Below are 144,179 nucleotides of genomic sequence, written 5' to 3'. Positions count from 1 at the left end.
CACTATCTCCATTTCTTCTCTCTCTGCCTACTCACCGTGTAGGTCTGTAACATACTCAAAGTTTCCATAATAAATGACCACTTGTGGAAAGATACATGTACATGCCTAAGAAGTCCCAGTAGTTCCAGCCCTCCAGCAATTTGAGCCATTTAAAAGCAATCACCAGAGGTCCTCATGATTATAGCCCCAATCACCATAAGACTGGAACTACCTGAGAATCCGATTACAAGAGTTACCTGAATGAGCCCCACCAACACTCAGACCTATGAGAGATTAAAAAAAAAAATAAATAGTGCTGTTCTAAGGGCAGTTTTTTGCACTAATACATAACCTAAATAATAATCATGCTTTTATCATAATATCACAGTGATGATATATCTTAATAATGAGAAACTGCTAATGTTACATTTTGAAAGTAACTATAACCCAGAAAAGGGAGTCACCATACCATAGTGGTTAAGAGGTTGCACTCTGAACACAGACAGTGTGGATTTAAGTCACTGAAAAACTACTACATGAATCACAATATTCATAGCAGCACTATTTGCAATAGCCAAAATATGGAAGCCAACTAAGTGCCCAACAACAGATAATTGTCTTAAGATGTGGGATGTATATACAAAGGAATATTACTCACCCTTAGAAAGAATAAAAATTTGCCATTTGTAGCAACATGGATGAACTTAGAAAATATCATTCACAGTGAAATATGCCATCCATAAAAATACTATATCACTTATATATGAAATCTAAAAAGTAATACAAATGTATGTATATATAAAACAGAATCAGCTTCATAGACATAGACAATAAATTTATGGTTACCAAACTGGAGAAGGGGAAGAACAAATTAGGAGTATAGTGTTACAAATATAAACTATTAAACATAAAATAAGCAATAAGAATCTATTGACTAGCACAGAGAATTATACCCAATATCTTGTAATAAATGATGATGAGTATAATCTACAAACATCCTGAATGATGATGCTATGCACCTAAAACTCAGACAAAATTGTAAAACTACACTAAAAGATACATAAAGAGATGATAGATAGATAGGTTTACATTACAAACCAGGGGCTATTAAACCATGGCCTCTGAGCCAAATCCTGGTAGCACCCATTTGTGATTCTGCCAGTGAGGTTAAATTCATATAACACAAAATTCATCTTTTTAAGCATTATAAATTTATAATTCAGTTAATGAATTACACTATGTGCAACTATCACCTCTAGCTAGATCCAGAGTCTTTTCATCTCCCAAAAGCAACTATGTACCCATTAGATAGTTACTTCCCACTCACTCATCTCAGCCCTAGCAAATTGACATTTACATTCCGTTGAATATACTAAAGAAGCAGAATGTAGAGAAATTTCACAACACCTTGAACCTCGCTCTTCTTAAATGGCACCATGACATATTCCATGGACCAGCTCTTACATGAAACAAGAATAACTAATAGAAATTGTGTTTTAAACAGCTATTTAAAGTGTCTAGAAATTGTCCTGAAGACACACAGTAAAGACACATTTATTCCAGAAAAACATTACAACAGTAAAACCACCGAAATCCTGTGCCATTTAAACCTCAAATGGCTCCCTCTCTCACTATCCTTAATCAGAAAAATAGATTCCACTCTAAGTAGGTTCAGAAAGAACACAGAGCTCTCACTCCTCACAACTCCTTTTGAGTGCTATGGTATCTTCTCAGAAGGGTCAAGCCACTTGAATTACACAGACACACACACACACACACACACATACCTCAGCTGTGTGTTACAGAGGCTAAGTTCCAGGCAAGAGTGGTCAACAAGGTTCTCCCTTCTTCCACTCAGCCACACTCAAAGGACAAAGATTCAATTTAGGTACAACGTATTGAGTACAGTGAATTGCAGATAGTCATTTCCTCAGCTCATTCATAGAATGCAGCTTCCATGATGAAAAAGGCAAACTAAAAATAGACACTATTTATTACACCTAAAAGAAGGATGTAACAGAGAGAGAAGTGTGCCAATGTCCATATCCCCAGCTCTGGAAGCCAAGTTTCAGAGAGTTTGATCAGAGGGAGATTCAAAGCATAAAACACAGAGCTCCAAGCTATTCTCAAGGCATTCATATTTTTTAAATATAAATTTGTTTATTTTAATTGGAGGTTAATTACTTTACAACATTGTATTGGTTTTGCCATACATCAACTTATTTTATTTGAATCAGACTGTGGGAAGATCAGGGCTTCCCTGATAGCTCAGTTGGCAAAGAATCTACCTGCAATTCAGGAAAACCCCAATTTGACTACTGGGTCAGGAACATCTGTTGGAGAAGGGACAGGCCACTCACTCCAGTATTTTGGGGCTTCCATTGTAACTCAGCTGTTAAAGAGTCTGCCTGCAATGAGGGAGATCTTGGTTTGCTCCCTGGGTTGAGAAGATCCCCTGGATAAGGGAAAGGCTACCCACTCCAGTATTCTGGCCTGGAGAATTCCAGGGACTACAGTCCCTTGGGTCATAAAGAGTCTACATGACTGAGCAACTCGCACTTAGTGGGAAGTTCAAGCCTATGAGTGCCCACAGGCTATGAAAGAATTTGTTGCTAAGAAGCTAAGAGGAAGCTAGTTGCTTCAAGACAGATAGAAGCTAAACCACTGGGAAGTTACCAGAAACCCTAGAAAACCAATGGAAGACACAGCTGAGAAGAGCCTTTCTGAGGTCAGAACACACATCAGACACTGACTTCCAAAGTATCCCTGAAAAAATATCTGAACTTTTTGGGGTCAGATGCTGAAGCAATTTATACTTCCAAGATGTTATCCAAAACTATAGCACAACCACCCAACAACTAGTGAGGGGTAATAGTCCATTCAGTTACTGAACAAATAGAAGTAAAAATACATGGACCTGGAGAGGATCAGTATTCAAACTTGCTATACTTTTATTATCTAAATGTTACAGTTTAACAAAAATTTCACCATACATATAAATAAAAATGGAAATGTGACCTCCATGTGGGGAAAAAAATGCAATAGAAACTGACTATGAGAGAGACTAATAGTTCAAACAGGGAAAAACTTCAAATTAGCTATTGCAAATTGTATTCAATGACCCAAAGGAAACTATGAGAAAGGCAAAACACTCAAATAAAAGAAATGATAAACTAAATATACACACACACATATATGTAAACAATCACGGGCTTCCCAGGTGGCACTAGTAAAGAACCTGATGGCTAATTCAGAAGACATGAGAGATGTAGATTCAATCCCTAGGTTGGGAAGATCCCCTGGAGTAAGGGCATTCAACCCTCTCCAGTATTCTTGCCTGGAGAATCCAATGGACAGAGGAGCCTGGTGGGCTACAGTCCATTGGGTCACAAAGAGTCAGACATGACTGAAGTGACATAAGACGCACATAAGCAAATGACCATGAGACCATTGTGAATCCTTATATTACACCAAAATGGAGGACTTTGAATTCCTAAAAGCATGCAACCCACCTTCAGCAACCATTCTTAAGACATAAAGAGAAGTATAAAAATAATGTCTCATCCAATAGAATCTATAAGTCAGAGATTGTTGTTTCTCAGTCATTCAGTCACATCTGACTCTTTGTGACCCCATGGACTGCAGCATGCCAGGCTTCCTATTCTTCACTATCTCCCAGAGTTTGCTCAAACTCATGTCCATCAAGGTGGTGATGCCATTCAACCATCTCATCTTCTATCACCCACTACTCCTCCTGGCCTCAGTCTTTTTCAGCATCAGGGCCTTTCCAATGGGTCAGCTTTTCACGTCAGGTGGCCAAAGTATTGGAGCTTTAGCTTCAGCATCAGTCCTTCCAATGAATATTCGGGGTTGATTTCCCATTAGGATTAACTGGTTTGATCTCCTTGCTGTCCAAATGACTCTAAAGAGCCTTCTCACAGTTGAAAAGCATCAATTCTTGGATACTCAGCCTTCTTTATCATCCAACTCTCATATGCATACATGACTACTGGAAAAACCATAGCTTTGACTATATGGACCTTTGTCAACAAAGCAATGCCTCTGTTTCTGAATGTGCTGTCTAGGTTTGTCATAGCATTTCTTCCAAGGAGCAATCATCTTTTAATTTCATGTCTGTAGTCACTACCCACAGTGATTTTGGAGCCCAAGAAAGTAAGAGATACAAAGTAGGGGATAGAAATCATGTTTTCAAAAGTGTAAAATGAAAATTTTAGAGTTGAAAATTACAATACTGGAAAAAATTCACTAGAGGGAGTCAGTAGTCATGTTGAAGCCACAGATGAAAAAGCCAGCAAATTCAATATAAATCAATAAGATAATACAATCAAAAGAACATAGATATAAAAGAATAAAGAGAAATGAACACAAGGATAGCAAACTGTGGGATATAAACCAACACACTAACATACACAAAATTGGAGTGTTATAAGGAAAATAGGCAAAGCAAAATATTCAAAAAATAATGGCAGAAAACATTGTAAATATGATGAATGATATCAGTCTACATATCCCAGTGTTTCAATCAATTCCAAGGAGGATAAACATGGGAGAGCCATACACAGACACTAGCAAAATGTTGAAAACTAAAGATAGAAAATCTTAAAGCAGTAATAGAAGATAATACTTCCATACCAGTAAACTCCAATAAGATACTACTTATATCTCATCAGAAACTATGGATGCTCTATGGCAGTGAGATGATATATTCAAAGTGTTGAAAGACAAAACCGTCAGCCAAAAATTCTATGTCAAATAAAGTTATCTTCAAAAACTGAAGGCAAAAAATAGAAAGTCCTTTGCCCATCCCACCCTCACACACCCCCACCACCACCACCCCCTGGCTCCCCTGTGTCCAGAAGATCCTCTGGTGGAGACAATGGCAATCCACTCCAGTATTCTTGCCTGGAGAATCCTATAGGAGCCTGGCTGGCTATGTCCACAGGGTCGTAAAGAATCAGACATGACAGAAGCAACTTGCCAGGTGCGTGCATATTGTATATTATACATGCACATATATGTTTGCTTTATCAAAAAACAGACACTTCAAAACAACTTTGGCTAAAACACTCCAAGCTCTTTTCCAAAAATTACCTAATATATGCATTTGACAATATTGTCACTTCCTCTAAGATTTGTTTTTGTTCTCCTTTCAGGAAGACCCACTACAACATATGAGAAAATGATTGGAAAGCTTACATGTGGCTCATTCGAACCTACTGGGATTTAGAATTTCCTCTCCCAGTGCTACCAAATTTTGAATTTGTTGGAGGCCTCCTCTGCAAACCTGCCAAATCTCTGCCTAATGTATTCCTGTTTTGCTTTGTTTACTTTTCATTTTCAACAGAAATAATTCTGCATTCTTAATTTAGAATGTTTGATTAGAGTGAGTTGGATGTGAGAAGCTTGATAAAATTACCAGCCAATTAGAAACTCGAAGAAATTCCTATACCAACTCAAGTGTCTGAATTTAATTTATTACAGAATCAAATGGGATACCTGGGAATTTTGAGAATATATGAAAAAAAAATGAAAGTCTTCATTATTCAACACATAATAAAACATCATATAATAATTATTCAATGATTAGCATATTCCAGAAGTGCTAATATAGAGAAATGGTGTAAAGCCAGCTTGTGCCACTTGGCACTCTACCTGGAAAGCCAGAATACAAGAAAGTCATAAAAATTTCATGCTTGGTATCATAATAAGGAAATTCCTACCCTGGTAGCTCAGATAATGAAGAATCTGCTTGCAATGCAGGAGACCTGCGTTCAATTCCTGGGTCAGGAGAAATTTTAGAGAATGGAATGGCAACCCACTCCAGTATTCTTGCCTGCAGAATCCCATGGACTAAGGAGCCTAGCAGGCTGAAGTCCATGAGGTCGCAAAGAGTGGGACACGACTGATCGACTAACACTTTCACTTTCACACATACTATTGAAATATCCAGTAGGAATTATGGGAATTATCTCTGAAGCACTGATAAGTAAGGTGAAATCTGAAGGATGTTCAGGGATAGGTAAAAGGGATAGGGCTGGGGTGGAGGAAAACATGAAAGAAAAGCAGGTAGAATAGTAATGACAGTTTCCAAGAAGTTCAAGCTTAGTCTAAATGGAAAGAGGCTGAGTAAGAGGCAGATGATGTTGAAGAAATAAGTTGAAGAGAGATCATCATAAGGAATTTGAAAGATCTAGTAGAAGAATTGGGAGAAAGTTAAAAGAGTTAAGAAAAGAAGAGATAGGATCACATTTTATTAAAAAAAAAAAATCACAGGATGTAGTCACTGGGTTGGATTGCAAAGGACCAAGAGCAGAAAGGGACACCATTTAGCAGGTTTTTGTGAGATATAGGCAACAGTGATGGAAAACTAGACTACAGTGTTCATAGAGGTATAACCACTCACTCTTAAAATCATAGAACCAACCTTCCATTGTTGTTGTAGGGAAAATTTATTTAGTACATTTGAAACTTCCAAAATGTGAGTGGCACATATTCAAGGATCTAGAAGAAATACTAACTGTTGTTATTACTATTATTTTTTTTTTACTATTAGATATTGTCTATAACCTAATGTGTGCTAGCCACCTGTGCCTAATTAACTGAATCAAAATTGGTTTTCAATTACAACAAGATTGTAATTTTTCCTGGTTATAGTTAGAGATTCTCATTTCTTTTCATCTTTTTGAAAAGACAGAGAAAGACATATTCCATATGATATCACTTATATGTAGAATCTAAAATAGTCAAAAGGTAAAAGCAGAGAGCAATATGCTGGTAACCAGGAGCTGGCAAAATCTGGTCCACTGGAGAAGGAAATAGCACGTCAATATTCTACCTTGAGAACCTCAGGAATGCTATGAAAAGGCAAAAAGATAAGACACAGAAAGATGAACTCCCAAGGTCGGTAGGTGCCCAATATGCTACTGAAGATCAGTGGAGAAATAACTCCAGAAAGAATAAAGGGATGGAGCCAAAGCAAAAACAACACTCAGTTGTGGATGTGACTGGTGATGGAAGTAAAGTCCAATGCTGTTAAGAGGAATTTTGCGTAGGAACCTGGAATGTTAGGTCCATGAATCAAGGCAAATTGGAAGTGGTCAAACAGGAGATGACAAGAGTGAATGTCAACATTCTAGGAATCAGCAAACTAAAATGGACTGGAATGGGTGAATTTAACTCAGATGACCATTATATCTGCTACTTTGGGCAGGAATCCATTAGAAGAAATGGAGAAACCATCATAGTCAACAAAAGATGCTAAAATGCAGTACTTAGATGCAATCTCAAAAATGACAAAATGATCTCTGCTTGTTTCCAAGGCAAACAATTCAATATCATGGTAATCCAAGTCTATGTCCCAACCAGTAATGCTGAAGAAGCTCAAATTAAATGGTTCTATAAAGACCTACAAGACCTTTTAGAACTAACATCTAAAAAAGATGTATTTTTCATTATGAGGGACTGGAATGCAAAAGTAGGAAGTCAAGAAACACCTGGAATAACAGGCCAATTTGGCCTTGGAGTACAGAATGAAGCAGGGCAAAGGCTAATAGAGTTTTGCCAAGAGAATGCACTGGTCATAGCAAACACCCTCTTCCAACAACACAAGAGAAGACTACACATGGACGTCACCAGATGGCCAACACTGAAATCAGATTGATTATATTCTTTGCAGCCAAAGATGGAGAAGCTCTATACAGTCAGCAAATACAAACCAGGAGTGACTGTGGCTCAGATCATCACAGTGGAAGTAAGAAATAGACTCAAGGGACTAGATCTGATAGACAGAGTGCCTGATGAACTAGGGATGGAAGTTCGTGACCTTGAACAGAAGACAGTGAGCAAGACCATCCCCAAGAAAGAGAAATGCCAAAAAAGCAAAATGGCTGTCTGAGGAGGCTGTACAAAAAGCTGTGAAAAGAAGAGAAGCCAAAAGAAAAGGAGAAAAGGAAAGATATATACGTTTGAATGCAGAGTTCCAAAGAACAGCAAGGAGACATAAGAAAGCCTTCCTCAGTGATCAGTGTAGAGAAATAGAGGAAAACATTAGACTGGGAAAGACTAGATCTCTCTTCAAGAAAGTTAGAGGTACTAAGGGAACATTTCATGCAAAGATGGGCTCAATAAAGTACAGAAATGGTATGGACCTAACAGAAGCAGAAGTTATTAAGAAGGGGAGGCAAGAATACACGGAAGAACTGCACAAAAAAGATATTCATGACCCAGATAATCACGATGATGTGATAACTCACTTAGAGCCAGACATCCTGGAATGTGAAGTCAAGTGGGCTTTAGGAAGCATCACTATGAACAAAGCTAGTGGAGGTGATGGAATTCCAGTTGAGCTATTTCAAACCCTGAAAGATGATGCCGTGAAAATGCTGCACTCAATATGCCAGCAAACTTGGAAAACTTAGCAGTGGCCATGGACTGGAAAAGGTCAAGGTTCATTGCAATCCCAATGAAAGGCAATGCCAAAGAATGCTCAGACTATCGCACAGTTATACTCATCTCACACGCTAGCAAAGTAATGCTCAAAATTCTCCAAGCCAGGCTTCAGTAATACATGAACCATGAACCTCCAGATGTTCAAACTGGATTTAGAAAAGGCAGAAGAACCAGAGATCAAATTGCTAACATTCGCTGGCTTATCAAATAAACAACAGAGTTCCAGAAAATCATGTATTTCTGCTTTATTGACTAGGCCAAAGCCTTTGACTGTGTGGATCACAACAAACTGTGGAAAATCCTGAAAGATGGGAATACCAGACCACCTGGCCTGCATCTTGAGAAACCTATATGCAGGCCAGGAAGCATCAGTTAGAACTGGACATGGAACAGTAGGCTGGTTCCAAATTGGAAAAGGAGTACATCAAGGCTGTATCAGAGAAGGCAATGGCACCCCACTCCAGTACTCTTGCCTGGAAAATCCCATGGACAGGGGAGCCTGGTAGTCTGCAGTCCATGGGGTTGCAAACAGTCGGACATGACTGAGCAACTTCACTTTCACTTTTCACTTTCATGCATTGGAGAAGGAAATGGCAACCCACTCCAGTGTTCTTGCCTGGAGAATCCCAGGGATGGGGGAGCCTGGTGGGCTGCCGTCTATGGGGTCACACAGAGTCGGACACGACTGAGGTGACTTAGAAGCAACAGCAGCAGCAAGGCTGTATGTTGTCACCCTGCTTATTTAACTTATATTCAGAGTACATCATGAGAAACACTGGCCTGGAAGAAACACAAGCTGGAATCAAGATTGCTGGGAAAAATATCAATAACCTCAGATACACAGATAACACCACCCTTATGGCAGAAAGTGAAGAAAAACTAAAGATCCTCTTGATGAACATGAAAGAGGAGAGTGGAAAAGTTGGCTTAAAGCTCAACATTCAGAAAACTGAGATTATGGCATCTGGTCCCATCACTTCATGGGAGATAGATGGGCAAACAGTGGAAACAGTGTCAGACTTTATTTTGGGGGGCTCCAAAGTCACTGCAGATGATGACTGCAGCCATGAAATTAAAAGACACTTACTCCTTGGAAGGAAAGTTATGACCAACCTAGCCAGCATATTAAAAAGCAGAGATATTACTTTGTCAACAAAGGTCCGTCTAGTCAAGTTATGATTTTTCCTGTGGTCATGTATAGATGTGAGAGTTGGACTATAAAGAAAGCTGAACGCTGAAGAATTGATTCCTTTGAACTGTGGTGTTGGAGAAGACTCTTGAGAGTCCCTTGGACTGCAAGGAGATCCAACCAGTCCATCCTAAAGGAGATCAGCCCTGGGTTTTCATTGGAAGGACTGATGTTGAATCTGAAACGCCAATACTTTGGCCACCTGATGCGATGACCTGACTCATATGAAAAGACCCTGGTGCTTAGAAAGATTGATGGCACGGTGAAGGGGACGACAGAGGATGAGATGGTTGGATAGCATCACCGACTCTATGGACATGAGTTTGGGTAAACTCCCGGTGTTGGTGATGGACAGAGAGGCCTGGCTTGTTGCGTTACATGGGGTCACAAAGAGTCGGACATGACCGTGTGACTGAACTGAACTGAAGGGAAGGTAAAGTATAGAGATGAGAAAATGATAAATCATTCAAATTATAATTTTTTTAGTGTTAATAGGGAAATGAAGTACTAATGACTTATTTTTAAAAAGTATTCAGAACATCTGCCTGGAATAAATTAAAGAAATGATTTAGCAGGACTATAATAATAAACAATTAAATATGAGTTGCTATGTTGCTATGTGGTCTTCTTCCAATAATCTATGTAGTAACCAATGACAATATTGATGAAGAGTCTAAGTCTAACACCGTTTTACAGTATCTCTTCTTCACCACTGTGTGTTGCCTCTGTCTCCTTTCTTTCCTAACTCATACACACAAGTGCACAGATACACATAACACTAGAAATTCACCTTATACCAAGGACCTCAAGAATCTCAGGGATGAGGTCTGTTAAAAAACAGTCATTATTGAAAACACTATGGAGTTTCCTAAAAAGCTTAATAATTGAATTTACGTATAGTCCAGCAATTACCCTTCTGGGAATGTATTCACAAGAATTCAAATTAGGATGCCAACGAGATATTTGTACATCATGTTCATGAAAGCACTGTTCACAAGAGCCAAGAGGCTGAAGCAACCCAAATGTCCCTCAACCAATAAAGCAAGAAACGATTATTCAACCTTTAAAAGGAAATTCTGAAACACCACACAACTCGGATGCACCTTTCCCTGAGTGCCATAAGCCAGTCCAGAAAGACATGTACCATAAAATTCAAAAGTATATAGCTTAGTCAAATTTGTAGAAACACAAAGCAGAGTGATGGTTGCCAGAGCATTTCTTAATGACATAGATTTTCAGTTTTGCCAGGTGATAAAGTTCTGGTTATTGGTTACACAATATGAATACACTTAACACTACTGAACCACACATTTAGGAATGGTTAAGATGGTAATATCTTTTTAAAATCTACAACTCTAATAATTCCAGACCATATCTGATTTTTCTCTCTTTAATTGTTTGCAGCAATCATTTCAATATTGGTTGTTATGCTGTTGCTCCTTTGTGATGAAGCAAATTCTTTTCTCACAGGATATGGGAGTTTGCCCAGAGCTCTGGAGAAAAAGGTATTATGGTATTTTCTTTGGGGTCGATGGTCACTAACATAAAAGGAGAAAGAGCCAATATGATTGCATCATCTCTTGTCCAGATTCCACATAAGGTAGGCAAAGTAGCTTAATAGTGAAAAACTATTTAATGACTTGTTTCAATAATTTAAAAAGTCAGATTACAGATAATTTCTGCAAGAAAGATAAACTACTATGACAGCTCCAACTTATCTCAGATATTTATAAAGCCAAAATATTCATAGCAAGTGCTACAGTAGTACAGAATGTCTTATTAACAACACTGTGGATGAACATTATTATAAAGAAAAATATTTAAAAGTAAGTGTCAATTTTGGTATTATAATGGGATTGTGGACTGAAAGGTAAATCACCAAATTCTGCTTTGTCATTCGTTCCTCTTGAATGAAGGACTCCTGAGGACAGTACACATAGAGATGTTCTCAAGAGTTAAATTTTAACAGTATGTGTAGTAACACAATGATATTATGCAATAATGATAAAAGTCTGGAATGCATTATGCAGACTGTATTTTCCCTGGCCCCTTTCATTTCTCCTAAATTTTAGAATAGCCCTATCAGTGTGCTTCTCAGGGTCCTGTTCAGAGAAAGGATGGCCAGGGCTCCCCAAGTTGCCTCCAGATACCCAACCAGCACAAAGACTTAGAAAAAGAGAAATATTGGCCTCCCTGGTTGACTGAACCCTGCCAAAGTCTGAAGCGGGAAGATTAAAGAGAAAGTGGGAAGATAGGGCCTTGCCCTTTAGTAAACCCTGTGCATTGTAAGGTCTGGCCCTTAATGGATACTGCTTCTAACCTGTCACGTTGCCCCTCCTGATAGAGAAGGAAGAAAGGATTATAAGAAGGAGTGAGGCATGAGGAAGACCGGCATGGAAATATTTAGCAGCCTCTTTCTCCATAAAATAGAGTGATACCTTATTTTCTAATGTATAAAATACCACTGGGGTCTTTGGATATTTGTGAACTACACTTTTAGTTTGACATCTGATATTGTAGTCTTCTCCTAATAACCTATGCTATTTTTATAAATTTATTTTATATTCACATAGCAAATATAGGTTAAAAACTATAAATTATAATCCAGTGTATGAGAATTGATTGGGAATTCCAAAACTGGTACCTTACTTTGGTACTGGGCATAGAAACTTCACTTTCACTTTTCACTTTCATGCATTGGAGAAGGAAATGGCAACCCACTCCAGTGTTCTTGCCTGGAGAATTCCAGGGACGGTGGAGTCTGGTGGGCTGCTGTCTATGGGGTCACAGAAAGTCAGACACGACTGAAGCGACTTAGCAGCAACAGCAGCAGCAGCAGCATAGAAACTAAATGATTGTTACTGTCAATGATTTGTGTTTGTTGTTAAAGTATTCAAGGTCAGCTGAATAAATTTTATTATCACAAGGTTGGATATTTTCAATAACCTTATTGATATGTATAAATTACCAACAAGCTCTTCTTTTCTAAATTTAAATTATTTCCAAACCTAGTAAGTGTGGTAATACTCTGGGTTCATGACAAAACTTACTAGTTTTCATTTTTGTTGGAAGTAATGCTTACAATTTATAATCTAAGAAGGTATGCTTTCTAAGTGGCATTAACTTATTATTGCTAAATTATAAATGAACAGAAAGAGTTGTTTCTCTTAAATGGCTAATTACACATGCATTTTCCTTGTATTTCAAAAGAATAAAAGACATCTATCAAAAGATATATTAACAAGTGAATATAAGTTAACTCTCTTCTGTAGCATGTTAGTGAATATCATATTTGAAAATGACAGTTAGTGTATTAAAGTGAAGTCACTCAGTCGTGTCTGACTCTTTGTGACTCCATGGACTGTAGCCTACCAGATTCCTCCATCCATGAGATTTTCCAGGCAAGAGTACCAGAGTGGGTTGCCATTTCCTTCTCCAGAGGATCTTTCCAACCCAGGGATCGAACCCGGGTCTCCCTCATTGTAAGCAGACACTTTACCATCTGAGCCACTAAATATATATATATATATAACAAATGTCTAAGTGTTATAAAACTTATGAATTCTGAAACTTTGTCAATAATGTGTTTAAAACTATGAGAGTTGAGGGTAGAAGACATAAAATTTAAGAAATTAAGAAAACTAAGAAAATTAGATATAAAAATAAGAACGTTAGAAGAAAATAAAGCTATAAAGTATATAGATTATTAGAAATTTCCCAGTCTTTTTACATTAGAATAAAGACCGTCTAGCAGTTATTTTAAATATCTAAATTTGGCATTGAAAACTTCATTTGTCTATGCCATCATGTGTAGAAATTCATGATTATATTCCATACCTGACTGAACATAGTAATAAGTGTGTAAAATATGGATATTTCTACTAATGTCAGTGTGTTAGTAGTTGTCAAGACATAAGATCTCTTGTACTTGTTTCCTGACAAACCATGTGGAAGATATTTAACTAGTTGTCTTTTCATCTCTTCAGAAATCTAATACTATAACTTTACACTCACTGAATAAGATATTTCCTTTACCCCAACAGGTTCTACAGAGATACAATGGCAAGAAACCAGACACCTTAAGACCCAATACTTGGCTGTATAGCCAAATCACCCAGAATAACCGTCTCAGTAAAAATTGGCAGAACAAATGCTAAAAACATGAATAACAGCTGAGCAGAGTATTTTACTTCATTAGGAAACAAACTGATCAACAGTTTATTTTTGAAACACTCAAAAAGAAAACTTTAGCTCTGTATTTTTACTCCCAACCCTAGAAGGGGAAAGGAGAAAATGTGGCAGTTGGCACTGTATTATACCTGGTCATGTCCCTTATGTTCAAAATAAAAAATATCTATGCTTTGCCTGTAATTACTTCTCACAGTGAAATATTCCGTAGCTTCATGAGTTATTGTTCTATATATTAATTCTTTCCTTACATATCTATTTTCTCCTGTGTTCAGTTCAGTTGCTCAGTTGTGTCTGACGTTGTGATCCCATGGACTGCAACATGCAAGGCATCCTTGTCCATCACCAACACCTGGAGTTTATCCAAACTCATGTCCATGGAGTCGGTGATGCTATCCAACCATCTCATCCTCTCTCATCCCCTTCTCTGACTGCCCTCAACCTTTCCCAATATCAGGGTCTTTTCAAATGAGTCAGCTCTTCACATCAGGTGGCCAAAGTATTGGCATTTCAGCTTCAAAATCAGTTCTTCCAATGAACACCCAGGACTGATCTCCTTTAGGATGGACTGGTTGGATCTCCTTGTAGTCCAGGGGACCTCAAGCATCTTCTCCAACACCACAGTTCAAAAGCGTCAATTCTTCAGTGCTCAGCTTTCTTCACAGTCCAACTCTCACATCCATACATGACCACTGGAAAAACCACAGCCTTGACTAGAGACCTTTGTTGGCAAAGTAATGTCTCTGCTCTTTGATATGCTGTCTGTCTGATTTGGCCATAACTTTCCTTCCAAGGAGTGAGTGTCTTTTAATTTCATGGCTGCAATCACCATTTGCAGTGATTTTGGAGCCCAAAAAAATAAAGTCTGACACTGTTTCTACTGTTTCCCCATCTATTTCCCATGAAGTGATGGGACCAAATGCCATGATCTTCATTTTCTGAATGTTGAGTTTTAAGCCAACTGTTTCACTCTCCTCTTTCATCAAGAGGATCTTTAGTTCTTCTTCACTTTTTGCCATAAGGGTGATGTCATCTGCATATCTGAGGTTATTGATATTTCTCCCAGCAATCTTGATTCCAGCTTGTGCTTCATCCAGGCCAGCATTTCTCATGATGTACTCTGCATAGAAGTTAAATAAGCAGGGTGACAATATACAGCCTTGATGTACTCCTTTTCCTATTTGGAACCAGTCTGTTCCATGTCCAGTTCTAACTGTTGCTTCCTGATCTGCATACAGGTTTCTCAAGAGGGAGGTCAGGTGGTCTGGTATTCTCATCTCTTTCAGAATTTTCCAGTTTGTTGTGCTCCACATAGTCAAAAGCTTTGGCATAGTCAATAGTGCAGAAATAGATGTTTTTCTGGAACTCTCTTGCTTTTTTGATGATCCAGTGGATGTTGGCAATTTGATGTCTGGTTCACCTGCCTTTTCTAAAACCAGCTTGAACATCAGGAAGTTCATGGTTCATGTATTGCTGAAGCCTGGCTTGGAGAATTTTGTGCATTACTATGTAGGAGTATTTTAAAAGCTACTGAAAAATAACAGCTCCTTTTTTATTACTAGTGACTCTCATTTTTTGCAGGAAAAAAAATCCACAATCATTTTTTCAAGACAATTACACATTTCATGAGAAAATATTTTTCCTTTCTCAGGTTCTACTGCCACTACCATTACCTTTCCCATGGCCTTGGCACCATTCCTATAAGATTAAATGACTTCACTATTTCTTTGAGAGAATATATTTCTGAATGTTCCCTTTTTACGCGTATGGTTTCTTTTACCAAGAATGTTCTTTTAAGGTGTTCACCTGCCAATCATGAATTCATTTGTGAAGTTTAAGTGACAAAGCACTTCTTCTATGAAGTCTTCACTTACCTCTTCAGCAGACTTAGGGGTTCCTTGCTTTATATTCTGAAGCAATTTAAATGGGCTTTCATATGTATAATCATCTGTTATCTAAAAGACACTGCTTATTTCAGTTACTTTATAATGTTCATATCTCATTTTATTTCTCAATATTATAATTAATAATTTTACTGAAATTCATTCAATCCTAGGACACTGAAAAACCAAAGCCTTTATATAGTAGAACAAATGGCCTTAATTAGCCAATGTACCATGGGATCCCTATGGTGAGACTGCTTATGTTTGTTGATCAACCTGATAACATCCCTCAAATGAAGGTCAAGGGAGCAGCTGTTAGATTAGACTTGGAAACAGTGTCAAGATCAGATTTTCTTAATGCATAGAAGCAGGCCATTAATAATCCTTTGTGAGTATAATTTTTTCTTTACTAGATACTATTTCTAGAGAAGTTTTCATAGGAAGACCAGGAAGGCAGCAGTGAGTCTTCATATAAACACAATGAGGAGTAAGATTTGCTCAATACTTTGAAAACAGTAATCAGTAACTTATTGTTAGGGTCACAAAAGTTTTTCTGGTGCTTTTAGGGAAACAGTTTATCAGAGTTTTAAGGATAGTGGAGAAATTTTGAAAGAGCTAATCATTAGAATGAGATGAATCACTGCAATGGTAACAGGAGGATTAACAAAGGTAACAGGAAATATTGAGAACAAGATTAGAGCAGGAACAATTAATATTATGAGTACTCAGCTGCACAGTCATAGATTTCTTTTAGCAAATGAGCTCCTCAAATGTTTTCAACTCTTCTAAGATTGTTTATTCTCAGTAAGCCACCATGATTTGGTCAATTTCAAATTCCCTTTACATCTAAGACATCCCAAGTATTATGTACTATGATTTTGATTCCATCACTAATAAGTGGCAAAAAGCTAGAACTTTTTGATTTACCCAATTACAACTATGTAGATACTATTTCTAAGTGAAAATACATTCTGATTCTTTTTGTTGTGCTTGTTTTGTCTTATTTGGAAGAATGTAAAATCAAAAAGCAGTTGACTTGAAGAGATACATTGGGATATTCCTGTAGAAAAATCAGATATTTTGAAACCAGGAATATTGGGTTATCAAATCATTTAAAGATATACATTAATTTCAGCAATACTCTTATTATTAATATCATAACTGTGATGTACATATTTTCCCCCATTTGTTTCATAATGACTTTGAAAAAAATCATTTTGTGAATATATTGGTAATAATAGCACAAACAACATTTCTCTCTTAAAATCAGTGCTATTTAATTTTTACTCCAGCATAAATATTAGACTAAATGAGTACCATAAGAAACTCATTTTATTCTTTTTTTTAAGAGATACAGCTTTCATATGGTGGTTTTTATTAGAAGTACATCTCTCTAGAATCTTCTACATTTTTTAATCTTTAATACTGTAAAGATGGTGTCCAAAAATAAAAATAAATTATTACCTGATATATACTGAATGTTTATGAAACTTTACACTCTGTACTAAGTCTTTTGCATATACTAAGTAACTTCTCATTATAGTCATTCCCGGCATGCATGCAAGGAGTGTCAACTCTTTGCAACCCCATGGACTGTAACCCACCAGGCTCCTCCATCCATGGGATTCTCCAGGTCAGAATACTGGAATGAGTTGCATGGCCTCTTCCAGCAGATATTCCCAGTCCAGAGATCGAACTTGTGACCCCAGCATCTCCTGCATTGCAGGTGGATTCTTTACCGCTGAGCCACCAGGTAGCCCCAAGTCTTTTCCTAGGGTAGAACAAAAATGTTTCTGGTTTATTGTCCTCTTCCCCAAAACCCAGTGCTCTCCTGTGTTTTCTACAGAATATGGAGAGAAGTTAACTCAATAGTTTTCACTACAGTGCCATGTTGTAGCATTTTTTAATACAGAGTTCCTGAGCCATATTTCTTTTTTACCCCTTCTTCCTTGTCTGTTAGTCCATCATCATTTCAACAGTAGAAACAAATGTAACTGCAAAGCCTGAAAGTGAAATATTGAGCCTTCTCCAGATTCTAAAGTGACTGACAGTAAAAACAATAAAACTAGCAAACATTTTCTAAAAGGCTACTATATTCTAGGAATACCTCTAAGAATAAATTTATTATTCCTCCAAAGACTCAGATAAGAAACTATTCCCACGCACTCCATTTAAAAAGGAAAAAGTAAGGAACAGAAAGAATTAAAATGTAGACAGCAAGATAAGTGTCTTCAAACCAAGACAATCCACTTCCACACTTTTGACCTCTACTTCACTGAGATAGGCTAAACCCAAACTTAGCTCAAATGGTAAAGAATCTGCCTGCAATGCAGGAGACCAGGGTTCGATATCAGGTCAGGAAGTTTCCCTGGAGAAGGGAATGGCAACCCACTTCAGTATTCTTGCCTGGAGAATTCCATGGACAGAGGAGCCTGGAGGGCTATAGTCCATGGGGTCACAAAGAGTCAGTCATGGCTAAGCTGCTAAAACTACTACCGCTGCTACCTAAAATAAGGTTAGTATCAATTCCTGGTCAGCACCAACTCCTAATCAGCTCTGAGTGGATGCATCTCTGAACCTCATCATGGATTTGCCTCCTATTTCTTGATTATGATTGTATTTTAAAACTTGTCCCTTAGGTCTGTTAACAAAACCTTACTGGATAACTCAAGCTTTGAACACTCAGATCATGTATTTCTTTTCCTTTCTCATTTCTTTTCTATATTCTTCTTTCCATCTGTGAGCCTTCACTCATCCCATTCTTTGGGTTATAAATACTTCTCCTCTCTCATGTTCTCTCTTTTCTTCATAGCTTGAAATTCTTTTCATTTAACAAATTTTATCCCATAAGATAAAGTGTCTGAAGAAAATAATCTATCACTCTTCCTCTCTATGAGGCACATATTTCTCCTATCTGCATGGAAATTTCACATATTTATCTTTTCTAATTCTATCTATAAATTGATATTGCATTGTTTTCCATTCAGGTATAAAGAGAATGCTATGTGGTTATCAACCACTCAGCCCATGAAGTCCCTGGACTGAGCAGTCTTCTGGTTTGAGTTTGTCATGCACCACAAAGGAGCTAAGCACCTGCGACCAGCCACCCATGACCTCAACTTGTACCAGTACCATTCTCTGGATGTGATTGGGTTCCAGCTGGCCTGTGTGGCAACTGCTATTTTCCTTGTTATAAAATGTTGCTTGCTTTGCTATCAAAAGTTTATTAAGACAGGGAAGAAGAAAAATAAGTAGATTTTGAGACCTCAGGCTAGTAGGCATGATAGGGAAGATTATTCCATTTAATTCAACTACTATGGATCAAATTTTGCCAAGATTTTCCTCTGCATTTAACCAGAAGTGAGTTTTCCTGATTTACCCCAAGATTTTATTCTTTCTTAAACATATTGTGTTTGTTAATCCATTCAGCTCCATGGATGGAAATAATTCTGTGCAATTTTTGATAAATACTTAAATATTCCTGTTGAAATCGTCAGTTCTGTTCATGAAGACAAAGAAAAGTGGTAACTGAAGGTATGAGTGGATTATATTAAATTTACAATTCTAACTTTATAAATCTTTCAGTGATCAATTCTGCTTTTCATACCAATTTACATATTATTTCATAACTATGAAAAAATGAGACTGGCTAGGATCTCAGTCTGTTGATTTAAAAAGATTGAGCAGACTGTTTTCACTATGTATTTTCAGAAACATCTTCTGCATTAAAAATTCAAAAATATAAGATAGATATCCTTATCAAAGAAAATCAGAGCTGACACATTGAAGAACAACAAGACAAATTTTATTCAAACTGCTAAATAAGGGGAGAGAGAGAGATTCCAGTATAAACTGAGGTTCTGCTTCAAATTAGACACAGGTGACTGAGGTCTTTAAAGGGTGAACAGATAAGGAACAAAGAGACTATGGAGAAGTGAGAGAAGGGGAAAAAAAGGGATGAGGTGCTATGTAGAAATGGAAAATTACAAAAAGGGCAAGTGGTGCCTTATAAGCTATGTCGCTTCAGTCATATCCAACTTTTTGTGACCCCCATGGGCTGTAACCTGCCAGGTCTCTCTGTCTGTGGGATTTTCCAGGCAAGAATACTGGAGGGGTTGCATTTCCTTCTAAAGGGGATCTTCTTGACCCAGAAATGGAAGCTGCATCTCTTTATGTGCCCTGCATTGGCAAATGGATTCTTTACCACTAGCACTACAAGGGTAAGTGGGAAAAATACTAAAAATGGTTTGCCAAGGTACATTAGACAATGTCCGTTTTGTGGTTTGTGGGATCACATTTTCCTGAACAAAACTCAGCATAATGGTTGGGGTTATCTTTACAGACACAAGCTACAATCCAGTACAGGTTGAAGTGAGGCTGAAGTTGGTCAAGTCTCTTAACACAGTGTTTAAGTAGTTTCTTTGCTCTGTATAGGAGTTTAAAGTTCAAAAACCTCAAGAAACACAAAACATTTTTTCATGTAAATTTTGTTTCTTTCAGAAATTCTGAATGGTGCTAACTGGCTAAAATAAATAGTAAATAAAATAAATAGTAAAAATAAAAATAAATAGTAAAATATTTGGTTAAAAGAAGTAAAGACATTTTCCATACAAAGCCTTGATTATATTGAATTACTGTTCCCCCTTAATAATACCCCTGATGATTTGTTGTTACTCAGTCAATAAGTCATGTCTGAATCTTTGCAACCCCATGTGCTGCAGCACAGTAGGCTTCCCTGTCCTTCACCTATCTCCAGGGTTGCTCAAATATAAGTCCGTTGAGTCGGTGATGTTATCCAACCATCTGTCCTCAGTTATCCTCTTCTCTGCCTAGCCTCAATCTTTCCCAGCATCAGGGTCTTTTCCAATAAGTTGACTCTTTCAAATCAGGTTGTCAAAGTATTGGAGCTTCAGCTTCAGTGCCAGTCCTTCCAATGAATATTCAGGACTGATTTTCTTTTGGATTGACTGGTTGGATCTCCTTGGTCTCTAAGGAACTCTCAACAGTCTTCTCCAACACCACAGTTTGAAAGCATCAATTCTTTGTCCCTCAGCTTCTTTATGGTCCAAATCTCATATCTGTACATAACTACTGGAAAAACAATGGCTTTGACTAGATGGACCTTTGTTAGCAAAATGATGACTCTGCTTTTTAATACTCTGTCTAGGTCTGTCACAGCTTTCCTTGCAAAGAACAAGCATCTTTTAATTTCATGGCTGTAGTCACCATCTGCAGTGATTTTGGAGTCCAAGAAAATAAAATCTGGAAGCAGTCTGAAGATGGCAGAGGAATAGGACAGGGAGACCAATTTCTCCCCAACAAATTCATTGAAAGATCCTTTGAATGCTGAGCAAATTCCACAAAACAACTTGTTAACACTGGCAGAGGACACCAGACACCCAGAAAGGCAGCCCATTCTCTTTGAAAGGAGGGATGCAGAAGCCTTGAGACCACTGTAAGAATAAGACTGAAAGCCAGAGGCAGGAGGTTTAAATCCAAAACTTGAGAACTCCAGAAAACTCCTGACTCCAGGGAGGATTAATTAACAAGAGCTCATCCAAAAGCCTCCATACCTACACTGAAACCAAGCTCCACCCAAGAGCCAACAAGTTTCAGAGCAAGACATACCAAGCTAATTCTCCAACAATGCAGGAACATAACCTTAGCATTAAAATACAGGTAGTGAAAAGTCACACCAAACCCATAGACACTTCAAAACTCACTACTGGACACTTCATTGCACTTCAGAGTCAGGAGATCCAGCTCCACTCACCAGAACACTGACACAAGCTTCCCTAACCAGGAAACCTTGACAAGCCACTCATCCAACCCCACCCACAGGGAGGAACCTCAAAAATAAAGAGGAACCACAAACTTCCAGCCACCCCAAAGGCCACCCCAAACACAGCAATCTGATGACAAGGCAGAGAAATATTCAGCAGGTAAAGAAACATGATAAATGCCCACCAAACCAAACAAAAGAGGAGGAGATAGGGAGTCTACCTGAAAAAGAATTCAGAATAATGATAGGAAAAATGATCCAAAATCTTGAAAACAAAATGGACTTACAGATAAATAGTCTGGAGACAAGGATTGAGAAGATGCAAGAAATGTTTAACAAGGACCTAGAAGAAATAAATAGTGTCAATAAATAATGAATAATGCAATAAATGAGATCAAAAGCACTCTGGAGGGAACCAACAGTAGAATAACTGAGGCTCTGCCACAGTTAGGATAAGTGAGGTGGAAGATAGAGTGGTGGAAATAAATGAAGCAGAGAGGAAAAAGAAAAAAAGAATTAAAAGAAATGAGGACAACCTCAGAGACTTCTGGGACAATGTCAAATGCTCCAACATTTGAATCATAGGAGTTCCAGAAGAAGAAGACAAAAAGAAAGGCCATGAGAAAGCACTGGAGGAGATAATACTTGAAAACTTCCCTAAAATGGGGAAGGAAATAGCCACCCAAGTCCAAGAAGTCCAGGGAGTCCCAAACAGGATAAACCCAAGGTGAAACACCCCAAGACACATATTAATCAAATTAATGAAGATCAAACACAAAGAACAAATATTAAAAGCAGCAATGGCAAAAGAACAAGTAGGGGATTCCCATAAGGATGCAGCTGATCTTTCAATAGAAACTCTTCAGGTCGGAAGAGAATGGCAGGACATACTTAGAGTGATGAAAGAGGAAAACTTACAATCCAGATTACTGTACCCAGCAAGGATCTCATCCAAATATGAAAGAGAAATCAAAAGCTTTACAGACAAGTAAAATCTGAGACAATTCAGCACCACCAAATCAGCTCTTCAACAAATGCTAAAGGATCTTCTCTGTACAGGAAACAGAAAAGGTATATTAACTCTAACCCCAAACAACAAAGTAAATGGCAACAGGATCATACTTATCAATAATTACCTTAAATGTAAATAGGTTGAATGGTCCAACCAAAAGGCAAAGACTGGCTGCATGGATACAAAAACAAGATCCCTATATATGCTGTCCACAAGAGATCCACCTCAAAACAAGGGACACATACAGACTGAAAGTGAAAAGCTGGAAAAAGATATTTCACACAAATGGAGACCAAAAGAAAGCAGGAGTAGCAATACTCATATCAGATAAAATAGACTTTGAAATAAAGGCTGTGAAAAGAGACAAAGAAGGACACGACATAATGATCAAAGGATCAATCCAAGAAGAAAATATAAAAATTATAAATATATATGCACCCACCATAGGAGCACTGTAATATGTAAGGCAAACACTAACAAGTATGAAAGGGGAAATTAACAATAACACAATAATAGTGGGAGACTTTAATACTCCACTCACACCTATGGATAGATGAATTAAACAGAAAATTAGCAAGGAAACACAAATTTAAATGACACAATGGGCCAGTTAGATCTAATTAATATCTGTAAAAAGCCTCTTGATAAAAGTGAAAGTGGAGAGTGAAAAAGTTGGCTTAAAGCTCAACATTCAGAAAATGAAAATCACGGTATCTGGTCCCATCACTTCATTGGAAATAGATGGGGGAACAGTGGAAACAGTGGCAGACTTTATTTTGGGGGGCTCCAAAATCACTGCAGACGGTGATTGCAGCCATGAAATTAAAAGACGCTTACTCCTTGGAAGGAAAGTTATGAGCAACCTAGATAGCATATTCAAAAGCAGAGACATTACTTTGCCAACAAAGTTCCATCTAGTCAAGGCTATGGTTTTTCCAGTGGTCATGTATGAATGTGAGAGTTGGACTGTGAAGCAAGCTGATCACTGAAGAATTGATGCTTTTGAACTGTGGTGTTGGAGAAGACTCTTGAGAGTCCCTTGGACTGCAAGGAGATCCAACCAGTGCATTCTGAAGGAGATCAGTCCTGGGTGTTCTTTGAAAGGACTGATGCTGAAGCTGAAACTCCAATACTTTGCTCACCTCATGCAAAGAGCTGACTCATTGGAAAAGACTCTGATGCATGGAGGGATTGGGGGAAAGAGGAGAAAGGGACGACAGAGGATGAGATGGCTGGATGGCATCACCGACTCGATGGACATGAGCTTGAGTGAACTCCAGGAGTTGGTGTTGGACAAGGAGGCCCTGCGTGCTGTGATTCATGGGTTCTCAAAGAATTAGACACAATTGAGCGACTGAACTGAACTGAACTAACAGGACATTTGACCCCAAAACAATGAATTTCACCTTTTTCTCAAGTGCACACGGAACCTTCTCCAGGATAGATCACATCCTGGGTCATAAATCTAACCTTGGTAAATATGAAAAAACTGAAATCATTCCAAGCATCTTTCTGATCACAATGCAATAAGATTAAATGTCAACTAGAGGGGGAAAAAAACTATTAAAAATACAAACATATGGAGACAAAACAACATGCTTCTAAATAACCAACAAATCACAGAAAAAATCAAAAAATAAAGCAAAATATACATAGAAATGAATGATAGAAAATAATAGCAAATGAAGCAACTGACAAACAACTAATCTCAAAAATATACAAGCAACTCCTGCAGCTCAATTCCAGAAAAATAAACGACCCAATCAAAAAATGGGCCAAAGAACTAAATAGACATTTCTCCAAAGAAGACATACGGATGGCTAACAAACACATGACAAGATGCTCAACATCACTCATTATTAGAGAAATGCAAATCAAAACCACAATGAGGTACCACTTCACACCAGTCAGAATGGCTGTGATCCAAAAATCTGCAAGCAATAAATGCTGGAGAGGGTGTGGAGAGAAGGGAACCCTCCTACACTGTTGGTGGGAATGCAAACTAGTACAGCCACTATGGAGAACAGTGTGGAGATTCCTTAAAAAATTGCAAATAGAACTGCCTTATGACCCAGCAATCCCACTGCTGTGCATACACACTGAGGAAACCAGAATTGAAAGAGACACATGTACCCCAATGTTCATCGCAGCATTGTTTATAATAGCCAGGACATGGAAACAACCTAGATGTCCATCAGCAGATGAATGGATAAGAAAGCTGTGGTACATATACACAATGGAGTATTACTCAGCCATTAAAAAGAATACATTTGAATCAGTTCTGATGAGATGGATGAAACTGGAGCCGATTATACAGAGTGAAGTAAGCCAGAAAGAAAAACACCAATACAGTATACTAACACATATATATGGAATTTAGAAAGATGGCAATGATGACCCTGTATGCAGGACAGCAAAAAAGACACAGATGTGTATAGCGGACTTTTGGACTCAGTGGGAGAGGGAGAGGATGAGGTGATTTGGGAGAATGGCATTGAACATGTATAATATCATGTAAGAATCGAATTGCCAGTCTATATCCGATGCAGGATATGGCACGCTTGGGGCTGGTACATGGGGATGACCCAGAGAGATGTTGTGGAGAGGGGGGTGGGAGGGGGGTTCATGTTTGGGAATGCATGTACACCCGTGGTGGATTCATGTCAATGTATGGCAAAACCAATACAGAATTGTAAAGTAAAATAAAAAATAAATTTAAAAAAAAAAAAAAGAAATGAATGAAAGTGAAAGCACAACAACCCAAAACCTGTGGGATTCAGTAAAAGCAGTGTTAAGGGGAAGATTCATAGCAATACAAGGTTACCTCAAGAAACAAGGGAAATTTCAAATAAATACCCTAACTCTACACCTAAAGCAACCAGAAAAAGAAGAAATGAAGAATCCCAGGGTTAGTAGAAGGAAAGAAATCATAAAAATGAGGGCAGAAATAAACGAAAAACAAAGGGGACCATAGCAAAAATCAACAAAGCTAAAAGCTAGTTCTTTGAGAAGATAAATAAAATAGACAAACCATTATCCAGACTCATCAAGAAAAAAAGAGAGAAGAATCAAATCAACAAAATTAGAAAATGAAAATGGAGAACTCACAACAGACAACACAGAAATACAAAGGATAAGAGACTACTACTATCAGCAACTATATGCCAATAAAATGGACAACTTGGAAGAAATGGACAAATTCTTAGAAATGTATAACTTTTCAAAACTAAACCAGGAAGAAATAGAAAATCTTAACAGACTTACACAAGCACAGAAATCGAAACTGTAATCGGAAATTGAAACAGTAATCAGAAATCTTCCAGCAAACAAAAGCCCAGGACCAGATGGCTTCACAGCTGAAGTCTACCAAAAAATTTTGAGAAGAGCTAACACCTATCCTACTCAAACTCTTCCAGAAAATTGCAGAGGAAGGGAAACTTCCAAACTCATTCTATGAGGTCACCATCACCCTAATACCAACACCAGACAAAGATGCCACAAAAAAGGAAAACTATAGGCCAACATCATTGATGAACATAAATGCAAAAACCCTTAACAAAATTCTAGCAAACAGAATCCAACAAAACATTAAAAAGATCATACATCATGACCAAGTGGGCTTTATCCCAGGGATGCAAGGATTCTTCAATATCCGCAAATCAATCAATGTGATATACCACATTAACAAATTGAAAGATAAAAACCATATGAGTATCTCAATAGATGCAGAGAAAGCTTTTGACAAAATTCAACATCCATTTATGATAAAAACCCTCCAGAAAGCAGGCATAGAAAGAACATACCCCAACATAATAAAAGCCAAATATGATAAACCCACAGCAAACATTATCTTCAATGGTGAAAAATTGAAAACATTTCCCCTAAAGTCAGGAACAAGACAAGGGTGCCCACTCTCACCACTACTATTTAACACAGTTTCGGAAGTTTTATCCACAGCAGTCAGAGAAGAAAAAGAAATAAAAGGATTGGAAAAGAAGAAGGAAAACTCTCACTGTTTGCAGATGACATGATCCTCTACATAAAAAACCCTAAAGACTCCCCCAAAAAATTACTAGAGCTAATCAATGAATATAGTAAAGTTGCAGGATATAAAATTAACATGCAGAAATCCCTTGCATTCCTATACACTAACAATGAGAAAACAGAAAGAGAAATGAAGGAAACAATTCCATTCACCATTGCAATGAAAAGAATAAAATACTTGGGAATAAATCTATTTAAAAAACAAAAGACCTATATATCAAAAACTATAAAACACTGATGAAAGAAATCAAAGATTACACAAATAGATGGAGAAATATACCATGTACATGAATCAGTAGAATCAACATAGTGAAAGAGTATACTACCTAAAGCAATCTACAGATTCAATGCAATCCCTATGAAGCCAGCAACAGTATTTTTCAGAGAACTAGAACAAATAATTTCAAAATTAATATGGAAATACAAATAACCTAGAATAGCCAAAGTAATCTTGAGAAAGAAGAATGGAACTGGAGGAATCAACCACCCTGATTTCCGTCTATACTACAAAGCTACAATCATCAAGACAGCATGGTACTGGCACAGAGACAGAAATATAAATTGATGGAACAAAATAGAAAGCCCAGAGATAAATCCACACACCTATGGGCAACTTATCTTTGATAAAGGAGGCAAGAATATACAATAGAGAAAAGACAATCTCTTTAACAAGTGGTGCTAGGAAAACTGGTCAACCACTTGTAAAAGAATGAAACTAGAACACTTTCTAACACCATACACAAAAATACGCTCAAAATGGATTAAGAGCTAAATGTAAGACCAGAAACTATAAAACTCCCAGAGGAAAACATAGGTAAAACACTCTCTGACATAAATCGTAGCAGGATCCTCTATGACCTACCTCCCAGAGTAATGGAAATAAAAGCAAAAATAAACAAATGGGACCTAATTAAACTTAAAAGTTTTTGCAAAATGAAGGAAACTATTACCAAGGTGAGAAGACAGCCTTCAGAATGGGAGAAAATTATACAAATGAAGCAGCTGACAAAGAATTAATCTCAAAAATATACAAGCAGCTCCTGCAGTTCAATTTCAGAAAAATAAATGACCCAATCAATAAATGGGACAAAGAACTAAACAGACATTTCTCCAAAGAAGACATACAGTTGCCTAACAAACACATGAAAGATGCTCAACATCATTCATTATCAGAGAAATGTAAATCAAAACCATAGTGAGGTTCCATTTCACACCAGTCAGAATGGCTGCTGTCAAAAAGTCTACAAACAATAAATGCTGGAGAGGGGGCGAAAAAAAGGGAACCCTCTTACACTGTTGGTAGGAATGCAAACTAGTACAGCCACTATGGAGAACACTGTAGAAAGTCTTTAAAAAGCTGGAAACAGAACTGCCATATGACCCAGCAATCCCACTGCTGGACATACACAACAAGGAAACCGGAATTGAAAGAGACACGTGTACCCCAATGTTCATCGCAGCACTATTTACAATAGCCAAGACATGGAAGTAACCTAGATGTCCACCGGCAGGTGAATGGATAAGAAAGCTGTGGTACATATACACGAAGGAATTTTACTCAGCTATTAAAAAGAATGCATTTGAATCAGTTCTAATGAGGTGGATGAAACTGGAGCCTATTATACAGAGTGAAGCAAGTCAGAAAGAAAAACACCAATACAGTATACTAACGCATATATATGGAATTTAGAAAGATGGTAATTATGACCCTATATGAGAGACAGCAAAAGAGACACAGATGTAAAGAACAGACTTTTGGACTCTGTGAGAGAAGGCAAGGGTGGGATGATTTGAGAGAATAGCATTGAATCATGTATATTACCATATGTGAAATAGATAATGAGTCCAAGTTCAATGTATGAAACAGGGCACTCAAAGCTGGTGCACTGGGACAACCCTGAGGGATGGGATGGGGAGGAAGGTGGGAGGGAGTTCAGGATGGGGAACACATGTACACCCGTGGCTGATTCATGCCAATGTATGCCAAAAAACCGCTACAATATGTAAAGTAATTAGCCTCCAATTAAATAAATTTTTTTAAAAAGAAAGAAAATAAAATCTGCCACTCTTTCCATTTTTCCCCATATGTTTCCCATGAACTGATGGGACTGAATGCCATGATCTTAGTTTTCAGAATGTTGAGTTTTAAGCCAACTTTTTTACTCTCTTCACCCTCATCTAGAGGCTCTTCAGTTCCTCTTCATTTTCTATCATTAGGGTGGTAACAACTGCATATCTGAGATTGCTAATATTTCCCCTGGAAATCTTGATTCCAGCTTCTGATTCTTCCAGTCTGGCATTTCACATGATGTACTCTGCATATAAGTTAAAAAAAAAAACAAAACAGGGTGACAATGTACAGCCTTGACATACTCCTCTCCCAATTTTGAACCAGTCCATGGTTCTATGTCTGGTTCTAACTGTTGCTTCTTGATCTGCATAAAGAATTACCAGGAGGCAAGTAAGGTGGTCTGGTCTTTCACTCTCTTAAACAATTTTCCAGTTTCTTGTGATCCACAGTTAAAGGCCTTGGTATAGCCAAGGAAGTTCAAGTAGATTTTTTTTTTCTGGAATTTTCTTGCTTTTTCTATCATCCAATGAATGCTGGCAATTTTATCTCTGGTTGCATTGATTTTTCTAAATCTAACATGTACATCTGGAAGTTCTTGGTTCATGCAATGTTGAAGCCTAGCTTTAAGGATTTTTAGCCTTATCTTGCTAGCAAGTGAAATGAATCCAGTTGAGAGTTGAAACATTCTTTTGCATTGCCCTTCTTTCGGATTGGAATGAAAATTGACCTGTTCCAGTCCTGTGGCCACTGCTGGGTTTTCCAAATTCATTGACATATTGAGTACAGCACTTTGGGAGCATCCTATTTCAAGATCTGAAGTCAGTTCAGTTCAGTCACTCAGTTGTATCTGACTCTTTGCAGTCCCAGGGACAGCAACATGCCAGGCCTCCCTGTGCATCACCAACTCTTGGAGCTTGCTCAAACTCATGGCCATCAACTTGGTAATGCCAACCAACCATCTCATCCTATGTCATCCCCTTCTCCTCCTACCTTCAAACTTTCCCAGCATCAGGGTATTTTCTAATGAGTCATTTCTTCACATCAGGTGGCCAAAGTATTGGAGTTTCAACTTCAGCATCTGTCCTTCCAAAGAATATTTAGGACTGATTTCCTTCAGAATGACTGGCATGATCCCCTTGCAGTCCAAGGGACTCTCAAGAGTCTTTCCAACACCACAATTCAAAAGCATCAATTCTTCGGTGCTCAGCTTTCTTTATAGTCCAACTCTCACATCCATACATGACTACTGGAAAAACCATAGCTTTGACTAGATGGACCTTTGTTGGCAAAGTAATGTCTCTGCTTTTGAATATACTGTCTAGGTTGGTCATAGCTTTTCTTCCAAGGAGCAAGTGTCTTTTAATTTCATGGCAGCAGTCAGAATCTGCAGTGATTTTGGAGCCCCCTCAAAAAAAGTCTCTCACTGTTTCCATTGTTTCTCCATCTATTTGCCATGAAGTGATGGGACTGAATGTCATGATCTTCATTTTCTGAATGCTGAGTTTTAAGCCAACTTTTTCACTCTCCCCTTTCACTTTCATCAAGAGGCTCTTTAGTTCTTCACTTTCTGCTATAAGTGTGGTGTCATCTGCATATCTGAGGTTATTGATACTTCTCCCAGCAATCTTGATTCCAGCTTTGGTTCATCCAGCCTAGTATTTCACATAACATACTCTGCGTATAAGTTAAATAAGCAGGGTGACAATATACAGCCTTGATGTAATCCTTTCCCGATTTGAAACCAGTCTGTTGATCCATATTCGGTTCTAACTGTTGCTTCTTGACCTGCATACAGATTTCTCAGGAGGCAGGTCAGGTGGTCTGGTATTCCCTTCTCTTTCAGAATTTTCCAGTTTGTTGTGATCCACACGGACAAAAGCTTTGGTGTAGTGAATAAAGCAAAAGTAGATGTTTTTCTGGAGCTCTTGTTTTTTCGATGATCCAACCAATGTTGGCTATTTGATCTCTGGTTCCTCTGCTTTTTCTAAATGCAGCTTGAACAACTGGAAGTTCATGGATCACCTACTGTAAAAGCCTGGCTTGGAGAATTTTAAGCATTATTTTACTAGCATGTGAGAAGAGTACAATTGTGTGGTAGCTTGAACATTCTTTGGGATTGCCTTTCTTTGGGGTTGGAATGAAAACTGACCTTTTCCAGTCCTGTGGCCACTGCTGAGTTTTCCACATTTGCTGGCATATTGAGTGCAGCTCTTTCACAGCATCAGCTTTTAGGGCTTGAAATAGCTCGACCAGAATTCCATCACCTTCACTAGCTTTGTTTGTAGTGATGCTTCCTAAGGCCCACTTGACTTCCCATCCCAGGATGTCTGGCTCTAGGTTAGTGATCACACCATCATGGTTATCTGGGTCATGAAGACCTTTTTTTCTACAGTTCTTCCGTGTATTCTTGCCACCTCTTCTTAATATCTTCTGCTTCTGTTAGGTCCATACCATTTCTGTCCTTTATTGAGTCCATCTTTGCATGAAATATCCCTTGGTATCTCTAATTCTCTAGAGAGATCTCTAGTCTTTCCCATTCTATTGTTTTACTCTATTTCTTTGCACTGATCAATGAGGAAGGCTTTCTTATCTATCCTTGCTTCTCATGGGAACTCTGCATTCAAATGTGTATATCTTTCCTTTTCTCCTTTGCCTTTCACTTCTCTTCTTTTCTCAGCTATTTGTAAGCCTCCTCAGACAACCATTTTGTCTTTTTGCATTTCTTTTTATTGAGGATGGTCTTGATACCTGTCTCCTGTACAATGTCATGAACCTCCGCCCATAGTTCTTCAGGCATTCTGTCTATCAGATCTAATCACTTGAATCCATTTGTCACTTCCACTGTGTATTCGTAAGGGATTTGATTTAGGTCATACCTATATGGTCTAGTGGTCTTCCTTACTTTCTTCAATTTAAGTCTGAATTTGGAAATAAGGAGTTCATGGTCTGAGCCATAGTCAGATCCTGATCTTGTTTTTGCTGACTGTATAGAGTTTCTCTATCTTTGGCTGTAAAGAATATAATCAATCTGATTTCGGTGTTGGCCATCTGGTGACGTCCATGTGTAGTCTTCTCTTGTGTTGTTGGAAGAGGGTGTTTGCTATGACCAGTGCATTCTCTTGGCAAAAACTCTATTATCCTTTGCCCTGCTTCATTATGTACTCCAAGCCCAAATTGGACTGTTATTCCAGGTGTTTCTTGACTTCCTACTTTTGCATTCCAGTCCTCTATGATGAAAAGGACATCTTTTTTGGATGTTAGTTCTAGAAGGTCTTGCAGATCTTCATAGAACCATTCAATTTCAGCTTCTTTAGCATTACTTGTTGGGGCATAGACTTGGATTACCATGATATGGATTGGTTTGCCTTGGAAACGATCTTACTGTCGTTTTTGAGACTGCACCCAAGTACAGCATTTCAGACTCTTTTGTTGACTATGATGGCTACTCCATTTCTTCTAAGGGATTCTTGCCCACAGTAGTAGATATAATGGTTATATGAATTAAATTCATCCATTCCAGTCCATTTTAGTTCACTAATTCCTAAAATGTCAACATTTATTCTTGCCATCTCCTGTTTGACCGCTTCCAATTTGCCTTGATTCATGGACCTAACATTCCAAGTTCCTATGCAATATTGCCCTTTACAGCATTGGACTTTACTTCCATTACCAGCCACATCCACAACTGGGTGTTGTTTTTGCTTTGGATCTCTCTCTTCACTCTTTCTGGAGTTATTTCTCCACTGATCTCCAGTAGCATATTGGGCACCTACCGACCTTGGGAGTTCATCTTTCAGTGTCCTATCTTTTTGCCTTTTCATACTGTTTCTGGGGTTCTCAAGGCAAGAATACTAAAGTGGTTTGCCATTCCCTTTTCCTATGGACCATGTTTTGTCAGAACTCCCCACTATGACCCGTCCATCTTGGGTGGCCCTACATGGCACGGCTCATAGTTTCATTGAGTTAGACAAGGCTGTGATCCATGTGAGCGGTTTGGTTAGTTTTCAGTGACTGTGGTTTTCATTCTGTCTGCCCTCTGTTGGAGAAGGATAAGAGGCTTATGGAAGCTTCCTGATGGGAGAGACTGACTGAGGGGAAAACTGGGTCTTGTTCAGATGTGCAGGGCCATGTTCAGTAAATCTTTAATCCAATTTTCTGGCAGGGCTATGTTTCCTCCCTGTTGTTTGACCTGAGGCCAAACTATGGTGGAGGTAATGAAGATATGTGTGTGTTAGTCGCTCAGTTGTGTCCGACTCTTTGGGACCCCATGAACTGTAGCCCATCAGGCTCCTCTATCCATAGGATTCTCCAGGTAAGAATCCTGGAGTGGAATGCGATTCCCTTCTCCAGAGGATCTTCCTGACCCAGGGATCGAACCCAGGTCTCCTGCATTGCAGGTAGATTCTTTACCATCTGAGCTACAGGAAAGATCTGGTAATGAAGATAACCTTCCAAAGGATTTTAAATAGCCCTACCTTTGTTCATAATAATGCTTTGTCAGGCCTGCTTGACTTCACACTTTGAATGTCTGTCTCTAGGTGAAAGACCACACCATTGTGGTTATCTGGATCATTAAGATCTTTCTGTACTCTTGCCATATCTTCTTAATCTCTTCTGCTTCTGTTAGGTCCTTACTATTACTGTCCTTTATTGTGCCCATCTTTGCATGAAATGTTCCCTTGGTATCTCTAATTTTGTTGAAGAGATCTCTAGTCTTTCCCATTCTATTGTTTTCCTCTATTTATCTGCATTATTCACTTAAGAAGGCTTTCTTATCTCTCCTTGCTATTCTTTGGAACTCTGCTTTCAGATGGGTACATCTTTTCCTTTCTCCTTTGCCTTTTGCTTCTGTTTTTACTCAGCTATTTTTAAGGCCTACTCAGACAACCATTTTGCCTCCTTGCATTCCTTTTTATTTGGGATGATTTTGGTCACTGCCTCCTGTACAATGTTATGAAACTCCATCCATAGTTCTTCAGGCACTCTATCAGATCTAATCCCTTGAGTCTATTTATCACTTCCACTGTATAATCATAAATGATTTGACTTAGGTCATACCTGATGGCCTAGTGATTTTCCCTGTTTCTTCAATTTAAGTCTAAATTGTGTGATAAGGAGCTCATGATATGAGCCATAGTCAGCTCCTAATCTTGTTTTTGCTGGCTGTATAGAGCTTCTCCATCACTGGCTGCAAAGAATATAATCAATCTGATTTCAGTATTGACCATCTGATGATGTCCACGTGTAGAGTAATCTCTTGTGTTGTTGGAAGAGGGTGTTTGCTACGACCAGTGCATTCTCTAGATAAAATTCTGCAAGCCTTTGCCCTGCTCTATACCTGCTTCATGGTAGATACAAGCTAAACCATTGGAAAGCAAGTTTATTAGAGAAAACTAGAGAAAAACACAGTTAAGAAGAGCACTCCTGAGTTCAGAACATATCTTAGATACTGACTTCCAAAAGTTTCCCTGTCAAACACCCTGAACTCTTGGGGTCAGATGCTGGAGCTATTTATACTACCAAGATGTTACTTAAAAAAAAAAAAAAAAACTATAGCATAATCCCTCAAAAAATGGTGAAGACTCAGTCAGTTCAGTTGCTCAGTCATGCCCAACAGTGCAACCCCATGAACCACAGTACACCAGGTTTCCCTCTCCTTCACCAACTCCCAGAGCTTGCTCAAACTCATGTCCATCAAGTCGGTGATGCCAACCAACCATCTCATCCTCTGTCGTCCCTTTCTCCTCCTGCCTTCAAACTTTCCCAGCATCAGGGTCTTTTCCAGTGAGTCAGATGGTGAAGGCTCACAGTAAGAAAAGAGGCAGAAGGAGTGCCCTAGTAAAACCACTATTACCCCAGGGAATGTGAGTATGCCAAAGCTGCCCCCTCCATGTAGCCATATCAGAGCCTTTACACTGTTGGAAAAGCAAACTTCACTAAAATAGTCTATTCAGTCACTAAAAAATAATAGTAACAGTATCTGGAACTGGAGAGGACTAGTATTCAGAGTTCTCTATTATCTAAAAGTTACAGTTTTTTAACAAACACTTCAGAAGACATATAAAGAAATAGAAAAATATCACCTTAGTGTGGAAAAAAACAGGCAATAGTATCTGCCTGTGATGGGAACTGACAATTGGCTCTAACAGGGAAAATTTTCAAAATAGCTATTGTCAATGGATTCAGTGACTTAAGGGAAACTTTCACAAAAACAAGATTTTAAATAAATTATATAGAAACTAAAATAAAAATATAAATGACTATAAGAGACTGTCGTTATGTTTCAACAAACTTGTCAACTTAGAAGAAATGGATTAATTATTGGAAGTCCTCATCTACTTTAAGGAAACCATGCTTAAAAAGTAAAAAAGTTATAATGACCATGTTCCATCTGATAGTCTTTAAGCAAGAGATAGAATTCATATTTTACAAAAGTAAAACATGGAAATTTTGAAGTTGAAAATTAAAATATATGAAATAATTCACTAGAGGATGTAAACAATAGCTTTGAAAAAGCTGATTTTAAAAAAGCCTGCAAACTTGAATATCAATCATTAAGCTAATAAAATCCAAGGAACAATGGGAAAAATGAATGAAGAGAAAGGAGCAGAAGTATCGAAATCTGTGGGACATAATTAAGCCCAGTAACACACACACAATAGGAATGCCATTCAAAATTTCTTCAAAACTACTTTGAAGTTTTTCTGTGTTAGAGCCAATCATTAGTTCTTCTCATAGGCAGATCATATTGCCTGCTTTTTCCCTGATGCAGATCACATTTTCCCATTTTTTAAATATGTCTATCGTACAGAGTTGGACACGACTGAAGTGACACAGCAGCAGCAGCATGAAGTGTTTGTTAACATACACAAAATGGGAGTGCATGGAACAGTATTTTAAAAAATAATGCCTGAAAATATTCCAAATATGATGAAAAGCATTTATCTACCTATCCCAATTGTTCAGTCAATTCCAAGTAGGATAAACAGAGAGAGCCATACACAGACACCAGTGAAATGTTTAAAACTGAAGACAGAAAATGTTGAAGCATAAAAGAAATTCATCCATACTTGTGAACACCAATAAGACATTATTTGTATCTCATCAGAAACAATGATGCTCACACTGTTAACAATAGCCAAGACATGGAAGCAACCTAAATGTTCATTGACAGAGGAAAATTTAAGAAAATATGGTACATATATACAATGGACTATTACTCAGCCATTAAAAAGAATGAAATAATGCCATTTGCAGCTATATGGATGGATGGAACTAGAGATTGTCATTCTGAGTGAAGTATGACAAAGTGAAATCAGACAAAGAAGGAGAAATAGCATATGACATCCCTTATATGTGGAATCTAAAAAGAAATTATACAAATGAACTTATTTAGAAAACAGACTCACAGAATTAGAAAATAAACATATAGTTGCCAGAGGGAAAGAACAGGGGGAAGACATAGGGGGTTGGGGATCAACATGTATACACTCCTATACCTAAAATGGATAACCAACAAGGTGCTACTGTATAGCACAGGGAACTCTGTTCAATGTTATGTGGCAGCCTGAATGGGAGAGGAGGCCGGGGGAGAATGGATACATGCGTGTATATGGTTCTGTCCCCTGGCCATCCACCTGCAATTATCACAACATTGTTAATCAGTCACACTCCGATATAAAATAAAAAGTTAAAAAAAAAAATGATGGAGGACTTCCCTGGTGGCACAGTAGAGCCCACACATCGCAACTACTGAGCCCGAGTACTGCAACTGCTGAAGCCCATCCCCCTAGAACCTGTGTCTGCAATAAGAGAAGTCACCATAACGAGAAGCATGCACACTAAAACGCAGAGTAACCCCCACTAGCTGCAACTAGAGAAAGCCTGAAGCAAACAAAGCAAAGACGGCTCAGTGCAGGCAAACTGAATAAATATGAACAATTTTTTTTAATTTTAGAAAGATAAAGAAAATGAAAGTAAAATAGACCACAATGATATCATTATAAAAAAAAGAAACTTTGGATGTTCTCTGGCAGTGGGATGACATACTCAAAGTGCTGAGAGACAAAACTGTCAACCAAAGTTCTGTATAAAGCAAACTACCTCTCAAAAAGGAGAGCAAAAGATAGATATACCTCTCCCCTGCCTTGTCCTACCAAAAAAAATATCATTTCTGGGAAATCTGCCCTATAGGAAGAACTGAAGGGAATTCTTCAAACTGAAGAAAATAAACCTAGATTGCAATTCTAATCTCCACGTTAAAGCAAATGTGCTGATGAAGACACAAGACAGTGTAAGTACATATATCGTCTCCTTCCTTCTCTTAATAAACATAAAAAGCAAGCATGTAAAAAATGTATATAACTCTGCTGCTTCTGCTAAGTCACTTCAGTCATGTCTGACTCTATGTGACCCCATAGATGGCAGCCCACCAGGCTCCCCTGTCCCTGGGATTCTCAACGCAAGAACACTGGAGTGGGTTGCCATTTCCTTCTCCAATGCATGAAAGTGAAAAGTGAAAGTGAAGTCGATCAGTCGTGTCCGACTCTTCACAACCCCACGGACCGCAGCCCACCAGGCTCCTCCGCCTATGGGATTTTCCAGGCAAGAGTACTGGAGTGGGGTGCCATTGCCTTTTCCATTATATAACTCTAGTCCTAGACATTTGACATATAGATAATATATTGGGGGGAGTCAGTGGTATTATAGGCCCTGAGATGACAGGGTTCAACAATGGCTTAGGTCCTTGGGGTCCAGGGTTCTGTAGCAGCAAAGCCTGGGGATGATGGGCCAAGATTCCAATTCTGGCCCTAGTGAAAGTCTCAGAGGAGCAGCAACATGTTCCCTGTGATGGCCTATTAAGGCCACAGGTCAAATCCATGGTGTGGGATGCAGAGCCCCAGCAGTGTGGCCATAGTAATTGTGGATCAGAACCCTGACTAGGACCCAGGGTGAGGAACAGAGTAGTAGCACTTTGTCGTTGCTGTTCACTCACTCAGTCATGTCCAACTAACTATGCAATCCAGTGAACAGCAAGCAACACTCCAGGTTTCTCTATCCTTCACTATTTCCCAGAGTTTGCTTAAACTCAAGTCTATTAAATTGAGGATGCCATCCAACCATCTCGTCCTCTGTCACTCTCTTCTCATCCTGCCCTCAATCTTTCCCAGCATCAGGGTCTTCATTTCAGGTGGCCAAAATATTGGAGCTTCAGCTTCAGTCTCAGTTCTTCCAATAAATATTCAGGGTTGATTGCCTTTAGGATTGACTGGTTTGATCTCCTTGCTATTCAAGGGATATCAAGAGTCTTCTATAGCACCATAGTTTGAAAGCATCAGTTTGAAGGCACTCAGCCTTCTTTATGGTCCAACTCTCACATCTGCACATGACGACTGGAAAAACCATAGCTTTGACTATATAGACCTTTGTCAGCAAAGTGATATCTCTGTTTTGGAATATGCTATCTAGGTCTGTCATAACTTTTCTTCCAAGGAGCAAGTGTCTTTTAATTTCATGGCTGCAGTCACCATCCACAGTGATTTTTGAGCCCAAGAAATTAAATATCTGCCACTGTTTCTATTTTTCCCCATTTGCCATGAAATGATGGGACCAGATGCCATGATCTTAGTTTTTTGAATGTTGAGTTTTAAGCAGCACTTTACCCCAGCAATGATAGGCTAAAACCATTCTGACTTAGGACCCAGAAATAGTATGTAAAATAGCAGCAGCTCAACCTAGGTAATGGCCATTCAAAGCCACAACTAGGAATACAGTGTTAGGTCCAAAGAAATAGCAGCATTGCCCTAGTTATGGCCAGACAAAGCACTAACTTAGTACCAGGGGGCAAGGCACAGAGCAACAGTTCCAATCTCGTAGAAATCAAAGCACTATGACATCTCATCCATGGCAAGCAGGGTACAGGAGTGATGGGGCCACAAGGTCAGGTCTCACCACAGTGACATTTCCAGCCTCAGGAAAGATCCAAAAGCAAGGACTCTGAGCAGCTCTGTCAAATGGAATCAGTGCTGGTGAAGACTGTGTAATAGTAGCTAAAAGTAGCTAAGAAGTAGCTAATAGTAGCTAAGAAGACTTCAGTAGCTAAAATCTGCACACATCTATGATGGTGAGACTTACTAGGATTCTCTTGCTGTCCTTTTCCCCATGGGATGAAATCCCTTTGAAGGAATCTCTGCTGGTTCCAAGTTCCTCTGAACTAGAGGATAGGATAATGGAGGTAAAATCTTTCTAAGCTTTTCTGCACAGTCATCCTCAGGTTTTGCAATCTGCAGAGCTTCTGAAACTTCTTCATTGCAGTCCAGAAGTTTCCCAAAGTAAATTACATTAGTTTATAAGTGTTCATTTATTTGTTTTTGTTGTTTTTGTAAGGTATACAAGGGTCAGAAATTCCTAAGTTTCCATCTTGTTGCTGTCTCCTTATCTCTAATTCCATGTCAAGGAGACTGCAGATAGGAGAAACTCTCACTTGCTTTTGTTTTTACACTAGTCTTCTCTCTTACACAATATAATTGATCTGTATGTGCAAGATCTTTGCTTTTTGGATGTGTGACAGCATTGAGAAAACAATATTAAACACATTGTATAAACATGAACTATTCTACACTTTACCATTTCATTTGCTTTCCACAACTGCTGACTGCTCATATAAAGTCACTACTAGAGGCATAGGAGTTATAATTTAACATCCTGATCAATTTCTCCTTGGATATAAACATGAACAGTGGCAAAAGGATATAGTAATTTTTGAAAAGTTCTGCATATGAATATGATGACTATGAAATGGCTCTCGTTTCTGCTGCTGCTACAGCTGACTTGCTACTTCAACTCTGGAAATTGCGGAAAGGTGCTGGTGTGGCCAGTGGAATTTAGTCATTGGATGAATATAAAGACAATTCTTGATGAATTGGTCTCAAGGGGTCATGAGGTGACTGTTATGACATCTTCAGCTTCCATTTTTATTAATACCAGAAAAGAATTTGGTATCAAATATGAGAATTTCCCTGTATCTTTAACTAAAGATGATTTTGAGTATATCTTCAAGGATTTGCTTGAGAAATGGACATATATGGAAAAAGATTCATTTTTTTCATATTTCTCAGCATTACAAAGTTTATTTTGGAAATATTCTGATGTGGCCATGAAGATGTGTAAAGAAGTTGTTTCAAACAAGAAACTTATAACAAAACTACAGGAATCAAGCTTTGATATCCTTCTTGCAGATGCCATTGGACCCTGTGGCGAACTGCTAGCTGAGATACTTAAAGTACCTTTTGTGTACAGTCTCCGCTTCTCTCCTGGTTTTTCAATTGAAAAGTATAGTGGGGGCCTTTCACTCCCACCATCCTATGTACCTGTTACTATGTCAGAATTAAGTGATCAAATGACATTCGTGGAGAGGGTAAAAAATATGATATATGTACTTTATTTTGACTTTTGGTTCCAGACATTTAATGAGAAGAAATGGAATCAATTTTACAGTGAAGTACTAGGTAAGTCATGTTTTTAATTGGTAGTGTGAAGTCTTAACTTTCCTAGTGCCTTGGAAAATGAATTTGTATAAAGTCACAAAACTTTGTCTCATAAGTGGAATGACAAAATGAAAATATAAAATTATCTAATAAGTATATGAAAATATTAAATTATAGAATAAGGTATAACTCTGTTACCCATTACTTGTCCAGACACTCCAGGAAGTCATAAACCACAAATCTGAAGCACTTAGGTACTTTCCAAGCAGTTATATATCCATATAACTGAACTTCCTTTTTTAATGTAAAAAAAGTCACTAGAACCCTCATAAAATGTCTCAATAAAGGAAGACAGATAAATTGAAATACACAAATATCTGTAGCACAAGTATCTAGGTAGCATTTAGAATTTTTTTTTTCTATTTGTGTACCTCGGCTTCTGTATTATGTTATGTTGTATTATATAGTGTGATATGATATGATATGATATGATATGATATGATATGATATGATACAATATGATATTATATGCCATTGTTGTTGTTTAGTCATTAAGTTGGGTCCAACTGTTTGCAACCCCATGGACTGCAGCATGCCAGGCTCCTCCATCCATGGGACTCCCCAGGCAAGAATACTTGAGTGGGTTGCCATTTTATTCTCCAGGGTATTTTCCCAACTCAGAAGTTGAACCCATGACTCCTGCATTGACAGGTGGATTCTTTACCACTGAGCCACCAGGGAAGTAATGTACTATACACATACATGTTTATTTGCTTTACCAGATTACAGACACTTTCAAATATCTTTGACTATATCATTCCAAGCTCCTTTCAAAACATTAGCTAATGTATTCACATGACAATATTATCATTTCATCTAACTGTTGTTTTTTTTTTTTTTTGCTTTTCTTTGTAGGAAGACAGACTACATTATCAGAGACAATGGGAAAAGCTGAAATGTGGCTCATTAGAACCTACTGGGATTTTCAATTTCCTCACCCACTACTACCAAATTTTGAATTTGTTGGAGGCCTTCACTGCAAACCTGCCAAACCCCTGCCTAAGGTTACCTATTCCTGTTTATTTTCTTTTGTTTACATTGCATTTTTGATAATAATAATCCTATATTATTTATTTAGAATGCTCAGTTACAATGAGAGAGATGTGGGATGCTAGATAATGTCAGATGCTAGATAATGTGACTTGCCAGTTAGAAACTCATTTATTTATTTCTATAGCCACATAAGTATCTAAATTTCAGTATCAATACAGAATAAAGTGGGATCAGTGGGAGAATTTTAGAATATGGCAGTAAAAATATGACCTTCATTATTCAGCACATTATAAAGAATGATATTTAGAAGAATTATAAAATAAAAAGAATAATTTTTAAAATGACTAGCATATTCTAGAAGTAAGTGCTAATATGCAGAGAAATGGTGTAGATACAGTTTCTGCCACCTGCCACTCTACTGGAAACATAGAATACCAATAAGTAAAAAAAAATTGTGTGAAAATTGTTATAATAAAGGAAGACCACAATAATAAGGAAACATCCAGCATGAATTATAGAAAGTGTCTCTGAAGTACTGATATTAAGATTGAGATCTGAAGGATGTTCAGGAATAAGTAGAAGAGATAGGGCAGGTATGGAGGAAGACTCAAAAGGAAAGCTGGTAGTATAGTAATGACAGTACCAAAGAAGTCCAAGATTAGTTTAAATGTGAAGAGATTGAGTAAAGAGACAGATGATGATGACAGAGAGGTGAGTTAGAGACAAGTAACCAAGAAACAACCGACTGGTTCCAGAAAGGAAAAGGAGTACATCAAGGCTGTATATTGTCACCCTGCTTATTTAACTTATATGCAGAGTACATCATGAGAAATGCTGGGCTGGATGAAGCACAAGCTGGAATCAAGATTGCCGGGAGAAATATCAATAACCTCAGATATGCAGGTGACATCACACTTATGGAAGAAAGCGAAGAAGAACTAAAGAGCCTCTTGATGAGAGTCAAAGAGGAGAGTAAAAAGTTGGTTTAAAGCTCAACATTCGGAAAACTAAGATCATGGCATCTGGTCCCATCACTTCATGGCAAATAGACAGGGAAACAGTGGCAGCCTTTATTTTGGGGGTGGGGGGTCTTCAAAATCACTGCAGATGGTGACTGCAGCCATGAAATTAAAAGATGCTTACTTCTTGGAAGAAAAGTTATGACCGGCCTAGACAGTATATTGAAAAGCAGAGACATTACTTTGTTAACAAAGGTCTGTCTAGTCAAGGCTATAGTTTTTCCAGTAGTCATTTATAGATATGAGAGTTGGACTATAAAGAAAGCTGAGCACCGAAGAATTGATGCTTTTGAACTGCAGTGTTGAAGACTCTTGAGAGTCCCTTGGACTGCAAGGAGATCCAACCAGTCCGTCCTAAAGGAAATAAGTCCTGAATGTTCATTGGAAGGACTGATGTTTGAAGTTGAAACTCCAATACTTTGGCCACCTGATGTGGAGAGCTGACTCATTTGAAAAGACCCTGATGCTGGGAAAGATTGAGGGCAGGAGGAGAAGCGGATGACAGAGGATGAGATGGTTGGATGGCATCACCGACTCAATAGACATGTATTTGGGTGGACTCCAGGAGTTGGTGATGGACAGGGAAGCCTGGCATGCTGCAGTCTGTGGGGTCACAAAGAGTCGGACAGGACTGAGTAACTGAACTGAACTGAAGCATCTAGTAGGAGAATTAGGAAGAAAACTAAATAGGTAAAAAGAAGGAGAGAGATGATCACATTACCAAAAAAAATCACACACAAGATTTAGTCACTGGGTTGCCTTGTAAAGGGGCAAGAGTGGAAAGGGACACCATTTAGCAGTTTGTTGTGAATTACAGGCAACAATGATGCAAAACTAGACTATGATATTCATAGAGATATGACCACACTAATTCTTATAATAGAATCAACTTCATATTGATGTGGGGGAAAATATTTGTTAGTATGAAACAAATGCCTCTGGCACTTATTCAGTGAGTCAAAAGAAATATTAACTACTGTAATCGTTTTCATTTTGTTGCTATTCCATACTGTCAATAACCCAATGTGTACCAGCCACTTGGATCTAATTTCTAAACTATGGAAACTGGTTTTCCAATACATCAAGATTATATCAATATAATCTAGCAAAGTCCTAGAAAGTATATATCCCAAGGAGTTGTTTAAGTTTTTTAATTAAAAAATAAAAGTAATTAAATGGGTTAAAGCATCTGCCTGCAATGCAGGAGACTCCGGTTCGATCCCTGGGTCAGGAAGATCCCCTGGAGAAGGAAATGGCAATCCACTCCAGTATTCTTGCCTGGAGAATCCCATGGATGGAGAAACCTAGTAGGTTACAGTCCATGGGGTCACAAAGAGTCAGACACGACTGAGTGACTTCACCACCACCACCATCACCACATTTAATAAAATTTAAGTTAAAATATAATTTAAAACATTTAATTTAAAAGTTTTTAATGTTAAGAATATTTTTAAGATTGGACTATCAGATAACCAAGATGAAATGCTAAAATTCTTTTCAAAGGATTGCAGCTCTTCACCAGGGCTCTAGCTAAAAAAGACCATTCTTCAACAATATAAACGTATGACTTAACAGTTTTTTACAGTCAAATTCAGCACTTCCTAGCTTTCACATCAACATTTAAACCATTCTTCATTTGCAGTCCCAGGGTTTTACAATTTACAGATTAAAAAAGATCACTACGTTTATTAGGCCAATTGTTTTGTGTATACACCTACGCTAAAGGAAAGCTCAGTAAAGCTCCCTTTAGGAATGTGCATTTCAACATCACAGGTAAAAGAATGAGCACAGGAAAAATATAAACTGCATGTAGAAGAACCATAAATTCTGCACAGACCCTAAAGAGCAAATAATTTGCATCTCTTGAATCTGAAAACTTCCCATACTTTAAAATTACAAAGAATTCCTTATGAAGGTATGCAAGAATCTAATGTTTTAAATTGATATGATCTCATTTAAATTTACTTAAGACATAAATGGACTTCCCTGGTGGCTCAGAGGTTAAAGTGTCTGCCTGGAATGCAGGAGACCAGGGTTCGATCCCTGGTTCGGGAAGATCCCCTGGAGAAGGAAATGGCAACCCACTCCAGTACTCTTGCCTGGAGAATCCCATGGAGGGAGGAGCCTGGTAGGCTACAGTTCAAAAGAGTTGGACACGACTGAGCAACTTCACTTTCACTTTCAAGACATAAATAAGAAGAAACAATTTTTAGCTAACTACTTTGTGATTTCTTAAGAGTTCCTTTTGTCTTCCCCTTGCTGGTGAAAAAATTAAATTGATTTTTTTTTTAAATAAAGTTCAGTCTCCCTGTGAATTTCCAATCATTTGCAACTTTCATAATATTCAAAGACTGAGATGAGATTAGTGAAGTTCTGTGCTAACAAATCCTAATTTTTACACCCGTGGCAGATTCATGTTGATGTATGGCAAAACCAATACAGTATTGTAAAGTAAAATTAAAAAAAAAAAAAAGATTTTCCCATTCTAATTTCAGGAATAGTGTTAGTGTTATAGTAGTAGTAGTGATACTGTTATATAGTGATATATAATATATAGATACATAATATATAGATAGTGATAGAGTATACCCAGGGACGGCAGAGCCTGGTGGGCTGCCATCTATGGGGTTGCACAGAGTCGGACACGACTGAAGTGACTTAGCAGCAGCAGCAGCAGCAGCAGCAATGATAGTGTTAGTAGGAGGGGAGGGAAGGGGGAGGGGAATAAGAAAAAAGAAAAGATTAATAGTAGGATAATGATAACTAATTAATAGTAGCTGTTGTTATTAAGTTGAAAACAAGATTTAAATCCAAGCCAATGATTGTGAAGATTTCATTATATAAAGAAACTGTTCCATCAAACTCCTAACTTTTCCATTCATTATTAGAATCTCAGAAAATTTCTGTAATTTTTTTTATAAAGCCCACTTTACCATGATGTATGATCTTTTTATTTTAAATTTATTTAAAGTGACAAAATAATTATGAAACAATTCCAAGTGAATAGAGCTTCTCCAGGAACTGTGTTTAGTTTGATGGGGACTGCTCAAAAAGTGACCAGATCTCTGCTGCAGAAAGCCCTGAGGTGCTTCTCACACTGTGGAAAAGGGAAACTGGCTCCCTGGGAAACTCAGTGAGGTAATGATGATGATGGTCCCTCAAAGCCATTTCACATAGCACATGCTACTGTGACATCAATTACACAAAATGAGTTCATGGCAAAGGATGTCATATGTAAACAAAACCAGCGATAAGGTTATTCAAATATGTGAGTACACAAGTACACATCTGGGTTATAAAAGATCTCATAGTATGAGACTGTTGGATTATAAATAGTCCTCATCAGACTGTTTCACAGAAACTTCAAACTACAATACCAGACTCCTCACTGTCACTGATAAGTAATATATAGAGAGTTAGGAAAACTGTGACAAAGTTTAAAATAAGGATTATAGAGCTATAGAATGACAGACATAAAGTGATTCTAATCATAATATTTTTTCAGTGCTAATAGCCATGGAAATGAAATGTGAATGACTATGCTAAAATAATTCTGCATGGATAATTAATAACATTGTAGATGAAGAGTCTGAGTCTAAGAGTAGTCTTAGTCTAAACAGCAATTGTTTAAAAGCATCTCCTCATCACTGGTGGCTAAGATGGTAAAGAATCCACCTGCAATGCTGGAGACCTGGGTTCAATCTCTGGGTTGGGAAAACCCCTTGGAGGAGGGCATGGCAAACCACTCCAGTATTCTGGCCTGGAGAATTCCCATGGACAGAGAAGCCTGGTGGGCTACAGTCCTTAGGACTGCAAAGAGTCTCATCACTACTGTGTACTGGCTCTATCTCATTTCTTGCTTGTACATACACACAAGTGCACAAATAAACACAATAGAAAAAATTGACCTTGTATGACACATCTCCTTCCAAAGGACCTCGGAAATTAGGTCTGGTGGAAAAAAAAAAAAAAACCATTACTTAAAACATTGTGGAGTTTCCTCAAAAAATAAATGTCCATATGATCCAGCAATTCCTCTTCTGGGCATATATCCAAAAAGAATTGAAATGAGGATCCCAATGAGTTATTTGCACACCATGAGCATGAGCACTATCCACTAGAGCCAAAGGAGTGCAGCAACTCAAGTATCTATCAACAGATAAATCCATAAACAAAATGTGGTATTTATAAACAATAAAACATTATTCAGCCATTAAAAGTAAATATGACACAGGGCACAACATGGGTGAACTTTAAATGAAATAAGACAGTCCAAAAATTCAAATACTAAATAATTCAACTTATACAAGGTATCTAGACTAATCAAATTTGTAGAAACATAGAGAGAACTGAAGTTTGCCAGAGGCTGGAAAAGGAGGAAAATGGAGTTTCTTAGTGGGATCAGACTTTCAGTCTTTCAAGATGAAGACTTCTGGAGACTGGCTGCACAACATGAATATACTTAACACTACTGAACCATAAGGGATTCCCTGGTAGCTCATCTGATAAAGAATCTGCCTGCAATGCAGAAGACAATCCAGGGTTCAATCCCTGGATCAGGAAGATCCCCCTGGAGAATGGAATGGCAACCCACTTCAGTATTCTTGCCTGGAGAATTCCATGGACAGAGGAGCCTGGCAGGATACAGTCCATGGGGTCACAGTCAGACATGACTGAGTGACTAACACTTGACTTGACTAACACTTGACTTGACTTGACTGAATCGTTTAGGAGTGATTAAGATGGCAAATTTATCTTACGTGTATTTTACTACACTTTTAAAAAAGCCACTACTCTAATAATTCTTCAAAAGATTAGATTTTCTCTCCCTGGAAAATCCCATGGACAGAGGAGCCTGGTAGGCTGTAGTCCATGGGGTCGTGAAGAGTCAGACACGACTGAGCGACTTCACTCTCACTTTTCACTTTCATGCATTGGAGAAGGAAATGGCAACCCACTTCAGTGTTCTTGCCTGGAGAATCCCAGGGACGGGGGAGCCTGGTGGGCTGCCGTCTATGGGGTCGCACAGAGTCGGACACGACTGAAGCAACTTAGCAGCAGCAGCAGCAGGGACCCTTTAAGTAATGTGTGCTATGTTGTTGCTCTTTTGTGATGGAGCAAATTCTTTTTTATAGGAAATGGAAGAGTTTGTCCAGAGCTCTGGAGAAAATGGTATTGTGGTGTTTACTTTGGGGTCAATGATCACTAACATGACAGAAGAAAGAGCCAATACAATTGCATCAGCCCTTGCCCAGATTCCACAAAAGGTACATATAGTAATTTTAAAGTGTCAACTATTTAATGGGTCTCTTAAATAATTAAAAGATCTGATTACAAATATATCCTACAAGAAAAATAAACTATTATCATAGCTCCAACTTATCTCAAAATAAATGTGTAGATTATTAGTAATTTGCCACTAATATTTTGACAATAGAATCAAGACCACCTAACAATTTTTAAATAGTTAAATTTGTCAAGGAAAATCTCGTTTGTCTATGGCATCATGTGGGAAATCTGATTGCCAGCCATACTTGATTTAACATAACAATTAAGTATGTAAAATGTGTGCATACTTGTTCAGGCCAATGCATTAGTAGTTTTTACTTAAAATCTCTGATCCTTATTTCCTTATCTGTCATACACAAGACATTTATCTAGATGTCTTTAAACCTGTACAAAATTCTAATGCTAGAACTGTGAAATTTAAGTTATGTAATAAGGTATTTCCTTTACTCTAACAGGTGTTATGGAGGTACAGCGGCAAAAAACCGGACACCTTAGGGCCTAATACTCGGCTCTATGACTGGATCCCCCAGAACGACCTTCTTGGTGAGACTTGGTAGAACAAATATTAAAAACAAGAATAAGAGCTGAGCAGACTGATAGTACTTCAACATGAAACAAACTTATTGAGTATTTACTATTGAAAAACTCAAAAAGAAAAAGTTACTTCCTCATTGTTATTTCCAGCCTTAGGAGAAAAAAAAAAAAAGAAAATATAAAAAATTCTCATTTCATTACACACAATTACTTTCTTATGGCCCAAATCAAATATCTTTATTTTAACTGTAATTACTTCTCACAGTGAAATTGTAAATAAGTTTGTGGATTGTTGTTCTGTCTCTGAACACTCTCTTTACACTTGTCTGCTCTATAGGGATATTTTTTTTATTTTTTATTTTTTTATTTTACTTTACAATACTGTATTGGTTTTGCCATACATCAACATGAATCCACCACGGGTGTACATGTGTTCCCAATCCTGAACCCCCCTCCCACCTTCCTCCCAGTACTATCTCTCTGGGTCATCCCAGTGCACCAGCGCCAAGTATCCTGCATCCTGCATCGAACCTAGACTGGTGATTCATTTCTTATATGATATTATACATGTTTCAATGACATTCTTCCAAATCATCCCACCCTCTCCCTCTCCCTCAGAGTCCAAGAGACTGTTCTATACATCTGTGTCTCTTCCGCTGTCTCACATACAGGGTTATCATTACCATCTTACTAAATTCCATATATATGTGTTAGTATGCTGTATTGGTGTTTTTCTTTCTGGCTTACTTCACTCTGTATAATCGGCTCCAGTCTCATCCATCTCATTAGAACTGATTCAAATGTATTCTTTTTAATGGCTGAGTAATACTCCATTGTGTATATGTACCACAGCTTTCTTATCCATTCATCTGCTGATGGACATCTAGGTGGCTTCCATGTCCAGGCTATTATAAACAGTGCTGTGATGAACATTGGGGTACATGTATCTCTTTCAATTCTGGTTTCCTCGGTGTGTATGCCCAGCAGTGGGATTGCTGGGTCATAAGGCAGTTCTATTTCCAGTTTTTTAAGGAATCTCCACACTGTTCTCCATAGTGGCTATACTAGTTTGCATTCCCACCAACAGTGTAAGAGGGTTCCCTTTTCTCCACACCCTCTCCAGCATTTATTGCTTGTAGACTTTTGGATCTCAGCCATTCTGACTGGTGTGAAATGGTACCTCACTGTGGTTTTGATTTGCATTTCTCTGATAATGAGTGATGTTGAGCATCTTTTCATGTGTTTGCTAGCCATCTGTATGTCTTCTTTGGAGAAATGTCTATTTAGTTCTTTGTCCCATTTTTTGATTGGGTCATTTATTTTTCTGGAATTGAGCTGCAGGATCTGCTTGTATATTTTTGAGATTAGTTGTTTGTCAGTTGCTCTATTTGCTATTATTTTCTCCCATTCCAAAGGCTGTCTTTTCACCTTGCTTCAACACACAGAAATCCCTTGCATTCCTATACACTAACAATGAGAAAGTAGAAAAAGAAATTAAACAATTCCATTCACCATTGCAACAAAAAGAAGAAAATACTTAGGAGTATATCTACCTAAAGAAACTAAAGACCTATATATAGAAAACTATAAACCACTGGTGAAAGAAATCAAAGAGGACACTAATAGATGGAGAAATATACCACGTTCATGGATGGAAGAATCAATATAGTGAAAATGAGTATACTACCCAAAGCAATCTACAGATTAAATGCAATCCCTATCAAGCTACCAGCGGTATTTTTCACAGAGCTAGAACAAATAATTTCACAATTTGTATGGAAATACAAAAACCTCTAATAGCCAAAGCAATCTTGAGAAAGAAGAATGGAACTGGAGGAATCAACCTGCCTGACTTCAGGCTCTACTACAAAGCTACAGTCATCAAGACAGTATGGTACTGGCACAAAGACAGAAAATAGATCAATGGAACAAAATAGAAAGCCCAGAGATAAATCCACACACCTATGGACACCTTATCTTTGACAAAGGAGGCAAGAATATATGATGGAGTAAAGATAATCTCTTTAAAAAGTGGTACTGGGAAAACTGGTCAACCACTTGTAAAAGAATGAAACTAGAACACTTTCTAACACCATACACAAAAATAAACTCAAAATGGATTAAAGATCTAAATGTAAGACCAGAAACTATAAAACTCCTAGAAGAGAACATAAGCAAAACACTCTCCAACATAAATCACAGCAGGATCCTCTATGACCCACCTCCCAGAATACTGGAAATAAAAGCAAAAATTAAAAAATGGGATCTAATTAAAATTAAAAGCTTCTGCACAACAAAGGAATCTATACGGATATTTTAAATGCTACTAAAACATAAGCGCTCATCTTTTATTACCAGTAGTTCTCTATTTTCTATAATAAATGTATAATATCATATATGAAATGAATCGCCAGTCCAGGTTCAATGCATGATACTGGATGGTTAGGGCTGGTGCACTGAGATGACCCAGAGGGATGGTACGAGGAGGGAGGAGGGAGCGGGGTTCAGGATGGGGAACACGTGTATACCTGTGGCAGATTCATGTTGATGTATGGCAAAATGAATACAATATTGTAAAATAATTAACTCCAATTAAAATAAATAAATTTTTAAAAAGAAATAAAAAGAGGAACTGGAAAAAAATATATATATATAAAATCTCATTTTATAACAGAGTCTTGTTGGTTACCTATTTTAAATATAGCATTTTGTACCTGTCAATCCAAAACCCCGTCTGTCCCTTCCCACCCCACACTTCCCCCCAATAAGAATGAATTCATTCTCTAAATCTGTGAGTCTGTTCCTGTTAAAAAGTAACTTCATTTGTATCACATTTTTCTTGAAAAATTACACATTTATGATAAAATATAGATTTTCCATCCTTGGTTTCCAGGACCACTAGTATTACCCTTCCTTTGGACTTGACACCCTTCCTATCAAACTAAATGTTTTCAAGATTTCTTTATAAACTATATTTCTGACATGCCCTCCCTGTTTGTTTGTTTTGATGTGATTGTTGTTCATGTGGTTTCTTTTACCCAGATGTTCTTTCAATTTGTTTACCTGCTAATCTTGAATTTATGAAGTTCAAGTGACAAAGCTCTTCTTTTAGGAAGCCTTCACTTAACCTCTCCAGCAGAATTAGTGGATTCTTGCTCAGAGTTCTGATAACAATTTAAATGAATTTTCCTGTGTATAATCATCTGTTATCTAAAATACACTGTTTCTTTCAGTGCCTTCTAGTATTCATTTTATTTCTAAGACTCAATTAATAATTTTACTGAAATTCATTCAATCCTAGGTCATCCCAAAACAAAAGCCTTTATAACTCATGGTGGAACCAATGGCATTTACGAGGCCATCTACCATGGAATCCCTATGGTGGGCATTCCTTTGTTTGCTGATCAACATGATAACATCGCTCGTATGAAGGCCAAGGGAACAGCTGTCAGATTGGACTTCGAAAAAATGTCAACAAAAGATTTGCTTAATGCAATGAACGAAGTCATTAATAATCCTTCGTGAGTATATATATATGTATATGTACATGTATACATATATATATTACTATATACTATTTCTAGAGAGGTTCTCTTGGGAAGACATGAGAGGCAGTAAGGGGTTGTCACATAAAAACAGAGGATTAAGATTTGCTCAATGTTTTGAAAACAGTCAACAATAGCCTACTGTGTCACCTTAAGTTTTTTACATGGTTGGGGGGAAAAGGTTTGTCAAAGACTCAAGGATGGTGGATAAATTTTGAAAGAACTTATTAGATTGTGAAGAATCCCTCAAAGGTAACAAGGATGAAGAGGAAGAACTGAGAACAAAGCTAAAGTTGGGAACCATGAATGCTATGAAAACTCATCTGCATACTTTCTTTCAGCATGTAAAATCCACAAATGTTTTAAATTCTTCTAAGATGGTTTAATTTTAATAAATCACCATGACATAATTCATCTAAAATTCCCACTACATTTGGACTTCCCAGGTAGCTCAGAAAGTAAAGAATCTGCTTGCAATGCAGGAGACCTGGTTCAATCCCTGTGTCAGGAAGATCCCCTGAAGAAGTGGATAGCAGCCCACTCCAATATTCTTGCCTGGAGAATTCCATAGACAGAGGAGCCTGGTGGGCTACAGTTGGTGGGGTCGCACAGAGTCAGACATGACTGAACAACTAACACTTGCACTTTGCACTTCTTTATAGTCTTTCCTTATTGTATTACAAAAATATTTCTGAATCCCTGCCCTTTTCTCAAAAACAGAACAGGCCTTCAATCTTTCCCAGCATCAGCGTCTTTTCTAATGAGTCTGCCCTTCGCATCAGGTGGCCAAAGTATTGAAGCTTCAGCTTCAGCATCAGTCCTTCCAGTGACTATTCAGGGTTGATGTCCTTTAAGATTGGTTGGCTTGATCTCCTTGCAGTCCAAGGGACTCTCAAGAGTCTCCTCCAGCACCACAATTCAAAAACATAAATTTTTTGGCCTTCAATCTTCTTTATGGTCCAACTCTCACACTTGTACATGACTACTGGAAAAACCATAGCTTTTACTACACAGACCTTTGTTGGCAAAGTGATGTCTTTGCTTTTTAAAATGCTGTCTAAGTTTGTTACAGCTTTTCTTCCAAGGAGCAAACATCTTTTAATTTTGTGGTTGCAGTCACCATCCACAGTGAATTTGAAGCCCAGGAAAATAAAATCTGCCTTTTTTAAGTCGCTGCTTTCACTTTATCCCCTTCTATTTGCCTTGAAGTGATGGGCCCTGGTGCCATGATCTTAGTTTCTTGAATGTTGAGTTTTAAATCAGCTTTTTCACTCTCCTCTTTTACCCTCATGAAGAGGCTCTTTAGTTCCTCTTCTCTTTCTGCCCTTAGAGTGGTAACCTCATCTGCATATATGAAGTTGTTGATGTTTCTCCTGACAATCTTGATTCCAGCTTGTAATTCATCTAGTCTGTCAATTCAAATGATGTTCTCAGCATAGAAGTTAAAAAAGCAGGGTGACAATATAGAGCCTTGAGATACTCCTTTCCCAATTTTGAAGTAGTCTATTTTTCCATGTCTGGTTCTAATTATTGCTTCTTGACCTGCATACAGGTTTCTCAGGAGATAGGTAAGGTAGGCTGGTACTCCCATCTCTTTAAAAATTTTGCACATTTTGTTGTGATCCACACAGTCAAAGCCTTTAGTGTAGTCAATTAAGTAGAACTAGATGTTTTTCTGGAATTCACTTGCTTTCTCCGTGATAAAGCAAATGTTGGCAATTTGATCTCTGGTTCCTCTATCTTTTCTAAACCCAGATTGTACATCTGGAAGTCTTGGTTCACATTGCTGAAGTCCAGCTTCAGCTGGATTTTGGTTATAACCTTGCTAATATGTGAAACAAACACAGCTGTATGGTAGCTTGAACATTCTTTGGCATTTCCCTTCTTTGGAATTGGAATGAAAACTGACTTTTTCTGTCCTGTGGCCACTGCTGAGTTTCCCAAATCTGTTGACATATTGAGTGCAGCACTTTGACAGCATCATCTTTTAGGATTTTAAATAGTTCAGCTGAAATTCTATTATCTCCACTAGCTTTATTCATACTAATGCTTCCTAAAGCCCACTTGATTTCACACTCCAGGCTCCTTGTAGTGTTTCCCTTCTCCAGGGGATCTTCCCAACCCAGGGATCAAACGCAGGTCTCTCACTTTGCAGGCAGATTCTTTACCAGCTGAGCCACATGGGAAGCCCAAGAATACTGGAGTGGGTCAAATACGGGAGTGGGTAGCATATCCCTTCTCCAGAGGATCTTCCCGACCCAGGAATCGAACCAGGGTAGACTCTTTACCAACTGAGCTATGAGGGAAGCCCAAGAATACCCCTAAGAATCAATGTATTATTCCTCCAGATAATCAGAAAAGATACTATTCCTAACATTCCATTTGACAATGAAAAAAGCAGGCAGAGTTAAGATTCAAACCAAGGCACTTCACTTCCACACTTCTAAATATTACTCTACTAATATGATGTCAACATCAACTCCTGACCAGCACTGCCTGGACGTGTCCCTGAATCTCATCATGGATATGTCTCCTATTTCTGGATTATAATAGTATTTTTAAATCTATCCACCGAATCTATTACCAACTCCTTACTGGATAGTTCAAACTTTGAACACTCAAAATATGTATTTCCTTTCTCTTTTCTGGCCTTTGGGATTTAATTCATTCATTCCTTAAATTACAAATACTTCTCTTTTCAATTTTCTTTTTTCATAGATTGAAATCCTATGCATTTAATAAATCATATTACATAAGCTAAGGTCTCTAATCAACTCTGAGGGAAATAATCTGTATTTCTTCCACTCTATGAAGCATTCAATTTTACCATCTGTATGAAAATGTTTCATACTTATCTTTTCTAGTTCATTCTATAAACTGATGTCTATTTGATTTTTCTTCAGATACAAAGAGAATGTGATGTGGTTATCAACCATTCAACATGATCAGCCTATGAAGCCCCTTGACAGAGCAGTCTTCTGGATAGAGTTTGTCATGCGCCACAAAGGAGCTAAGCACCTGCGGCCAGCCGCCCACAACTTCACCTGGTACCAGTACCATTCTCTGGATGTGATTGGGTTCCTGCTAGCATGTGTGGCAACTGCTGCATTTGTCATCACAAAATGTTATCTATTTTGTTACCGAAAGTTTCTTAAAACAGGAAAGAAGAAGAGGGAGTAGCTGGATGTGAGGCCTGAAGCAAATATGCCCCATAGCTGGAACTCTTCTAGCTAATTCCAACAGGAAGGAGTTAAGGCTCCCATCCTCCTGTGACAAAATGGCTAGTCTCAGTTTAGCATCTCAGATCAAAATTAGTTTTTAAGGGATTTTCTATGCTTAAGAGTAGAAATATGTCATGCCAGAGGAAGTTAAATAAAAATAAAACTCTATGACTATATATTGAAATTCATATTTTTATTTATTCATTTTTATTTTAATTCAAACATTATACAAAAAATTGTTGAATATAACAATGTTTCACATATTGTGCACAGCAACAACAAGTTTATTCATAGTATTCATGTTATTTTGTAGATATCCAGAATATTTTAATTTAATTTTGATGCAGAATTTTATAGTTTTATCTTGCTATTGTGTTGATTCACCTTTTTGTTTCATTTGTGAGACCAGTAACACTTCTTGCTTTTTAACTGTGCATCCAGCCTCACCATTACTTCTTATCTAAAGCCATGATGTAACATTTGCCTTCATCCAGTTTAACTCATTTCCCAGTGGAATTCTTATGGAATTAGAAATATAGACTCTGCTACCTGCTTCCTATTAAAAAAAAAAAAAAAACAGATATTTTGGAAAATCTTTGATATTTTGACCTAATTATTTTTTCCTCATCACCTTTAAAAATAATCACCTTATCTCTTTTGCTTCGATATTCAGCCTTCAATAATGGATGTAGGTCTCAACTGTATATTAAGATAATATAATAAATGGTCTTACTGAATTTTCATTTTCTCAAAATGCACATGAATATGTATGTATATAAACCTAGGCACATTATGACTGACATAATAACAATGAGCAGAATACAAAAATTACATAAATTTCATGGAAATAGATAAATCAAATGAAAGCAATCTTAAGACACTCCTGAAAACTGAACATCAGGAAAGCAGTGTACAATCAAAGTGGTCCAGCTGAGGAACGCATACTTGTCTTATTGGTCAAGAAGATCACTATCCACATCATATGGCAAACATTTATCAACCTGAGGTATAATTTATTTTAAAAATAAAATAAAGCATTGACACTTGGAGAATTATAAGAAAAATTTACCACTGAATTTTCCATGAAAGCTGCCTAAATAATTGACACATTTTTAAAGAAAAACAGAACTAATATGGTGCCTTAGTAGACAGTATTGTTCAATCACACATATGGGTTTAAATAATTTTTCTCAAATCCATACTCCAACACATGTAACAGAAAAAGGACTGGTAGTCCACTGTACAATGAGAACTACTGCAAATCTCCAAAAAAAAGTCCACCAGCCCATATGAATATGAATATATGAAGTATATGAACAGGAATTTCACAGAAGTTAACTGGCCAGTGACATATAAAAAGTATCAATGGTCACTGATTCTTTATGAAATGGAAATTAAGTCAATAAACTACTTTCCTATAGATGATTTGTAAAACAAATTATATGACAGGACTATTTTTCTGGAAGTATAGTGTGGAAATACCTGTGATTAAAGACCATTTGTAGACAGATATGGTTTTCCCAGTGGTCACATATGGTTGTGAGAGCTGGACCATCAAGAAGGCAATGCGCCAAAGAGTTGATGGCTTTCAATTGTGGTCCTGGAGAAGACTTCTGAGAGCCCCTGGGACAACAAGGAGATCAAATCAGTCGATCTTAAGGGAAATCAACACTGAATACTCATTTGAAAGACTGATGCTGAAGTTGAAGCTCCAGCATTGTGGTCATCTGATGTGACTCATTGGAAAAGTCCCTCATGTTAGGAAAGATTGAGGGCAGAAAGAGAAGACAGCATCAGAGGATGAGATGGCTGGATGGTATCACCAATGCCAAGGACATGAACTTGGGCAAACTTCTGGAGATGGTGAGGGAGAGGGAGGCTTGGCATGCTGAAGTCCATGGGGTCACAAAGAGTCAGACATGACTGCGTGACTAAACCACAAAATAGACATGCTTAAAAGCTCAACATTCAGAAAACTAAGATCATGGCATCCAGTCCCATCACTTCATGGCAAATAGATGAGGAAACAGTGGCTGACTTTATCTTTCTGGGCTCCAAAATCACTGCAGCTGGTGATTGCAGCCATGAAATTAAAAGACGCTTGCTCCTTGGAAGGAAAGTTATGACCAAACTAGGCAGCATATTGAAAAGCAGAGACATTACTTTGCCCACAAATTTCCACTTAGTCAAGGCTATGGTTTTTCCAGTAGTCATGTATGGATGTGAGAGTTGGACTATAAAGAAAGCTGAATGCCAAAGAATTGATGGTTTGAAATGTGGTGTTGGAGAAGACTCTTGAAAGTCTCTTGGACTGCAAGGAGATGCAACTAGTCCATCCTAAAGGAGATCAGTCCTGGGTATTCATTGGAGGGACTGATGTTGAAGCTGAAACTCCAATACTTTGGCCACCTGATGTGGAGAGCTGACTCATTTGAAAAGACCCTGAGGCTGGGAAAGATTGAGGGCGGGAGGAGAAGGGGACAACAGAGGATGAGATGGCTGGATGGCATCACCGACACAATGGACATGGGTTTGGGTGGACTCTGGGAGTTGGTGATGGACAGGGAGGCATGGCGTGCTGCGGTTCATGGGGTCACAAAGAGTCATACATGACTGAGTAACTGAACTGAACTGAACTGAACTGAACAATTCCTCCCAGTTCCAGCCCCCCAGCACTTTGAATCTTCATAAACCAATCACCAGGTATGTTCAGATGATTACAACCCCAGCCACCACAAGACAGTAACCACCTGAGAACCTTCCTATAAGAACCATTTAGCTGATCCCAGCAACACCCAGAACTATGAGTTCTAAGTCCCTTCATTTAAGGGCAGTTTTTGTGCACTAATATATAACTGAACAATAATTATACTTCTGTAATAATATTACAATTATGACATATCTTAATGGGAAACTTAATATTTCATTTTGAAGGTAACTATAACACAGAAAGGGGAGCCACCATACCATACTGTTTAAGAGGCTGCATTTTTGAACACAGTATATCCATAAGTCACCATGAAACAAGCACAGACTTACATGGGTTTGGATCAGATGCTCAACCTCCCTATGCCTCCACTGCCTCATTAGTGGAATGCAGATAAAGTAACAGTATCACCTATCTCATAGGCTGTTAAAAGTCTAAATATATTAATATTGTAAAGCACTGAATAGTTGCTGTATATAGTAAAATGTAATTTGCATTGACTATTCCCTGGTGGCTCAAATGGTAAAGAATCCACCTGCAATGCAGGAGACCTGGATTCTATCCCTGGGTTGAGAACATCCCCTGGAGGAGGGCATGGCAACCCACTCCAGTATTTTTGCCTGGAGAATCCCCATGGACAGAGGAGCCTGGTGGGCTACAGTCCGTGGGGTTGCAAAGAGTCCGACACGACTGAACAATTAAGCACATTCTCATTTAAATAAATAAAAAATTTCCACAATGACTTTAGTCTTCACATTGACTTATTTTAATGTAACGTGTAAATGACAATAAGAAGATCAAATCAGTCAATCCTAAAGGAAATCAACCTTGAATATTCATTGGAAAGTTTGATACTGAGCTAAAGCTTCAATACTTTGGCCACCTGATGCAAAGAGCTGACTCATGGGAAAAGACCCTAATGCTGGGAAAGACTGAAGGCAAAAGGAAAAGGTAGGGGAGGGGTAGAAGATGAGATGGTTGGATAGCATCACCAACTTAGTGGACATGAATTTGAGTAAACTCTGGGAAATAGTAAAGGACAGGGAAGCCTGGCGTGCTGCAGTCCATAAGGTTGCAAAGAGTCAGACATGACTTGGTGACTGAACAACAACAACAACAAAATGATAATTTCCTGAGAAATATGTAGGAATTAAACTTAATGGTTTAAAATCTGACAAGATGGTGGTGTATGAGGATGTCAAACCCCTTCTCCCTGCAAACACATCAAAAATACATCTTCATGTGTAACAATTTACAGAGAAAACTAACTGGAAACTGGCAAAACTCCTTTCAATATATAGCTACAGGAAACATTTCCTTGTGATTGAGTGCTTAGTCATTTGGTCGTGTCTTACTCTTTGCGACCCCATGGACTGTAGACCCGCCAGGCTCCTCTGTCCATGCGAATTCTCCAAGCAACAATACTGGAGTGGGTTGACATCCCCTCCTCCAGGGGATGTTCCCAACCCAGGGATCAAATCCAGGTCTCCTGCACTGCAGGTGGATTCTTTATCATCTCAGTCACCAGAGAAGTCCCAAAATACTGGAATAGGTAGCCGATCCCTTCTCCAGTGGAACTTCTTGACCCAGGAATCGAACAGGGGTCTTCTGCATTCCAGGCAGATTCTTTACCAGCTGAGTTACCCACGAAGCCTTGTAATCGAGTAGGACAGAAAAAAAGGCATAGAACTGGAACCTCAGCCCCTTAGAGAGATTTGAAAAAAAAGAGAACTCCCTCACAGGTGGACCCTCATCCTGGAGAGCTAGCAAGCAGAACTGCTGATCAGACAGCCCATCCTGGGGTCCTATATGGTCGCTGGAAAACTACTGAAACAAACATCAGGGGTGCAAATGACTAGATGCTGCTCTCAAAAAGTGCAGAAGTGGCTGGCTTACTAACAAACAGTAAGGAGAAGCTCCACACCAGCAGCTGTCACTTCACCATGCTGCTGAATCCAAGCAGCACAAACATCCCAGGCCTGTTCATTTCACATATCAGCTAGGAAAAGACCCAGACTGACTATACATAGAAATCTGGGAGCTTTGGGTATGGTCCAGGTGGGAAGCCATGTCAATACTGGCACTTATTAGGCAGTGTTTCAAGAGTCACCACTATCAGCATACCATGGTCCATCTACCAAAGATTCTGGCCCCACCCACTTCATACCATAGCCTTGCATTATATCTGGGACAACCACAACAAAGGAAGTGGCATGAGTTGAACTCAAGTTGCATGTGAGCAGAGCCACAGATGACTACACAGGTTGTATATAGGACATCTGTGAGCACACAGACCTCATTGCTTCAGCACTCCCCACCCTTAGGACAAGGAGCACAATGATAGCTTATGGTGAATGATGTATAATTCATGATATCCGAAGAAGATTTAGCTTTGGGATCAGGGACCAAGCTTGGTCACTCAAGAGCTTTTGTGTAGCAGAGTTTTATCAAAGTGAAAAAGGACAGAGAAAGCTTCTGACATTGATATCAGAAGGGGGGTGGAGAGTACCCCCCTTGCTAGTCTTAACAAGGGAGCTATATACTTTTTCAATTGGTTATTACAGTAAATCAAAAGAATGTCTCAAGGTTGTAAAGTTCTTACCAGACCCACTCCCACTATTTACTGATGCTGGGAAAGATTGAAGGCAAGAAGAAAAGGGGATGATAGAGGATGAAATGGTTGGATGGCATTACCCACTTGATGGACACGAGTTTGAACAAGCTCCGGGAGTTGGTGATGGACAGGGAGGCCTGGGGTGCTGTAGTCCATGTGGTCACAAAGAGTTGGACATGACTGAGTGACTAAACTGAGTCTGACCCCAGGGCTTCTACTCCAAAAAGCAAAGATCAGATCCTACCTCTAACAGGGCAGTGAAAGCCCTGTTCAGTTCAGTTCAGAAAGCCATGTAGCAGAGAGGAAGTCCTGCCTCCCAACCTGCACAGGCTTTAGACACTCTGACCACAACAACATCCCCTATCAAGGCGGTAATGCCCAGTGCACACTGATGAAAGTTGTGACTGACATTCATTTCTAAACCACTGCTCACAACAAAAACAAACTGGAAACAGGCAGTCTATACATGGACAATCCCACATAAAAATGCCATTTCATGACCATGATAGAGAACTATTTCTCCTAAATTCATGGAGACAAAGAAAGTTACGTGAAATGGAAAGCTAGAGAAAATATTCCCCAATAGAAGAGCAAGAGACATCCCCTGAAAGAATAAACACAGACACCAGTCTATCAGACACTGAGTTCAAAAAGGGGGTAATAAACATACTAACTGAATTAACAAAAATTATAGACATAAACACAGATCACTGTAACACAGAATTAGAAATTTTAAAGTTCAACTGATCAAAAAGGAACAATTTCTGAGACAAAGAGCAATCTAGAAGCAATGAATAGTTGACTAAATGACACAGAAAAATGAATAAGTGATCTGGAAGACAGAATAGTGGAAATGACTTAATCAGAACAGCAAATAGAAAAAGAAATTTTAAAAAATGAAGGCAAATAGGAGGCCCAGGGGATGATATAAAATGTGCCAATTTATGCATTATAAAGGTTGTAGAAGAAGAAGAGATAGAGAAATGGATTAAAAATGTATTTGAAAAATTATGGATGGAAACTTCCCAAACCTAGAAAAAAAGACAAATTTCCAGGCACAGAAAACACAAAGGATAAAAAACAAAATAAACCCAAATAGAGATACAACAAAATATATAATTAATATGCAAAAGTTAATGATAAAGACATAATTTAAGGAAGCAAAAAATATATATATTTTCAAAAGAACCCTCCTAAGTCTATCAGCTGATTTCTTGAGACAAATTTTGCAAGCCATACAGAGAGTGCTGCTATAGAAAAAGTCCTGAATGGGAAAACCTTGAAACCTAGGATACTCTGACCAGCAAGATTATCATTTAGAATAGAAGGAAAGAAAAAGAATTTCTCAGACATGCAAAAACTAGAAATTATATGAAGCATTGTTTAAATCACAATGGTATGAAACTAGAAATCCCCTACAAAAAAGAAAAAGATGGAAAGAATTAACACATTAACACTACTCAGCATGCTTCTAAAAAAAACAATGGGTCAACAGTGAAATCAAAGAATAAATGAGAAAACACCACAAGCAATTGAAAATGAAATCACAGTTCTACAAAATCTATGGAATGTAGCAAAAACAATTTTAAGAAGGAAGGTCATAATGATGCAAGCCTTCCTCAAGAAACAAGAAAATTTTCAAATGTAACCTACCTTCTAAAACAATTAGAGAAAAGAAAAAAAAAAAAAAAAGAAAGACCAAATTTAGCAGAAAAAAAGAAAATACAAGCGGTTAACATCCCAAATATAATTCAATTCAATACAATTCAATATCATACAATTCAATATCAAAAAGCAAACCTAATCAAAAATGGGCAGAACACCCAAAAAAAAGATATTTTCCAAAAAGGACATACAGATGTCTAATCAACACATGAAAAGATGTTCAACACTGAATTATCAGAGAAATGGAAATCAAAACCACAACGAGGTATCACTTCACACTGTTTAGAATGACTAACATCAAAAAGTCTATAAATAATAAATGCTGAAGAAAATGTGGAGAAAGTTAACTTTCATATACTATTCCTGGAAATATAAATTGAAGCAACCATTATGGTAAATAGTATAGAGGTTCCTTAAAAAGTCATAATAGAATTACCACAATATCTAGCAATTCAGTGCCTAGGTATATATCCAAAAAAATAGAAAACTGTAATTTAAAATGATACATCCACCCTGATATTCATAGCAGTACAATAGCCAAAACACAGAAGCCACTTAAGTGCCCAGCAACAGATGACTGTCTTAGGAAAATGTAGGATATGTGTACAGTGAAATATTAGTCATAAGCAAGAATGAAATAATGTTATTTGCAGCAATGTGGATGGGCCTAGAGAATATTGTGCTAAGTGGTATAAATCAGTCAGAGAAAGACACATACTGTAAGATATAAATTATATGTTGAATCTAAAAATTAACACAAATTGAATCTATATACAAAGCAGAAACAGACTCACAGTCATAGATAATGAGTTTACGGTTACCTGGGAAAGGGGGAAGGACAAATTAAGAATGAAGTATAACCAAAACAAACTACTATATATAAAAGAAACAAGTATTTACCAAATAGCAAGGGGAATTATAGGCTTCCCTGATAGCTCAGCTGGTAAAGAATCCATGTGCAATGCAGGAGCCCCCAGTTTAATCCCTGGGTTGGGAAGATCCCCTGAAAAAGGGAACAGCTACCCGCTCCGGTATTCAAGCCTGAAGAATTCCATGGACTGTGTAGTTCATGGGGTCACAAAGAGTCAGACATGACTGAGTGACTTTCACTCACTCACTCACTCACAAGGGGAATTATACCAAATATCTAATAATAAACTATAATGAAATATAATCTACAAAAATACTGAATCATTTTGCTGAACATGTGAAACTAACAAAAAATTATAAATCAACTAACATAAATAAGCAAGCAAATATATATATGTACAAATTAAGGGCTGCAAAACCATAGCCTCTGACCTAACTCTTGGTACCCATTTGTGTTTTTCCATTGAGGTAAAATTCATGTTACAGGAAATTCAGCTTTTTAACTGTAATAAATTGTATAATTATGTGTTAAGTTAATGAATGTACAATGATGTGCAGCTATCACCTGTATCTAGATCCAGAGAATTTAAATTCTATAGCCTTTAGATAGTTATTTCCCATTCACCCAATCCCAGGCCCTAGCAAGTAAGCCTTGTGGTTTCATCACTGTGCAGTATTTAAGTAATACCAGAAAACAAACAAGAAAATGCAAGACTAAAACTTTAACCAGGCTTCTTTCTGTACTTTTCACATATTTTCTCGGTTGTTAAATTAAAATTATCTGATGGATTAAAATTTACTATTAATTCCTTGATTGTTCTTTTATTCAATGTATATAAGAACACAGAATGCGTCAAAGCATTAAAATATAGAGAAACTTTTCAAGAACACTTTGAACCTCCCAATTTCTGAATGGCAGTATGGCATGTTCCGCAGACTAGCTCCCACATGAAACAAGCATCACAAGTGAAAAATATTTTTAAGACAACTATTTAAAGCATCTTTTAAAGAAATTACCCTAAATACATATAGCAAATAAAGATACATTTATTCCAGAAATACACTAACAGTAAAAGGAGTGATAGCCTGTGGCATTTTAAACTCAACTTGCTCCCTCTCTCACCCTCTTTACTCAGAGTGAGAGGCTTATTCCAGGTAGGTTCAGAAATAGCATGGGCTTCTCACTTCCCACAGCTCCCTTTTGAGTACCATGGTATCTTCTTGGAAGGGTCAAGCTGCTTGACTTTCTATATCTCTCTCACACACACAGTTATGTGCTACAGAGACAAAGTTCAGACAAATGTTGCTGAGAGGGATCTCCCTTATTCCCTGAGCCCCACTGATAGGAAGAAGCTCCATTAATGCACAACATATTGAGAATACTAAATTCCAAGTACTCATTGCCCCAGGTCATTCATAAGATGGAGTTTCCATGAGGAAACAGGCAAATCAAAAATAGAGGCCACGGTCTTACTGCTAAAGTGGGGATATCACTCAGAAAGAAGTATGCCACTATTATTCCCCAGCTCTGGAATTTGACCAGAGGGAGACTCAGGACATAAACACAGAGCTCTAAGCTATTCCATAAGAAACTCACTTTATTTGAAAATTCCTGTGGGAAGTTCAAACCTAAGAATGCCCACAAACTATGAAAGATAATTTGGTAAGCAATTAAGAGAAATCTGGTTGCCTCATAATAGATGCAGGTCAAACCGTAGACAAACAAGTTTATCAAGGACACAGCTATGAAGAGCCTTCCTAAGGTAAAAATCCACCTGATATGCTGACTTCAAAGAGTATGCCCACAATATATTATCAGAAAATATTACTCATCACCCAACAGTCAGTGAAAGCTAAAAGTAAGAAAAGAGGCAGTTAAAAGGAGCACCCTACTAAAATCACTGCTGCCCAGCAATGTGAATATACCCGAGGCTGCATCCTCCAAGAAACCATATCAGAGCCTTAACACAGTAGGGGAAAAAGACTTCACTAAAATAGTCCAGGTAGTCACTAAATAAATACCAGTAATAATACATGGAGCTGAAAAGGGCCAGTATCCAGAGTAGCTACACTCTATTGTCTAAATGCAAAGTTTAACAATAACTTCACAACATATATTAAAAAAATATGAATATGTGACCTACATAGAGAAAAAACTGGCAAAACAAACTTCCTGTTAGAGGTACTAATGGTTGGCTTTAACAGGAAAAACTTCAAATTAGCTAACGTCAATGGGCTCAATGACCCAAAGGAAACTACCAAAAAAAGACAAAACACTGAAATATGTAAAATAAGAAACTAAAATAAAAAATGTAAATGATCATAAGAAACTATTGGGAATAGTATTATTCCTACAAATTGGAGAATTTAGAAGAAGTGGATACATTCTTGGAAGTATACAACCTATCCTCAGAAAACTATGCTTAAAGAAGAAAGGTATAATAAAAATGTCCCACTTAATAGAGTCTATAAATAATAAATGGAAATCATATTTTATGAAGTAACAAATGAAAATTTTGAAGTAGAAAATTGAAATATCTGAAATGAAAAACTCACTAAGGTGGGAGGTATTTAACAGTAGATTTGAAGAACTGATGAAAAAGCCAGAAAACTTAAGATAGATCAACAATATAATCCAAAGAACAGAGAGAAAAAAAAAGAGCAAAGAAAAATAAACAGAAGGGTAGATAACTGTATAACATAATTAAGCACAATACCTACACAAGGGGTTGACCCTGTGATTCAGTAGGAAAAAATCTGCCCGTAATGCAGGGCATATGAAAGAAGCCACAGGTTCAATCTCTGGGAGGTCCCCTGGAGAAGGAAATGGCAACCAACTCGAGTATTCTTGCCTGGAAAGTCCCATGGACAGAGGAGCCTGACATGACTCAGTGAATAATACAACAACAATAACACACACAAAAAGGGAGTGCCAGAAGAAAAATGCAAAAAGAAAATCTTCCAAAAATAATGCCTGAAAACATCCCAATTATGATGAAAAATATTAATCTACACACTGCATTTGCTCAATCAATTTCAAGTAGGATAAACACAGGAGAGCCATACAAAGACATTAGCGAAATGTTGAAAGCTAAGGACAGAAAATCTTGAAACAGTAAGAGAAAAATTATTCATCCATAAAAGCTAACTCCAATAAGATACTACTTATTTTTCATCAGAAACAATGGATGCTCTCTGGCAGTGGGATGTCATGTTCAAAGTGCTTAAAGGTCAAAACTGTCAGCCAAAAATTCTGTCAAACAAAGCTATCTTTCAAAACTGAGGGCAAAATACATACATTTCTGTATAACCCACCCCAGAAAGAATTCTTTGCTATGAATTCTGACATACAGGAAAAGCCAAAGAGAGGTTTTCAGGCTAAAGAAAGTAAACCCAAACTACAATTCTAATCACCATAATCAACCAAAGAGCACTGGGGAAGATAACTAAGGAATTATACAAGATAATATAAACACACTGTGGTTCTGGAGAAGACTCTTGAGAGTCCCTTGGACTGCATGGAGATAAACCAGTCAATCCTGAAGGAAATCAATCCTGAATAGTCATTGGAAGGACTGATGCTAAAGCTGAAGCTCCAGTACTTTGGCTACCTGACTGAAGAGATGACTCATCAGAAAAGACCCTGATGCTGGGAAAGACTGAAGGCAGGAGGAGAAGGGGGTGACAGAGGAAGAGACGGATGGAATCACTGGCTCAATGGACATGAATATGAGCAAACTCTCAGAGATAGTGAAGGACAGGGCAGCCTGGCATGCCACAGTCCATCTGGTCACAAAGAGTTGGATATGACTGAGTGACTGAACAACAGCAAACACACATTTTTTTCTCCTTTCTTCCCTTAACAAATATAAAATGCAAGCATGTAAATCAAGCATAGAGTTATATTGTCAAGCACATTACAATATAGTTAATATATTAATATTAGATGGGGAGCTGTTGCTGCAGTGGTACAGCATGATAGATTAAAGCTGACTTAGGATACAGAGAGGCTATGTCGACCAGCAGCAGCTCAGCCTAGGTATGGCCAGTCAAAGTCACAATTAAGGATACAGAGTGCTGTACTAAGTTGTTTCTGTCATGTACAACTATGTGTGACCCCATGGACTACAGCCAACCAGGCTCTTCTGCCATGGGGTTCTCCAGGCAAGAATACTGGAGTGGGTTGTCGTGGACTTCCCCAGGGCATCTTCCAGACTCAGGGATCGAACTCGAGCTTCTTACATATAATCTGCATTGACAGGTGGGTTCTTTACCACTAGCACTATGCAGGAACCCCCAGGAATACAGAGTGATGTCCAAGGAAACAGTAGAGTGGCTCCAGTTATGGCAAGAAAAGCACTGACTTAGAACCTGGGGCCAGAACACAGAGCAGCAGCTTCAGTCTCATAGATGGCAAGGCACTGTAACATCTCAACCAAGGAAAGCAAGGTACAGGAGGCCTTGATGGGGCCTCAAGCTCAGGTTTCACCACAGTGACATTTCCAGCCTCAGGAAAGACACAGCAGCAGGGACTCTTGGCAGTTCTGTCAAATGGAATCAGTGCTGGTGAAGACTGTGGAAGTCCTCAGTAACAAAGGCTGCAGATGCTTACAGAGATGATGCTCTTTGGAATTCTGCTCTCTTTCTTTCCATGGGGAAGATCCTGTTGGAGGGATCCTTAATGCTGCCAAGCTGGTCTGAACTGAAGTATGTTGTTATGTATGTAAAATCTTTCCCATGGTTTTTTACATGGACATCTTCAGTTTTCGCTTTGCCTTCTTCAGGGTTTCTACTCCTTCTTCATTATAATAGAACTTTCCCCAAATAATTTACATTGGTTTTTACTTGTTCATTTATTATTTTTCTTGTTTTTGTGAGGGATACAGTGTTGGGACCTCCTAGCCCTCCGTCTTGAAGATGTCACCTTATTTCAAATTCTATGTCAAGGAGACTGCAAACAAAAATGCCTCTCATTCCTACTGTTTTTACACTAGTCTTATCTCTTACATAACATAGTGAATTTGTTGTACAAGATCCTTGACTTTCAGATGAGTGATAGCACTGGCAAAACAGTACATTAAACACACTGTTATCTGGAAGTGTTCTACACTTTGCCCTTACTGCTTTCCACACCTGCTGACTGTTCATATCATGTATTTACTTCAAATGTAGGAGTTATAATTTAACTTCCAGATTGATTTCTCTTTGGCTATAAGCTTGAGCAATGGCAAAAGGATACAGTTATTTTAAAGAAGTACTGCATATGAACATGATGTCTATGAAATGGCTCTCGCTTCTGCTGCTGCTACAGCTGACTTGTTACTTTAGCTCTGGGAGTTGTGGAAAGGTGCTGGTGTGGCCAGTGGAATATAGTCACTGGATGAATATGAAGATAATTCTGGATGAACTTGTCATGAGGGGTCATGAGGTGACTGTTTTGACATCTTCAGCTTCCATTTTTATTGATCCCAACAAACAATCTGCCATCAAATTTCAGAATTTCTCAGTATCTTTAACTAAAGATGATTTTGAGAATGCTTTGAAGCACTTTGTCAGGAAATGGACAGACCTGACAAATTCCTTTTGGACATTTCCTTTGTTACTGCAAAGCTTATTTGAGGACTATTCTGATCTTACTCTAACGATCTGTAAAGAACTTGTTTCAAACAAGAAACTTATGACAAAACTACATGAATCAAGGTTTGATGTTGTCCTTGCAGATACCGTTGGACCCTGTGGAGAGCTGCTGGCTGAGATACTTAAAGTACCTTTAGTGTACAGTGTCCGCTTCACTCCCGGTTATTCAATTGAAAGGAAGAGTGGGAAACTTCCATACTCACCATCCTACGTGCCTGTTATATTGTCTGAATTAAGTGATCACATGACATTCATGGAGAGGGTCAAAAATATGATATATGTACTTTATTTTGACTTTTACTTCCAGATGTTAAATGAGAAGAAGTGGGACCAGTTTTACAGTGAAGTACTAGGTAAGTCCGGAGAAGGCGATGGCACCCCACTCCAGTACTCTTGCCTGGAAAATCCCATGGATGGAGGAGCCTGGTAGGCTGCAGTCCATGGGGTCGCTAAGAGTCAGACATGACTGAGCGACTTCACTCTCAATTTTCACTTTCATGCATTGGAGAAGGAAATGGCAACCCACTCCAGTGTTCGTGCCTGGAGAATCCCAGAGACGGGGGAGCCTGGTGGGCTGCCGTCTATGGGGTCGCACAGAGTCGGACACGACTGAAGTGACTTAGCAGCAGCAGCAGCAACTAGGTAAGTCAGGCTTTTAGTTGGTGGCATGAAGTCCTAACTTTCCTTGGAATAAAAGTTTGTATAAAGTCACAGAAAGTTGTCTATTATAAGTAAAATGATGAAAAGAAAATATAAAATGTTCCATCAATCTCATAAATAGTATAAGAACATTAAATGATAGGGTAAGATATAATCCTATGGTCCATTAGTAGTACAGGACACTCCAGGAAGTCATAAACCACAAATTGAAACACTTAGAACTTCTCTAAGAATTTGTATATCCATCTTACTAAACTTCTTTTTTAACTTGAAAAAAGTCACTAGAAAACTCATAAAATGTCTTAAGAAATGAAGACACGTAGATTGAAGAGTTACACACATATTTGTAACACAAGCTTCTAGGTAGCATTAATTTTTTTTATTTATGTAGTTCAGTTTTCAGATATTTTATGTTTAAGATATATTATACACATACATATATATTGGCTTTATCAAAGAATAGAAACATTCAAACATCTTTGGCTACATCATTCCAATCTCTTTTCCAAAACTTACATAATATATATATAAATATATATATATATATATATATATATATGGCAATATTCTCTTTTGATCTAAGTCTTGTGTTTTGTTTTTTTTTTTTCCTTCCTTCCAGGAAGACCGACTACATTATTAGAGACAATGGAGAAAGCTGAATTTTGGCTCTTTCGATCCTACTGGGATTTGGAATATCCTTGCCCACTACTACCAAATGTTGAATTTATTGGAGGCCTCCACTGCAAACCTGCCAAACCTCTGCCTAAGGTCACCTACTCTTATCTGTTGTGCTTCTTTAACTTTGCATTTTCAGTAGGAATAATTTTGCATTCTTTATTTATAATGTTTAATATAGTGAGAGTGATGTAGGAAACTAAAGTGACTTCCAATTAGAAACTCATATCCCACACCAATACAAGTATCTGAATTTCAGTAACATTACAGAATAAAAGAGGGATACCTGGGAGATTTTGAGAATATGTCACTTAAATTATGATTTCATCATTTAATGCATAATAAAACATCAGACACTCATTAAAAATAATTATAAAGTGACTGGCATATTCCAGAAGTAAATGATAATATGCAGAGATATGGTAGAGACCCAGTTTCTGCCACTTGACACTTTACCTGGAAAGACAGAATACAAACAAGTAATAAAGCTTGTGTGTTAATTTTTACAATATGGAAAGACCACAATGATAAGGAAACATCTAGCAGCAATCACAGAAATATCTCTGAGTCTTTAATAATTAAGGTGAGATCCAAAGGACATTCAGTAGTAATTGAAGGTATAGCTCCAAAGAATTGATGCTGTTGAACTGTGGTGTTGGAGAAGACTCTTGAGACTCCCTTGGACTGCAAGGAGATCCAACTAATCCATTCTGAAGGAGATCAGTCCTGGGATTTCTTTGGAAGGAATGATGCTGAAGCTGAAACTCCAGTACTTTGGCCACCTCATGCAAAGAGTTGACTCATTGGAAAAGACTCTGATGCTGGGAGGGATTGGGGGCAGGAGGAGAAGGGGAGGACAGAGGATGAGATGGCTGGATGGCATCACTGACTTGATGGACGTGAGTCTGAGTGAACTCTGGGAGTTGGTGATGGACAGGGAGGCCTGGCGTGCTGCAATCCATGGGGTCGGCAAAGAGTTGGACACGACTGAGCGACTGAACTGAACTGAACTGAGGGCAGAAGTGGATACAAAAGGAAAGCAGGTTGAGTAGTAACAATAGTAGCCAAGAAGTCCAAGTTCCCTCAAAAAAGGAAGAAGCTGAGTCAGATGATGCTGAAGAGGTAAGTTGGAGACAGATAATTATGGGGAGTTTGAAGCATCTAGTAAAGGTGTTCAGTAGAACTTTAAAAGAGTCAAGGGAGAGATTTGATCACATTAAAAAAAAAAAAACCTACATAGGATATAGTCACTGGGTTGGACTGCAAAGGAGGAAGAGTATTAAGGGACACCATTTAGCAAGTTGCTATGAAATACAGGAAACAAGGACAGTAACGATATGACCACACTAAGTCATGATAATAGTACCAACCTCATATTGTTCTTGTGGGAAAGAAAACTGTACATATGAAACATCCAAAATGTTCCTGACACAAACTCAGTGGTCTAAAAGAAATATTAAGTATTGTTATTTTGCTGCTATTCAGCTCAGTTCAGTTCAGTCACTCAGTTGTGTCTGACTCTTTGTGACCCCATGAATCGCAGCACGCCAGGCCTCCCTGTCCATCACCATCTCCTGGAGTTCACTCAGACTCACGTCCATCGAGTCAGTGATGCCATCCAGCCATCTCATCCTCGGTCGTCCCCTTCTCCTCCTGCCCCCAATCCCTCCCAGCATCAAAGTCTTTTCCAGTGAGTCAACTCTTTGCATGAGGTGGCCAAAGTACTGGAGCTTCAGCTTTAGCATCATTCCTTCCAAAGAAATCCCAGGGCTGATCTCCTTCAGAATGGACTGGTGGGATCTCCTTGCAGTCCAAGGGACTCTCAAGAGTCTTCTCCAACACCACAGTTCAAAAGCATCAATTCTTTGGCACTCAGCCTTCTTCACAGTCCAACTCTCACATCCATACATGACTACTGGAAAAACCATAGCCTTGACTAGATGGACCTTAGTCGGCAAAGTAATGTCTCTGCTTTTGAATATGCTATCTAGGTTGGTCACAACTTTTCTTCCAAGGAGTAAGCGTCTTTTAATTTTGGAGCCCCAAAAAATAAAGTCTGACACTGTTTCCCCATCTGCTATTACATACTATCAATAGCCCAATGTGTGCCAGCCACCTGGATTTAATTCCTAATTGAATCAAGACTGGTTTCCTAACACATCAAGATTATGCTCTCCAGCAAAATCCTAGAAAGCGGATATCCCATGAAGTGATTTAAAAATAAAGTTTTAAAGTTTTATTAGAAAAAAATTGTTAATAAAAGTAATTTAATAAAATATAATTTAATAACATTTTAAAATTTTAATGTTAAGAATTTATTAAGGTTTCAGCAATTAAATGAGCAAGATGAAAAGGTAGAATTATTTTCTGAGGATTGACTCTGTTCACCTGTGCTCTAGACAAAATGAAAATTATTCTTTGACAACATAAATGTATGCCCTAACAATTTTTGCAGCCAAATACAACATTTCCTTGCCTTCACATCAGCTTTTAAACCAGTCCTCATTTGAAATCCCAGGGTTTTATAGCTTACAGCATAAAAGGAATAACTTCATCTATTAGGCCAAGTGTTTTCTACTTACCCTGACCTTATACAAAAACCTCAGCGAAGCTCTCTTAAGGAGTGTAGGTCTCAACATCATAGCTGCCTGACAGAATGAACACAGTGAAAATGCACACTGCCTATATAGGAATCATAAATTCTGCAGTTATGATAAAGACCAAATAATTTGTGCCACTTGAATCTGAAAACTGCCCAATTATAAAATTTCTTCAATTCATAGGGCTCTATTTCTAATGAAGGAAAGCAAGAATATAATGTTATAAATTAAAATGATTCATTTTAAATTTAGTTAAAACTTAAATAGGAAGCAAATAATCTTCAGCAAACTATTTTGTGATCTCTTAAAAGATCCTTTTGTCTACTCATTATTGGTGGAAAAATTAAACCTGTATCTTTTTCAAAGGGAAAACTCTTTGGATTGCAAATTGTTTGAGTTATCTATGGTAATTTTCTTAGTGTCCAAAGGGTGAAATAAGATTAGTGACAGTTCTTCACTACCTAACCATGTATTTTGAAAGATTTCACCATTCTCATTTCAGGAACATGATAGTGTTAGTACGAAGAGAGGTTGGAAGGAAAGGGAGAATGACAAGGAAAGATGAACAGTAGGATAATGATAATAATCAGTAAATTAGCTGTTGTTATTAAGTTGTAAAACAAGATTTGAATCCAAGTCAATTATTGTGAAGATTTCATTATATTGAAAAACTATTCCTTCAAACAATAATTTTTCTATTAATTATTAGGTTCTCAGAAATTTTCATTACTTTTTAAAGAATTGACTTTTGGCAAAATGCATCAATAGTTTTGATATCAATTCCTCATTGAGTATGTGATTTGAAAAACTTTTCTCCCATTCTGTAGCTTATATTTTCATTTTGTTGATTGTCTCTTTTGCTGTGAAGAAGCTTTCGAGTTTGATATAGTCCTATCATTGATTTTTTCTTCTATCATGATTTTGATGTCATATTCAAAAAAATCATTTTCAAAACCAATATTAAGGAAGCTTCTCTCCACTTTTTTTTTAAAGACTGCTATGCTGTCTAGTCTTATGTGAAGTCTTTAATTCATTTTTGTGAAATGTGTACAATAGGGATTTCCTTTAACTTTTTTGCATGAGCTTAGTTTTCTCAGAAGACAAAGAATAGACTAACATTTCCCAATTAGGTGTTCTTGTCTTCCTTGTCAAATATTGACTATAAATGCAGTTTTAATTCTGGACCCTGCATTCTCTTTCAATGTTCTATTTGTCTATCTTTAGACCAATATCATATTGTCTTAAATATTATAGCTTTGTAGTATAATTTGAAATTGGTAGGAGTGATGCTCTGGCTGGCATTGAGTAGTGTGGATATTTAAACAGTATTATCTCTTATGATCCATGAATACATTATGTTTTTCCATTTATTTGTTTTTTCTGCTATTTCCTCCAACAAAGTCTTATAATTGTGCAGAGTTTTCACTTCATTGGTTAAGTTTATTTCTAGTTATTTTATTATCTTTGATCATATAGTAAATAGCATAATTTTTTAGATGTTTCATTATTAGTATAGAAAAATGCAACTAATTTCTCTATGTTGATTTTTTATACTATAACTTTACTGAATTTGTAGATTAGTTCAGGTTCTTGGTTGAACCTCTGGGATTATACAGAGGTTTTGTACAGAAAAATTATGTCATCCAAAAAAAAAAAGAATGACAATTTTACTTCTTCCTTTCTGATTTGGATACCTTTTATTTTTTTGTTTTGCCTCGTTGCTCTAGCTAGGACTTCTAATACTATGTTGAATGAGTGTGAGAGGCCATCCATGTCTTGTTTCTGATCTTAGAGAAAAAGTTTTCAAATTTTCATTGTTGATCATGTTAGCTTTGAGTTTACCATATACGGTCTTTATTATGTTGAGGTATGTTCCTTCTATACCCAATATACAGGAGGTTTTATCAGGAAAGGATGTTATCTTGTCAAATGTTATTCTCCATCTCTTGAGATAATCAAGTTATTTTACCTTTTATTTTATTAATGCAATGTATTACATCTGTTGATTTGGATGTTGAACCATCTTTGCATCCTATGGATAAATTCTACTTGGTCATGGTATATAATTATTTTAATGTGTTGTTGAATTTGGTTTCCTGATATTTGGATGAGAATTTTTGCATATATATTTACCATGGATATTGGCATATAGTTTTCTTTACTTATAATGTTCTTGTGTATTTGATATCAAGGTGCAATATTGGCCTTGTAGAATGAGTTTAGAAATGTTCCTTCTCTCCTGTTTAATTTTTTAGGAAAAGTTTTTGAAGCAATGATTCTCAGCCCTTGGAGTAAGTACTGAGCATGAGCTTCATGCTATGAGGGGATGTGTCTGAGGGACTGACAGAGATCCCACTTTAGTCTCTATGGAGCTTCATACTCTCAGAATTACTACTTTCCTTTCTTTGGCTTTTTAAACTATATTACAAGTTTACATAGACATATTTGGAGGAGAAATTCGTATTCTCTTCAGAGAATCATAATATTGTTTACAATATGAGGTCCATACTGTTTAAGCAGTCTCTGAAATGTAACTGTGCAACTCCTAAAAGACGACAAGTGAGTCAGGTGGGAGAACTAAAGAGATTCAGGTTGAAAAAGCAAACATGATATTAACTTACTGTCTTTTCTAATGAAAGACTTCATGATAAGTTTCATACAATTTTCATCAACCATATTTGAACTAATGGTACTTACAGTTCTTTGATGTACAGAGATGAAAATCTCCCTTTAATATTATTTTGATTCTGATAATGTTTATACTTAGGTAGAAGAAAAAAAAATCACACATATGCATGTTAAATGTCCCTACCCCAGGGGAGTTTAAGAATCTTTGAGTTCCAACCAGTGGATTCCAAGGGTTCCTGGAACCCAAAATAAGAAAGAACCTTGCAATTTAGAAGCCATTTCTAAAGCCTGGGAAAATTATCTTAGGAGAGAACCCTTTGGGTAGGGGGCATTTTTGGTCATATAGTCTTTCCCCTTGTTGATATAACTTTGCTTGTGGCCTCCAAAGAAGACCTGAGAACAGGCTCAGAAGTCAGTGTGGTCATGGAGATCTCCAAGTTAAAGAGCTTGGACAACAATGCAGTGATGACCATTTCCTTGTGTGTCATGGTGGATGCAGTTCCCTGACCTTGAAGGAATATTTTAGTTTTTTTTTTTTTTTTTAGACTTTAATTGTCACCAGCATCAAATTCCTCCAAAGTTTTCAGAATTCTTTCCTCCAAATTCTGGAATTCACATATTTTTATGGACCAGGACCTATGGACCAGGAAATAAATTTTATTCTAAGTTAAACTAAGATCATTGAGAATTTACAATACATACACAAATAGGGAGGAAAAAAAGAATGTATAACTTGGTTTCCCTGTTGGCTCAGTGGTAAAGAATTTGCCTGCCAATGCAGGGGACACAGTTTCAATCCCTGATCTGGGAAGATTCCCTGGAGAAGAAAATGGCAATCCATTTCAGTATTCTTGACTGGAAAACCCCATGGAGCCTGGCATGCTACTGGCCATGGAGTTGCAAAGAGTCAGACACAACTTAGTGACTCAACAACAGCAACAGAAAATATTAATATTTTATAGAATTTGTCAGTGAAGACTTCTAGTCCTGGTGTTTTCTGTGTTGGGAGATTTTTGATTACTGGTTCAATATCTTTACTCATTATAATTATTCAGATTTTCTAATTCTTCCTGATTCTGTCTTGACTTATTATGTATTTCTAGGACTTTATCTATTCTTTGTGGTATATAATTTGTTGGAATATAATTCTACACAGCAGTATCTTATGACCCTATGTATTTTTGTGATATCAGTTTAATGTCTTCTCTCATTTCTAATTTCATTTATGAGTCTTCTTCTTTCCTTTGTTACTCTAGCTAAAGTTTGTCATTTTTGTTTATCTTTTTGAAAAGACAAAGACAAATACTGTATGATATCCCTTGTACGAGGAGGGCATGAAAACCCACTCCAGTATTCTTGCCTGGAGAATTCCCATGGGCAGCAGAGCCTGGCAGGCTACAGTCCGTGGGGTTGCAAAGAGTCAGACACAACTGAGTGACTAAGCACACACACCCATCCCTTGTTTGAGGAAACTAAAAAAGGTCAGACTTTTAATAAGAGAGAGTGATATAGTAGTGGTTACCAGGGGCTAAGGGCTGGGAGAAATAAAGAGATGCTTTTAACGGTACAAACTTGCATCTCAGAGTAAATAAGTGTTAAAGATATAAGATACAGAACAGTGAATGTAGACAACAATATTATAATCATCAAGCATGCTGAGACTAGATCTTAGTTATTACAATCACAAAAAAAGAAAATATAATTGTGTGACATTATGGAGATGCACACATCATTAAAATGGCAAACCTATTACAATATATAAATGTATCAAATCAATACATTATATGCCTTAAGTTACATAATGCTTTATGTCAAATATATTTTATTCTTTTAAAAAAGTGTATGAATTTTAAACTAAGGATATCCTTACTCAGTAGTATACCTTATTTCATTTTTATAACTTTTTGTATTTTGCATGCTTTTACCATAAGCTTGTGTTGTTTTCATAAAGATGTCAGAGAAGGAGAATAATCAGTCCACATCAGTGATTAATTTTTAAAGAAAGGCTGTATTACAATATGATAGGCATGAATCTTCCAGAGCAGAAAAAAATCAGCTTTGAGTAGTAAGACAATGAGACAAAATACTGAAGACACGTAACTTTAAATACTGCTAAAGTCACTGGAAATATACCTATGACCTGGATGTACCATGTGAGTCAGTCATTCCTGATGCCTCAGTGGTAAAGAATCCACCTGTAATGCAGGAGCCAAAGATGTGTGTTCAGTCGCTGGGTCAGGAAGATTCCCTGGAGGAAGGCATGGCAATCCACTCCAGTATTCTTGCCTGGAGAAGCCCATGGACAGAGGAGACTAGTAGGTTACAGTCCTACAGGGTCACAAAGACTAGGACATGACTGAGGAGACTGAGCATGCACACACCATGGGAGTCATAGGAAAGTTCACTTACCTTCATATTGAGACTAATATCATCAGGGCAAAATTACATCTTTAAAGAATTTTCTACACAATGTAATCTGCAAGGTTAAAGTTTGAGAAAAGATTCCATTTTCTTTTTTCTCTGTTAAAAATAGGTTAAAAATGTTTTATGATCATAAGTAGGGTCAAAAAATATACATTTTATGATGGAAGGGTTGAGTCATTATTCTCCAGAAGAGAAAAATAATAAATTGAAAACAGAAAAAAAGGAAAGAAGTTTAAAAGGTACATACATCATTTTCACTAGCTATTCAGGAAACCTGCTTCTCTGCATTTTTTTTTTTTGTAATAGCGTACAATGAGGAATGTGGAGTTATTCTAATATAGAAGATAAAAAATTTATATTGGAAAGTATAAAGCACTACAAGACAAAATAATTTTGATACATTTCCAAACATACAATTTTTTTAGGAGAGTACATTGAGGAATGTGGATTTATTCTAGTATATTAGTGACAAAATTACTTTGAACTGATGAGGATCTGGGGTCACTCAATAGAATAACTCTAAAACAATTCCAGCAAAGTCAGCTTCACCAGTAGCTTTATTTAGTTTGATGTGAACTACACATTCACAGCAGTTACGCATAGTACATCCTACTGTGACATTAAGAAAGTGTAAACAAACTCAATAAAGTACAGAAATGGTATGGACCTAACATAAGCAGAAGATATTAAGAAGAGGTGGCAAGAATACACAAAAGAACTGTACAAAAAAGATCTTCAAGACCAAGATAATCACGATGGTGTGATCACTCACCTAGAGCCAGACATCCTGGAATGTGAAGTCAAGTGGGCCTTAGAAAGCATCACTACGACAAAGTTAGTGGAGGCGATGAAATTCCAGTTGAGCTATTTCAAATCCTGAAAGATGATGCTGTGAAAGTATTGCAGTCAATATGCCAGCAAATTTGGAAAACTCAGCAGTGGCCACAGGACTGGAAAAGGTCAGTTTTCGTTCCAATTCCAAAGAAAGGCAATGCCAAAGAATGCTCAAACTACCGCACAATTGCACTCATCTCACATGCTAGTAAAATAATGCTCAAAATTCTCCAAGCCAGGCTTCAGCAATACGTGAACCGTGAAATTCCAGATGTTCAAGCTGGTTTTAGAAAAGGCAGAAAAACCAGAGATCAAATTGTCAATATCCTCTGGATCATGGAAAAATCAACAGAGTTCCAGGAAAACATCTATTTCTGCTTTATTAAGTATGCCAAAGCCTTTGACTGTGTGAATCACAATAAACTGTGGAAAATTCTGAAAGAGATGGGAATACCAGACCACCTGACCTGACTCTTGAGAAACCTGTATGCAGGTCAGGAAGCAACAGTTAGAACTGGACATGGAACAACAGACTGGTTCCAGATAGGAAAAGGAGTACGTCAAGGCTGTATATTGTCACCCTGCTTATTTAACTTCTATGCAGAGTACATCATGAGAAACACTGGGCTGGAAGAAGCACAAGCTGGAATCAAGATTGCAGGGAGAAATATCAATAACCTCAGATATGCAGATGACACCACCCTTATGGCAGAAAGTGAAGAACTAAAGAGCCTCTTGATGAAAGCAAAAGAGGCGAGTGAAAAAGTTGGCTTAGAGCTCAACATTCAGAAAATGAAGATCCTGGCATCCGGTCCCATCACTTCATGGGAAATAGATGGGGAAACAGTGGAAACAGTGTCAGATTTTATTTTGGGGGGCTCCAAAATCACTGCAGATGGTGATTGCAGCCATGAAGTTAAAAAACGCTTACTCTTTGGAAGGAAAGTTATGACCAACCTAGACAGCATATTGAAAAGCAGAGACATTGCTTTACCAACAAAGGTCCATCTAGTCAAGGCTATGGTTTTTCCAGTGGTCATGTATGGTTGTGAGAATTGGACTATAAAGAGAGATGAGCACAGAAGAATTGATGCTTTTGAACTGTGGTGTTGGAGAAGACTCTTGAGAGTTCCTTGGATTGCAAGGAGATCCAACCAGTCCATTCTAAAGGAGATCAGTCCTGGGTGTTCTTTGAATGGAATGATGGTAAGGCTGAAGCTTCAATACTTTGGCCACCTGATGCGAAGAGCTGACTCATTTGAAAAGACCCTGATGTTGGGAAAGATTGAGGGCAGGAGGAGAAGGGGACGACAGAGGATGAGATAGTTTGATGGCATCACCAACTCAATGGACATGAGTCTGGGTGGACTCCTGGAGTTGGTGATGGACAGGGAGACCTGGCATGCTGCAGTTCACGGGGTCGCAAAGAGCCAGACACGACTGAGCAACTGAACTGAACTGAAACAAACTCAACAATATGATCACTCAAATATATAAATACACAGATATATCTCTGGGTTCTACATATAGGACTCATAGGACTCTTTCGTACAACATACAAACAGAAATACCAGACTCCTCATTGTCAGTGATTAGTAATTTAGAGAGAGAGTCTGGGAAATATTGGCAAAGTTTAAGGTAAGGTATAAGGATTATAGAGCTGAAAGAATGAGAAAGTCATTAGAATCATCTTTTTCTTAGTACTAATAGTCAGGGAAATAAAATACAAATGATGAAACTAAAATAACTCACCAGAATGTATGGAATAAATAAATGATTTAGTAGGATTATAATAATAAATAAGATAAAGCAAAAAGTGAAACTGAAAGTTGCTCAGTTGTGTCCAATTCTTTCTCTGTGACCCTGTGGACTATACAGTCCATGGAATTCTCCAGGCCAGAATACTGGAGTTGGTTGCCATTTCCTTCTTCAGGGGACCTTCCCAACCGAGGGATCAAACACAGGTCTCCCACATTGCAAGTGGATTTTTTGCCAACTGAGCCACAAGGGAAGCAAATTTTTCCAATAATCTATGTTAGTAATCAATAACTTATTGATGAAGAATCTGAGTGTAGCATTGTTTAATAGTATCTCCTCACTACAGTCTTTCTCTTTCTTTTACACACATACACATTTACACAAATACACATATTAGAAGAAATTAACCTCATATTACATATCTCCTTCCCAAGGATCTCAGGGATAACATCTGTTTAAAAGAGAGCTATTAATGAAAACCCTATGGAGATTCCTCAAAAAATAAAAAATAGAATTACCATCAGTTCAGTTCAGTTCAGTTCAGTCGCTCAGTCGTGTCTGACTCTTTGCAACCCCATGAATCGCAGCATGCCAAGCCTCCCTGTCCATCACCAACTCCCGGAGTTCACTCAGACTCGCATCCATCAAGTCAGTGATGCCATCCAGCCATCTCATCCTCTGTTGTCCCCTTCTTCTCCTGCCCCCAATCCCTCCCAGCATCAAAGTCTTTTCCAATGAGTCAGCTCTTCACATGAGGTGGCCAAAGTACTGGAGCTTCAGCTTTAGCATCATTCCTTCCAAAGAAATCCCAGGACTGATCTCCTTCAGAATGGACTGGTTGGATCTCCTTGCAGTCCAAGGGACTCTCAATAGGTCAACAATTCTCCTTCCGGGGATATATATATAAAATTGAAATTAGTTATGAAATTAGGATGAGATATTTACACACCATGTTCATGAAAGCACTATTCACAAGAGCCAAGAGTTTGAAGAAACCCAAGCATCCATCAACAGATAAAGCAAAAAAAAAAAAAAATGTGGTGTCTGCAAACAATGAAATATTACTCAGCCTTTAAAAGGAAATATGAAACAAGGCAAAACATGGATGAACCTTAGGCTAAGTGAAATAATCCATCACAAAGATACAAATACTGTACAATTCAGTTTTTATGAGATTGCTAGACTCTTAAGTTTGTAGAAACGTAGAGTAGAATGAAGGTCTCCAGGGGCTGGGCAAAGAAGAAATGGTGTTTCTTAATGGACATAGACTTCTAGTTTTGAGATGGAAAATGTCTAGAGATTGGTTCCACAAGACGAATATACTTAACACTACTGAACTATACACTTAGAAATGATGAAGATGGTAAATTTTATCTTATGTATATTTTACCACTTTTTTTTAAAAGTCACTAATAATTCCTAACTATAGTGTTTGTAGCCATCCTTCAGTTAATGTTTGCTATGCTGTTGCTCTTTTGTGATGGAGCAAATGTTTTTTTCACAGGAAATGGAAGAGTTTGTGCAGAGCTCTGGAGAAAATGGTATTGTGGTGTTTACTTTGGGATCAATGGTCACTAACATGACAGAAGAAAGAGCCGACATGATTGCATCAGCTCTTGCCCAGATTCCACAAAAGGTACACACAGTAACTTAATAGTGGACAACTATTTAACAAGTTGGGCTTCTCTGGTGGCTCAGTATAAGAGTATGCCTGTCAATGCAGGAGACTCAGGCTTGATCCTTGGGTTGAGAAGATTGTTTGGATAAGGAGATGGCAAGCCACTCCAGTGGCTTGCCTAGAAAACCCCATGGACAAAGGAGCCCGGTGGGCTACAGTCCATGGGGTCACAAAGCATTGGACACAGCTTAGTGACTGAATGACAGCAGCAACTAATGAGTCTGTTAAACTCTATAAAAAGTCTAATTACAGAAAATTTTTGCAAGAAAGGTAAACTACTATGATAGCTCCAACTTATCTGAGATATTTATAAAAAAAAACAAAATATACATGGCAGATGCTAGAGTGGTATACAGAGTGTTTTTGATTGACAGTAGCTTTGGACTAACATTGTAATCAAGAAGAGATATATTTAAGAGAATCCCAGGGACGGGGGAGCCTGATGGGCTGCCATCTCTGGGGTCACACAGAGTCGGACTCTACTAAAGCGACTTAGCAGCAGCAGCAGCAGCAGTATAAATTTTGGTATTATAATAGTGTTATAGGCGGGAAAAGAAATCTCAGATTCTGTTATGTAGTTTACTCCTTTACCTTGAAGGGCTCCTGAGGACACAATATGTATATACATGTGTTCTCAGAGGTTAAATTTTAACAATAGGCATAATACCGACTCTTTGCAAACCTGTGGACTGTAGCCAGACTCCTCTGTCCATGGGATTTTCCAGGCAAGAATAATGGAATGGGTTACCATTTCCTTCTTGAGGGGATCTTCTCAACCCACAGATCAAACCCAGGTCTCCCACACTGCAGGCAGACTCTTTACCATCTGAGCCACCAGGGAAGCCCAATAATCAAATAATGTTAAGCAATATTGACAAAAATCTGAAATGTGCCATGCAATTTCTACCTGCCAGGAAATCCCAACCCCTTTACTTCTCCTAAATGTTGAAACAGCCTTCTTCAGTGTCCTTTTCTGGTTGCTACACAGAGAAAGGATGGTCAGGGAACCGCAAACTGCTGCCAGATATCCATATAGCCACAGTGATTCAGAGAAAGAGAAACATCAGCCACCTTGGTTGACTGGGTCCTGCCAAAATCTGAGGCAGCAAGAGCAAAGAGAAAGGGTGAAGGTGAGGTCCTGCCCTTTGGATGAACCTGGTGCATTGTAAAGTCTGGTCCTTAATGGACTCTGCTTCTATTACTATTCTGAATTGAAGAAAGAAAAGAGGCTGTAAGAAGGAGTCAAGCATGAGAAAGACTGGCATGGAAAAGGATCAGCTGCCTCCTTTTCCATAAAAAATAGTAGTAACTTATTTTCTAATGTATAAAATACACCAAGGGTCTTTGGATGTTTGTGAACTACTTTTTTAGTTTACTATCTGATATTGTAGTATTCTCCTAGCCACACATGCTAATTTTTCACTGGAAATCTACTTTATGTTCAGATAGCAAATAAAAGTTAAACAACTAAAGATTATAATCCAGTTTATGAAGATTGCTTGGTACTAATTTAGTACCACAGTTTTTGAACTTTACCAACAGCTGTTTTGTAGATACATGTTGATGTATGGCAAAACCAATACAGTATTGTAAAGTAATTAACCTCCAATTAAAATAAATAAATTTATATTTTAAAATAAAAATAAAAACCTCTGAGTATAGAAAAAAAAAGTTTTACAAACTGCTGACAGACTCTTCTTTTCTAAATTTAAAGAATTTCCTAACCTAGAAAAGTGGTAATACACTGGATTCATGTCAAAAATTGCTAATAGACACTTTTCTTGGAAGTAGTGTTTAACAGTTTGTAATCTAAAAGAAGCTATCTTCCTAAACAGCATTAATTAACTTGCTATTAATAAATTACTAAATAGGCAGAAATATTAATTGTCATAAGTGGCTGGTTGAATGTATTCCTTTTTGTAAACCAAAAGAGATAAAACTCTAGTAAAAATAACTTAAGCTATCTGAGTAAGTGTATATAAGTAAAGTCCCTACTATGAATCCAAAAGGAATCAGTAAGAGACAATTAAATTTTAAAGTAAGAGCTAGTGTATGACATAAACAAAATAAATGTATCTTATTAATAACTTGCCACTTTTTTAATAGAATGGATACCACATAGCAATTTCTTAAATATATAAATTTGCTATTCAAGATCTCATTTCTCTATGGCATCATGTGTAAGATGTCATTAGTGCATACCATACCTGGTTGAATAAGTTCATAAAATGTGGGTCTTCCTATTGATGGCAGTGTATTGCTACTGCTGCTGCTGCTAAGTCACTTCAGTCGTGTCCGACTCTGTGCGACCCCAGAGACAGCAGCCCACCAGGCTCCCCCATCCCTGGGATTCTCCAGGCAAGAACACTGGAGTGGGTTGCCATTTCCTTCTCCAATGCATGAAAGTGGAAAGTGAAAGTGAAAGTGAAGTGGCTCAGTCGTGTCCAACTCTTAGCGATCCCATGGACTGCAGACTACCAGGCTCCTCAACCCATGAGATTTTCCAGGCAAGAGTACTGGAGTGGGGTGCCATTGCCTTCTCCGGCAGTGTATTAGTAGATATCATTACTTAAGAGCTCATGTCCTTGTTTCCTTAACTGTCATCAGTTCAGTTCAGTTCAGCTCAGTCACTCAGTTGTGTCTGACTCTTTGCGACCCCATGGACTGCAGCACACCAGGCTTCCCTATCTATCACCAACTCCCAGAGGCTACTCAAAGTCCATTGGTCAGTGATGCCATCCAACAATCTCATCCTCTGTCGTCCTCTTCTCCTCCTGCCTTCAATCTTTCCCAGCATCAGGGTCTTTTAGCTTCAGCTGAATGTCATATGGAATATGACAAAGTGTCATATGGAAGACATTTAACTAGATGTCTTCAATCTCTTTAGAATTCTATCCCTGTAAATTTGAAGTTCAACTTACAGAATATTTTCTTTACTTTAACAGGTTCTATGGAGACACGATGGCAAGAAACCAGACACCTTAGGACCCAATACTCGGCTGTATAAGTGGATTCCCCAGAATGACCTTCTTGGTGAGACTTGGTAGAGCAATTGAAAGCATGGGTAACAGCTGAGCAGAGTGATTGTACTTCAACAGGAAACAAACTTACCGAGCATTTATTATTGAAACATTCAAAAAGAAAACTTTACTCCTTTATTTTTATTTCCAGCTCTAGGTGAAAATAGAAAATATAGCAACTGTCACTTTATTAAACATAGTGATGTCCCTTATAGTTAGAATCAAAATGTCTTATTTTAGCTGTAATCATTTCTAGCCATGAACTTTTAAATAACTTCATGGATTATTGTTCTGTCTTTGAATTCTCTATCTTTTCCCCCTGTAGGGATATTTTAAGTTCCACTAAAAAAAAAAAAAAAGTTCCACTGAAAGATACCGGCTCCTCTTTTATTACCAATGACCCTTCATTTTCTGTAGGAAAAATTCTGCAATCATTTCCTTGAGGCAATTACACATTTTATGGTAATGTAGCTTTTCCTTCCTCTGGTTCCAGAACAACTCCCATTACCCTTCCTGTGGCCTTGTCACCCTTTCTATCGGACTGAATGACTTTATTGTTTCTTTAAGAGAATATATTTCTGACATGCCCTCCTCTGGTATTTTTTTTCATCCGCTTTATTTTACACAGACTATTCTTTCAAGCTATTCACCTGCCAATCTTGAATTCATTTATGACATTCAAAAGGTAAAGTACTTCTTTCATGAAGTCTTCACTTACCTCTCCAGCAGACTTTGTGGATTCTTGCACTGAGTTCCAAAAGCAATTTAAATGCAGTTTCCTGTGTGTAATCAAGGGTTATATTAAAACAAACAAACAAACAAACAAACATTGTTTTCTTTCAGTGTCTTCTAATGCCCTTATCTCATTTTTAAGACTTTTAATTAATAATTTTACTGAAATTCACACAATCCTAGGTCATCCAAAAACCAAGGCCTTTATAACTCATGGTGGAACCAACGGCATTTATGAGGCCATCTACCACGGGGTCCCTATGGTGGGCCTTCCTTTGTTTGCTGAGCAACCTGATAACATCAACCGAGTGAAGGCCAAGGGAGCAGCTGTCAGATTGGACTTGGAAACAATGTCAAAAACAGATTTTCTCAATGCACTGAAGCAAGTCATTAACAATCCTTCGTGAGTATATATATATATATATATACACACACGTATATGTTTTACTACATATTATTTCTAGAGGCATTCTCATAGGAAGACACAAGAGGCAGCAAGGAGTCTTCAGTAAAAACAATGAGGAGTAAGATTTGCTCAATGCTTTGAAAATAGTCATTAGTAACCTATTGGGTCACATTATGTGTTTTCAGTGGATTTAGAGGAAAGATCTGTCAGAGGCTTAAGGATGGTGAAGAGATTTTGAAAGAGCTCCTCATTAGAATGAGAAGAATCCCTCAGCGGTAACAAGCATTAAGAGGAAGCACTGAGAACAAAGTTAAAGTAGGAAACTATGATCTCTTTAAGCACTCAACTGCACACTTACGACTTTCCTTCAGCATATGAATTCCTCAAATGTTTTAGACTCTTCTTGTGCTGCTGCTGCTGTCGCTTCAGTTGTGTCCGACTCTGTGCGACCCCATAGACGGCAGCCCACCAGGCTCCCCTGTCCCTGGGATTCTCCAGGCAAGAACACTGGAGTGGGTTGCCATTTCCTTCTCCAATGCATGAAAGTAAAAGTGAAGTCGTTCAGTCCTGTCCTACTCTTCTCGACCCCATGGACTGCAGCCCACCAGGCTCCTCCACCCATGGGATCCTCCAGGCAAGAGTACTGGAGTGGGGTGCCATTGCCTTCTCCATTAGACTCTTCTAAAATGGTCTAATTTTAGTAAATCACCATGACATGATCCATCTCAAATTCTCATTACATTGAGCACTATTCAAATTTTCTGTGCTAATATTTTTTCCATAAAAGATGAAAGATAAACATCTAGAACTATCTAATTAACTCTCTAATTACAACTATTTTGAAACTATTTATTTTTTACCACCAGGGCCACCTGTGAAGCCCAAATGTAGGTACATTCTTAGTTCTTTAGGTTGTTTTTGTCTCGTTTTGAAGAACTGTAAAATCGAAAAGTAATTGACTTTGAAAAGACATGTTGGGATATTCCTATGTAAAAACCAAATTTTCTGAAACCAGAAACATTTTGTTTTCAAATTGTTTCATAGTTTAACTTGAATAATATTATTACTACTAATATCACAAATATGATGTATGTATTTCCCCCCTTTTGTTTCATGATGACTTTGGAGAAAAACATTTTGAGACTATATTGGTAATAATAGGACAATGGACATTTGTGCTTTAAAAACAGTGTTATTTAATTTTAATTTCAGCACAAATATTACACTAAATGACTGCCATAAGAATATTTTCTTTCTTTTTAAAATAAATATCTGTTTCAGTAGGCAGTTTTATGTAAAAGTAACTCTGTCTAGTATCTTTGTGTATTTTTTAATTTTAAATAATGTAAAGCTAGCATCAACAAACAAAGATAATGTACTGCTTGATATATATTGACTATTTATGATATGGTACACATTGTACTAAGTCCATTATACATATTAAGTAGCTTCATTATAAACTTTCCCTACTCTATTAAAAGTATTTCTGAACTACTACCCTCTTCTCAAATACCTAATGCTCCCCCTGAGTTTTTTACAGAAGAGGGAGAGAAGTTACCTCCATTGTTACCACACTGTTATTTAAAGTTCATGCCTCATATTGCTTTATTCCTCCTTCCTTGTCTGTTAGTCCATCATCATTTCAACAGTAAAAACAAATAAAACTCGAAAGCCTGAAGGTGAAATGTTTGGCACACTCTGTATTCTAAAATAACTAGCGGGGAAAACAACAAAAATATTAGGAAAAATTTACTGAGTCTACTGTATACTAATAATAAATCTAAGGATCAATATATTATTCCTCCAAATACTCAGATAGTGTACTATTGCTATTCATTCCATTTAACAATGAAAAACTGAGAAAGGGAGTTTAAAAAGCAGGCAGCAAGGTAAGTGTCAGAGTCAGAATTCAAACGAAGGCAATTCACTTCCACACTTTAACCACTGCTTCACTAATACAAGGTCGACACCAACTCCTGGCCAGTGCTGTCTAGCCATGTCTCTGAAGCTCATGATGTATTTACTTTCTATTTCTGGATTATGATAGTGTTTCAAAGCTTCTCTGCCAGATCTCTTAACAATTCCTTACTGGATAGCTCAAGTCATGTATTTCTTTTATTTTCACCTTCACAATTTAACTTATTCCATTCTCAACCTACAGATGCTTCTCTCTTGTCTTTTTTCTTCATAGCTTGAAATCCTATGCATTCAACAAATTCTAGCCCATAAGCTCCTGTGCGTGTGTTCAGTTGCTTAGTCATATCCAGGTCTTTGCAACCCCATGGACTGTAGCCTGCCAGGATTCTCTGTCCATGAAATTCTCCACCAACAATACTGGAGTGGGTTGTGATTTCCTGCTCCAGGCCAATGAGCTTAGATCTCTATAATTATCTCTTAGAAAAACAATCAATTGTCCCTCCACTCTATGTGGCACTCATTTCCTCTCTCTGCATGGAAATTTCCCATATTTAACTTTTCTAGTTCATTCTATAAATTGATGTCTCTTTGATTTTCCTTCAGGTATAAACGGAATGCTATGTGGTTATCAACCATTCAACGTGATCAGCCTATAAAGCCCCTGGACCGAGCAGTCTTCTGGATCGAATTTGTCATGCGCCACAAAGGAGCCAGGTACCTGCGACCTGCCTCCCACAAGCTCACCTGGTTCCAGTACCACTCTCTGGATGTGATCGGGTTCCTGCTGGCCTGTGTGGCAGCTGCTGTATTTGTCATCACAAAATGTTTTCTGTTCTGTTGCCGAAAGTTTGTTGAAACAGGAATGAAGAGGAAAAGGGAATAACTGTATTTGGGTCACAAAGCAAGAATGCCCCATAGGTGGAATTCTTCCAGCTTATTTCAACAGGAAGGAGTTATGAAAAGGCTCCTATCTTCCTGTGACAAAATGGCTTTTCACAGTTCAGCACCTCCTTTCAAAATTTGTTTACAAGGAATGTTTTAATGGTTTAAGATTTAGAAAAATGTCATACCGAGATGAAACTGATGAAAATTATATAAAAGTAAATGGGCAAATATTGAAATTTATTATTTTAAATCAGAAGTTTTACTAAAAAATCATTGAATATGTTACAACAGTGTTTCACATGGTATGCATACACACCTCTGACTGACATAATCAGATAACAATGGGCAGAATACAAAAATGACATAAAGTTTATGGAAAATCTATGAATCAAATGACAGCAATCTGAAGTCACTTTTGTAAACTGCACATAGGAAAGCAGTTTATAATCAAGGTGGTCCAGGTAAGGAAATGGGTCTTATTGACCAAGAGGACCACCATTTAAGTCATATAACAAACATTCATCAGTCTAAGGCATAATTTATTCAAATTATTTAAAAATAAATTGATGCTTAGGGAACGATAGGAAAAATGTACCATAGAATTTTCCATACTGCCTCTCAACATAATTACGATGGTTTAAAAAGATAGAATTACTATGGTACCATAGTAGATAATATTATTAAATCACACATATAGTTCTAAATAATTTTCCACAAATCTATCCTGCAACACTTGTAACAAAAAAAAAGGGTTTGTCATTATTGTACAGTGAGAATTACTCCAAATCCCCAACAAAAAGTCAAACAGTCCAAAATAAAAATAGATGAAGATGAATAAGAAAGTCACAGAAGTGAAATGGCCAATGACATATAAAAAGGGACAAAGGTCACTGGTGCTTTGGGAAATGGAAATTAAGTCACTTATGTCTCTGGATATGTTTCAGTATCTCCTAGTTTATAGTCTATGGGAACTTGAGTAGAATTTGTGTCCTAAGGTTGTGTAAAAAAATGCATAAATCTTAATATGTTGAATTGATTCATGATGCTTTTCAGGTCTACTATATTCTTTACTTCTCTATAGATGCATTCTATTAATTTCTGAGAGTTTGATATTGAAATTCTAACTAAAAATCTTATCTACCTAAAAATTGTAATATACAGGGAACTATATGTAACTGCATTTTCCAAGTCTTCTATAAATGTATTATCATATTTTCATAATTTAAAATTTGTTTAAAGCAAATTATTTTCCAAAAATAATTTTCAAAACAAATAATATGGGAGAACTATTTTTCTGTATGTATAATGTGGAGATACCCTTTGAAAATAAAATTTAAATGTACTGTTTAACACTGCAACTCTACATCTTGGTTATCTGTCATACAGAAAGACTTGCATGTGTTCATGCATGCTAAGTCACTTCAGTTGTGTCTGACTTCCTGCCACCCCATGGACTGTAGCCTGCCAGGCTCTTTTGTCCATGGATTCTCCAGACAAGAATACTGCAGTGGGTTGCCATGCGCTCCTCCAGGGGATTTTCCAAACCCACATCTTTTATGTTTCCTGCATTGGTATGTGGGTTCATAATTATATACTGAATTCCCACTAGCACTTAAATTGCTATCAGTTTATGAACACACTAACTTACAACATAAGTATGCATTATACAGCCATGAGAGAAAACAGATGGATTATGGACAATATTGTTGAATACTATCCATGTCACATTACTAAGTAAATAACAAGTTGCAAAAATTACAAAAAATAAGCATGACATTCTTCTTTGGACATAAAATTAAACATATGTAAATATACATAAATTTGTGTACCACAGAGAAAATGATCTTAAAGAATACACTGAATTTCCAATGAAGAGAATTTAAATTTTAGTTCTAAATATTTTTCAATGGTTCCTAACTGTGCATTTATTGTTTTTGTAGATTTATTGGGGGATAAAAGTGTTGGGACCCTCTTAACACTCCAACTTGCTGATGTCACTTTATTTCTGATTCTGTGTCAAAGGGGCTGCAGTCACAAGACCTCTCACTTGCTATTATTTTTACACTTTTTATCCCTTACAAGATATAGTTGACATTCTGTGCAAGGACATCAATATTTAAATGTGTTCAGTTCAGTTCAGTCGCTCAGTCAAGTCCGACTCTTTGCAACCCCATGAATTGCAGCACGCCAGGCCTCCCTGTCCATCACCATCTCCCGGAGTTCACTCAGACTCACATCCATCGAGTCTGTGATACCATCCAGCCATCTCATCCTCGGTCGTCCCCTTCTTCTCCTGCCCGCAATCCCACCCTTTTCCAATGAGTCAACTCTCTTCGAAGGAGGTGGCCAAAGTACTGGAGTTTCAGCTTTAGCATCATTCCTTCCAAAGAAATCCCCGGGCTGATCTTCAGAATGGACTGGTTGGATCCCCTTGCAGTCCAAGGGACTCTCAAGAGTCTTCTCCAACACCACAGGTCAAAAGCATCAATTCTTTGGTGCTCAGCCTTCTTCACAGTCCAACTCTCACATCCATCCATACATGACCACAGGAAAAACCATAGCCTTGACTAGACGGACCTTAGTCGGCAAAGTAATGTCTCTGCTTTTGAATATGCTATCTAGGTTGGTCATAACTTTTCTTCCAAGGAATGAGTGTCTTTTAATTTCATGGCTGCAGTCACCATCTGCAGTGATTTTGGAGCCCCCCAAAATAAAGTCTGCCACTGTTTCCACTGTTTCCCCATCTATTTCCCATGAAGTGATGGGACCAGATGCCATGATCTTCGTTTTCTGAATGCTGAGCTTTAAGCCAACTTTTTCACTCTCCTCTTTCACTTTCATCAAGAGGCTTTTTAGTTCCTCTTCACTTTCTGCCATAAGGGTGGTGTCATCTACATATGTGAGGTTATTGATATTTCTCCCGGCAATCTTGATTCCAGCTTGTGTTTCTTCCAAATAGAGGAAAAGAACAGAATGGGAAAGACTAGAGATCTCTTCAAGAAAATTAGAGATACCAAGGGAACATTTCATGCAAAGATGAGCTCGATAAAGGACAGAAATGGTATGGACCTAACAGAAGCAGAAGATATTAAGAAGAAGTAAGACAAGAATACACAGAAGAACTGTACAAAAAAGATCTTCACGACCCAGATAACCATGATGGTGTGATCACTCATCTAGAGCCAGACAGCTTGGAATGTGAAGTCAAGTGGGCCTTAGAAAGCATCACTATGAACAAAGCTAGTGGAGGTGATGGAATTCCAGTTGAGCTATTTCAAATCCTGAAAGATGATGCTGTGAAAGTGCTGCACTCAATATGCCAGCAAATTTGGAAAACTCAGCAGTGGCCACAGGACTGGAAAAGGTTAGTTTTCATTCCAATCCCAAAGAAAGGCAATGCCAAAGAATGCTTAAACTACCGCACAATTGCACTCATCTCACATGCTAGTAAAATAATGCTCAAAATTCTCCAAGCCAGGCTTCAACAATATGTGAACCGTGAACTTTCTGATGTTCAAGCTGGTTTTAGAAAAGGCAGAGGAACCAGAGATCAAATTGCCAACATCTGCTGGATCATTGTAAAAGCAAGAGAGTTCCAGGAAAACATCTATTTCTGCTTTATTGACTATGCCAAAGCCTTTGACTGTGTGGATCACAGTAAACTGTGGAAAACTCTGAGAGATGGGAATACCAGACCACCTGACCTGGGTCTTGAGAAATCTGTATGCAGGTCAGGAAGCAACAGTTAGAACTAGACATGGAACAACAGACTGGTTCCAAATAGGAAAAGGAGTGAGTCAAGGCTGTATATTGTCACCCTGCTTATTTAACTTATATTTAAATGTGTGATGATTGACAAATCAATATTAAACACACTGTATAATCTGGAAGTGTCCTACACTCTGCCCTTTCAATTGCTTTCCACATATGCTATTTATATATTTACTTGAGGTGGAGCTGTTATAATTTAACTTCCTGACTGATTTCTCTTTGGATATAAGCATCAGTTTGGATCAGTCACTCAGTTGTGTCCAACACTTTGCGACCCCATGAACTATACCCTGTCCATCACCAACTTCCAGAGTTTACTCAAACTCATCTCCATTGACTCGGTGATGACATCCAACCTTAACGTACTCCTTTACCTATTTGGAACCAGTCTGTTGTTCCATGTCTAGTTCTAACTGTTGCTTCTTGACCTGAATACAGATTTCTCAAGAGGCAAGTAAGGTGGAGTGATATTCCTATTTCTTTCAGAATTTCCCACAGTTTATTGTGATCCACACAGTTAAAGGCTTTGCCATAGTCAATAAAGCAGAAATAGATGTTTTTCTGGAACTCTCTTGCTTTTTGATGATCCAGAGGATGTTGGCAATTTGAATTCTGTTTCCTCGGCCTTTTCTGAAACCATCTTGAACATCTAGTTCACAGTTCACCTACTGTTAAAGCCTGGCTTGGAGAATTTTGAGCATTATTTTACTAGCGTGTGAGATGAGTGCAATTGCATGATAGTTTGAGCATTCTTTGGCATTGCCTTTCTTTGGAATTGGAATGAAAACTGACCTTTTCCAGTCCTGTGGCCACTGCTGAGTTTTCCAAATTTGCTGGCATATTGAGTGCAGCACTTTCACAGCATCATCTTTCAGGATTTGAAATAGCTCAACTGGAATTCCATCACCTCCACTAGCTTTGTTCATAGTGATGCTTCCTAAGGCCCACTTGACTTCATATTCCAGGATGTCTGGCACTAGTGAGTGATCTCACCATCGTGATTATCTGGGTCCTGAAGATCTTTTCTGTATATATCTTCTGTGTTTTCTTGCCAACTCTTCTTAATATCTTCTGCTTCTGTTAGGTCAATACCATTTCTGTCCTTTATTGAGCCCATCTTTGCATGAAATATTCCCTTGGCATCTCTAATTTTCTTGAAGAGATCTCTAGTCTTCCCATTCTATTGTTTTTCTCTATTTCTTTGCACTGATCACTAAGGAAGTCTTTCTTATCTCTCCTTGCTATTCCTTAGAACTCTGCATTCAAATGGGTATATCTTCCTTTTCTCCTTTGCTTTTTGCTTCTTTTCTTTTCACAGCTATTTGTAAGGCCTCCTCAGACAACCATTTTGCTTTTTGGATTTTTTTTCTTTCTTAAGGATGGTCTTGATCCCTGTCTCCTGTACAATGTCACAAACCTCCATCCATAGTTCATCAGGCACTCTGTCTATCAGATCTAGTCCCTTAAATCTATTTCTCACTTCTGCAGCATAATCACAAGGGATTTGATTTAGATCATACCTGAATGGTCTAGAGGTTTTCCCTACTTTCTTCAATTGAAGTCTGAATTTGGCAATAAGGAGTTCATGATCTGAGCCAGAGTTGGTTCCCACTCTTGATTTTGCTAACTGTATAGAGCTTCTCCATCTTTGGCTGAAAAGAACATAATCAATCTAATTTCACTGTTGACCATCTGTTGATGTCCATGTGTAGAGTTCTCTTGTGTTGTTGGAAGAGGGTGTTTGCTATGACGAGTGCACTCTCTTGGCAAAACTCTATTAGCCTTTGCCCTGCTTCATTCTGTACTCCAGGCCAAATTTGCCTGCTACCCCAGATATTTCTTGACTTCCTAGTTTTGCATTCCAGCCCCCTATAATGAAAAGGACATCTTTTTTGGGTGTTAGTTCTAGAAGGTCTTGTAGGTCTTCATAGAACTGTTCAGCTTCAGCTTCTTCAGTATTACTGGTCAGGGCATAGACTTGGATTACTACGATATTGAATGGTTTGCCTTGGAAACGAACAGATGTCATTCTGTCGTTTTTGAGATTGCATCCAAGTACTGTATTTCAGACTCTTTTGTTGACTATGATGGCTACTCCATTTCTTCTAAGGGATTCTTGCTCACAGTAGTTGATATAATGGTCATCTGAGTTAAATTCACCCATTCCAGTCCATTTAGGACTCAGTTCACTGATTCCTAAAACACCGATGTTCACTCTTGCCATCTCCTGTTTGACCACTTCCAATTTACCTTGATTCATGGACCTAACATTCCAGGTTCCTATGTAATATTGCTCTTTATAACATCGGACTTTGCTTCTATCACCAGTCACATCCACAGCTGGGTGTTGTTTTTGCTTTGGCTCTGTCTCTTCATTCTTTCTGGAGTTATTTCTTCACTGATCTCCAGTAGTATTGGGGCACCTACTGACCTGGGGAGTTCATCTTTCAGTGTCCTATCTTTTTGCCTTTTCATACTGTTCCCGGGGTTCTCAAGGCAAGAAAACTGAAGTGGTTTGCCATTCCCTTCTCCAGTGGACCACACTTTGTCAAATCTCTCCACCATGACCCGTCTGTCTTGGGTGGCCCTACATGGCATGGCTCATAGTTTCATTGAGTTAAGGCTGTGGTCCATGTGATCAGATTGGTTAGTTTTCTGTGATTGTGGTTTCATTCTGTTTGCCCTCTCATAGAGAAAGATAAGAGGCTTGTGGAAGCTTCCTGATGAGAGAGACTGAATGAGGGTGAAACTGGGTCTTGTTCTCATGGACGGGGCCATATTCAGTAAATCTGTAATCCAATTTTCTGTTGATGGGTGGAGCTGTGTTCCCTCCCCACAATTTACCTGGGGCCAAACTATGGTGGAGGTAATGAAGTTAATGGGGCCTCCTTCAAAAGATCCCATGCATGTACTGCTACACCCACCGCCCCCAACCTTGCAGCAGGCCACAACCGACCCACACCTCCACTGGAGACTCCTGGACACTTCCAGGCAAGTCTGGGTCAGTCTCTTGTGGGGTCGCTGCTCCTTTCTCCTGGGTCCTGGTGCACACAAGGTTCTGTTTGTGCCCTCCAAGAATCTATTTCCCAGTCCTGTGTAAGTTCTGGCAGCTCTATGGTGGGGTTAATGGTGACCTCCTCCAAGAGGGCTTATGCCATACCCAAGTCTGCTTCACCCAGCGTCCCTGTCTCTGTGGCAGTCCACTGCTGACCTGTACCTCCACAGGAGACGCTCAACACAGCTCTGTCTCTGTAGGGTCCCTGGGTCCTGGTGCATACAAGGTTTGTTTGAGCCCTCTGAGCATCTCTAGAGGGAATGGGATTTGATTCTAAATGTGAATTCACCTCTCCTACCATCTTTCTGGGGCTTCTCCTTTGCCTTTGGTCATGGGGTACCTCCTTACAGCCACTTCAGCACTGCGCAGCTGCCACTCCAGCACCTACCCTCTTACTGGGGCTTCTCTGACCTTGGGCATGGGGTACCTCCTCATAAGCATGAGGAGACATAAGCATGAGCAGTGGCAAAAGGATTCAGCAATTTTTGCATATGAATAAGATGTCTATGAAATGTCTGTCATTTCTGTGGCTGATAAGGCTGACTTGCTACTTTAGCTGTGGAAGTTGTGGAAAAGTGCTGGCGTGGCCAGTGGAATATAGTCATTGGATTAACATGAAGATGATTCTGGATCAACTTTTCACAAGGGGTCATGATCTGACTGTTTTGACCTCTTCAGTTTCCATTCTTATTGATCCCAACAAACCATCTGCTATTAAGTTTGAGGCTTTCCATGCATCTTTAGCTAATGATGATTACAAAATTTTATCAAGCATTTTGTCAGGATGTGTGGATGAATGTGTCAAAACACTCATTTTGGACACATTTCTCAATGCTGAAAAATGCAATTTTGGAATATTTTGATACTACTATGAAGTTTTGAGAAGATGTTGTTTCAAACAAAAAACTTACAACAAAGCTACAGGAATCAAGGTTCAAGGTCATTCTTGCAGATGCCATTGGACTTGTGGTGAGTGGCTGGCTGAGATACTTAAAATACCTTTAATGTACAGTCTTTGTTTCACCCCTGGTTATTCAATTGAAAAATATAGAGGAAAAATTCCATTCCCACCATCCTAGATACCTGTTATTATGTCAGAACTAAATGACCATATGACATTGATGGAAAGGCTAAAAAATATGATATATGTACTTTATTTTGACTTCTGTTTCCAGACACTTAATGCAAACAAATGGAATCTGTTTTACAGCGAAGTGCTTAGGTAAGTTATCTTTTAGTTTTTAGGATGAGCCTTAACTTTTCTGGTGCCTCAGAAAGTGTGTTTGTATAAAGTTCCAAGAATTTTTCTCCTATAAGTGTAAAGATGAAATGAAAATATAAAATAATCCACTGATCTCATAAATAATACAGAAACACTTAAATTATATGGCAAAGTAGAACCAGAGATCAAATTGTCAACATCTGTTGGGTCATCAAAAAAGCAAGAGAGTTCCAGAAAAATATCTACTTCTGCTTTATTGACTATACCAAAGCCTTTGACTGTGTGGATGACCACAAACTGGAAAATTCTTAAAGAGATGGGAATACCAGACCACCTTACCTGCCTCCTGAGAAACTTGTATGCATGTCAAGAAGCAAGTTAGAAGTGGATATGGAACAACAGACTGGTTCCAAATAGGGAAAGGAGTACATCAAAGTTGTATATTTTCACCCTGCTTATTTAGAAAGACTGATGTTGAAGCTGAAACTCCAATATTTTGGCCACCTGATGCAAAGAGCTGACTTATTTGAAAAGACCTTGGTGTCGGGAAAGATTGAAAGCAGGAAGAGAAGGGGATGACAGAGGATGAAATGGTTAGATGACATCACCGACTCAATGGACGTGAGTTTGGGTAAACTCAGGGAGTTGGTGATGGGCAGGGAGGCCCGGTGTGCTGCGGTTCATGGAGTTGCAAAGAGTCGGACATGACTGAGCAACTGAACTGAACTGAACTGAACTATTTAACTTATATGCAGAGCACATCATGAGAAATGCCAGGCTGGATAAAGTACAAGCTGGAATCAAGATTGCTGGGGGAAATATCAATAACCTCAGATATTCAGATGACATCACCCTTATGACAGAAAGTGAAGAACTAAACAGACTCTTGATGAAAGTGAAAGAGGAGAGTGAAAAAGTTGGCTTAAAGCTCAACATTCAGAAAACTAAGATCATGGCATCCAGTCCCATCACTTCATGGCAAATAGATGGGGAAACAGTGGAAACAATGAAGACTTTATTTTCTTGGGCTCCAGAATCACTGTACATGGTGACTGCATTCATGAAAATAAAAGACGCTTGCTCCTTAAAAGGAAAGTTATGACCTAGACAGCATATTGTAAAGCAGAGACAACTTTGCCAACAAAGGTTCATCTAGTCAAAGCTATGGTTTTTCCAGTAGTCATGTATGGATGTGAGAGTTGGACTATAAATAAAGCTGAGCACTGAAGAATTAATGATTTGAATTGTAGTCTTGGAGAAAACTCTTGAGAGTCCCTTGGATAGCAAGGAGATATAACCAGTCAGTTAGAAAGGAAATCAGTTCTGAATATTCACTGGAAGGACTGATGTTGAAGCTGAAACTCCAATACTTTGGCCACATGATGCAAAGAGCTGACTCATTTGAAAAGACCCTGATGCTGGGAGAGATTGAAGGTGGGAAGAGAAGGGGATGACAGAAGATGAGATGGTTGGATGGCATCACTGACTCAATGGACATGAATTTTAGTAAGCTCTGGGAGTTGGTGATGGACAGGGAGACCTGGCATGCTACAGTCCGTGGGGTCACATAGAGTTGAACACAACTGAGAAATTGAACTGAACTGAACTGAACTGATAGTAGAACCCTGTGGACCATCACTAACACAGAACATTTCAGGAAGTAACAAGCCACAAACTGAAGAACTTGGAAATTCTCCAAGCAATTATGTATCCAACTTACTAAATTTTTTTTAACTTAAAAAAAAAATCACTGAAACCCCATAAAATTTCTTGATAGATGAAGTCATTTAAATTGAGAAATGACACACATATTTGGAGCACAAGTATCTAGATAGGATTTAGAAATTCTATTTGGTTATCTCAGTTTCTATACTATATTATACATGTCCAACTCTTTGTGACCCCATAGACTATACAGTTCATGGAATTCTCCAGGCCAGAATACTGGAGTGCCTAGCCTTTCCCTTCTCCAGGGGATTTTCCCAACCCAGGGATAGAACCTAGGTCTCCCACATTGCAGGTGGATTCTTTACCAGCTGAACAATAAGGAAAGCCCGTATTATAATATAATATAATATTATTCTATTGTTATATTATTATATTATAGGGCTTCCCAAGTGGCTTGGTGGTAAAGAATCTGCCTGCCAATGCAGGAGATGCAAGAGACCCAGGTTTGATCCCTGGGTTGGGAAGATTCCCTGGAGGAGGACGCAGCAACCCACTCTATTATTCTTGCCTGCAGAATCCCATGGACAGAGGAGCCTGGCAGGCTACAGTCCAGGGGATCTCAAAGAGCTGGACATGACTGAGAGACTGAACACACATGCGTATTACATTATACCCATATCTAATTGCTTTATCAAAGAACAGACACTTTCAAACATCTTTGGCTGTATCATTCTAAGCTCCTTTCTAAAAATTACTTAAAATATTCACATGGTAGCATTCTCATTTTGTCTAATCTTCCTTCTTGCTTTTGTTTTTGTTTTTCCTTTCAAGAAGACCCACTACATTATCAGAGACAATGGGGAAAGCTGAGATGTGGCTCATTTGAACCTACTGTGATTTTGAATTCCCTGGCCTTCTGCTACCAAATTTTGAATTTGTTGGAGGCCTCCACTGCAAACCTGCCAAACCCTTGCCTAAGGTGGCATATTCCTATTTGCTTTATTTTGTTTGCTTTTCATTTTCAATAAGTCTGTTTGCTTTATTTAGAATATTTGATTTCAATGAGTGAGATGTAGAAAGCTTACAAAAGTGATCTGCCAATTGAAAACTCATTTATTCTATGCCAACACAGTATCTGGATTTTACTATCGTTAAAGAATAAACTGGGAAGGAGGGTATCCTGGAGAAATGAGAAACCCATGAGACTTTGAGAATATGTTGATCAAATCATGAATTCATTATTGAACACATAATAAAGCATCAGACATTCATTCAAAAAATTATAATGGTGACTAGCATATTCCAGAACTAAGTGCTATAATGCAGAGATATGGTGTAGGCACAGTTTCTGCCACCTGATACTCTATGTGGAAAGATAGAATGGGAAAGTAAAGTCATTCAGTCATGTCCGACTCTTTGCAACCCTGTGGACTGTAACCTACCAGGCTCCTCTGTCCATGGGACCAGGCAAGAATACTGGAGTGGGTTGTCATTTCCTTCTCCAGGGGATCTTCTCAACCCAGGGATCAAACCCAGGTCTCCTGCATTGCAGGCAGACACTTTATTCTCTGAGCCACCAGGGAAGTAAAAGATAGAATAGCAGCACACAAAAATTGTGTGAAAATTATTATAAGAAGAAAAGGCCACAACACTAAGGAAATATCCAGAGTGAATCATAGAAATTATCTCTGAGGCACTGTTATTAAGGTGAGATCTGAAGGATATTTAGGAATAAACAGAAGGGATAGGGCATGTGCGGAGGAAGAGAGGAAAGAAAAACAGGTGGAGTAGTAATGACAGTTCCCAAGAAGTCTAAGTTTGGTCTAAACAGGACAAGGCTGAGTGAAGAAGCAGATGATGCTAGAGAGGTAAGTTGGAGACAGATGATTATAAGGAGTTTGAAACATCTAGTAGGAGCACTATGGAGAAAATTTAAAAGGTTAAGAAAGGGAGAGAGATGATCACATTAAAAAGAAACACAAGATTTAGTCACTGTGTTGGATTATAAAGGGGCTAGGGTGGAAATGGTCATCGTTTAGCAGGCAAGATACAGACAACAATGATGGAAAACTAGACTACAATGTTCATAGAGATATAAGCACACTAACATAACAACAGTACCAACCTCATATTGTCTTTTAGGGAAAAAAAAAATTTAGTAGGTATGCAGCACCTAAAATGTTTCTGACACATACTCAGTGATCCAGAAGATATATTAACTATTGTCATTATTGTAATTTTGTTACTATAACATACTATCAATAACCCAGTGTACGTACACCAGCCACTTGGATTTTATTTGTGAACTGATATTTAGAAATCAGTTTTCCAATACATCAAGATTATATAATCCAGTAAAGTCCTAGAGAGTAGATATCCCAGGGAGTTGTTTAAAAGTAAAATTTTAAATGTTTTATGTTAAAATATAAAGGTAATCAAAAATTTAATACATTTAATGAAATTAAGTTAAATGAAATATAATCAGTTCAGTTCAGTTCAGTTCAGTCACTCAGTTGTGTCTGATTCTTTGCGATCCCATGGACCACAGCACACCAGGCCTCCCTGTCCATCACCAACTCCCAGAGTTTACTCAAACTCATCTCTATTGAGTCGGTGATGCCATCCAACAATCTTATCCTCTGTTGTCCCCTTCTCCTCCTGTTTCAATCTTTCCCAGCATTGGGGTCTTTTAAAATGAGTCAGTTCTTCACATCAGGTGGCCAAAGTATTGGAGTTTCAGCTTCAGCATCAGTCCTTCCAGTGAACACTCAGGACTGATCTCCTTTAGGATGGACTGGTTGGATCTCCTTGCAGTCCAAGGCACTCTCAAGAGTCTAATGAGTATATTCAATTTTAAAATTATAATGTTAAGAATTTTTTAAGGTTTTGGCAAACAGATGAGTATGATAAAATGCTTTAGTTTTTTTTGTAAGAGTTGAGGTTTTCATCAGTGCTTTAGCTTAAAAAAAATTATTCAAAAATATAAATGTATGAAATGTATGACCTAACAATTTTTGCAACAAAATCCAACATTTCCTGACCTTCACACCAGCGTTTAAACCATTCCTCATTAAAAACTCCAGGGTTTTACATCTTACAACATAGAAGGGATAATTTATTCTCATTTATTCTAATGACCAGGTGTTTTCTGCCTATACTAAGCCTAAAGAAAACATCAGAAAAGCTTCCTCAAAAGAATGTAGGTCTCAACATCACAGCTGCCTGATAGAATTTACACTGCATACATAAGAACCATAAATTCTGCACATGTGAAGAGGACCAAATAATTGTTCATACATGAATCTGAAAATTGCCCATATTTTCAAATTATAAAAAATTCTCTTTGATTTAGGATGACAGTCCATGTGAAGGAAAGCAAGAATTTAATCTGTGAACTATTTTGTGATCTCTTAAGAAATTCTTCTTGTCTCTTATTGGTGGAAAAATGAAACATCTTTTTCAAAGGTAAAACACAATATCACTTTTGATTACAAAAGCTTGGGTTATCTCTGGTAACTTTCAGAGTGTCCAAAAGCTGAGATAAGATTAGTGAAAGTTCTGTGCTACCTAACTCCATTTTTTAAAAGATTTCCCCATTCTCATTTCAGGAAAGTGACAATGTTAATAGGAGAAGAGATTAGCAGGAGAAGAAGAAGGTAAAAGAGAAAGATGAATAGCAGTAAATCACAATAATTAGTAATAATGTGTATTTTTATTAAGTTGGAGAAACAAGATTTGAATCCAAGTCAATGACTGTGAAAACTTTATTATACAGAGAAACTGTTCTTTCAAACTACCACCTTTTCCATTAATTATTAGGTTTTCAGAAAATTTCTGTACATTTTGAAGAAACAAGATGTTTGGCAAAATGTGTCCAGAATCTTAAAAATGTTTATAGCCTTTGGTTTCACAATATACTCCTATGAAATGATACAGGAAAAAATAATCAAGATGTGCAAAAACAATATTATGGGCAGTAATTCATAAGAGTCAACACAGGAAGCAATATAAATATCCAATATTAAGCAATGATTAAATAATGTATCAATGTGCACATTACACCATTATAATTGAACTATCAAAGAATACTTAATTACCCTAAATCATCTACATATGAGACTTATTTGGAAACGAGTGGAAAATAACAACCATAATAAGATCATAATTTTTTGTAGGATAAAAAAGAATATGTTAGATTACAATTTTCAAAATATATGTCATAATGTATATTTAATTATAGAAGTAGATAAAAGATTAGAATGAAGGTACAAATTCTAGCATAATCTTGTCAAAGTTCATCCATGTTATCAAGTATGACAGAATTTCTTTCCCATGGATGCATATATTCTATGTCTGTGCCTCTGTGTGTGTGTGTGTGTGTGTGTGTGTGTGTATCAGATCTTCTTTATGCATTCATCAAGTGATGGGCACTTAGGTTTTTTCCCTTTGGTTCAGTAGAGTTCAGTCACTCAGCAGTGTCCAATTCTTTGCAACGCCATGGACTGCAGCATGCCAGACCTCCCTGTCCATCACCAACTCCCAGAGTTTACTCAAACTCATGTCCATTGAGTCAGTGATGCCATCCAACCATCTCATCCTCTGTTATCTCCTAATCCTCCCACCTTCAATCTTTCCCAGCCTCAGGGTCTTTTCCAATGAGTCAGTTCTTCATATCAGGTAGCCAAAGTTTGGAGTTTCAGCTTCAACATCAGTCCTTCCAATGAACATTCTTTAGGATGGACTGGTTGGATCTCTTTGCAGTCCAAGGGACTCTCAAGAGTCTTCTCCAACACCACAGTTCAAAAGCATCAATTCTTCGGCACTCAGCTTTCTTTCCAGTCCAACTCTCAATTCCATACATGACTACTGGAAAAAGCATAGCCTTAACTAGACAGACCTTTGTTGGCAAAGTAATGTCTCTGCTCTTTAATATGCTATCTAGGTTGGTCATAACTTTTCTTCCAAGGAGTAAGCATCTTTTAATTTCATGATTGTAGTCACCATCTACAGTGATTTTGGAGCCCAAAAGAATAAAGTCTGTCACTGGTTCCACTGTTTCCCCATCTATTTGCCATGAAGTGATGGTACCAGATGCCATGATCTTAGTTTTCTGAATGTTGAGCTTTAAGCCAATTTTTTCACTCCCCTCTTTCACTTTCATCAAGAGGCTCTTTAGTTCTTCACTTTCTGCCATAAGGGTGGTGTCATCTGCATATCTGAGGTTATTGATATTTCTCCCAGCAATCTTGATTCCAGCCTGTCCTTCATCCAGCCCAGGGTTTCTCATGATATACTCTGCATGTAAGTTAAATAAGCAGGATGACAATATACAGCCTTGACGTACTCCTTTTCCTATTTGGAACCAGTCTGTTCTTCCATGTCTAGTTCTAACTGTTGCTTCTTGACCTGAATACAGATTTCTCAAGAGGCAGGTTAGGTGGTCTGGTATTCCCATCTCTTTCAGAATTTCGCACAGTTTATTGTGATTCACACAGTCAAAGGCTTTGGCATAGTCAATAAAGCAGAAACAGATGTTTTCCTGGAACTCTCTTGCTTTTTCCATGATCCAGAGGATGTTGGCAATTTGACCTCTGGTTCTGTGCCTTTTCTTAAACCAGCTTGAACATCTGGAAGTTCACAGTTCACCTACTGTTGAAGCCTGGCTTGGAGAATTTTGAGCATTATTTTACTAGCATGTGAGATGAGTGCAATTGTGTGGTAGTTTGAGCATTCTTTGGCATTGCCTTTCTTAGGGATTGGAATGAAAACTGACCTTTTCCAGTCCTGTGGCCACTGCTGAGTTTTCCAAATTTGCTGACGTATTGAGTGCAGCATCATCATCTTTCAAGATTTGAAACAGCTCAACTGGAATTCCATCACCTCCACTAGCTTTGTTCATAGTGATGCTTTCTAAGGCCCACTTGACTTCACATTCCAAGATTGTATACTTGCCACCTCTTCTTAATATCTTCTGCTTCTGTTAGGTCCAGACCATTTCTGTCCTTTATCGAGCCCATCTTTTCATGAAATGTTCCCTTGGTATCTCTCATTTTCTTGAAGAGATCTCTAGTCTTTCCCATTCTGTTCTTTTCCTCTATTTCTTTGCATTGATCGCTGAAGAAGGCTTTCTTATCTCTTCTTGCTATTCTTTGGAACTCTGCATTCAGATGCTTGTATCTTTCCTTTTCTCCTTTGCTTTTCACCTCTCTTCTTTTCACAGCTATTTATAAGGCTTCCCCAGACAGCCATTTTGCTTTTTTACATTTCTTTTCCATGGGGTCTTGATCCCTGTCTCCTGTACAATGTCACAAACCTCAGTCCATAGTTCATCAGGCACTCTATCTATCAGATCTAGTCCCTTAAATCTATTTCTCACCTTCACTGTATAACCATAAGGGATTTGATTTAGGTCATACCTGAATGGTCTAGCGGTTTTCCCTACTTTCTTCAATTTGAGTCTGAATTTGGTAATAAGGAGTTCATGATCTGAGCCACAGTCAGCTCCTAGTCTTGTTTTTGTTGACTGTATAGAGCTTCTAGTATACAGAAATACAACTGATTTCTGTATGTTGATTTTATATCTTGCTACTGCTGCTGCTGCTAAGTGGCACCCCATAGACAGCAGCCCATCAGGCTCCCTCGTCCCTGGGATTCTCCAGGCAAGAATACTGGAGTGGGTTGCCATTTCCTTCTCCAGTGCATGAAAGTGAAAAGTGAAAGGGAAGTTGCTCAGTCGTGTCCAATTTTTAGTGACCCCATGGACTGCAGCCTACCAGGCTCCTCTGTCCATGGGATTTTCCAGGCAAGAGTACTGGAATGGGGTGCCATTGCCTTCTCCTTATATCTTGCAACTTTACTTAATTTGTTGATTAGTTCAGTTTTATGGTTGACTGTCTGGGATTTTCTATACAAAAAAAATTTGTCATCTGCAAAGTGATAATTTTTATTATTCCTTTTTGATTTGGATCCCTTGATTCTTTTGTCTTACCTCGTTGTTCTAGCCAGAACTTCTAGGTTAAACTGACTAAGTGTGGGAGTGGGCTTCCTTGTCTTATTCCTGATCTTAGATAAAAACCTTTAACTTTTCACTATTGTGTATAATGTTACTTTTGGATTTGTCATATATGGCTGTTATTACTGAGGTATGTTCTTTCTATATCCAGTATGTTGAGGGGTTTTTAATAATAAAAGGATTTTCTTGTCTTGTCAAATGCATTTTCTGCATCTACTGAGATGATCAATTTATTTTGTCTTGTATTCTATTGGTATAAAGTATTACATTTGATTTTGGTATGTTGAACCATACTTTCATCTCAGGGATAAATCTGACTTGGTCATGCTATATGGTCCTCTTAATGTATTCTTGAATTTGGTTTGCTATTTGGATGAGAATTTTTGCATGTATATTCATCCCAGATATTGTCTTATGGTTTTTTATTGTAATGTTCCTATTTATTTTGTATCAGGATGATGCTGTCCCACTGGGGAGCAGGTGCTCTCTGGGGTACCCACTGAGATGATAGCAAGAGTCTTTCACAGCAGCTGCATATAGCACAGCCTACTGTGACACTGATCATACAATATGAGCTCAGGGCAAAGGGTGTAATACGTAAACAAACCCAGCAATATGGTCACAGAAATATGTACTCACATAGGCATATCTCTGGTTCACATATAAATAGGACTCAAAGGATTGCTTTACAGAACTTCCAAACCATAACACCAGACTCTTCAATGTCAGTGATTAGTAATTTAGATAGAGTATTTTAGAAATTCTGAAAAAGTTTAAAGTAAGGCATAAAAATTACAGAGTTGACCAACTGATAAAATCATTTATATTATAATTCTTTCTTAGTGCTCATAGTCAGAGAAGTGAAACAGTAATGACTAAGCTAAAATAATTCCCTAGAAAGTCTGACTGGAGTAAACAGATAATGTAGTAGAACTACAACAATAAAGAATTAAAGGTGACTTAAGATCCTGTGGTCATCCCTCCTGCTAAGAATCTATGTTAGTAATTGATAACATCACTGATAAAGAGTCTAAGCATAATCGTGTTATCAAGATTATATTATCCCCTCATTACTAGGTGTACTGACTCTATCTCATTTCTTGCTTACACACACACACACACAAACACACACACATACACAGACATTCCCACAAATATACCTAATTGAAAAAACTGTCCTCAAATCACACATATCCTTCTCAAGGACCTAAGGAGTGAAGTCTTAAAAGACAGTTATTACTGAAGACAATTTGGATATTCTTCAAAAATTTAAAAATATAATCATAGTCCAGAAATTCCTCTTCTGGGCATGTATCCAAAAGAATTGATATTAGGATCCCAAGATCTATTTGAACACCACATTCACGAAAGCACTATTCACAAGAGCCAAGAGGCTGAAGCAACCAAAGTGTCCATCAACAGATAATCCATAAACAAAATGTGATATCTACAAACAATGAAATATTACTCAGGTTTTAAAAGATTTGACATTTGTCACAATGAAGAATCTTACTTGAGTGAAATAAGTAAATCACACACAAAAGAACAAATACTGCAAAATTCAGCTGATATGAGATATCCAGACTAGTCAAATTTGTAGAAACATAGAGAAAAATGAAGGTTGCCAGGGGCTGGGGAAAGAGGAAAATGGAGTTTCTTAATGGACATAGACTATCACTTTTGCCAGATGAGAAAGTTCTAGAGATTGGTTGCAGAATATGAATATACTTTACTAAGCTATACACTTAGGAGTAGTTAATGTGGTAAGCTTTATGTTATATGTATTTTACCACAATATATTGAAAAACAGCCACAACTCTAATAATTCCTCAAAATATCAGATTTTCTCTTTAACTGTTTGTAGTCATCCTTCAATGAATGTTTGCTATGCTGTTGCTCTTTTGTGATGGAGCAACTGATTTTTTTTCACAGGAAATGGAAGAGCTTGTGCAGAGCTCTGGAGAAAATGGTATTGTGGTGTTTTCTTTGGGGTCAATTGTCACTAACCTGTCAGAAGAAAGAGCTAATATTATTGCATCAGCCCTTGCCCAGATTCCACAAAAGATATGCACAGTAACTTAATAGTGGAAAATTATTACTATTTAATAAGTTGGTTACACTCTATAAAAGGTCAGATTTTAGACATCTTCTGTAAGAAAGGTAAACCATTTTAATAGCTTCAGCTTATCTCAAATATTTATGTTGTTGCTATTGCTTAGTAACTAAGTTGTATCTGACTCTTTTGTGGCCCCACTGACTGTAGCCTGCCAGGCTTCTCTGTTTGTGGGATTTCCCAGGCAAGAATACTGAAGTGGACTGCCATTTTCTTCTTCAGAGGATCTTCCCAACCGAGGGACTGAACTGTGTCTCCTGCACTGCAAGTGGATTCTTTACTATTGAGCCAGCATCAAAGCCCCTCAGATAAAAACCAAAATATACACAGCAGGTGCTAAAGTAGCACAAAGTGTCTTTGATTGATGAGAATTTTGAAGTAATATTGTGATAAAAAAGAAATATATTTAAGAGATGCATTGTGAATTCTGATATTATGATAGTAGTGTGGGCAGGTACAGAAATTGCCAAATTATGCCTGTCATTTACTCCTTTACCTTCAAGGATTCCTGAGGATACAGTAAACATACAGACGTTCTCAGGAGTTAAATTTTAACAGTAAACATCACTCAGTCAATTCAGTCGCTCAGTCGTGCCTGACTCTTTGCGACCCGATGAACTGCAGCATGCCAGGCCTCCCTGTCCAGCACCAACTCCCAGAGTCCACCCAAACCCAAGTCCATTGAGTCAGTGATGCCATCCAACGTCTCATCCTCTGTCGTATCCTTCTTCTCCTGTCTTCAATATTTCCCAACATCAGGGTCTTTTCAAATGAGTCAGCTCTTTATATCAGATGGCCAAAATATTGGAGTTTCAGCTTCAACATCAATCCTTCCAATGAACACCCAGGACTGATCTCCTTTAGAATGGACTGGTTGGACTCCTTGCAGTCCAAGGGACTCTCAAGAGTCTTCTCCAACACCTCAGTTCAAAAGCATCCATTCTTCAGCATTCACCTTTCTTTATAGTCCAACTCTCACATCCATACATGACTACTGGAAAAACCATAGCCTTAACTAGATGGACCTTTGTTGACAAAGTAGTGTCTCTGCTTTTTAATATGCTGTCTGGATTGCGGAATGAATCAGGGCAAAGACTAATAGAGTTTTGCCAAGAAAATGCACTGGTCATAGCAAACACCCTCTTCCAACAACACAAGAGAAGACTCTACACATGGACATCACCAGATGGTCAACACCGAAATCAGATTGACTATATTCTTTGCAGCCAAAGATGGAGAAGCTCTATACAGTCAACAAAAACAAGACCAGGAGCTGACTGTGGCTCAGATCATGAACTCCTTATTACCAAATTCAGACTCAAATTGAAGAAAGTAGGGAAAACCGCTAGACCATTCAGGTATGACCTAAATCAAATCCCTTATGATTATAGAGTGGAAGTGAAAAATAGATTTAAGGGCCTAGATCTGATAGATAGAGTGCCTGATGAACTATGGACTGAGGTTCGTGACACTGTACAGGAGACAGGGATCAAGATCATCCCCATGGAAAAGAAATGTAAAAAAAGCAAAATGGCTGTCTGGGGAGGCCTTACAAATAGCTGTGAAAAGAAGAGAAGTGAAAAGCAAAGGAGAAAAGGAAAGATACAAGCATCTGAATGCAGAGTTCCAAAGAATAGCAAGAAGAGATAAGAGAGCTTTCTTCAGTGATCAATGCAAAGAAATAGAGGAAAAGAACAGAATGGGATAGACTAGAGATCTCTTCAAGTAAATGAGAGATCCCAAGGGAACATTTCATGCAAAGATGGGCTCGATAAAGGACAGAAATGGTCTGGACCTAACAGAAGCAGAAGATATTAAGAAGAGGTGGCAAGAATACACAAAAGAACTGTACAAAAAAGATCTTCACGACCCAGATAATCATGATGATGTGATCACTCATCTAGAGCCAGACATCTTGGAATGTGAAGTCAAGTGGGCCTTAGAAAGCATCACTACGAACAAAGCTAGTAGAGGTGATGGAATTCCAGTTGAGCTGTTTCAAATCTTGAAAGATGATGCTGTGAAAATGCTGCACTCAATACGTCAGCAAATTTGGAAAACTCAGCAGTGGCCACAGGACTGGAAAAGGTCAGTTTTCATTCCAATTCCAAAGAAAGGCAATGCCAAAGAATGCTCAAACTACCGCACAATTGCACTCATCTCACATGCTAGTAAAGTAATGCTCAAAATTCTCCAAGCCAGGCTTCAGCAATACGTGAATCGTGAACTCCCTGATGTTCAAGCTGGTTTTACAAAAGGCAGAGGAACCAGAGATCAAATTGCCAACATCCACTGGATCATCGAAAAGCAAGAGAGTTCCAGAAAAACATCTATTTCTGCTTTATTGACTTTACCAAAGCCTTTGACTGTGTGGATCACAATAAACTGTGGAAAATTCTTCAAGAGATGGGAATACCAGACCACCAGACCTGCCTCTTGAGAAATCTGTATGCTGGTCAGGAAGCAGCAGTTAGAACTGGACATGGAACAACAGACTGTTTCCAAATAGGAAAAAGAGTACATCAAGGCTGTATATTGTCACCCTGCTTATTTAACTTATATGCAGAATACATCATGAGAAACGCTGGACTGGAAAAAACACAAGCTGGAATCAAGATTGCCGGGAGAAATATCAATAACCTCAGATATGCAGATGACACCACCCTTATGGCAGAAAGTGAAGAGGAGCTAAAAAGCCTCTTGATGAAAGTGAAAGAGGAGAGTGAAAAAGTTGGCTTAGAGCTCAACATTCAGAAAACGAAGATCATGGCATCCGGTCCCATCACTTCATGGGAAATAGATGGGGAAACAGTGGAAATAGTGTCAGACTTTATTTTGGGGGGCTCCAGAATCACTGCAGATGGTGACTGCAGCCATGAAATTAAAAGACGCTTACTCCTTGGAAGAAAAGTTATGACCAACCTAGACAGTATGTTCAAAAGCAGAAACATTACTTTCCCGACTAAGATCAGTCTAGTCAAGGCTATGGTTTTTCCTGTGGTCATGTATGGATGTGAGAGTTGGACTGTGAAGAAGGCTGAGCACCAAAGTATTGATGCTTTTGAACTGTGGTGTTGGAGAAGACTCTTTCTTGAGAGTCCTTTGGACTGCAAGGAGATCCAACCAGTCCATTCTGAAGGAGATCAGCCCGGGGATTTCTTTGGAAGGAATGATGCTAAAGCTGAAACTCCAATACTTTGGCCACCTCATGATGCAAAGAGTTGACTCATTGGAAAAGTCCCTGATGCTGGGAGGGATTGGGGGCAGGAGGAGAAGGGGATGACTGAGGATGAGATAGCTGGATGGCATTACGGACTCAATGGACGTGAGTCTGAGTGAACTCCGGGAGATGGTGATGGACATGGAGGCCTGGCGTGCTGTGATTCATGGGGTCGCAAAGAGTCGGACACGACTGAGCGACTGAACTGAACTGAACTGAACTGAACTGAACTAGGTTGGTCATAACTTTCCTTCCAAGGAGTAAGTGTCTTTTAATTTCATGGCTGCAGTCACCATCTGCAGTTATTTTGGAGCCCAGAAAAATAAAGTCAGCCACTGTTTCCACTGTTTCTCCATCTATTTGCCATGAAGTGATGGGACCGGATGCCATGATCTTAGTTTTCTGAATGTTGAGCTTAAAGCGAACTTTCTCACTCTGCTCTTTCACGTTCATCAAGAGGCTTTTTAGTTCTTCTTCACTTTCTGCCATATGGGTGGTATCATCTGTATATCTAAGGTTATTGATATTTCTCCTGGCAATCTTGATTGTTATTTGTCTTCCTCCAGCCCAGGGTTTCTTACAATGCACTCTGCATATGTTAAGTAAGCAGGGTGACAATATACAGCCTTGATGTACTCCTTTTCCTATTTGGAACCAGTCTGTTGTTCCATGGCCAGTTCTTTTTTTTTAATTTATTTTTTAACATATTTTTTATTTTTAATATAAATTTATTTATTTTAATTGAAGGTTACTTTACAGTATTGTATTGGCTTTGCCATACATCAACATGAATCTGCCACAGGTATACACATGTTCCCCATCCTGAACCCCTCTCCCTCTTCCCTCCCCGTACCATCCCTCTGAGTCATCCCAGTGCACCAGCCCCAAGCATCTAGTATCATGCATCGAACCTGGTCCATGTCCAGTTCTTACTGTTGCTTCCTGACCTGCATACAGGTTTCTCAAGAGGCAGGTCAGATGGTCAGGTATTCCTATCTCTTTCAGAATATTCCACAGTTTATTGTAATCCAAACAGTCAAAGGCATTGGCATAGTCAATAAAGCAGAAATAGATGTTTTTCTGGAACTCTCTTGCTTTTTTGATGATCCAGTAAGCATAGTAGCACAATAATGTTAATTGTGATAAAATCCTGAAATGTGCCATGCAATTTGTACTTGCCAGGTAATCCTGGCCCCTTTTATTTCCTCTAAATTTTGGTACGCTATTCAGCGTGCTTTTCAGGAAGCTACCAGATAGAGAAAGGATGGTCTGGGCTCCCCAAAGTGCCTCCAGACATCCAACCAGCCACAGTGATTTAGAAAAAGAGAAACATCAGTATCCCTGGTTGACTGGGCCCTGTCAGATCAAAGTGTGAAGATGGGGTCCTGCCCTTAGAATGAACCCTGCCCATTGTTAAGTCTGACTCCTAGTGGACTCTGTTTCTCCTCCAAATTGAGGAAGGAAAAGAGAATGTAAGAAGATGTCAAGTATGAGGAAGACTGGCATGGAAAAGATTCAGTTGCCGCCTCCTCCTCCATAAAATATAGTAGTAAGCTATTTTCTACTATGTAAAATACCCTTGGGTGTTATTTTCTATTATGTAAAATATCATTTTGGAAATTTATGAACTACTTTTTAGTTTGCCATCTGATTTTATAGTCTTCTTCTAAGCACCTACATTAATTTTTTGCTGAGAACTTAGTTATTTTACATTCACGTGACAAGTAGAAGTCAAACACTAGTAAGTTAAAATACAGTTAAAGGAACTGCTTGGGAATCAAAGTTGGTTATCTTATTTTGGTACTGGGCAAGCAAACCACATTAATCAATGCTGTCAATGCTTTGTGCCTCATTGTTAAAATGTTCAGGATTGATTTGACAAATTTCAGCAACATCACTTTGGAACTTTTTCAACAGCCTTATGTAGTAACATGGTTTTCTTTTCTAAATTCAACAATTTTGAAACTTGTAATAGTGCTAATACTCTGGATTCTTGTAAGATACTACCAGTTGCCATTTTTGTTGGAAGTAGGGCTTAACAATTTGCAATCTAAAAGAAGTTATACTTCCTAGGCAGCATAAGTTACATTGATTATTGATAAATTATAGACTTCCCTATAGCTCAGATAAGAATCTACCTGCAATGCAGAAGACCTGGATTCGATCCCTGGGTCAGGAAGATACCCTGGAGAAGGAAATGGCAATCCATTCCAGAATTCTTCCTGGAAGGATCCCATGGACAGAGGAGCCTGGCAGGCTACAACAGTCCATGGAGTCACAAAGAATTGGACACAATTACATCAATTTGTAAAAATATTTCTCATTGCATGCATGATTGTATGCAATTTCCTTTCTGTAAACAAAAAGATAAAAACTCTAATAAAATAATGAGTTATATTAAGTGGATATGTTAGCTCCTTTCTATAACAGTCAAAAAGAAATAAACCAGTAACTATTAAATTTGAGAGCTAGTATACGAATAAAGTAAATTGTAAGTTATTAGTAATCTGTGACTGTTTTTGCATTAGACTGAAGACCACCTAATGATTTCTCAAATATTTATACTTGTCATTGAAAATCTCATTTGTCTATGCCATTATGTGTGAAAGGTCATGGCTGCATAGAAACAGTAATAAGTATATAAAATGTGGGCATTCCATATCACATTTCATGATAAAATTTGGTTTTTCCTCCCTCTGCTTGCAGTTCCACTACAATTATGCTTCCTGTTGCCTTGACTCCCTTCTTATCTGAATAAATAGCTTCACTATTTCTTTGCTGCTGCTGCTGCTGCTGCTAAGTCGCTTCAGTTGTGTCCGACTCTGTGCGACCCCATAGACGGCAGCCCACTGGGCTCCCCCATCCCTGGGATTCTCCAGTCAAGAATACTGGAGTGGGTTGTCATTTCCTTCTCCAATAAGAGAGTATATTTCTGACATGCCCTTCCCTGGTTTTTTTGTTCATGTGCTTCCTTTTATCCAGACTGTTCTTTCCATTTATTCACCTGCCAATCCTGGATTCACTAGTGGAATTAAAGTGACAAAGCACTTCTTTCAGGAAGTTTTCACTTACCTCTTCAGCAGACTTAATGGATTCTTGCTCTGGGTTCTGAAAGCAGTTTAAATGAAGTTTCCCATGTATCATCATCTGTTATCTAAAAGACACTGCTTCTTTCAGGGCTTTATAATGCCCATTTTTCATTTTATTTCTAAGACTTAAAGTTAATAATTCTACTGAAATTCACTCAACCCTAGGCCATCCAAAAACCAAAGCTTTCATTAACTCGTGGTGCAACCAACAGCAATTACAAGGCGATCTACCATGGGATCCCTATGGTGGGCCTTCCTTTGCTGATCAACATGATAACATCATTCATATGAAGGCGAAGGGAGCAGCCGTCAGGTTGGACTTGAAAACAATGTTAAGAACAGATTTTCTCAACGCTTTGAAGCAAGTCATTAATAATCCTTTTTAAGTATAGTTTTGTTTTTCTAGATACTCTTCCTAGAAAAGTTCTCATATGAAGACAAATGAGTCTTCATATAAACACAATGAGGAGTAAGATTGTTCAACACTTTGAAAACAGTCACCAGTAACCATTTTGAGTGTCATGTTGAGTTTTTTCTCTGTGGTTTTTAGGGAAAAGTTTTATCTCAGGTTTAGGGATAGTGGAGCAATTTTCGAAGAGCTACTCATTAGAATGAGAAGAATCACTGAAATGGTAACAGAAGGATTAAGAAGAAGCATCCAGAACAGAGTAAGAGTAGGGACTATGAATGTTACAAGATTATTCATCTGACAGTTAACACTTTCTTTCAGTGTGTAAACTCCACAAATGTTTTGGAACTCTTCTAAAATGGTTTATTTTCAGGAAACCAGTGTGACATAATCCAGCTCAAATTCCAATTACACTTAATATTTTCCAAATTTTCTATGCTTATATTTTGACCCCATCACTGATAAACAGTAAACAACCAGAACCTTCTAATTTACCCAATTTCAACTATGTAGATACCACTTATAAATATAGGTATATTCTTAGTTCTTTTAGTTGTTATGTTATTCAGAAGAATGTAAAATCATAACATAATTGATTTAGAAGATATACATTGGGATATTCCTGTAGAAAAGCCAAATTTTCTAAAACCAGGAATATTTGATTTCCAAATTATTTCAGGATATGCATCCATTTCAATGATATTATTAATATCATAACTATGATATATATTTTTTCCCCTTTTGCTTCATGGTAACTTTGGAAAGAAAACATTTTGAGAATATATTGGTAATAATAGCACAGTGACAGTGGACACTTTTGTTTTAAAAGTAGTAGTATTTTTATTTTAGCACAAATACACTAAATGAGTACCATAAGAATCACCTTTTCTTCTTTTTGGAGCTATAGGCTTCATCTGGTAGTTTTTATGTAAAAGTACATCTCTCTAGGATCTTTATACATTTCTTAATCTTTAGGACTGTAAAGCTGCTGTCTAAAAATGAAAATAATTTATTACCTGATATATACAGAATGTTTATGAAACTCTACAAGGTGTACTAAGTCTTTTTGCACATAGTAAGTAACTTTTTCATTATAGTCTTTCCCTAGAGTATAACAAAAATGTGTCTGGATTACTGACCTTTTCTCAAAAACCCAGTGCTCCCCACCTGTTTTGTACAGAACAGGGAGAGAAGTTACCTCAATAATTATCGCTACAGTGCCATGTTGTAGCACTTTGTGATTCAGAGCTCCTGAGTCATATTTCTTTATTCCTCCTTCTTTCTTGACTGTTAGTCCATCATCATTTCAACTGTAGAAATAAATGTAACTGCAAAGCCTGGAAGTGAAATGTTGAGCCTTCTCCAGATTCTAACTAATAAAGAAAACAATACTAGCAAACATTTGCTGAGAGCTTACTTTATGCTAGGAATACCTCTAAGAATCAATACATTATTCCTCAAAATAATCAGATAAGGTACTATTTCCATTCATTCCATTTAACAATAAAAAACTGGGAACTAGGAAGAATGAAAAACAGGCAGCAAATAAGTGTCAGAGTCAGGATTCAAACCAAGGCAATTCACTTCCACACTTTTAACTGTTACTTCACTAATAAAAGGTCAATATCAATTTCTGGGCTACTCCTACTCATCCCTGCCTGGATGTGTCTCTGAACCGCATCATAGATATACCAGCTATCTCTGGGTTATGACAGCATTTTAAAACTTATCTATTAAAAATTCTTTACTGGATGATTCAAGCTTTGAACACTCAAATCATGTATTTATTTCTTCTCTTCTTTCTCTTTCTTTGCCTTAGGGACTTAACTCATTCAACTCTTTAGGCTTTGAAGTTTCTCCTTCCCCATCTTTTCTCTCTTTCATAGCTTCAAATTCTATTCACTTAGCAAATCCTAGCCCATAAGCTCTCTTTAATTGTCCCTAAGGAAAGTGAAGAGGAACTAAAAAGCCTCTTGATGAAAGTGAAAGAGTGAAAAAGTTGGCTTAAGGCTCAACATTCAGAAAACAAAGATCATGGCATCCGGTCCCATCACTTCATGGGAAATAGATGGGGAAACAGTGGAAACAGTGTCAGACTTTATTTTTCTGGGCTCCCAAATCACTGCAGATGGTGAATGCAGTATTCAAAAGCAGAGACATTACTTTGCCGAATAAGGTCAGTCTAGTCAAGGCTATGGTTTTTCCAGTGGTCAGGTATGGATGTGAGAGTTGGACTGTGAAGGATGAGCGCCAAAGAATTGATGCTTTTGAACAGTGGTGTTGGAGAAGACTCTTGAGAGTCCCTTGGACTGCAAGGAGGTCCACCCAGTCCATTCTGAAGAAAACCAGCCCTGGGATTTCTTTGGAAGGAATGATGCTAAAGCTGAAAGTCCAGTACTTTGACCACCTCATGCGAAGAGCTGACTCATTGGAAAAGACTCTGATGCTGAGAGGGATTGGGGGCAGGAGAAGGGGACAACCGAGGATGAGATGGCTGGATGGCATCACGGACTCGATGGACGTGAGTCTGAGTGAACTCTGGTAGTTGGTGATGGACAGGGAGGCCTGGTGTGCTGCAATTCATGGGGTCGCAAAGAGTCGGACACAACTGAGCAACTGAACTGAACTGAAGTAAAATAATATATTTTCCTTCCTTTATGTGGCATTCATTTATACTAACTGCATGAAAATTTCACAGATTTATCTTTTCTGGTTCATTGTATAAATTAATGTCTCTCTGGTTTTCCTTTAGGTATACAGAGAATGTGATGAGGTTATCAACCATTCTATGTGATCAGCCTATGAAGCCCCTGGACTGAGCAGTCTTCTGGATCGAGTTTGTTATGTGCCACAAAGGAGCCCAAGCATCTGTGGCCAGCTGCCTACCTCATCTGCTTCCAGTACCACTCTCTGGATGTGACTGGGTTCCTGCTGGCCTGTATGACAACTGTTATTTTCCTTGCCATAAAAGGTTGCTTGCTTTGCTATCAAAAGTTTGTTAAGACAAGAGAGAAGAAGAGGGAGTAGACTGTGAGATCTCAGGCTAGCAGACATGATAGATAGTGTTATTCCATTTAATTCAACCACTATGGACCAAGCTGTGGCAAGATTTTCCTCCATATTTGACAAGAACTGTGTCTTCCTGTTTTACCCAAAATTTTAATCTTGATTGAATATATTGTGTTAGTTAATCCACTCAACTCTAAGGATGAAAATAATCCTGTGTATTTCTTGATAAACACTTAAAATATTCCTCTTGAAATGACCAGTTCTGTTCATCAAACCAAAGAAAAATGGTACCTAAAAATATAAGGTGGATTATAGTCAATTTAAAATTCTAATTTCATATATCTTTCAGTAATTAGTTTTACTTTTTAAAAATGCTGATTTATGTATAATTTTACAACAAAAAATAAAATTACAGGTGAATATCTTTGATGAATATTGATGCAAAAATCCTTTTAAAATATTAGCTAACAAAAAAATTAGTAAACTGAACTCAATTATATATAAAAAGAATCACACACAATGATCAATTTGGATTTATTCTAAGATTACAAAGATGGTTCAACATATGCAAGTCAATCAATGTGATACACTACAGTAACGAAAGGCAAGGTAAAAATCACACAAATATCACCAATGTGATAAAATTCAGTATCTATTCATGACAAAAACTCTCATCAAAGTGGGTACAGAGGAAACATATTTCAACATAGAGGCTTCCCCAGTGACTCGTGGATAAAAAATCAGCCTGCAATGCAGAAGACACAGGACACACGGGATGGAACACTGGGTCAGGAAGATCCACTAGAAGAAGGAATGGCAACCTACTTCAGTAGTCATGCTGAGAAAATCCCATGAACAGAGGAGCCTGGTAGGCTACAGTCCGTGGGGTAGCAAAAAGAGTCAGACGCAACTGAGCATAGTCAACATAATTAAGGCCAAAATCACTGCAGATGGTGACTGCAGCCATGAAATTAAAAGACGCTTACTCCTTGGAAGAAAAGTTATGACCAACCTAGATAGTATATTCAAAAGCAGAGACATTACTTTGCCGACTAAAGTCCGTCTAGTCAAGGCTCTGGGTTTTCCAGTAGTCATGTATGGATGTGAGAGTTGGACTGTGAAGGCTGAGCGCCAAAGAATTGATGCTTTTGACCTGTGGTGTTGGAGAAGACTCTTGAGAGTCCCTTGGACTGCAAGGAGATCCAACCAGTCCATTCTGAAGGAGATCAGCCCTGGGATTTCTTTGGAAGCAATGATGCTCAAGCTGAAACTCCAGTACTTTGGCCACCTCATGTGAAGAGTTGACTCATTGGAAAAGACTTTGATGCTGGGAGGGATTGGGGGCAGGAGGAGAAGGGGATGACAGGATGAGATGGCTGGATGGCATCACTGACTCAATGGACACGAGTCTGAGTGAACTCCGGGATTTGGTGATGAACAGGGAGGTCTGGCGTGCTGTGATTCATGGGGTCGCAAAGAGTCGGACACGACTGAGCGACTTCACTTCCACTTTTCACTTTCATGCATTGGCGAAGGAACTGGCAACCCACTCCAGTGTTCTTGCCTGGAGAATCCCATGGACAGCGGAGCCTGGTGGGCTGCCATCTATGGGGTCGCACAGAGTCGGACACGACTGAAGTGATTTAGTAGTATGACAAACCTACAGCAAACAGATTAATAAATAAATAATAAAGCAAAACACAATAAGATATGTCTCTATCACAAAGCTGAGTTTGGAGTTGAAACAATAAATTGAAAACTGGTAACACAGACAATAGTACTTCAAATTTTTCATTCATTAACATCCCAAAGGTTTTTGCATCCTTGGGCCCAGCATAATAAAATTCAGGTGAAGAGAGGCATGTGTAGGTGCTGAGTTATGTACGTACGACTCTGTGATCCAAAGGACTGTAGTCCGCCAGGCTCCTCTGACCATGGGATTTCCTAAGCAAGAATACTGGAGTGGGTTGCCATTTCCTTCTCCAGGGGATCTTCCTGATCCAGGGAATGAACCTGTACCTTCTGCATTGGCAGGCAGATTCTTTTCCACTGTGCCACCTCAGAAGCCAAATAAAAGGCAAGGCACAGCTTGTCTGTAAAATGAAGTTCACAGAAGTGGTAGTAGACAGAACTGACAAAGATGAATAAAAGTAGGTCCCCTTGGGTCTGCAGCACCCCTGGTGGTCACTTCTTTAATGTTCAAATGTATGGTAGAATAGACTAGATTTCCTATGTAAGTAATAGCTAGCTCAGTCTAGGTTACAGGAAATCCATTATGTTGGACCTGAAGGTGAGCCGAATATGCCATCCCAAACTATGACACTTTGGCATGTTACTTTGAATTAAATACTTAAGAAAGTAAAGTTACTTAGGAGAAAACTGGTGTAAGGATACTCTGACTTTCCTCTATCCCCACTGATTGCAAGAAATAAATCGCTCAGCGAGGCTACCCTCTATTCCAGGAGAGTAGAAGGCATCCTTATCAATAGAGATAAGGAATTTAGGGCTGAGAAGACTATTTAAACAAAACTTGTTACTTTTTCATGAATTTGCTATGCAAAGGGCAAACCCATTTACCTTGTCAATTCTTCATCAAGGTATTATTTGTCTAAAAGGTATAAAATCTGCCTGTTTGGTCATTTCTTTGAGTCTCATATTTTTATGGGCTCTCGTATATCAAAATTAAATTTGTTTTTCCCTGTTTACCTGTATTATGTAAATTTAATTATAAGATCAGACAATGAGCCCAAAAGAGAAGGAAAGTTTTCCTCCCCTAAAAACCCACATAAGTTTTCATCTCTGAACCCATCACCAATCTGTTCAAACATCCATCAAACCAGCCCTAGAGTGACCAGGTAATTGGGGTCTCCTCTATGATGGATATTAAATCAAACAATCCAAAATATATAGAAATATAGTATTTTATTGATTTAACTGGCAAATCTCTATTAACATGATCACCCATTTTTTTGTATGGTGGTTTTGGTTTGTTGTTTTTTATCCATTCAAGACTTTTTGTATGTACCGAACTCCTTTTCTATTGTGGTGCTTTTCTACTGACTCTTCCTTGGCTTAGAGAAGGTATAAAAGGTCAATTTGTCATTTGTAAAAACAAAAAATCTAGAATCCCAGAGTCATGGATGATCATGACTGAGAGTGACTGGCAAAGAAACAAGATTCACAAAAGATAGATTAACTGGTAAAAATTAACCAGAAATTCAAGGTCAGAGAAGTTGAGCTTTGGAGCTGGGTTGATCAGTCATAATGAGGACATGCAGGTTACATGACCCAGGAAAAAATGAAATAAAAAGGAAGGCAAACACTGAATCAGATCACAAATAATGCAATGTAGCACAGGATGGGTAAGTATGGCCAGGAAAACAATTAGAAACACGAGAACTTTAAAAGCACCACAGATAATCAGGAGAGCTCTGATGTAATGTATTAGCAAACAAACACATATTCTAATCAGTTTACTGAAAACTCCTAGAGCCTTCAGGTCTAGAGGCTCTATCTGTTAAGGTTCAGTCAGAAAAACAGAAAACTCACTAATTCTCTCTACAATTTATCATATTCATTTTTCTGTTCATCCATTCAGTTCCATTATCGTTCACATAATCAATGAATATATTTCTGATTTCTAGAATTTCTAAATGGTTCTTTTTATAGTCAACTTCCCACCCCAACCCATTCTTACCTGCACTTTCATCTCTGAACAGCCTAAACATGCTTTTCTAAATAAAAAAATTTATTGACATACAGTTGATTTACAATGTTAATTTCTGGTGTACAGCAAAGTGATTTGTATATATTTTTTTCCACTATATTTTATTACAAGATATTGAATATAGCTCCCTGTGCTATATATAGTAGGACTTAGTTATTATCTATTTTATATATAGCAGTTTGTAGTTTGTATCTGCTAATCCCCAAATCCTAATTTATACTTTCCCTCACTTCTACTTTGGTAACTATAGATTTGTTTTCTATGTGAGTCTGTTTCTGTTTTTGTAAGTAAATTTGTATTATGTTTTAGATTCCACATATAAACAATATCATATATTTATCTGACTTACTTCAATTCATACAATAATCTCAAGGTCCATCCCTGTTGTTGCAAATGGCATTATTTCATTCTTTTTACGGTTGAGTGGGGCTTTCCAGGTGGCTCAGTGGTAAAAGAATCTGGCTGCCACTTCAGGAGACTTAGATTCAACCCCTGGATTGGGAAGATCCCTTGGAGTAGGAAATGGCAACCCACTCCAATATTCTTGCCCGGAAAATTCCATGGACTAAGGAACTTGGCAGGCTATAGATGATGGGGTCACAAAGATTAGGATATGACTGAGCATGCACGCACTTATGGCCAAGTAATATTCCACTATATTTATGTATGTGTGGGCGGGGCGGGGGGGGGGGTGCAGGCACACATCTTCTTTATCCATTCATCCACCAGTGGACATTCAGGTTGCTTGTCTTTGCTAAATAGTGCTGCTATGAATATTGCAGTGATTGTATCTTTTCAAATTACAGCATTTTCAGATAAGACACTCCCTTTTAATTATTTTTTAAATTTTATTGAAGTCAGAGGTGTTTCTATAAATACTTCAGAATTCGTTGAGATTTCATTTGTGACCCTGTCCAAGGTCAATCTTATCAAATGTTTCGTGTGTGTGCTCTTGAAAAGAATGTATATACTCTACATGGAGCTACAGAATTCAACAGATGAAACTTGTTTTCCCAAAACAATCAAGTTTCATACTAATTGTTTGCTTGATCTATCAGTTTCCAAGAGTACATTAAAATATCACAATTTTTACATGTTCTTAGTTCTACCCATAGAAATGTTTATCACATTTTACTTTTCATTTTTCATTCTGCTTGTTTGCAATTAATAGTATTACATCAATTTTTGTTAGTTTGGAATGTATGTTTAATAATATATACATAATTTTAAGTAATTGAAAAAGCAAGAGAGTTCCAGAAAAACATCTATTTCTGCTTTATTGACTATGCCAAAGCCTTTGACTGTGTGGATCACAAGAAACTGTGGAAAATTCTGAAAGAGGTGGGAATACCAGACCACCTGACCTGCCTCTTGAGAAACCTGTATGCAGGCCAGGAAGCAACAGTTAGAACTGGACATGGAACAACAGACTGGTTCCAAATAGGAAAAGGAGTACGTCAAGGCTGTATATGTTCACTCTGCTTATTTAACTTCTATGCAGAGTACATCATGAGAAACGCTGGGCTGGATGAAGCACAAGCTGGAATCAAGATTGCTGGGAGAAATATTAATAACCTCAGATATGCAGATGACACCACCTTTATGGCAGAAAGTGAAGAACTACAGAGCCTTTTGATGAAAGTGAAAGAGGAGAGTCAAAAAGTTGGCTTAAACCTCAACATTCAGAAAACTAAGATCATGGCATCTGGTCCCATCACTTCATGGCAAATAGATGGAGAAACAGTGCAAACAGTGGCTGACTTTATTTTTCTGGGCTCCAAAATCATTGCCGATGGTGATTGCAGACTGAAATTAAAAGATGCTTACTTCTTGGAAGGAAAATTATGACCAACCTAGACAGCATATTAAAAAGCAGAGACATTACTTTGTTAACAAAGATCCATCTAGTCAAGGCTATTGTTTTTCCAGTGGTCATGTATGGATGTGAGAGCTGGACTATAAAGAAAGCTGAGCGCAGAAGAATTGATGCTTTTGAACTGAAGTGTTGGAGAAGACTTGAGAGTCCCTTGGATTGCAAGGAGATCCAACCAATCCATCCTAAAGATCAGTGCTGGGTGTTCATTGGAAGGACTGATATTGAAGCTGAAACTCCAATACTTTGGCCACCTGATGCAAAGAGCTGACTCATTTGAAAAGACCCCGAGGCTGGGAAAGACTGAAGGCAGGAGAAGGGGACGACAGAGGACGAGATGGTTCAATGGCATCATCGACTCAATGGACATGGGTTTGGGTGGACTCTGGGAGTTGGTGATGGCCAAGAAGGCCTGGCATGCTGCGGTTCATGGGGTCACAGAGTCGGACACGACTGAGAAACTGAACTGAATGATATGACAACTAAATGCTAAGATTAAAAGATTAATTATCTAAGATTAAGAGAGACTAAGATGATATGACAACTAAATGCAGTCTATGAACCTGGATTGGATCCTGGTGCAGAAAAAGTTAAGAGAATAGAAAAATCTGTAGCTAGACTGTTATACTGTGGTTTCTACATTCTACCTACCCCCCAACTCCCAAAATTAGAGTTTTTTTGTAAAGAAATTGAAAAATTGCCCAGGGAGAAATAAAGTACCTAAAATCAGTGTAACACATCAAAGTAAATCCTTTCTCGTTCTAACATGTATGGGTCCCTTGAGTAATGTCTAGTAATACACACTCAGCATAAAAATCAAAGTCAGATAGTTAACAAATCTTTTACAGGTACAGAGCAATCCCAGTGATTTATTTGACCTATTGCTCATTCTTAAATACAAAGAGACAAGCAAAGATCAGAAAACATTTATGGATAGCTTATAAAATAGCAGATTAAGGCCAGCACACACAACACACACACACCCATACCAGAATAAACATAATGAACAAATGAGAATTTTAAAAACTCAAGTTTAACCTTATTTAGTAACCTCAGAGGTAGTCAAAAAATATTTCATTCATAATTACTGCAAAATGAAATGAGGAAAAAGGGAGGGCTCTTGTATATTTCACACCTCTTATGTCCTATCTCCTACCTTTTTAACCCATTTTGCTCACTAGCTTTTGCTGTGCCAAGGAGCTTCTGCAGTTATAACTGGATAGGACAGATCTCTCACTTTCTACACAAGAGCTTCTTTAACACCACTGCATGAAACTGCTGAAGGAACTCATCTCACACAAGCATAATCTAGCAGAACGTTGAATAGGAGCCCTCTCCCATCGTTCAGGTGGTCATTTGTGAGTATATTATACATGGCTTCTTACTGGGGCCCAGTGGACTTAGGTTCCACTTGCTCATTAGCTTCGTAATATGTGTACTAACTTTTCTTGCTTCCTGTCTCATCCTTTCCTGTTCCCTACTCCTGTACCCTAGGATTTCTCAAAATAAACTACTGCTTTCTGATCCTTATCTCAGACTCTGTTTTCTGAGAATATACTGAGATAGGCTGTACCAGAACTGGCTCTAAAAAAGCAGACCTGCACGGTATGTGCAACACTGAGAGCTCCTAGCATTTGGCAACATTACAATTTATAAGAATCGTCTGTACAACCGGTGAGGTATGTGGAGAAGATAAAAAGTATTCATTTATGGACAGTACACTGTGAGAGTGTTACTCAGTCATATCCAACTCTTTGCAACTCATGGACTATAGCCTGCCAGGCTCGTTTGTCCACAGAATTCTCCAGGCAAGAATACTGGAGTGGGTAGACATTCCCTTTTCCAAGGGATCTTCCCGACCGAGGAATGGAACCCGGGTCTCCTGCATTACAGATTCTTTACCCTCTGAGTCACCAGATAATGCCTATGTGGAAGTTACTATTGGTAATAATACAGTTTACAGAGTGACATGGGTTTAAAAAAAAAAAAAAAAAAAGTTTTAGAAGTCTTGTAAATGCCAAACTCAGTTTAAGTAGACATCAAATCAAAATATACTATGCAAGTCAGAAGTTCTCCTTGGCAGTGTTTAGCCTTTCTTCCGCAGCTGAGAAAATTAGGCTTAGAATATAATTGCAAAGATAGACGTCTACAAAGAAGATTCAATTCACAACCTCAACAGTTTTCCTACCAAAGTTAGGGTCTAGATAGAAAAATGGGGAACTCTTGAAACCTGGGTTGGGGGAGTAAGCCTGAAAATGCTCAATACCCAGGTTCTTCTAGGTTCTGCTTCTGGGGGTACAGTAGTGAAGACAGTTCTATCAGGGGTCACAGTAAAGTCACCACTGAACATAAATCTATGAATATCTCATTTTGGACTCTTCATACCAGTGACTCAGTGGGCAAAGAAAATAGTAACTGTTAGAGTGGACAACGGACCCTGATCCAGGTCAGGAGATAGGATCATAGTTATATGACAGGGAAAGAAGGGATTAATCTGAGACTCAGGATGCAGTGTGCTATGCTGTGTGCTAAAGTCTATCAGTCATGTCTGACTCTCTGCAACTTCATGGACTATAGCCCACCAAAGTCCTCTGTCCAAGAGATTCTCTAGGCAAGAATACTGGAATAGGCTGCCATACCTTTCTCCAGGGTATCTTCCTGACCCAGGGATCAAACTTAAGTCTCTTATATCTCCTGCACTGGCAGGTAAGTTCTTAACCACTAGCAGCACCTGCAGAGAAGGCAATGGCACCCCACTCCAGTACTCTTGCCTGGAAAATCCCATGGATGGAGAAGCAGGTAGGCTGCAGTCCATGGGGTCACTAGGAGTCGGACACAATTGAGCGACTTCACTTTCACTTTTCACGCATTGGAGAAGAAAATGGCAACCTACTCCAGTGTTCTTGCCTCGAGAATCCCAGGGACAGGGGAGCCTGGTGGGCTGCCGTCTCTGGGGTCGCAGAGTCAGACACGACTGAAGCGACTTAGCAGCAGAAGGCAGCATCACCACCTGGGAAGGCCGAGGATGCAGAGGGGCGCCTAAAATTTAGGGGGTAGAACTCAGTGCTAGTGGTGACCACGAACTGACAAGGGTAAGGTAGTTTGAGGGTCAAGGTTCATGTCATCCCATCAGACTAGCAATTTAGAACAGCCAAAGTGCTGGCAAAGAGAGAAATAAGAGAATCTGCAGTAAAGGAAGATGAAGAGACAAGCAAAGCTTTTTCTAAAGCAAAAGATAGTGGTCACAGTTCCTCAGTGGAGGGATTGAGATAAAAAATACAGCTGATATGGAAAAAAGCAAAATTTTTTTATGATGGTTGGGTCAATGAATTAAATATATGTACATATATCCTGATGCTGACAAAAATTGAAGGCGGAAGGAGAAGGGGACGACAGAAGAAGAGATGGTTGGATGGCGTGACCGACTCAATGGACATGAGTTTGAGTAAACTATGAGAGTTGGTGATGGACAGGGAGGCCTGGCATACTGCAGTCCATGAGGTTGCAAAGAGTCAGACATGACTGAGCAACTAAACTGATATTAACTTGTAAAATGTACTTGTGAATATCAACAAAATGTTAGTGAAATTTATTACCAGTTGGTTTAATCAAAGGCAATGCTGATTCCGAATCCAGGTTTCTTAATACATGTGATCGTTCTTCTGCAGAGATTTAAAATAAATCTTTTTTTTGAAAGACTGAAAGGCAGGAGGAGAAAGGGACAACAGAGAACGAGATGAATGGATTGCATTACCGACTCAATGGACATGAGTTTTTGAGAAAGCTCCGAGAGATGGTGAAGAACAAGGAGGCCTGATGTGCTGTAGTCCATGGGGTCACAAAGAGCTAGACACAACTGAGCAACTGAACAAAATATTTATCTATTAGGCTGGTACAAATGTTAATTGTGGTTTTGGACTGTGAATTTTAATTCATTATAACTAGACTCAAACACATCTTCATTAATCAAAATAGGAACCACTGCAATCAACACATTTTTGCCAATGAGAAACAAGTTTGCTTATTCCTGTAGCACAAAAATCTATGCTTCAGGATTCAGTGAACTCTTGGAAAGCATTTTCTACCTCCTGCTGGTTGTAGAAGCATTTTCCCTGCAAAAAGTTGTAAAATGCTTGAAGAGGTGGTAGTTGGCAAGAGGTCAGGTAAATATGGTGGATGAGGCAAAATTTCATAGCCCAATTTTTTCAACTTCTGAAGCACTGGTTGAGTGGTCAGATACTGTTGTGGAGAAGAACTGGGCCTTTTCAGTGCAGCTCATCGATCTGCTGAGCATACTTCTTGGAGGTAATGGTTTGGCCAGGATCCAGAAAGCTGTAGTGGACCAGACTGATAACAGACCACCAGTAACCATGACCTTTTGGGCGTGCAAGTTTGGCCTTGGGAAGCATTTTGGAGCTTCTTGGTCCAACCTTGTCGCATAAAAGCCATTTTGAACTCGGATTAGAAAATTGCTTGAATTTGCTTTTTGTCTAATATCATTTCTCTAGTCTAAATTAAACAGCTATAAATCTTCAGCAAAAACATAAAGCAAGAAATGTGCTAAAATGATGTAAACATAACATTTATTTAAGAATATATTTCAATATCAAACGACAAAGTTCAACAATGCAAAACCACAATTACTTTTGTACCAACCTAAATACTAATTGGGAGCACATGGAAAAATATTCTAAATGTCAGTGAGAATATGAAAGCAGTAAACTAAAGGTTTTAAAAATCATTCAACAGTGAAGTTCTTGTTTTCTTTTGACACTAATAAAATTATAAACATGATCTAGTACAGAATTACAACAGTGTCAAACATGCAATTATCACAAATATTTAAATATTCAACATAACAAAGGCCAAAATGGTAACTTAAAATACAGCTCTTTCAGCCATCTTGGATCCTGCAGAGGCCTGCTGGGAGCAGGATGTCTAAAATGACAGATATGTCTGGAAGGCTGTGGTACAAGGCCATTTTTGCTGGCTAAAAGTGGGGTCTATGGAACCAGAGGGAGCACACAGCTCTGCTGAAAATTGAAGGTGTATATGCTTGGGATGAATTCTATCTAGGCAAGAGATCTGCTTATGTGCACAAAGCAGAGAACACCACAGTAAATCCTGGCAGATAACCTAACAAAACCAGAGTAATCTGGAAAAAGATAACTCACGCTCACAGAAACAGTGGCATAGTTCATGCCCAATTTCAAAGCAACCTTCCTGCTACTAGACACAGAACCTGTGTGATGTTGTACCCTTGAAGTATTTAAACTTACTAAAAAGTAAATAAATAAACGTGTGGATTTATGAAAAAAAAATTACATCTCTTATAAACTATATTTTATATAGCTTGCTACTACTGAGAGGGATTAATGATCAACTTAAGTAACTATATGAGGATTAATTTTAAAGGTGTATTTTAAAAGTAAAATAGGAAATATCTAACTTATCAAAAAGATGAACACAAAACCTGAAAAAACAAAATAATCCTGTAACCAAAGTAGATCCAAAAAGGCTACCAAATGAATATCTTAACCAAAATATCAATAAAATTCCACTGTGTACCATTAGTTCTTACATCAGAAACAAAAGCAATCATTTATGTATAATTGACCTAGGTTAATCATTTTCGATAAAATACGCAAAAAAGACAAATGGGGTTCCCACAATTTCTAAGCACAAAGCATTCTTTTATGTCCACTAATAGGTTGGTCAAAAAGTTCATTTGGGTCTTTCCATAACATCATATGGAACACCCAAATGAACTTTTTGGCCAACCCATACATCATACACAAGAAAACAAACTTGCGTTCAGACAAGAAAGAAACACAAGAGATAAGTGTCAATCTTTACCAATTTATTTTATACAAAACAGTAGCAATGTAGAATATGGGAATTATCTTCTGCTGCCACACACGCAAGTTGTGAACATTCCAAGCCAATGTATACAGTTTGGAGGAGAAGGCTAAACCAATAGCATCAACATGCTACTGAACATAAGAAGTTTTCCTATCTAAAAAGATAAAAATTAGATAGCAATGTCTTAATATTGCTCTCATCATTGAAGACAAAGAAAAACAAAAGGTGACTTTTTTAAGATTAAAAAAAAGAGGGAAAGGGAGAAACCAAGAGGCTGCTACAACACTGCCAGAGTCAAACCATCATACTTCAATATTTGCATACTTGATAGCAGCATTATTTTTACTGAACCGTGTGCAACTACATTTAGAAATACATCAAAGCAAAATATCATGGCAGTCATCAATCAAGATCCAAAAGAAAGAAAATGAACAAAAAATAACTCTAGGATGAACACCCTATAAGCAGATGAAGATTTACAGAGACTGAATCAGTATCTACATTCTTGGACTGTTCCATTCTGTCCCAATAAAAGTATCAACTCAAATTGTCAACTGTGCATTTTTGGAGGATTTGAGTTTTTCCAGTTCTTATTATACTGCATGCTTGGAACAAAGAGGGTCATAATAAATCCTTCTACACAATGAACTTTTAAGTAGACAGTTGAAAATAAATTTACTACTTGTAAACACACACAAAAAGAAAAATACAAGATTCTGTATCTTTAAACAATCAGTGCTTCCAAAAGCACATTATCTCCTATATCTACCTCTCTCCCCTCGGTCTCTGTCCCGATCACATAATCGCTCTCTTTCTCTTTCTCTGTCACGTCCTCTATCTCGCTCTCTGTCTCTTCTGTTATCTCTAGGGCGGTCTCGTTCTCGCTCCCGATCTCTTTCACGGGGTCTACTTCTCCGGCCACTGACAACAGCCTGTGTTCGACGAAGGAAATCATCCACCCTCATATCATAATCATGCTAGAAAAGGTAAGAAATGGATAAGGTATGTCAAAAATCAAATGTAATTTATGAGTCCATTTATGGTAATTATTGTCTGGTAGAGAGAAGAATCTAAAGAAATACCCTAATGTATTAATTCACAGAAAGCAATTTTGACACTATTCAGAAAAAGGATTCTGATGTCTTACTAATTAGACACAACAGATGATTTACTCAGATCTCATTAATAAAATCATTTTTTGTAGTCAGTTTTTAATTTCTCTACCCAATCTCTTTAATAAGATTTATGCCAAAATAATCACCTAATGATGACCTCCAAACACATGATCAATAACATCAATACTTGGGGCCACCTATGCTAAATGTCAATGTTTTTCTGCAATAGGTAGATTCTACTTAATTTTTCTTCCTTTGAGTCTACAAACTAAAGCAAACCAACTCTGCCCTCTAAAGGTGAAATTGGGAATTCTTCCATTCCTGATTTTCTTTCAAACTAAATCACTGTTAAGAATTTATGGAATTTGACAGAATTTTTTAAAAATATGTACTGCAGTAAGACTGTGAAGTCTATTTCACACAGAGCTAATAATACACATAAGGCTGAGGAGGACAGTGAAGGGTAAGATAAGCAACTAAGTGAGGTGCAAGGTTGTCACTGTGGCTACTACTAAGCTTGACCCCGGCTCTAGAGTTCCTCTTTCAGTTCTCATCTTTACTTACTGAACTTTGTTTCTTCAAAAGTCAGCTTATAAGATTCAAATTTTCACACTACCTTTCATATATTAAAAAAAAGCGATTAAATAAATACAAAATACATTATACATATATATTAACCAGAAAGCTACTATATAATGGTGCATGAAGCACAACCTGTTAAAAAGGACAAGAATATTTTGGTAAGAGTCTCAGAAAAACTTCCTTTTTTGAAAATAATGTGATCATTTAAAAAAGGCATTTTTAAAAACACCACAACCTAGCTATTCAACTAAGATTTCATCGTACATTGGCTGTATACTTCTTCAAGTGGTTGGGGGGAAGAAAAAAAACACTACTAAAAGTCTACTGCTGCTCAGTTGTGAAGTCATGTCCGACTCTTTCTGTGACTCCATGAACTGCAATGCAGCCTACCAGGATCTTCTGTCTACAGGCTTTTCCAGGCAACAATACTGGAGGGGGTTGCCATTTCCTCCTCCAAAAGTCTGTTTGTTAGAATTCTTAGACTGTTTTTACTAAATATTAATGGTTCTAGTGTGACTTTATTTTGAAGGATTAATAACTTCATGAGATAAGGAAATAAATGACAGATCAAAGTATCTCAAATATAGGAAACTACCGCTCTGACTGGTTCTCAGACATGCATGTTCTTTATCATGTGGGAAGATAATAAGAAGTTTATGTGGCCCAGCAGAGTCATCATGTGTGTAGCATTTAATAAACAAACTCAGCCCAACTATTATATTGAAGACCCAGAAATATTAACTCAAAAATAATCCACTGAAATAATCAAAGGGATTAGCCTAAACAATCTGCAGTAGGAATATGAAACCATTATCTATTAATCAACATAATCTGGTTGTTGTTCAGTCACTAAGTTATGTTAAACTCTTTGACCCCATGGACTGCAGCACACTAGGCTTCCCTGTACTTCACTATCTCCCTTCACTATCTTCACTATCTCACTCATGACCATTGAGTTGGGATGCCATCCAATTATCTCATCCTCTGTCGCCCTTTTTCTCTTGCCCTCAATCCTTCCCAACATCAGGGTCTTTTCCAGTAAGTCGGTGTCCCCCACATTTAAATTATCTACAGAATTCTAAGTAGTTCCCTCACGCTTTTGCCTTCTTGTGCACTTACTACTCGTTTATCTCTGTATCTTGCTTCATGTGGTACTGGGTGATGTCCTGAATAAGGGGGATGAGCTTGAGGAGGTGGAGCATGGTGCTGATAGTAAGGATGGTGTGGAGGTTGTTCCATTCCAGGATAAGGAGTCTAAAAAAAGAAAACCATTTCCATAAGCATCTAAAAAACATCCTTGGTAACAAACCATTCTTAGAATTCCCCTATCCAAACCACCCATCCCAAAGAATTTACTCTGTTGAAGCCATTTACTTTGATGACATTAGCATTCTTTAAAATACCCTCTTTATTTGCTTGTTGAAAAAAAATGTGTGTAATAAAACTTCTGAATATTTAAACTCCATCATCTAACACGTAACTTATACTTACATACCATAAAATACCACTAGAAATCAAAAGCCTCCTACACACCTACACAGTGATTACTATTGTCCAGGCTCTGTCCTAAGCACTTTACAAGTCTCATTTAATCCCCACAGCAACCCTACAGATAGGTACTAATAGAATTATAGCTAATAGTATTATTATGTAATCCTAGTTTACAAAAAGGGAAACTGAGGCTCCAAATGGTTAGGGCACTTGCTCAAATTCACACTGCTACTAAAGGGGGTAGAAGTTAGACACAACATCAGACATTCTGACTCTAGAATCAGTCATGTTAATACTATGCACAAATGTATTTAAAGAGCTAATGAACTTTTAAACGCAATTATAAAATGAATGATGGAAAATCAAGGTAGTTCTCCCCGTAGTTAGGGCCAAGATATTACTATTAAATATTTTTTTAGGTTCATACTCTAAAGGAAAGAAATAATCTGTCTATATACAGTACCTTAAGTCAAACAAAAGTCAGATGAAAACGCCACATTACAGGCAGCATTTCAAGATAAAAAGGTAAGAAACAATCAGAACAAATTAAACCTCCAAGCTGTTTTATTTTATTAACAATTAATGCTTCAGGTATCTTTAATACTTTAAAATATACTCTAAGAACAACATTTAATTTTCTTAGAGAAAGAAAAAAATTAAAGTTTAGGAACAAGATTTAGTTAACCTTATTTAACATAGAGAATTTACTGAATATCAGGGTCAGGCACTATGCTAAACTTAACATGTATTTTGCAAACTTAGCTTCTTGACAATCCTACGAGGCTGACACTATTCCATTAAATTTTAAACTATACAAGCATAGGCATACTGTCCAATTTATTCACCGATGTACACCGAGAGCAAACAGTGTTGTGCAGAGTAGGTACTAAATAGTTTGATGAGTCAAAGAATGAATGGATATCCAAATTTCACAGATAACGAAAATTAAGACAAAAATGTATTATGAAACTTATCTAAAGTCAGAGTTGAAAAGGGAAGGTATTTGAACCCTGAAGAGTTTACAATACTAGCCACCACAATAATAAATCATAACATGTATCAACTAAGCCTCCACTATTAATACAAATCCAATCATTCATTAGCCTTTACTTTAAAAACAGCATGCAATTTTACTTATCACCAGACATGTATTTTATGTCTCTTAATGGGTAACTATAACAATCATACTCCAAGTAAGCATTCAAAATGTATGGAATTGCAAATGAAATTATATAACTTGCAAAAACAGAATTAATACAAACCATTCCTTGCCAAGGTGGTGGTGGTCCCATGTTATGAAATTCCCTCACATAATCATTGTAGGACTAAAATGAAAGATGATAATGTCAATAAATAAAAAACCCAGAACTTACAAAATCAAGCAGATACTGATTTTATGTGCATTAAATTAAAAAAAAGAAATGCTTACCCCATTTAAAAATACATCTCGGCGAACTCCTGAAAACCGTCTGTTGGGAATAAGATTTGTGAAACTAAATTCAGGTGGTTCATAAACTAGTTCCAAGAATGTAACTCAAAACTGAACAAAAATGAACCCAACTTACCTATCTACTTCCTGGTATCGTGGATCCTTTAAATACCCTGTTCAAACATCAAGCATTTTAGTATATCAAACGTATATTGTTTATTATGGCATCATAATTAAACCTTCCTTACCACTCATTTCAATTCTTCCCATGATATAATAGTGAAGCTATTAAATGATACTATTATCATACTATTCCATTTTCAAATTTTCTTCTCAGATTACATAATTAGAAAGTAACTAAACAACTTACTGATATCACAGAATTATAAACTGTTAGAGAGGTTTGCATATGGATCTTCTAAATCCACACCCCAATTCTTGCTAGACAGAAATTTCTTCATGCTGCACCACAGGAAGGTAAGGACAGAGGAATTATCTTGAGGACACTGTAATAGGTCTTCCTTAAAACAAATGTTTACCTTCCACCTTGAGTATACATAAGCCTTGCTAAGTCAACCAAAGCTTTAAAAAATGCAAACTTAAGGGGAGAAAAACAAAATTAAAAGTTGCAAAAATTAAAATATATACATTTTAAATGAAAGAACCACGGTAATCAGAGAAATATTCTCCCCTCTTCTTCTCATAAGAACTTAGTAAATTAAAATGTGAAAAAGTTTAAGTGGCCAAGTTACTAGGGAAAAATTTTACTTCTTTAGAATATCCCATTTTGGAGAAGAATGAGGCTTATCAAGCCACCTGTCATGTAACAATGCTGTAATGCGCACTAACACCAACTTCCAAATGGTCTGATTTTTGTAAGTGTGTCACTGACTGTTTTAAATAAATATGTTCTCTTAACTATAGTGTGCCTTTTTCAACTCCAGTAAGGGAAAGGTTAACTGAAAAGCTGCTTTTAGATTACAAACCAAGCATTTCCGATTCCTCTCTAAAAATATGAAAATCAAAGATGTATTTAGAAAAATATAGCATAATTTCAGTTTCCAAGTAAAGCTTTCTACCACAGGAAATACTAAGTATCAAAGAGAATAAAAATCCTAATAAGAGTGTAAGTTCATTGCTTTCCCTAACTACACTTAATCTTAAAACACTTAAAACACAAGTGCAGTTTCCATTTCCTACAATTTCAGGTCATTAATAGCTGCATCCTCAAGTTTTTTCACTTTTAAAACTATAGGGTCATGATAGAAGATTCTGTGCTGTTGTTGCTTTTAATAATTTCAAGTCAAATATCTGCAGGATTATAAAATATTAACCTGGTCTCTGATGAAACTCAGGGGCATAGTCAATCCTTGGTTTCTTTCTGCTGTTATGAATATCATAATCTTCTGGTCGACGCCTACATAAATTAGACACATTAGAAATTAAACCAAAAACTGCTAGGAGAACAAACAGCAAAGCAAGAGTTTCTGACAGAAATAAGTACAAAGAAAAGCTCATTATTTCCTTTAAAATAACAGCCTTGTCTTTCACCAAACATCATAAACATCTTAAAATCTCTAAATTTTAATTCCTCAAATTATTATACACCAATCCTTAGATGTATTGCTAGAAAGAAACATATTCTCTAATCCTTGTGCTATGATCAGACACTTAAAAGTAATCTGCTCAAAATACGTAAATCACATTTTAGTTATCTAAACAAAAGTAAATGAGCTACCCTAAAGCTAATATAAATATCCAGTTTAACAATTAAAACACTTTTCTGAATAAACTCTTCATTCAGGTAAAATAAAGGGGAAAAAACTCATCATTACACAACAGGTAACCCTAAAATCTATATATTTAAACTTATTAATGTCATTTTAGGTTAAATCTAAAGAAAATTATGTATTTCTTAAATATTTTTCTTCTGCTTTGTACAAAATTATACTTTTCACATGATCATACAGAAAATTTGATACTTATTAAAAGCTATTTTACAGGAAAGTTTTAAAAATGTTTAAATACTTCGAAAAACTGATTTCTAAAGTTAATAACATTTACAAATTATGGGAATTTTTTCCCAGAAACAATGCCTTAAAATAAACTGGAAAATAATGGGGCAGAGTTTTAACAGAGTTTCATAATACAAATTCAAAATGTATTCTTTAGAAGGTGAAACTTTACTATCTGCAGTAGGCTGCTCTTCATGATCTTCCATAAATCTCAACGGTTAATGTAACCATTAAGGTTAATGTATATACATCATGAAATACACTTCATTTTACTTAGCATTTAATAAAGAGCTACACAAAATAAAAAACAAAATTTCAAGTTTTTTAAGGTAATAATAAATATATCTTTTTACCCTTATTGTCAAAATCTCTGTAATAACCTGGGCATCACTAGCTTTCCAGTTATTTCTGAATGTTTACTGCTTTCATAAACTTCTGCAACACAAGTTCACTCAAACTACAAAGCTGCAATAAACCCAAGCCCCCCAACATAATAAAACAGTTGCATCTACAATAAATAAGACTAAGAAAATTAAAAACTGGTTTAAAAAATAAACATACCGCTTTCCTGTAGTTTGGGGAGTGCATTTACGACCGGTATAAAACATGATAGTAACAGTTCATAAAGTAGTCCAACTACTGACTTTAAGCTGTAAGCCACATACAAATATGGAGGCCCTGGCAGGCTTGAGAGGAGTAGTGGTGTAATAAGTATAGTTTACAGTCCATTGCAAATCTGAGGTAAAAACTTCACTTGTATGTACTGTATTGCACTGGAAATCTCTTAGCTTAAAACTTCAAAAGACATCTTGGTGATCAGTCCTTTTAGGCCAAAAGTAAGGGGGCTCTGCCAGGTTTCCTCCTACCTACTTGACAGTGTCCTTCTTAAGCTCAAAGAAATGGGGACTCTTGTTGGATTATCTGTACCTACCACAGGATGTTTCCACCAAAAGGAAACTTAACCAAAGGTTTCATCCCATCAACCACACATCCAACAGTCTTTAGCAGAATATTTTAGATTTAGCTGTATGCAAATCTACTCAGGGTAAGGTGTTGGGTGAAGGGCTTAAATCAGTCCTTTGCAAAGACTTCTCCAATTCTGTAACAAGTTAAAACCCCTTTTCCTGGAAAATGCTGTTTAGTTCATAAAGTAGTGATCAACAACCATGGCGATCCTCTAAAAAACACTTTAAGTCCACAGGTACTGCCAGCATCTGGAAAAGCTGTAAACAGACACAGCAACAGCCCTTCTTTTTGGTTTGTTGCCGGGTCTCCCAGGGCCACTTGATCCCCTTTGGAAAGAACCTATTGTTTTCAGAAGCTCAGCAAGATGTGTGAATTCACAGGGTACATGTTAGACAATATTGAGAATGGGGTTAACACATCACGATGGTAAAATCTGAAACAGTCCCAACAATGCTCCTCTTGAATATCAAAATAACTTAAAATATTTTATCCTCTAATAAATGAGGCGTCATCTTCTGAAAAAATAATAGTGATCCTTTATAAAAGTCCCATATCTGATAAGGCTTATCCAGAGACACACCTGAAAGAAAAGGCTTTTTACAAAATATTAACAATTTTTGCAAATAAAGACTTCCTCCTCTTCCTCCTTTCTAGCCTGTTCTTAGCAACAAAGGCCTACCTCATTTCAATGATATACATTGGATTATCAGATTACTATCTAATCTAAACTGGTTATCACTCTTTAGCAGATAATTTTTTCTGCATAAGGAAAGATCCCCATTTTCCTCTTGAAAAATGACTGAGACCAAGGTGACCATCTGAAATCCTCAATGAAGCCACAAACTAGTCCATGCAGCTTGATTTGAGGATTTTCTCTTTCTTCTTTACCGCAGGACAAACTTTTGACGAATCACATTCCTCCATCATGTTATTCTGATATATGTGCCTATTATCAGTCCAAAGAACGTTTCTAACCTTCCCACATCCCGGACTGGTTCTCGACGGGATGGTCGTCCTCTTGATCGGGGCTGAGAATGCATTCTTCTCTTGTGACGCATTTTATGAATGACCTGATACAAGTCAATACTTTCATCAGGGGGAAATAGAAGACAAAGCTGGGTTCCACATTCAAGTTCAATTTCCTGGAATAAGAAAGCAGTAATTTACAAAATGAAAAAAAGGAGAAACATCTTGATAGACTTGTTCTATTTTCCTGATGTACAGAACAAAAACAGGCTGACGTGGAGGTTTCCTTCCCAAGGTTGATGATCACATGAGATTCCAATCAACTTCCTTCAATGATTTTAAAAAAACTTTTCGAAAGTGTTTTATGTATTTATGTAAGGGGAAAAATGGTTTCCCTGGTGGCTCAGACAGTAAAGAATCGGTCTGCAATGTGGGAGACCAGGGTTTGATCCCTGGGTTGGGAAAATACCCTGGAGGAGAGCATGGCAACCCATTCCAGTATTCTTGCCTGGAGCATTTCCATGGACAGAGGAGCCTGATGGGCTACAGTCCATGAGGCTGCAATGAGTCAGACACAACTGAACGACTAAGCACAGCACAGAATCTGCAAGGTTAACTACAGAATCTGTGACAGTCACCCTCTGTAACAAAGGAATATTTCTTTGTGCAAAATACATTAAGTATCAGGACGAAGTCACCCATCTTAATACAATGGAGAAAAAATGTTTAGTGTGTGTCAATTTTCATGTTTATGAATTGCAAAATGCACTGAAATATATTAACAAGGGTAAATTAATCTATGGGCTTTGTATAATTTTTATTTTAAATTACCAACATTTTCACTTATGAGCAATAAAAACTTGGTTCAAAAGTACATTTAGAAAACTAAGGGTCACAGGCCTAGGTTTATTTTAAATCACTGCACATTTTTAATTTCATCTACAGACTAGACAACCTGCATATACACATATTCATCTCCTTTTAGTAAAGTTTCTTTCTATTCAGAAAACTTCAGTAAAGATGTTAAGTGGCATTTATAAGATGTATCAGAATCTGTTAAACAGTAATAATACAATGAAAAACCTAAACCTAAAAGGTTTTTAAAATCATGCCAGTTCTCTTCAAAAACTTTTCCTTCAATTGTATAAATCAAGTACTACATAAATCTACCTTTCTACATTAATGGAAGTCATTCAATCAGTCATAATTACAGTAATCACAAACTCCAAATAAGAATATTTTCCCCAATCATTCCCAGAAATTCATTCAAAATGGTTTTAAAGTAACTTTCAATAAAGATTTCTAGAAGAGTGATTAAATATATGTTTTTTAGAATCAATTAAAACAACAAACCTGTCCATCACGTCCAATCTTTACTGGCTTATGTTCATTCCAAGGATTGGTGAGATGAGCTGACTTAGTAAAGGGTAATTCACGCCTAAACACAAAATGGTATCGATTGTATTATTTTGCAGAATCTTTTAAAGACCTTATACTACTTTAGTAGTGAGTTCCTGTTAATCATGACTTAAATGCAACTAAGTAAGATTGATAGAGATTACTTCCCAGAAACAAAGCCACATTCAGACACACTTTTCACATTCTCCTGTATTCTCAAAAAGGAAAAAAAAAAAAAGCTAAATATGCTTTAAAACATGAGCTAAGACACCAAGACATTTGGTCTCTCTCAACTTTTCTGAGCCTGAGTTTCTTCATCTTATAAGGATAGAGCCACTCTCTTCAAACTTGTTTTAGGTAGCTTGCAAATGAAATAACACATCAAATGTTTACATCTTACATCTATATACTAAAAATCTTGTATATTTTAATAACTGATCAATAAAGAGATGAACTTTAACCAGGTAGTTAATACCACATGAATACATGTTCCCTACCCTTGGTTCAAGACTGCTTTCCCAGATTCAATTATCCTCCCCTTTTGCTAAAGCAATATTCTCTACCACACATAGAACAGCTCTTGATTTATATTATAAGTTTACATATTCACATGTATTAATTATGCACTACCTCTCCTCTTCACTACAATGCTATACTTCATTTATTTAATTAATTATTAATTGGAGACTAATTACTTCACAATATTGTGGTGGCTTTTACCATACATCGACATTAATCAACCACGGATGTATGTGTCCTCCCAGCCTGAACCCCCCTGCCACCTCCCTTACCACCCCAACCCCCCCACTTTTTGGTGGTCCCAGAGCACTTGCTTTGAGTACACTGCTTCATATCCTCTATTTTACATATGGTAATATACACATTTTAAGGCTATTCTCTCAAATCATCCTGCCCTCACCTTCTGCAACACAGACGAACGAAAAGTCTATTCTTTACATCACTGCATCTTTTGCTGTCTTGCATATAGGGTCATCGTTACTGTCTTTCTAAATTACATATATATGCATCAATATACTGTATTGGTGTTTCTCTTGCTGACTTACTTCACTCTGTATTATAGGCTCCAGTTTCTGAGCCACAGGGCAAAATAGTCTCACCAAGTTTAGAAAAAAAAAAAAAGATACCCTGCATTTTTATAGCACAACAATGAACATAAACATGACATGTAATAAATACCTGTTGCCAAAAAAATCAGAAATTAACATCATTCAATAATGTTTCATCTATTTGTGCATAAAGTAAATTAAATAAATGCTTTAATTAAAGAACTATATCTACAAATAAAACTGCTCAAAAGACATACAAAGATGAGTAAGATAAATAGCTTTAATTCCTAACCTTTTTTAAACAGCTTTCACCAAACAATAAATAAGCACACACAAGTAAAAAGAATGAATACCATAAACAAAGTATAGAACTTTTGCTTTTAATGTGAATGGTCATATTTATCTTGGCAAGCAAGAAAGAAACAAATAGAAATGCTTCGTGGTGGCATAAGGGAGAAGCCTGAAAGAAAAGTGACTCGGGAAAAGTCATAGGTAGAAAGGTAAAGCAGAGATACTTCTGAAGCAATGAAAAGGACCTGAGCGAAGAAGACATAACGAAGAAAAATTACAAGCAAATGACCTGGTCCAATGGACAAGCTATACAACCATTTACTTCTAACCTTATGTGAATTTTCTTTAAGATGAATATTAAATGCTCAAAGTTTGGACTTTTTTAAACCTCAGAAAATATTTTTAACATATACAGGAAAAGATTAAAGTTACAAAGTGGCATGATCTGTTGTGGTGCTGATGTCAATGTATGGCAGAAGTCAGCAATGAGTGCTGAAAATAAATGCCCACTAGAGTGACTGAAGCGACTTAGCAGCAGCAGCAGCAGAGCGACTTCAGTTTCACTTTTCACTTTCATGCCCTGGAGAAGGCAACGGCAACCCACTCCAGTACTCTTGCCTGGAGAATCCCAGGGAGAGAGGAGCCTAGTGGGCTGCTCTCTATGGGGTCGCAAAAAGTCGAACACAAGTGAAGCAACTTAGCAACATAGCAGCAGCAGATACTACTAAAAGGGCTGAATCTTCATCTAAAAGACATCTTACCTCACACATCAAGAGTGGTTCAAGAGTGTATATAAATAAAAATATGTGTGTACATATATATATATCTATACACACATCCCCACCCCGCCACTTCAGGGAGGGCTGGGAGGAAAGAGATCATCATTAAGCTAGACTAAATCTATACCAAAGCCTAGAATATCTAGACACAGATCTATAGTTAAAAACTGTATTTTAATAGTTTCTTATATTTTTCTTCTAAATTGCCAGTTAATAAGTTACAGAAAGGAATAACCTACAACCTTCCCTGGTGGCTCAGATGGTTGAGTCCACCTGCAATGCAGGAGACCCAGCTGGGTTCTATCCCTGGGTCAGGAAGATCCCCTGCAGAAGGGAATGGCAACCTATTCCAGTATTCTTGCCTGGAGTTCCATGGACAGAGGAGCCTGGAGGGCTACAATACACGGGGTTACAAAGAGTTAGATACCACAGAACAACTAACACTTTCACTTTCAACTACCAAAGCAAAGGAAGGTTTCAAGTTATTATTGTACAGAATTATCACTGTTATTTAAACATTAGCCATGGATTACTCTTGGTCCCAAAAAAAGGCTTTATGTTGAGCTGGTTGAGTCACTTGGGGTTAAAATTCTTTGGTGGCTCTTTGATGGCACTGGTTCTAACTGGATTCCAGAGACATGTGCCCATTGTTTTGACAAATTAGTTAATCTCAGCCTGAATATCACAGCCTTAAGTAAAACAGGGCTCAGGTTAAAACTAAGAGAAACGGTACATCTGTGGTTATCACGATTATAGAGCAGGCATCCTAAAAACTAGCTTTTGAGCAGACATGTAATGAAGAGGCCTACAGATGATTATCTCTACTGTGAGTATTCTAGGTAACATGGCAGTGATTCTCTACTTTAAGGAGCTTAGTAAATGGGACATATTTTAAAAAAGAACATGAACTGTACAAAGACTGCATGTGCTAAATAGTAAGTGGTCATTAAAGCTAATAGGAATAGCAGAGAAACCATGAAAGAAAAGAGAAATGGGTTATTTGGAATGGACGTGATACGGGTGAGGTTAAAACACAGATTTAATTCTGGTTGAATAATCTTTTAAAATTTTAGTCTTATTTTGATCTAACTCCCAGTGGCAACTTAAATGAATGACTTTTTATGCATGCTTCCTTCCTTATGTGCTACCATGCACCATCTAGTCTTAAAAACTCAAGTGTGCCTATGGGGCTTCTCCGATGGCTCAGCAGTAAAGAATCCACCTGAAAATCAGAAGATACACTAGATACAGGAGACTCAGGTTTTATCCCTATGTTGGGAAGATCCCCTGGAGGAAATGGTAACCCACTCCAGTATTCTTGCTTGAAAATAATCCTGTGGACAGAGGAATCTGGTGGGCTAAAGTTCAAAAGGTTACAAAGAGTTAGACACAACTGAGTGAGTGAGCATGAGTGTGTGCATACAGGTTTGAGGCGCATGTCAGGATCCTACATTCTAATAATCAAATACAACTGATGCAAGTGATCCAAGGACCACACCTAAAAAAAAGTCAGAGCCAGTTATTAAATCCAAAAGGCACTTAAATAAAACTCTAGTAACTATAATAACTGATTTATATTTATTAAAGTTTAATCCTTTTGAACTGGATCATCGAAAAAGAGAATTCCAGAAAAACATCTATTTCTGCTTTATTGACAATGCCAAAGCCTTTGACTGTGTGGATCACAATAAATGTGGAGAATTTTGAAAGAGATGGGAGTACCAGACCACCTGACCTGCCTCTTGAGAAATCTGTATGCTGGTCAGGAAGCAACAGTTAGAACTGGACATGGAACAGACTGGTTCCAAATAGGAAAAGGGAGTACCTCAAGGCTGTACATTGTCACCCTGCTTATTTAACTTATATGCAGAGTACATACATCATGAGAAAAGCTGGGCTGGAGGAAGCACAAGCTGGAATTGAGATTGCCAGGAGGAATATCAATAACCTCAGATATGCAGATGATACCACCCTTATGGCAGAAAGTAAAGAAGTAAAGAGCCTCTTGATGGAAGTGAAAGAGCAGAGTGAAAAAGTTGGCTTAAAACTCAACATTCAGAAAACTAAGATCATGGCATCCAGTCCCATCACTTCATGGCAAATACATGGGGAAACAGTAGAAACTGGCTGACTTTATTTTTTGGGGCTCCAAAATCACCGCAGATGGTGACTGCAGCCATGAAATTAAAAGACACTTACTCCTTGGAAAACAAGTTATGACCAACCTAGACAGTATATTCAAAAGCAGAGACATTACTTTGCCAACAAAGGTCCGTCTAGTCAAGGCTATGGTTTTTCCAGTAGTCATGTATGGATGTGAAAGCTGGACTATAAAGAAAGCTGACTGCTGAAGAACTGCTTTTGAACTGTGGTGTTGGGGAGGATGCTTGAGGTCCCCTGGACTGCAAGGAGATCCAACCAGTCCATCCTAAAGGAGATCAGTCCTGGGTGTCCATTGGAAGGACTGATGTTGAAGCTGAAACTCCAATACTTTGGCCATCTGATGTGAAGATGACTCATTGGCAAAGACCCTGATGCTGGAAAAGATTGAGGGCAGGAGGAGAAGGGGATGACAGCATCAGATAGTTGGATGGCATCACTGACTCGATGGATGTGAGTCTGAGTGAACTCCGGGAGTTGGTGATGGACAGGGAAGCCTGGCGTGCTGTGGTTCATGGGGTCGCAAAGAGTTGGACATGACTGAGTGACTGAACTGAATCCTTTTAACACTAACAGTTAAAAGTAATTCTCATTTCATGTGGAGAACAGTTCAAGTGACTTACCCAAGCAAATATCAATGTAATAATATCATGTGCCTCCTCAGAACTTTCAAGTACTATAAAATTACTCTTGACCATACTTGTGACTTTTTCTTTTTAAAGCTGTAATTTTTTTAATTTAAAAATATTCTTTTCAGGTAAACCTTAAAACTTACTTAAAAATAAGAATTACTACCTAAAATTTTGCACAAAGTGTTAGAAGGATGGACTATTTGAATTTTTACCTCTTCTGTTGCTAATATAAATAAGATAGTAAAACTGCCAGTACGTCAATGAAGAAGAAAATGAGACAATAATCTGTGTATAAATATTCCAAAATTGAGAAATTTCCTTATCAATAATTTGAAAATAAAAGTTAAATAAGTAACATCCAAAATAAAATTTGCTACCACCAATCTAAAACTGGGTAATTACTTTTCTTCTATTCCTAAGAAAGCATCATCTCCAAATATCTTTCTGTGACACCAATAATGTCTCTAGTCATAAAACCATAGACTTAGCAAGCCTTTCCTTTGGCCTTTATCTATCAAAAAAATTATAAGTAAAAATGTCTTATCTCTAAAAAATAACTTGTCTTCCTTATAAACTACCACCAGATTTCTAAACTTTGTAATTTTGATTATGATTAATTTTAGAAATAAAGAACTACATTTTAAAACCCTGGGTACAAAGGAATATGGGAATATTATCTATAGTCTCACCAGGCTAACAATGCATTTCAATGTAATTATGTATCCTTTCATCTGTTAAATCTTTCCATGTTACACGTATTACCTTACAAACCATAATTTACGTA

General features: G+C 37.7%; 3 protein-coding genes and 1 pseudogene across 9 annotated transcripts in view; 3 read left to right on the top strand and 1 right to left on the bottom strand.

Annotated features, from left to right (window-relative positions):
* The first annotated feature begins 39,280 nt into the window (after window positions 1-39,280).
* Window positions 39,281-55,505, top strand: LOC120862192 (UDP-glucuronosyltransferase 2B4-like). The gene is made up of 6 exons (XM_040238315.1): window positions 39,281-40,124; window positions 41,019-41,167; window positions 47,311-47,442; window positions 47,920-48,007; window positions 51,300-51,519; window positions 54,447-55,505. Exons 1-6 carry the CDS (start codon window positions 39,395-39,397, stop codon window positions 54,721-54,723), a joined length of 1,596 nt encoding a protein of 531 aa, XP_040094249.1. The 5' UTR covers window positions 39,281-39,394; the 3' UTR covers window positions 54,724-55,505.
* A 12,378-nt stretch (window positions 55,506-67,883) lies between these two features.
* LOC120862191 (UDP-glucuronosyltransferase 2B31-like) lies at window positions 67,884-89,832 on the top strand. 2 transcript variants are annotated; one of them, XM_040238314.1, is made up of 7 exons: window positions 67,884-68,048; window positions 68,565-68,610; window positions 69,537-69,685; window positions 81,341-81,472; window positions 84,460-84,547; window positions 85,450-85,669; window positions 88,193-89,832. In XM_040238314.1, the coding sequence occupies exons 1-7, from the start codon at window positions 67,884-67,886 to the stop codon at window positions 88,470-88,472; spliced, it is 1,080 nt and encodes a 359-aa protein (XP_040094248.1). In that variant the 3' UTR covers window positions 88,473-89,832. The 2 variants fall into 2 exon arrangements, with proteins under 2 accessions (XP_040094248.1, XP_040094247.1); XM_040238313.1 differs by having other exon boundaries at window positions 67,884-68,610.
* Window positions 89,833-95,800: 5,968 nt separating this feature from the next.
* Window positions 95,801-117,060, top strand: LOC120861599 (annotated as a pseudogene).
* Window positions 117,061-128,481: 11,421 nt separating this feature from the next.
* YTHDC1 (YTH domain containing 1) overlaps window positions 128,482-144,179 on the bottom strand; it is a 38,713-nt gene continuing 23,015 nt past the window's right edge. For 4 of the 6 annotated variants that reach the window (XM_040238306.1, XM_040238308.1, XM_040238310.1 and 1 more), the window contains 8 exons: window positions 138,422-138,506; window positions 137,078-137,244; window positions 134,456-134,538; window positions 133,258-133,294; window positions 133,122-133,185; window positions 132,955-133,017; window positions 131,321-131,455; window positions 128,482-129,481 (listed from right to left, as the gene is read on the bottom strand). In XM_040238306.1, the coding sequence (XP_040094240.1) occupies window positions 129,257-129,481; window positions 131,321-131,455; window positions 132,955-133,017; window positions 133,122-133,185; window positions 133,258-133,294; window positions 134,456-134,538; window positions 137,078-137,244; window positions 138,422-138,506 (859 nt within the window). In that variant the 3' untranslated portion in view covers window positions 128,482-129,256. The remainder of the gene's footprint in view (window positions 129,482-131,320; window positions 131,456-132,954; window positions 133,018-133,121; window positions 133,186-133,257; window positions 133,295-134,455; window positions 134,539-137,077; window positions 137,245-138,421; window positions 138,507-144,179) is intronic. The other 2 variants (XM_040238307.1, XM_040238309.1) reach the window with 1 other exon arrangement.

Source organism: Oryx dammah, unplaced genomic scaffold (assembly GCF_014754425.2).
Source record: "Oryx dammah isolate SB20612 unplaced genomic scaffold, SCBI_Odam_1.1 HiC_scaffold_3, whole genome shotgun sequence".
NCBI classification, from domain to species: Eukaryota; Metazoa; Chordata; class Mammalia; order Artiodactyla; family Bovidae; genus Oryx; species Oryx dammah.
Note: the sequence above shows the minus strand (reverse complement) of the source record. Positions and strands in the feature narration are given on the sequence as shown.

Excerpts from the sequence above, each read along its gene's own strand:
- LOC120862192 (XM_040238315.1), top strand. The coding sequence starts at position 39,395 with ATGAATATGATGACTATGAAATGGCTCTCGTTTCTGCTGCTGCTACAG. Across the intron at positions 41,168-47,310 it reads CTGCCAAACCCCTGCCTAAG|GAAATGGAAGAGTTTGTCCA; the intron begins GTTACCTATTCC and ends TCTTTTTTATAG. Across the intron at positions 48,008-51,299 it reads CCCCCAGAACGACCTTCTTG|GTCATCCCAAAACAAAAGCC; the intron begins GTGAGACTTGGT and ends ATTCAATCCTAG.
- LOC120862191 (XM_040238313.1), top strand. The coding sequence starts at position 67,884 with ATGAACATGATGTCTATGAAATGGCTCTCGCTTCTGCTGCTGCTACAG. Across the intron at positions 69,686-81,340 it reads CTGCCAAACCTCTGCCTAAG|GAAATGGAAGAGTTTGTGCA; the intron begins GTCACCTACTCT and ends TTTTTTTCACAG. Across the intron at positions 84,548-85,449 it reads TCCCCAGAATGACCTTCTTG|GTCATCCAAAAACCAAGGCC; the intron begins GTGAGACTTGGT and ends ACACAATCCTAG.